The sequence below is a fragment of the Ailuropoda melanoleuca genome, chromosome 3 (assembly GCF_002007445.2).
Source record: "Ailuropoda melanoleuca isolate Jingjing chromosome 3, ASM200744v2, whole genome shotgun sequence".
NCBI lineage: Eukaryota > Metazoa > Chordata > Mammalia > Carnivora > Ursidae > Ailuropoda > Ailuropoda melanoleuca.
Genome location: NC_048220.1, coordinates 55,182,644 through 55,326,822, shown reverse-complemented (window position 1 = coordinate 55,326,822; position 144,179 = coordinate 55,182,644). Strand labels below are relative to the sequence as shown.

The 144,179-nt window shown below is 39.0% G+C and overlaps 5 protein-coding genes across 23 annotated transcripts in view; 2 read left to right on the top strand and 3 right to left on the bottom strand.

Moving 5' to 3' along the window:
* MSH3 (mutS homolog 3) overlaps positions 1-5,881 on the bottom strand; it is a 180,774-nt gene extending 174,893 nt beyond the window's left edge. For 5 of the 6 annotated variants that reach the window (XR_004624118.1, XM_034656443.1, XM_034656445.1 and 2 more), the window contains exons 1-2: positions 5,633-5,881; positions 3,944-4,064 (exon numbers count right to left, since the gene is read on the bottom strand). Coding sequence is in view for 5 of the 6 variants with exons in the window: in XM_034656443.1 (XP_034512334.1) it covers positions 3,944-4,064; positions 5,633-5,845 (334 nt within the window). In the remaining variant the exon portion in view is untranslated. The remainder of the gene's footprint in view (positions 1-3,943; positions 4,065-5,632) is intronic. The other variant, XM_034656444.1, reaches the window with a different exon arrangement.
* Positions 5,853-25,943, top strand: DHFR (dihydrofolate reductase). 2 transcript variants are annotated; one of them, XM_002916218.4, is made up of 6 exons: positions 5,853-6,169; positions 6,535-6,584; positions 8,857-8,962; positions 14,076-14,202; positions 17,044-17,159; positions 23,801-25,943. In XM_002916218.4, exons 1-6 carry the CDS (start codon positions 6,084-6,086, stop codon positions 23,877-23,879), a joined length of 564 nt encoding a protein of 187 aa, XP_002916264.1. In that variant the 5' UTR covers positions 5,853-6,083; the 3' UTR covers positions 23,880-25,943. The 2 variants fall into 2 exon arrangements, with proteins under 2 accessions (XP_002916264.1, XP_019651952.1); XM_019796393.2 differs by lacking the exon at positions 6,535-6,584 and having other exon boundaries at positions 5,929-6,169.
* A 31,174-nt stretch (positions 25,944-57,117) lies between these two features.
* Positions 57,118-71,398, top strand: ANKRD34B (ankyrin repeat domain 34B). Of its 5 annotated transcripts, none has more exons than XM_002916219.4 (5): positions 57,118-57,595; positions 57,876-58,194; positions 59,140-59,274; positions 61,341-61,419; positions 69,778-71,398. In XM_002916219.4, the coding sequence occupies exon 5, from the start codon at positions 69,800-69,802 to the stop codon at positions 71,342-71,344; it is 1,545 nt and encodes a 514-aa protein (XP_002916265.1). In that variant the 5' UTR covers positions 57,118-57,595; positions 57,876-58,194; positions 59,140-59,274; positions 61,341-61,419; positions 69,778-69,799; the 3' UTR covers positions 71,345-71,398. The 5 variants fall into 5 exon arrangements, with proteins under 5 accessions (XP_002916265.1, XP_034512331.1, XP_034512332.1 ...); XM_034656440.1 differs by having other exon boundaries at positions 57,843-58,194; XM_034656441.1 differs by having other exon boundaries at positions 57,118-58,165.
* Positions 71,399-78,042: 6,644 nt separating this feature from the next.
* FAM151B (family with sequence similarity 151 member B) lies at positions 78,043-120,172 on the bottom strand. Of its 3 annotated transcripts, XR_004624117.1 has the most exons (7): positions 119,947-120,172; positions 113,240-113,365; positions 109,787-109,952; positions 104,708-104,925; positions 100,831-100,966; positions 80,734-80,829; positions 78,043-80,354 (listed from the first exon to the last, which is right to left on the bottom strand). XR_004624117.1 is itself a non-coding variant. In XM_019796391.2 (6 exons), the coding sequence occupies exons 1-6, from the start codon at positions 119,969-119,971 to the stop codon at positions 80,802-80,804; spliced, it is 699 nt and encodes a 232-aa protein (XP_019651950.1). In that variant the 5' UTR covers positions 119,972-120,172; the 3' UTR covers positions 78,043-80,801. The 3 variants fall into 3 exon arrangements, 2 of the variants coding, with proteins under 2 accessions (XP_019651950.1, XP_002916263.1); XM_019796391.2 differs by having other exon boundaries at positions 78,043-80,829; XM_002916217.4 differs by lacking the exons at positions 78,043-80,354; positions 80,734-80,829 and adding an exon at positions 81,485-83,932.
* A 12,745-nt stretch (positions 120,173-132,917) lies between these two features.
* Positions 132,918-144,179, bottom strand: part of ZFYVE16 (zinc finger FYVE-type containing 16) — a 49,242-nt gene continuing 37,980 nt past the window's right edge. For 6 of the 7 annotated variants that reach the window (XM_011220979.3, XM_034656436.1, XM_019796389.2 and 3 more), the window contains 4 exons: positions 141,338-141,500; positions 140,397-140,502; positions 137,417-137,584; positions 134,473-134,634 (listed from right to left, as the gene is read on the bottom strand). In XM_011220979.3, coding sequence (XP_011219281.2) covers positions 134,473-134,634; positions 137,417-137,584; positions 140,397-140,502; positions 141,338-141,500 — 599 coding nt within the window. Of the gene's footprint in view, positions 134,635-137,416; positions 137,585-140,396; positions 140,503-141,337; positions 141,501-144,179 lie in introns of all 7 variants that reach the window. The other variant, XM_034656437.1, reaches the window with a different exon arrangement.

Sequence of the window (144,179 nt, the reverse complement as noted above, 5' to 3'; positions counted from 1 at the left end):
GGCTGAGAAATCAGGACAGCGGCAGAATCGATAATAAAGGGAGGTTCTGAAATAAAGACGACTGGTTCAAAACAAGTTGATCCCTAGACCCCTAAACCACTCCAAGCTCAAGGGCCAGCTGTGCTTCCTCCACCTCAGCAGAGAACTGGAGGTTTCTCTGGAAAAAAGTAAGACAGGCATAGCTCAGATGGAGTACTGTGCCTGAGCCAGAGGAATAATGGGAATAGGGGCTCACTGTAGACTGAGAAACCCAGCGTCTTCCTCATGAGCTCTCAGAGCACAGGCAGCCAGAGCTCCCCACTCCAGCCAGAGCAGGGAAGACTCCAGACCAGGGAAACTGATCAGCTTAATGGAAAAGACCTAGAGATACTGACCCCAGGGCTTCACCAAGGAGGGCAGATAACCACTCTGCCCCAACATACCCGCTTTCCTGCCTCCACAGCTTTACTCACGCTATTCTTTTTCCCTGAAATGCCCTTTACCCCAATTTCCATGTCAAAAATCAAACTCATTCTTCAAGATCCCTTTCAAAACTACTTTTCCATGAAACTCTTGCTAACTCCCCTGGCTTATAATCATCTTTTGTCTGTGTTCCTATAACAAGATCACATTTCTCCACCGCAGTTATCAGTCTGCCCACTGGCAATTATTCATATGCAAGCAATCCATAAAAGAAAGAAAACTATCATTTACTGTCTACTATCTACTATATGCTGGAATACATTATTTTTCCCTTTAGGGTAATACTATTATGTACTATTAAATATAATGAAAAAGGACTGCATTTATCACCTTTTACCTTTCCTATTAAAGCAAAGAAAACAAAACAAAACAAAACAAAACTCTGAGGGCAAGAGTTGTGTTTTGTCCATTCCTAAGAGTTCAAAACTTTTCATAGTTATATTTAATTACATATTTTTATATTTACATTTAAACCTCTTTTCACATGTAAATTGTACCTTATCTCCTGCTAATCTTGTAGCTGGAATAATGTATATCTGAAACTCTTTCAAATTACTCTCCCCTCTTCAAAAGTATTCTGTAGGTGTGTATGCTATACAAGGACTTCCCTCCTATGGATATTAAAACACTTTCCCGGGATGGGGGTAGTTTACAAATCTTGGGATTGTACTCATAAAAGTCTGAATTTATTTATACAACATTACAATAATGCTTGCTTAAGTAGCACTATACCATAAGCATTAAGATAATGAATATTTGTATTTATCAAAATACTTCTGAGATAGTTCTACATTATGTTTATCTGTAACACAAGAATATTAATAACATAGAAAGTCGACTCTGAATTTTGACTCATGTAGGAGATTTCTATCAAAGAAGGCCAAATATACATATATCCCATCCCATTTGCTCTTCCTACAATGTGATATCAACACTCCTACACTGAGGTGGGATCGATGTTCCCTCCCTTTGAACAAAGGCAGACCTTGTAACTAACTCAACCAACAGCGCAAGTTACGTTACCTTCTGAAGCTAGATCTTAAGAGTCAATATAGCTTCTGTCTTACTCTCAGGGTGCTCATCCTTGGAGACTCAAGCTATGAGGAAATCAAACTAGCTCACAGAGAAAGACCAGTGGTGTGCTGTATGAAGCCAGTGCCCAGGTTTTCCCAGCTCCCTTTTCAATATGTCTGCAATTGAGCTTCCTTAAAACTCCCACCTGCATGGTCAGCTACAGCCCAGACCCGGCTGCCCATCTTACCCCTGGATTAGAGCACTGTTTTCGCCCAATTTCCATCATCCCCATCCAACTGTTACTACATTTCACTATTACCTATGTCTTTTTATTTTATTACCTATGTTCTAAAGGTTATTGATGTCCATTTTTTCCATGTGGCAGAAATACTATATAATAATATGCTACTGCTACTGTGCATTCCTTCCCAACTCTAGAAAAATCAAACCCTAGGAACAGAACTAACCTTCTCTTCCAAAATTTAAAAACAATCCTTAAAAAGATCAAACTGAACCACAAAGAATTTAACTGCATGCCAGAACAAAGTCCAACATTCTTTAAGGAAACACAAAACCCAACATGTAATAACACAGAATTCAAAGTATCTATGATCCAAACAATTACTTACTAGACATGAAAAAAGCAGGAAGGAACAGTCAAGAGATACAGACCCAGAAATGACAGAGATGAGAGAATTACCAGATATGGACATGAAAACATATTATATGTTCCATATAATCAAAAATGTAAAGAAAAACACGAATGTAAAGAGAAGCAAAATGGAAGATGTGGATTTTGGGGTTTTGTTTGTTTTTGGTAACAGCTTTACTGAGATATAACTCACATAGAGAAAAAGGTGATTTCTTTTAAAAGAACAAAGTAGAACTTCTAAAGATGAAATGTACAATATCTGAGATGAACATTTTACTGAATGAGATTTATGGCCAATATAAGGACCACAGAAGAAAAGATTGCTGAATGTGAAAATGTAGCAGGAGAACTGATTCAAAATGAAGCACAAGGAGAAATAAGACTGGAAAACAAATGAAGGGGCTGGACTGACAGCTGCTCCTTTCCCTTTCTCCTGAGCACCATTATTAAGAAGTCACAAAAAGTCTTAACTTCAAAACATTCTAAGTCAATTGCCTTCTTGAAAAAAGAAAAGGGTATTATCAGATTTATTATTCTCTTTAAGTATACATCTCCATTTCTAGAGTTATTTCATACTAAGGCTTTCATGTTGACCCTAAATCTAAAGTTTACCTTTTAGGGAAGGATAGATATCTTACATGCCTGATCCACTGAATTGAGACTTTTTTTTTGCTTTCCTTTTATCTCATTCGCTCCCTAATTTTCTGGGAATAATGAAGAAAGAAGCATTTCCTGTTATCCCTTCTAACAAATTCTCTGAGGCCAAGAACTAAAGAACTACTGCTCAACCATCTATAAATCCAACACCACCTCTAGAAATCCACGAGCTCAGGAATGGTGGTTTTATCCAAAGACTTCTAGCATACAGAAAAAGCACTTCCATGCTAAAAAAGGACAGGGCAGATTTACATGCCTGACATTGAAAACTGTTCAAAACATTCTGTTAAGTAGAAAGTGATAATTGCGAATTAGTACATATAGTATAATACAACTTACAAAATACAGTTGACCCTTAAACAACACGGTTTAAACTATGTGGGTCCACTTACTTGGGGATTTTTTTTTCAATAAATACAGTGAGCTACTGCAAATGTATTTTCTCTTCCTTATGATTTTAACATTTTCTTTCCTCTAGCTTACTTCATTGTAAAAATACGGTATATAATATATATAACATACAAAATACATGTTAATCAACTATTTATGTTATCAGCATGGTTTCCTATCAACAGTAGGCTATTAGTAGTTAAGTTTTGGGGCATCAGAAAGTTCTACATGGATTTTCAACTGTGCAGGGCATCAGTGCCCCTCACCCCCATGTTATTCAAGGGCCAGCTCTATTATTACAAAGTAATTTGTGGGTCTTTGTGTGTACATACAGATGTGTATAAACAGAGAAACCTGGAAAAATATTCAGTAGCTAAATTTAGCTAAACCTAAAATTACCAAAAGGCCTCACGAAAAGGGAAGGATTATGGGGTCTTTCATTGTCTACCGTCTACATTTCTGTACTGTTTGAAATTTTTATAACAAGAATGTTTTACTTTATAATCAGGATGAAAATTAGCTATGAGGCATAAAAGAAAAAATGGGGAGAACTACAGCCAAATTGCAGAACTCCAGCTCTACCTCCTCAACCCCAAACCCCTACTCACACCACCACTTATGGAGGGGCCACTCTACTCAAGCCCAGTGGGGACCTTTCTCCATAAAGGGAAAAAATGGCACAACTCTCCGATAACCTCTTCCACTCTCTAGAGAACAGTATCAGTGCCACGACTAGCGAGAATGAACAATCATTGCCCTAAGACTCACCAGAGTTCCCAGACATTATTGAATCACTTCTTCCTTCCTTTTCTTGGACTTTCTTTGCTTTCTTTTGAACAGGCCCATCACTCTCCAGTGGTCTCTTTTTATTGCTGCCAATTTCTGCAACCTATATTAGAAAATGATGTGTTATCTCTTATCTCAAAACTTGATGTATGCGAAATAATTTAAACCTTACTTCTGAATTACAAGGTGCCTGCCATCCACTCTTTTTGGAATCATCTACCTTCAGCCCTGGAAAGACCTATACGTAAATTCTCCTTACTGTCATGAAAGACAATGTGCAGACTGGAGGTCATGAGCCTCAGCACTTCAAGCCCTGCTGGCACTAATCAGAACCAAGGCTAACACCTTTCTTTACTCAATCAAACTTGGCTTATGTTCACCACAGAAGATACCACAAGATTATAAACTATGTACAGGCAGGAATCCTGTCAAAAATTAAGTCCTTCACAGAATACCCTCTAAATGGGAAGTGTAAGGGTGCCCGTGTGGTTCAGTCAGTTAAGGGTCTGCCTTCAGCCCAAGGCATGATCCCAGCATCCTGGGATCGAGCTCCATATCAGGCTCCCTGCTCCTCCAGGAGTCTGCTTCTCCCTCTACCCTACCCCACCCCCCCCCGCTTGTGTTCTCTCTCAAATAAATAAAATCTTTTTTAAAAATAAAAAACAGGAGAGGAGAAATCACTCTATGGAAGAAATATAAATGAAGGGAACAAGACTTTGACGTAGCTAAACTGTCATCCATATTAAAACTTGGAGGGTGGCTAAGTCTGCAATCCCTTTCCACATCCTCAGTTGTGTGGGTTTTTTAAAGATTTTATTTATTTGTCAGAGAGGGCAAAAGCAGTGGGAGCAGCAGGCAGAGGGAGAAGCAGGCTTAAGAAGACACTTAATCGACCGAGCCACCCAGGCGACCCAACACATCCTCAGTTTAAAAAATATTGTACCAGGGAGCCCCAGTGAGGGCTCAACCTTAGACTTTCCCAGATAGCAGTGTCCCTGGTAAAAACAAAACAAACTAATTTTACTCAGTTGAACGGTGGCAAGCAACAGAAAGGATTCAATGACTAACCATTCACATCTGCACCACTTTAAACTTAATCCAGACCAACTGTGTATCAAATTTTACAATCTGAACTACAAGGGTAGTCACTGAGGAACTGCACAGTATGACTTCTTTTACCCTAGTCGCTTGAAATATTAATCACGGCTTGTTGCATGCTTAAAAACTAGAGACTTAGAGGCAATTTTCTTCCAGTCACCTAACCAAGCATATACAAATCAGGTAAATACTTTCAATCCAGATTTAAAAAAAAAAAAAAAAAAAGGGCGGGGACGTAGAATGCCCACAAGCCCCCACCCTCATCAGAATGGAGGTCAGGAGACCTGAGTTCCTGTTTCAGGTCAGCCATTAAGAACCTGCGTGATTTTGGCCTCAAGTATATTAATACAAGTGGAAACTGCAACGTTTTAACCGCGCCCAGGACGGAGGCCGGCCTGGCTTTTCCCGCCTTCTCCTTTCTGAGCCCCGCCCCTATCTTTTCTGGCCCGCTCATCTCGCCGATTCTCGCGGACTGCCCCTGCCTCCTTCCGCTCTACCCACAAGCACCGTTCCCGCCCATCTTGCCCCGCCCCATCGCCCCGCTGGCCCCGCCCCGTCTTGGACCAAACCCACCACGTGCGGCGGCAACTGAGGAGGGAAAGTGGACGCTAGGGGCGCTGCGGAGTCAGAGTCAGGGTCAGGGTCGGCCTTCTCGACTGCACCCGTCGGGGACGAGGTAGAGTTCAGGCTTCCCGTTGACTGGAAGAATCGGCTCAAAACCGCTTGCCCTGCAGGGGCTGGGCCGGTGGCAGCGGCACGACCAGAGACAAGCTTCCGGCTCGACATCGCAGGGCACAGAGTAACACCCCCAGCGCAGGGCCCAGCCGGGAGCGCGAGCCCGCGGCCGCAAGTCCCCGGCGTCCGCGGGCGCGAGCACGTCACGACCCTGCCGTGCGCCGGGGTGGGGGGCGGAGTCTCGGCTGCACAAATAGGATCGAGGAGACGGGGTGGCTGCGCTTTCGCGCCAAGCTCGCTGGGGGAAATCCGTGTTTGGTGAGCTTGGGAGGAGTTCGCAGCTGCTGTCATGGTTCGTACGCTAAACTGCATCGCCGCTGTGTCCCAGAACATGGGCATCGGCAAGAACGGGGACCTGCCCTGGCCCCCGCTCAGGTACCTGCCGGGCAGGGTATAGATGGGTTTGGGGGAGCTGGCGCGGGCTGCCTTTGATCGCGGCACTAGGGCGGGGTCGCGCAGACACTTGGCGGCGGGAGGCGGGGGGTCGGTCTTGGGACCCGAACTGACGGGAGCTGGGCCTGGGCTTACATCCGCCATCAGGAGCCAGGAGGCCAAGTTATTGATTTCCGTCTTGCTCCTGCTGCCCGGCGAGGACTTTTCCCTCGCGGGGCCCCGCCTCAGAACAACGACCCGGTCCCGGAGACCCCCACTCCACCTCCCCAGCGCAGTGTCTGTGGGTCGCGTTAGAGCCAGAGCCCGCAGGATAATGTTCTGAGTAACGCTGTTTATCTAACTTGTAGGAATGAATTCAAGTTTTTCCAAAGAATGACCACAACCTCCTCAGTAGAAGGTAATGTGGGATTTTTAGGAGATTGAGGTTTGGGAAACTTGCTGAGTAAGCTTACCAGTGCAGATTTTACTTAAATGAAAGGTCGTCTGTGTTAATCTGGGACCTTTTATCTTACTACTCATTTGTATGCAGTTCTCACGGTTTGTCACACCTTTAAAAAAAAAAAGTTCTTGGAAATTTTATGTGTACAGGCGTACAGTTGAGGTATGGGCAGAATTAGCAGCTAGCTAGCTGCAGGTTTAGGTAAAGATTAGAGCGCGAAAAGGCTATAAGAGGAGGCCTTTGCCATAGCCCCCGCAGGAAATCTCAGGACCTTAAGGAGGGCAGTGGAGAGGAGAAAAGTCCAGAAAACAGTTCCATGATACTGGGTGTGGAGATAAGGCAGGTGAAGGGGATGCAGGAAGGGATCCAGATGAACTCCCAGATACTCGGTTGAATGACAGTTGAATAATCCTGGGTGAGGTGGAGAATAGTGTGCAGTTGTAATAGTGATAATTTTGAGGTTTGGAGGTTTTGTGGGATATCCAGGATAATTTCAGGTACAGGGAAGTAAGAGTTGAGCCACTGGAGAGAAGAGGACAACCAAGGAAAAGAATGTAGTGGTGGAATACCTGTTTAAAACCTAAGAGACATGGGGCACCTGAGTGGCTCAGTCCTTAAGCATCTGCCTTTGGCTTAGGTCATGATCCAGGCGTTCTGGGATCTAGCCCCGCATTGGGCTCCCTGCTCCGTGGGAAGCCTGTTTCTCCCTCTCCCACTCCCCCTGCTTATGTTCCCTCTCTCGCTGTCTCTCTCTCTGTCAAATAAATAAATAAAATCTTTAAAAATAAATAAATAAATAAAACCTAAGAGACAGTGTATGTGTTTGGTCATAGGAGAAGGACTAGCAGAGTAAAAGGGAAATAGTAAGTCAGAAGCAGATGCAGCATAACTTTAACAGGACAGATACAGGTCCTTGGACCTGGCGCTTGGGTTACTGGTAGAGACAAGATAGCAATAGCTTGAAGCTTAAGGAATTGACATGAACCACTCCCTGAAATCCGAAGTATGGTCTAGTAATAGGAAAAGCATTCAATGCTTGGCCTGTTTTCTGGTTTTCAGTAAATACGGTATTTCTTGGATGAGTGGATGGAAGGTTACCAAAGGTGTTTTGACTTTTTTTCCTTTTTCTTTTTCTTTCTCTCTCCCCCACCCCCGCAATGTCTCCCTGTGCTCTTCACTTCTCACGTTCACCTTAGTTGTTAGGCCAGGTCTGTACCGTTTCTCTCATCAGAATTTCTCACCTAATGGCTCTGTTGTTTTTGATAATTGATATCTCCTTACTAACACCTAAAGCTCTGTCTGAAGATATAGTGCATAGGGGGCACCATGAATAATTGGGGTTTTAATTATTTGAGGAAAAAACTTTTCTTAACATTTGGAGGTAATATATGATTATGAATAATGAAGCAAAATACAGAAAAACGCTTAGCCTTACTACTTGTATTTTGTAAATGTTAGTATTTTTATTAAAAAAAAATCAAACTAATGATGATTCTTTAAAACAGACACATGGACGTCTTTTGATAGCCTCTCAGAACATATCAAGAATTATAGAAATGTGTATATTCCTTTGATACAGATATCTGACTCCCAAGATTTTTTCCTAAGTAATTAAACCAAAAATGGAAACTATATGTATAATAAAGTTTCTATAGAAGCATTATACTTGAAAGATAGAAGCACAATTGAAAGTGTTTAGCTCTTTGAGTGGAATATTAAGCACTTATCTTTAAAAGTATGACTATTAATATAAATCTACAAAGTATAGAAATATGAATAATACTATCAGATCAAACAGTTAAATAAGACTTATTAGATCTTATAAGTCCTCAATCCCCACAGTAACCCTAGAAGTAGGAACTACTGTTATCTCCCTTTTATTATTAAGGAAAGTAAGACACAGAAGATTAACATGACTTGTCTAGTAGATGACTGAATACACTGAACTTGAGCATTTTACCCCAGAATCTTGGCTCTTCACTATTATACATGATTGCAGTTGATTAAAACTAAATATTGTATATGTATTGGATAACACCATAGGGGAAAATAGTTACTATATTTAGGAAAAGGGTGATAAATGTAAATTTTAGTAAGCCTGTTTAAATTTTAATTTTTAATGCAGATCCACTAGATGTCACTATGACAATCATATCTCTATATATATGTGTGAATATATGAAAATATAAATATATACTCCCAAAATATTCTTTTTATGTGATTTTTCTAGGGAAACAGAATTTGGTGATTATGGGTAGGAAGACATGGTTCTCTATTCCTGAGAAGAATCGACCTTTAAAGGACAGAATTAATTTAGTTCTCAGCAGAGACCTCAAGTAAGTACTATAACAAATTCACCACAAGAAAATCATGTTCCATCTGTTATGGTGGAGGTCAGCGTATGACAAAATAATTTAAATACAGCATTATTGATCAAGCTTCCTAATATCATAAAGATGATTTACAGAAAATGAGTAAGCAGTTATTTATCCCACATGACAGTAACTCACTCTGCTACTTAGGGATTGATTTCATCACTGTGAAAAGTTAGATTAAATCTCACTGTGGTAACATATTTGCCAGTTTCCTTAAACTGTTACTCAGTAAGCTCAAGTATAATTCATACAATATAGTTAATAACTTTTTTTTAGTTTCACATATGTTTTGGGATTTGCCAAGATTAAATGGTTTATCCCCTTTCTGGACCCTGCCCTCAATGTAATAAGATAGAAATTTTAGAATGGGCTAAAAATCAGTCATAATCTTGTGCCGTATTCCTAGTTTACCACAACACCCAAACAATATTTTATACCTGTATTCTTTACCCAGTGTCTACAGGTAAAAAAATTTGAAAGTATTGAAGTGAAGTCAACCTAGGGATCCTAGAGAGAAAGGAGTGTCTCCACTTGACCTCTGCTAGGAATTTTCCTGTCCTCCAGTCTAACATTGGAGTAGATAGTTGCTGATGCTTGGAAATGCTCTGGGGACTACATTGCAAGGAATTAGCTTACACATTTGTGGTTGCTTGCTAGACAAGTCCAAAACTGTGTGGGGCAGGCCATCGGGAAGGGCATGCTGGAACTTTCCATCAGGGGCTGAAGTTGCTGACTGCAGGTAAAATTTCTTCTTCAGGGAAGCCCAGATCTGCTCTTAAGGACTTAAAACTGATTGAATCCAGCCCACCAGATTGAAGTCATCTAATTATCAACTTTAATCACTTCTATAATATACCTTCACACCAACACCTAGATTGGTGTCTGAATAAACAAGGACTATAGCCCAAACAAGTGAACACCTCAGAGACCATCACATCATGGGAAGGAAAAAACCATAGGCTAAGGGGGTTCAGGCTTATATAGATTTTCTCCCAAATCCCCCTAGAATGGCATAGGTAAAAACGTGAAAGAAAGTCTACCAGAATATTTGCATTGAGCGCCTTTGGGTTATGAAGAATATGTTGATGTGCAGCTTGCCATCCGCCTCAGTCTTCATACTGTTATCCTTTGGTTGCTAGGATATTCTGATTATCTCTTTACTTGGTAGAATCCACATTCACAGACTGTATTGCCATTCTCAGAGACTCTTTAGTAACATGTTCTTGAATACTACTCAAGTTTATTTATGGCTAGCTTGAGCTAAAACAAACATAAAGAAATCTCAGTGGGGGACATACTCAGTTGAGCCAGCAAATCTCCTTAAATGATGAGTCTGATTTCTTCTTTATAACCCCCCTGTGGTGTATGTAATTGTGTTTGGTTGTTTTCTTATGTGTTTATATATAACATTTGTTGCTGTATTTTGCTTGTTTTTTTTTTAAGGCAGAAAATTTCAGAAGTCTTTATTATCAAGGAAATAAGGATATCAGTTACGAAAACGTCTTAGAATTTATTTTTTGCCCTTCCTTCTGGTTCCCTACTTGAGGGTCAGTTACACACATAACCTGAGCATCTGCTGTGTGCCAGACAGTGCCAGATTTACTCATGTAATCACTATAACTCGTTTATAGCAATCTTTCAGAAATACTCAATTTTTCACCACCGCCCTCCTAAGTAAGACAAAACTGAATCCTTAAGGTAATCCCAAAATTTGCTGCCAGATACTAATTATTTTAGTTAACTAGTTCCTTAAAGTGTAGGGAGAAAATGCTTTTCCAAAGCTATCTAGACAATCAAGTTTTGGCTTGAAATATTACACAGCCACATTTGAAAAACAGATTGACATTTTCTCAAACTGTTAAACATAGAGTTATCATATGACCCAGCAGTTCTACCTCTTGGTTTACGAAATGAAGGAAAAATAAAAACATATGACCACACAACAACAAATGTTCATAGCAGCCATACATAATAGCCAAAAAGTAGAAACATCCCAGATGTCCATCAACTGATGAATGGATAAACAAAGTAACCTATATCCATACAGTGGAATATTATTCCACAATAAAAAGAACAGATATATGCTACAACATGCATAAAGTTTGAAAACAGTATGCTGAGAGAAAAAAGCCAGAAACAAAAGGCTCTGTAACCACTGACTACTTAACTTCTCAGCCTCAATATCATCTATTAAGAAGAATAAAAGTACTTACACAGGACTGCTGGTCACATTAAGTAGTGTGATGCATGTAAAGCCCTCCCTGATCCCACTAATTGGGACAGCAAGTGGGCAATGAATAAACGTTAGATGTTTTCTTTCTACTATGACTATCCATCAGGTAAAAAGCAGCCTCTTTTGAACAGGGCTTTTAAAGAGAAGGCTAGAGGGGCCCCTGAGTGGCTTAGCTGGTTAAGCGTCTGCCTTCCGCTCAGGTCATGATCCCAGAGTCCTGTGATCGAGCCCTGCATTGCTTCTCCCTCTCTCTCCATCCCTCCCCCTGCTCGTTCTCTCTCTCTCTCTCTCTCAAGTAAATAGAATCTTTAAAAAAAAAAAAAAAAAAAGAAGGATGGAAGTATCACTGGAGTGCCTATGATGTGCATTATCTTTCTCTTAATCCTCATGCCAACCCTCAGAGAATTCAAGACTCGTTCATAAGTTTGGAACAAGATATCAAGCATGTCCACATTTCTTGACTGTATATGACCACATACCAACTCTCTTTTGTCAGGGAATGCAATCTCTGTTAGCTTGAGATACATATAGGGGGAAATTTAGCAACGAAATAAGTCACAATATTGAGTGCTTGCTATATTCTGTTTACTGTGTTAGTTTCTAGGATTTGTGCTTTCACACAATGAACACTGTGGGCTAATGAACTCAAACATTGGCTCAACTCTTTGCTTATTTTTTCTACCCATCTTGAATCAAGGGTTTCCTGTGAAACTTATTCCTAAACTGGTAAATAGAAACATTTTGCAGAAGCATTTCCTCCATGTCTGTGATAACTAAAATGTGAAACAAATCCTTTGTTTTCCTTTTCCAGACTCACTACAAAAGGGCAAAGAAGTAGTCTTCCCCTTAAGCGCTTGCGCCATTTCAAGCCATTGTTCCACAACCTATACAAAGTGTTTACCCTGTTAATTTGAAGTCCATACCAACCATTTATACACCTTCTAATTTATTTTGCCATAACCCAACAACTCCTAGGACGCCTCTTCCAATTCTCCTCATATCTCAGTTCCTAAGTCACCATTTTCCATTTTACCCTAACTCCTGTCATCGTTCCTGATTTTAGCATCCTCCATTACTAAAACTACCTTGACTCAATTTCAGGCATTCTAGACTTTATTAACTAGAATATCTTCTCCCCAAGTTTAAATCTGTTTCTTACTCAATTCTGCGCCTACACAGCCTCGTCCAGCCTAGTCGCTGAGCAGCCCCGACGTCTTAAGAGAATCCCTTGGCTCACTTAACCTCACCCTGGCCTCCATATCTTTTCCAGCTTTTAGTCAAAATATGTTCTTTGTGCTCTTAACTTCTTTAGAGATGACAAAGAATGAAATAAGTAAAATATCTGTCAGAGGTGAGGGAGGAGGCAGCCGAGAAAATGAGTAGTCTCCATTAGCTCTTGATTAATCATTGTTATAACTACCAGCTCAAAAGCAGTTATATAATTTTTTAAAGCATCAGTCTAAGAACGTGACATTGAATTATAATTTCTGTTCTCTAATTACAGTGAAAGCCGAATTCTAGTGTTTCTTCATTTATAAAGGGAATTACAGCCCTCCCCCCACCAACAACCACCCCAAAAAAACAGGTGTGGAGATAGGAAGAGATTAAGCTGAAGATCTAACCCTGAAATTAACTTTTCCTCCTTTGGATTTTTTTAAATTTATTGGGGCAGTGGGGGGCAGAGGAGGAGAGAGAATCCCAAGTAGGCTTCATGCCCAGTACAGAGTCCAATGCAGGGCTTGATCCCACAACCCTGAGATCATGACCTGAGTTGAAATCAAGAGTCAGACACTCGGATGCTTAACCAACTGAGCCACCCAGGCGCCCCTCCTTTGGATTTTTAATTACAAAAAATAACGTGCTCATTTATTAATACTTCATCCATCTGTACATGTTTGGAACATGAAAAATCTTTTTACTCATTCCCCATTCATCACATATTAAGAGTTTGAAAATCATTCCAAGGTCTCCTGGGTGGCTCAGTTGGCTGAGCGTCTGACCCTTGATTTTGGCTCAGGGTCATGAGATCGAGCCCCACGGCAGGCTCTGATCTGAGCTTCAAGCCTAAGATTCTCTCTCTCCCTCTTCCTCTGCCCCAACCCTCACCCCCACACTTGTGAGTGCACTCTCTCTAAAAAAAAGAAAAAGAAAAAAAAATCATTCCATACTACAGTCATTCAAACAGACTACTCTTTCTAACGTTTTATAATGAACCTTTCAAACATACAGAAAAGAACCTTACAGTAAACACCGTATACTCACCACATACATTCTACCATGACCATTTTGCTATGCTTGTTTTACCATCCATCCATACATCAATTGGTCTTGTTTTTTCATGCATTTCAGAGTAACTTGTACACGTTAGTGTGTTTTCCCTTAAATACTTTAGCATATATATGATTAACTAAGGTCCAATATTTCATTAGCTTTATTCTTTTAGTGAAATGTACAAGTCTAAAATGTACTTTTGCTAAGTTTTGACAAATGTATGCACCTATATAATCTCATATGAAACATAAAGAACATAACCATAACCCTTCAAAAGCTCCCTTAAAGATTCTTCCCAGTGAATCTTTAACCCCATCCCTCCAGAGACAACTACTCTTGTGATTTTCTTCCACCATTAATATCACAAGATAGCAGAAGTGTTTCTGTTTTTTGGTTTATTGTGGACCGTACGTACACAAATGTGGTTTCTATTATCGGTCATAGGCCATATTGATGTAAAAGTGTTTTTTGTAGAAAGGATTCATATTTATGATGATTTTGGTTTTATAATTAATTGACTAATGAATAGGTTTTATAGAAATTATTTATAATTCTTTTTTTTAACCTCAGGGAACCTCCACAAGGAGCTCATTTTCTTGCCAAAAGTCTGGATGATGCCTTAAAACTTATTGAGCAACCAGAATTAGCAAATAAAGTGGACATAGTTTGGATAGTGGGAGGCAGTTCTGTTTATAAGGTAAGTAAAATTATAAGGAAATGTTCCACCCCACTTTCCTTCAGCTTCCCTGCCATCTGAACTTTAAAAAAATTAAGCCGTGAGCAAAGGAAGCATATTATCCCCACTGTTAGCTAGACATATTGTCAATTTGAATTATTCATTTTAGATACTATCGTGAAAACTAAATAAAAATATAAAAGTGAGTTTTTAAGCCTGTTCCAGTTTATTTTCAATTCAAAATAGTTGATGTTTCTAATTTAAAAACATTCTAAATCCTTCTCTTAGAATCATACTTGCATTGCACTGTTTTCTAGTCCCTGGATGTGCCTTGATTTACTGAATTATTCCCTTTTATTAAGGATATGTATGTCCTCACTGATAAAGGGATGGGGCGCCCAGTTGCTGTATACTGACTAGATATATATGAATTTGTTAAAAGCGGAAAACTTTCCCTTAATTTTTATATAATATGAGGGCATGGGAAAAGTATCTGATTTCATAATATAAGGAAAAACAGGTAAAAGAGAAAATAGTCCTTACTCTTTTTTTTTTTTTTTTTTTTTTTTTTTTTTACATTTATCATGCCATGAATTCATAGGGAGTGGGTTCCAGCAGCTCAGGCTCCATTCCGCTGGTTCCCACAAAGTGTGTGTCCCTGGGTGCGGCAGGCTGGTGCTTCAGTTGCACCCACATACCTTTCTCGTTGGCTTCCTTCTTTACCTGATCGTTTTCTTTCACACACTTCAGGAAGTTATCTCAGTTCTTGAGTGCTTAATATGCTGAATATGTACATTAGGTCTCTTGGCAAGAATCGGGCCCTTCAATTGTTTGTTTACAACAGTGCCAACAACATGCGGTACCCTTGTAGACTCTCCCAGTTTTGCAATGGTAGCATTTGTGGGGCATTCCTTTTGGAACAGTGCCCTTCCCTTGATGTCCCCAGTATCACTTTTCTTGTAGATACACATATATGTGGCCAAAGGAACAATTCTATGTTTTCTAAAAGGCCTAGAGAATATATAGTAGGTACCTTTCCTCTTTCCCTTGGTGCTGGGCATTTTGGTGAATTCCTGGAAGATGGAGGCTCCGGCCCAAAGCTTTTTTTTTTTTTTTTTTTTTTGGTAAGATTTTATTTTTAGTAATCTCTGCACCCAACGTGGGGTTCAAACCCACAACCCCAAGATCAAGAGTCACACACTCCACAGACTGAGTGTCCCCAAAATACTCATTTTTGATAACCAAATGACTTTCAGCTTTCAAAATTCTTGAGGATAATAAGTAGAATTTTTTGACTCTTAAAAGACTAATTAGAGATTAACATTTATGGGAAGGAAAAAAAAACAGCCCCTACACTTTGGTGGCTTATGGTGACAAATACACCCAGAAATTGTTTTATAAAGAGGAGGTATACCAGGATCCCAGACCTGTTTCTACAACCTTTGTTTGCTTTATTTGTATTATGAGGAAATGGACGTTTTCCTTTGATCTTGCAGCCACGGATGAATTTCTAAGAAAAGTCATTTTTTAATTATGTTCAATATGCATTTTGAATAATTTAATACCATTTCACTTGAAAATACTTTCTTTATAAATATTCAAAATTAAATATAATTATATAACTTGATCTATCTATATGTATATAAGTTATAAGGAAGTAGAACCTCGAGCTGATAATTTTGCATTATCCACCTGCCTCACATCACAGTGGTTTATAGAACATTTAGGCTTATCTTCCCTGGGGCCAGCCTGTTTTTGTAAGCAAAGTTTCATTGTAACGTAACCATGCCCATTGGTTTAGTATTATCTGTGGCTGCTGTTGCCCACAAAGGTAAGAAAGAAACCATATGGTCCACAAAGCCTAAAATACAGAAAAGGTTTGCCATATAGCATTTACTTGAATATAGACCTTCAAATGCTTCTGTGGTTAGTCCCATTCAGTTTCTCTAATTTTGGTATAGTAAGAATTGGTAGAATATTATTTTGTTTGGGGCAAGAGAATAAATGACTTAATATACACTGTAGCAAAAAGCCAAAAGTAAAAAGTAAAATTTGGAATTTCAAGGATAACACACACTTGAGATCATACATATTTTTTTTTTGTTTCTTAAGCTATTTGAAAATCAAGAGTTATTGCTTTCTTGGAGATGCAGTTAGGACTCATGACTTTTTATTAGAGTTTTAAGATACTCACTTGAGGGCAGTTTTTTCTGTAGAAACTATCAACAGTACCATAGGCAGTAGTTGGAAAAGTCATTAACAATAGAAGGCCAAATACAATCATTAGAACAAGAGGCTAAGAGAGTAAATTACCTGCTAGCATTGTTACTATCTCCTAAGAAATGGAAGCATTATTAAATTCTGTATAAATGTACTAAGTATGCCCTTGGGGTTTTCAGTAATCAAAGTCTCATGAAATTATACTACCTTATCTATATCTATCTATCTATCTCTATATATATATGCATATTTATATATATACACGAATTTTTCTGTGGAGAACAACTAAATAATTTATAGTTCTTAATTCTTAAACAACTACCAAAGAAAAAAGATAATGCTGAATGCTTAAATGAAAAAAAGAGCTCATGTAAGCAAACTAGAGGCCAGACTACATTTAAACTCACTCTCATAATTACTGATAATGATTAGTCCCATTCTCAAAATAACTAAGACATACTTTGCTGGACCTCAAAGTAAAGAATAGGATATTTAAGTAGTAGGCTTTGGAGTTAACAAGTTATGTAGCGTGTCTCTAATATCTAGTACAAACTCGACTGTATAATTAAACAGAAATCTTAGAGTTTGTATTTCTTTTGACAGATAAATTAGGAAATTGATGCCTATTGTGTTTTTTCAAAGGAAGCCATGAACAAACCAGGCCATCTTAGACTATTTGTGACAAGGATTATGCAGGAATTTGAAAGTGACACATTTTTTCCAGAAATTGATTTGGACAAATACAAACTTCTGCCAGAGTAAGTAAAATGTTACTAATTTGTCTGAAGCACTTTTGCTGCTTAAGAATTTCCTGCTTAAGAATTATAAAAAGAGTAATATCTTCAGATTGAGTTTGGAGTAGTTACGTTTTTTGTAGACAAATACTTTAGGAATTTTGGGAAATCTGCTTTAACAAACTTGGTAATGTTTATGTTTTAATCGTCTTGCTGAAATCTAGAGAGTAGTTCATTCTGCGAAATCTGTGCTTAGCATCAGACAATGTCTTAGGCACTGGGGAAACAGTGCTTACCAAGACAGATGTGCTATCACTGCTCTCCAAGATTAGATTCTTTGTAATAGAGGAGGAGGGTAGCAGATGATAAACATCAAGAGAGTTGCTGTAAGGAGAATTGAAATTTTGTGACGTGTTAAATACTGTATTGTCTGAGAAGTCCTCTCTGAAGAATGGTATCTATGCTGAGATCTAAATGGCAAGAAGCCAGCCATGCAAAGAGCAACAAGAGCATTCCAGAAACCAGAAATAGTGTAGGCACCAGAGGGCAGGAACAAGCATGGTGTGTTCCGTGACCCTGAAAGCCACTGTGAGCACTGTAAGCAAGGAGGAGGCCAGAAGGGGTCAGACTAGATGCAGGTTTAGAGGGTTTGAATAGAGAAAGAGTGGTATTGCTCCAGCTCTTTGTGGAGAAGGGACGGGAGGGGACAAGAGTGACGCTGGGAGACCAGCTGGCTGCGAGTGTTGAGGTGAAAGAGTAAGGGATTTGGATAGCAGTGGTGAAGATCGAAAGAAGAAGTTACACTTGTTTTACTGGAGTTGTGATTTTAGCATGAAACTCCCTGATTTTGAAAACGAGCATTTTAGTTTAAAAGCACTTTTCATACTTCAATTTAAAAAAAATTTAAAAAGCACTTTTCAGCTCTTGGCTATGGAAAGTTAAAGATTAATTGTATCCACACTTTCAGACTAGGTTTTAACACATTCTTTCAAATATTCTTAGTTAAATCCAGTCATAATGTGTGAGATTGTTTTGGGAAATACCTCCTAAAAGAACATTCAGAGTCAAGTCTGAATAAGTGGATGGCCAAGCTTTAAAGTAATAGTCTATAGAGTAATGGTAATAATCAAGAATCTAAGAAGTGTGTGACTGATTTCCTTGGGCTTTTAACTAGCTCTAAAGAAAACTGAAAAGTTTAAGAACTCTAAAAGTTTTCTAAACAGCTAAAGTACAGGCTTTTGCTTAGTCTCCCAAGGTGACCCCACAGAAAAATCACACCTACTGATTTTGTATGTATTTATGAAAAAAGTTGTATTTCTTTGTCACATCTTCTATATTTTTTCTTATACTGCTTAGGTTGCTGATTCTCACATTATGTGAATATTGATCTTGGCTGTCCCTTGTTCCTATCTTTGCTGCTAACAAAAAGAAAAAATTACTTTGTGAATTTACCTTTCCAAATCCTATTGCTGTCCATCAGACCTCTTTCCAAAACTGACCCTCTGGGATCCTTGATAACTTAAAATATTTTACTTCCATTCTGGCTCTTGGCTCTTAGAAATGAAAAATTTAACATCTTTACTGAGTGATGATTCACACATCACACCATTCACCCATTGAAAGTATATAGTTCAGTGGTTTTAGTATATTCACGGAGTTATGGAACCATTACTACAGAGATCCCTTTGAAGAATTTTGCTATCTAAGCAGTACTTATTTTTCTAAACTATGAACGTGTAATGTCTTTCTACTTATTTAGGTCTTCTTTAATTTCTTTCAGCAGTGCTTTGTAACTTTCACTATACAAGTATTGCACTTCATTGTTAAATTTATTCTTATGTATTTTATTCTTTTTGATGCTATTATAAATGGAGCTGCTTTCATTTTATTTTCAAACTGTTCGTTGGTAATACATAGATATACAATGAATACAGAGATATACAATAGATTATTGTTTACTGATCTTGTATCCTACAACCTTGCTGAACTCATTTATTCTAATGTTAGTGAATGCCTTAGGATTTTCTATATGCAGGATATATCATTTACAAATAGAGGTAGTTTTACTTATTCCTAATCTGCATTTTAAAAATTTCTTTTACCTACCTAATTGCTCTGGCTAGAACCTCCAGTTCAGTTATGAATAGAAGTGGCAAGGGTAAGACATCCTTGTCGTGCTCCTGCTCTTAAAGGGAAAGCATTCAGTCTTTTACCATTAAGTGTATTAGCTGTGGGCTTTTCATACATGCCATTTATCACATTGAGGAAGATCTCTTCTTTTTCTACCTCATTGAGTATTTTTATCACGAGGAAGTGTTGGATTTTGTCAAATGCTTTTTCTGAGTCTATTGAGATAATCATATGGTCTTTGTCTTTAAAAGGTTATTAATATGGTATGTTACATTGATTTTCATGTTAAACTATTCTTGCATTTCTGGGATAAATCCACTTGGTAGTAATGTACAGTCCTTTCTATATGTTCCTGGATTCAGTTTGCTAATATTTTGTTGAGGATCTTTACATTTATATTGGTCTGTAGTTTTTCTTTTTCTGTAATGTCTTCACCTGGTTTTGGTGTCAGAAGAATGCCGGCCTCACAGAATGAGTTGGGAAATGGTCTCTTTCCTCTTCTATTTTTTTGGAAGAGTTTTTGAAGGATTGGTATTGGTTCTTCTTTAAATGTCTTAGAAAACTTTTTTAACATTTGTGGGGGACGGAGGGAGGAAGATAATCCCAAGCAGACTTCATGCTCAACACGGAGCCCGACACGGGGCTCTGTCTCACGACTCTGAGATCATGACCTGAGCCAAAAACCAAGAGTTGAATGCTTAACTGACTGTGCCACCCAGGCGCCCCTAGAAAATTTTAATTGTGGGTATATTCAGATAGGAAATTGCTATCCAAAGCCAAAATCCAAAGAAATTGCTCCAAAATGGACATTCTAAGCAAGGCTATGAAAGAAAATGAAGTCTTTTTTCATTACATCATGTGATGGTTATCTTACTTTCAAGCCTGTACCAACATAATAACAGCCTCTTTAACGTGAGGTGGAAGGAATCCCCTAAGGGTAAATCTGGAGTAGGTCAATCTTTCATGTAGTAGAGAAAAAGGAAACCTTGAAAGACAAAGGAAATATATACCTTGTCCCTGAATGTCTGTAATGTTGCTCAGTTCTTGAGCTGCTTTCTCTCCAAATCTCTGTATACTGAGGAACTTAGAATTGCTCCCTGCTGTCCAGAAATTATTTTCTAGCCCCCCTTCTTCTTTCCCCACAGCTACACTTCGGTTAGAACCCATTATCCCTATTAGCGGGCCTCTTGTGGTTACATAAGTTTCAGTTCAAACACGGTTACCTTTTATTAACACCATACTTCCTGGTAATAAAAGCAATAGTAAAAGAAAATAAAGATGAGGGGACTGTTGTGAAGTGAGAAGAGAATAAAATTAGAAGTTAGGTGAAACCGCAAGGGGTAGAAACGTAAAAGCAGAAATTAGTCTTAACAAAGTAAGCTTTGACTTTGTGTCTGCCTTTTTCCCCCGTGGGTCTTATCTGTGTAACTCTTTTTTGTCTTTTTTTTTTTTTAATGACAGCACCATGCCAGCCTGTCCTCTAAGGCTCTGCCCTCATTCATCTTGCCTGGAAGAAATCTTTCTGCCTCAGACTATTTCACACTAGGCTTCTACCAAACCAGCAGGCCCAAATATTTTCTACCAGCAGTTTTCTGCTTAATGAGCCCCAAACAGGTTTTTCCTTCTAGTTAACAACCTTCCGTGTAACCATACAGTCAAAGAGGATAAAGACCAGAAGAGGCTTTGAAATAGTAGTTGGCTCCAGAGCTGGGACAGATGTCCATTATCAGTGGACAACTCGAGGAAGGTTTTTGGCTGACGTTTCCTCTTCTGTTCCCATTACTTCCTGACTGTTCAGCAGGATCCTTATTCATGTTTGTGTGTCTCCTGAGCCTGTGCTTGCTATAGAGCCTTCATTTTATTCTAGTTGTGAGTTGTTTCTTATAGATAACTGTTTTAAGAACTCTATTTACCTCTTTCTTAGACTTTACATTAAATCATCTCTGTAATATTCTCATGATGCTTTGTCATTTCACATCTTATGTCTTTTCATATTCATTGGACTCCTTACTGCTTGAAGATTCTAGAGGGGGATCGCTTTCTGGGTGATTCATAACAAATAGGGGATATTTCCAAATCCTGTTAGGCTTAAACTCAGAGTTCATATGTGGCTCTTCGGCAGTTGGGGAGTATGGTGGTGGGGTGGTTATGATCATTATTAAAATGGACTGAATATGTGACTTGTGAAAAGTAAAATTAATGTTAAGCAGAAATGAATTTCAGATTCACAGAGCAGATTAACATTAATACGGTGGCTAGTGACCATATCCAGCCAATAGCATAGTATTTCTAAGTTATTATTATTCATGGTTTTAGAAATAATTTTGGTACTTTGCTTTTATCTTATTAACTGAGAGTCTTGATACTCGAGAATTTTACACACACACAAAAATGTAAATGTTGCTTCTGGTGACTCATTCCAAAGAAACTAAAGTTACGGTTAAACGTTGGCCTCATAAGATCATTTCTTTAAAAAAGGAAAAATGCTATATTGCTATTAAAACAGTGGAACAGAAACCGCTCAGAAAATGGTTAGTAAATAGAAACATAGCTTCTTCCTCTGAAATGTAAGTTTTTCAAGAAAAAACAGCTTTTTCATTTCCTTATACGTTATTATGCTGTTACTTTGTCTCTAATTATATTTTATATCACATGGCATCACCTCTCATTAGTCAACAAAGGCTCAATACCTGTTATTACTCAGCATTGTATTGGATATCAAAAGAGATTTAATTTTTTCCTGTATTCTTGCTACAGTGAGTTTACAAAATGTATGGATGAAACAAACTAATGATATTAAAGGGTAACATTTGTAGAGCACTTAATGTAATGAACTCAGTGCTAAATTATTCATAAGGACAAAGCCTATGTTGATAACTGTCACACAGCAGAACCAGAGTCAAACCCTAGTCTGAGTAAAGCAGGTGTTCCTGGGCCACATGGGTGGCTCAGTTGGTTAGGCATCTGCCTTCAGCTCGGGTCATGGTCCCAGGTCCTGGGATCGAGCCCCATTATCAGGATCCTTGCTAAGCAGGAAGCCTGCTTCTCCCCGTCCTTCTCTCTTGTGCCCTCTCTCACTATCTCTGTCACTCTCTCTTCCTCAAATAAATACGTAAAATCTTAAAAAAAAAAAAAAAACAGGTGTTCCTCCCCCTACCCGGAGCATATTGGGGATGTAGCCCACGCAGTACTGAGGAAGTACAAGATTTGGGTTGGAGATAGGAGTGGTCAATACTGCCTTCAAACGGAGGACCTTGGTTTTGTGTTTTTTGCTGATGGTGGGAGTTTTTTTCAGGGGGGAAAATTTATTGTGGTGAGAATACAACATGAAATCTACTCTCAACAAAATTTTAATTATACAATACAGTGTTGTTAACTATAGGCACACTGTTGCACAGTACATTTCTAGAACTTAATCATCTTGCACAACAGGCTTTCTTTCCTTTGAACAACAGCTCTGTTTCCCCGTCCCCCCAACCCCTGTCAACCACCCTTCTACTCTCTGTTCTTGTTGGTGTGACCATTTTAGATACTGCAGTATTTGTCCCTCTGTGACTGGCTTATTTCATGTAGCCTAATGTCCTCCAAGTTCAACATGTCGCTTCATGCAGCAGGATTTCCTTCTTTTTTGAGGCTGAATAATATTCTATTGTATGTATAGACCACATTTTCTTTATCCATTCATCTGTTGATGGGCATTTAGGTTGCTTAGCTGTTGTGAATTAGGCTTCAGTGAACATGGCAGAGCATATATCTCTTTGAGATCCTGATTTATTATGAAAAAAAAACCCCAAGAGATAACAAGTGCTGGTGAGGAGGTAGAGAAATTGAAACTCTTATACGTGTTGGTGGGAATGTAAAATGGTGGAGCTACTATGGAAAACAGTATGGAGATTCCTCCAAAAATTAAAAAAAAATTACCATATGATCCAGCAATTCCACTTCTTGGTATATACCCAAAGGAGGGCCTGGGTTTTGAATTGGAAGGTGGAGGGAACACAGAGCTAAGTGAGAGTTAGAAAATCCCAGATGAACAGTGATGCCACTAAAAGAATTGCAATAAGCCACACACAGGGAAATGGAGAGTCTAGCACCACGCAGGACGTATAACTTCAGTTCTGTTCTAGGCAGCTGAACGTTGTATTTTGTTTTTCTTCTGCTCACATGAGAAATTTGATACCAAGTGTAAGATTTGCAAAATGTTGTTAAGCAATTTCATACTAGCTGATTGGTAGTAGAAAGATAAAAGAGAAACTGCTGACAGTGGTTAGTTTTGGACAGAAAAATTAAGAGTCAGAAGGAAAGGAGAAATTGCACTTTTCATTTTCTAACTTTCTAAACAGTTTGAAAGTGTGTCTTTCTGTTCCCGTATGTAGTGTACTTGTATAATACCCAATTTCACAGTGGCTTACCATTGTGTAGAACAAAAGGAAGGGAAAACTTTTATTTACCTTATGAATTATTGATGCCTTTTGCCTGAGAGTCAGGGAAGCTATCTTTTTAATTGACACATTATGCATATTTTTCTTTTACAGATACCCAGGTGTTCCTTCTGATGTCCAGGAGGAGAAAGGCATTAAGTACAAATTTGAAGTATATGAGAAGAACGATTAATGTGAAGATGTTTTCTGATTTATTTCAAATTAGTTGTTCCCCCTTCCCTCCAAACAATTATATATTTTAATATTAGAAAAAAAGACTTTTGTTGACTTTAGATCAATGGATAATTATTTCTAAGCAAGAGATTTTATTAATCTTAATTAGGCTATAGTTAAGATTAATCTTAACTAGACCATGTCAGATACCATTTATGAAACATTTCTTACTATAACTGTATGTTGCCCAACAAGGACCAGCACCTGCCTAGGGTAGCATATCTACCAAGAGCCTACGTGAGATGGCCCCCCGATAGCATAAGTTGAAATCAGGACTTACAAAGATAGGACTAGACAGATGTGTCCAAAGTTCAGAAATGGATTATAAATAGAAGAGCTAGAACTCAGATATTTAAAGAAAATTAGATCAAAATAGGACCTTTGAGTTCTCTATGCATATCACACTTTTGAAGAAAAGTTCTGTTCACTCAGACAGGAAATCTGGTAAGTTGAGAACTCTGATATGTTCCATAGGGATAGTGAAGAGGCAGGTAGGACACTACCTTTTCGAAGGTTAAAAGAGAAGGTCTCAGACCTCTAAAAACTCTGTTTCCGATCTTCAGTGAGAGTCCATGGGATGTTAAAATGATAGAAGAAGAATAGCCTGTTCTATACAAAATAGAGTAATCTAATAACAAGCATATGGCTAAAACTAGAAATTAAAAAGGGAATGAATTGAAAATGAATAAAGCTAGAAACCAAAATTACAAAGATAGAAACTAAATTAAACTTTACTGAATTGAAAAATGAAAATTAAAACACACTTTACCCGTCATGTTAGCAAAGATGTGGATTGCTAAGTATCCAAAGAAATAGCATTTTATGCCTTGTAAATTAATACAACCTTTTTAGAGTTTAAGTTAGCAGTATCAATTAAAATTCAAAATATTCTGGGTTTGGGCCCAGAGCTTCCACTTCCAGAAATTAATCCTGAATAAAGAGATGGACCCAAGAGTATTTGTTGCACCACTTTTTTAAAACTTGGAAACAGCCCAAATGATAATCAATAAAGAAAATAACTAACCAATATGTCTATAAAATTTAATATGGTCTGTAGCAGTTAAAAAGAATAAGATACTGATAGGAAAATGCCAAAGACTACTTAATAAAAGAAGCACATTGTGTACAATACCTAAAATTTTTAATAAGCGTGTGTAGTATGTGTAGGAAAATGTGTGCTGTAAACAGCCAAGAGTATCAGAGTTGGGTGTGTTATTTTACGCATTAAATATGCCTATTGAGATTAGATTTTTTTTTGAAGCACTGTATGTTTGTTTTTATGAACAATTAAGATAATAATTGAGCCCTTTATGTTCAGGGGTCACACAACATTCCAAAGGCTGATCGCTAGGGAACCATCAGGCTTTCTCTCGTGGTCCCTTGTTTGTTCATCTTTCAAGACAGAAAATCAAGTCTTTTTCCAGGTTGATTTATGAAATAGCACTGCAAAGTGATGATAATTTGAGGCCAAAATGTAAGTAATATAACATGCACATGTGTTCTAAATATTCAGGTTAGCCCATTTTGTTTCTGTGAGGTTTAAATTATGTAACATAACTCACGTCCTAACAGTTTTTCAAAATGTCATCCCCATTATACCTGCATGAGGTCCCAGAATCTGCAGTACAGGGGCACTTGGGAGGCTCGGTCTGTTGAGCATCCAATTCCTGATTTCGGCACAGGTCATGATCTCAGGGTCGTGAGATCAAGCCCCAAGTCTGGCTCTGCCGAGCATGGAGCCTGCTTAAAATTCTCTCTTCCTCTCCCTCTGCCCCTCCCCCTCCACTTGCTCTCCCACTCTCTAAAAAAAGAAGAATCTGCAGTGCAAACCAGCACCCCAGATGATTCTGCAACCTACCCAAGGATGTACGTCACTGACTAGGAGTGCTTCTGTCCTCTAAGGAAGAAAAAACCTGAGCTTTTATTTCCTATCACTAGCACATCTAAATAAAGCAAAGTAGAAATATGAGTGAATTGTAAATCAACATGTATGGGATTGGAGAAAGTAAAACTGTAAAGATTAGACGTGTGTGTTGATCTATTTTAAGAAGTAAAGATTTTCATTTATTAAATATGTAATAAAAATACATATGAAAATAATGTCAGTAGCTCAAAGAGGTACATAGCACATGCAAGAACAGGTGTCCTTTAACAAGATTTTTTTTTTATACTTAGTAAACTAAAAACTGTACAGGAAATGACCAAATTAGGCAACACGACTTTGTGAGGGAAAAGTTGGCCAGCCAGCTGCTGCAAAGGTTAAGAAAAATAATGATTTCTGAAAGATTGAAACTTGTGATCAAGGATGTTCTAGTTGGGGCAAAAAAGAAATACAAAATTAAATGAGTATGAGGAAATAGAATTAGAGATTCTAATGAAAGGTACTGCCCACAAAAGGGATAGAGCCTCTGACGAAACAGGAAAGAAGTCCTACCATCTGCGTAGATTGTGCTGTTCCTGTGGCCTGTGTGCAGAGGTGAAACTTCACTGGTGACCATGTCTAATTATTTGCTCCTGCCATTCCTGTTCCCCAGGAGACCTCATGTGGACCAGGAAGTTTACATTGACATTTCTGTTAAATCTCTTTATTCTCGGAACAAAAAAAGAGAACAAATCACATTGTTGTGTGGTATTTCAAATAACTTCGCAGTCAGTAACCAAACTAAATGTGAAATTTATTATTGGATGACAAATTTTAGGTGGCCTGTAGTTCTTTGCCCCCAGGGCAATAGGACACACAAACTCTGAGGGAACAGAGGGTTAGTTTGCAAGGAGAAGATTTAATGATGTTGGAACTCAGGAAAAAGCGCAGAGTAGAGAATTTCTACTGCACCTAGCCAGGCAAAATCATTTGGGAAGGCATCCTGAGCGAGACTGCCCCTTTTTCCAGCCTCTGGTCATAGCCCCCTACAAAGGGCCAACGTTTTGCCTACAGGGTGGTTTTTGACTGCCAGTCCTCTTTGATAGGTGAATTATCAAATCTTAACCTCGGGGGTTTCCCCCTAGCATTTTATTTTGAATTCTTTCAAGCACACAGAGAAGTTGAGAGAATCGAATGTTAGGCACCCGTTTACCCATCACCTAGACTCTCACTGTTAACACTTTCCTATCTCCGCATTACCACATACTTAGCCAGCCATCCACCCATCAGCTTGCACATCAGCAATGACAGTTCAGTATTTGTTTACATGTGGGGAGGGTAAAATTTACATGTGGAAAGGCAGATCTTAAGTGTAGCATTGTACAGGTTTTAATAAACCCATGTGCCTGCCTATGTGACCTAAACCTCTGTCCATTACCCCAGAAAACTCCTTCATACCCCTAGTCAATCCCCGCCTCCAAAAGCAAGTGCTACTGTGGGGTTTTTTTCCTGTCGTAGATTATTTTTGCCTGTTTCTGAACTTCATATGAATGGAATCGTATAGGATGCATGCTTTGGTCTGGCTTATTTCACTCAGCATCATTTATTTGAGAGTCACCCATGTGGATACATGCATCACCGGTTTGTTCCTTTTCATAACTGAGCAGCATTCCATTGTATAGCTGCACCACTATTTGTTTATCCGTTCTTCTATTGATGGACATGTGGACTCAGTGTGGGGTTTGAGCTTGGTATTGAAGGATCTGGAGAGGTGGTGAGGACTGAGGGTCAGGAGGAAGGCAGATATATGCTCCAGGCAGAGGAAATCCATGAAGAAACTTCATCTCCAGATTCCAAAACCCAGGACAGGGAAGGTGTCATCAGGCCCTGGCTCCATCAAGTGCCAGGCACCTGCTTCATCTTTGAGGCACTTCTCAATTTGTTCTTTTTCTTTGTGTGTGTGAGTTTAAAGAATTAGTTATTTTAGAGAGAGAAAGCAGGAGCAGGAGAAGAGAGAATCCCAAGCGGACTCCGAGCTGAGCACAGAGCCCGACTGGAGGCTCTATCTCATGACCCTGTGATCATGACCTGAGCTGAAACTCAGAGTCGGACTCTTTAACTGACTGAGCCACCCAGACGCCCCTGCTCTCTCTTTTTCATAACCATATCCAATTTAGGTCTTTATTTTCTCTCACTTGGACTGTTGCGGTAATCTAAGTTGGTGGTTTTTCATCTCTGACCTCCCTCCCAAGTAAACGATCATAAACATGGCCACCAAAGCAATCTCTCTGAACCGCATCTCTGATTATGCCACCATCTCACCTCCCTCATGCTGACCCAACTAAGACCAAACTCCACCTTGGCCTTTAGGGTCCTCTACAGATAGCATTGATCAACCTTTTCAGACTTGTTACCTAAAATTTCTACTCTCTACGTATTATACACAAGTCACAGGAATAAAAGATTGTGCTACTATGATAGCACTGTATGGGGACAGATGGTAGCTATACTTGTGGTGAGCATAGCATAATGTATAGACTTGTTGAATCACTATGTTGTACACATAGTACATTGAGTGTCAACTATACTTCAAAAAACATACTATATATGCTAATGATTACATTATATATTTTATTTATAATATATATTTAAATTATATTATTAAATATATTCTATAGTAATATAATTAAATATATATTTTATAGCATATAAAAATATACTAATGTAACATTGGGTGTCAACTCTACTTCAATAAAAAGAATTAACTAGATCTTTCGCAAGGAAAAAAAAGAAGAAACGGGAAAAAAAATTGGGGGAAGCAAAAGTCAAGTTTTGAGTCCGGTATCTGTCTCTTTTGCCTTAAGTATGTGGCAGAGCCTGGCCAGCTGTTTACCAAACCTGTTTCCTCTTCCTTCTGATCCACAACTAGACTACATTTCCCAGGCTCCTAGCATTAGTGTGTAGTTATATGACAAAGTTTTGGTCAGTGGAATGTGGAAAAAAGTGGTGTGTGCCCCTTCCCAGCTTGCCCTCCCTTCTAGACCTCCTCCCACTTGTGATCCTCCATGTCCTTTCTTTTTGGGCAACAACCTTGGAAATCCCTAGTTGAAGACAGAAGCCCCAAGGTGGAAGGAGCCTGGATCTGGCTCATCCACATTGAACGGTTCTGAATTTCTAGCTTAAAAACTTTCAGCTATTACTCGAGTGCATACATGTCATTGTATCGGTCAGGATTTTCCATAGAAAGAAAAACAATAAAGAGATTAATTTTAAGGAATTGACTTATGCAGTCATGAGGGCTGGCAAGTCTGAAATCTGTAGGTCAGGCCAGCAGGCTGGAAATTCAGCCAGGAGTTGATATTGGAGTCTTGAGACAATTTCCTTTCTGGAAAACCTATTCTTGCTCTCGATTAGATTGGGCCAGTTGTCAAGGGTACTATCCTTTACTTAAGGTCAACTGATTGGAGGTGTTAACTATATTGACAAAATACCTTCACAGCGACACCTACCTATATATCTTGTGATTAAATCACCAAGTAGTACAGCCTAGTCAAGTAAACACAGAAAACGAACCATCCCAGTAATGAAAGTAATCGAAAAAATAATTGTGCTATATGCCTCCTTGGAGTTATTTTCTTTTCACATCAGAAAATTTTTTGAAGAAAGGCAACAGTCTCTTAAGCACTAAATGTCACATTTGCGGGTCTATCAGAATGCTTTTTCTTAGAGTGTGTAGTTCAGTCTGAGCCGAATGTCAATCCCAGTGGAAGTTCTTTATTTATAATTGGATCTTAATTGTCTCCTTCATAGTTCAGTGATTTTTCAAGCTTAGATTAAAAATGAAAGTTGAAGTCTAACTTTGAAGATTGTCTCCCCTATGCTCCTGAAAATCCAGCTCCAATAGGACATCTCACTCTTGTTTTTTATCAGTGCCTCCAGGTAGCTGCAGCTTCAAAAAGCATTTCTTTGGCAAATCTAATCTGAAAATATTCAAAGTGCTGGCCTTCACTTCTGCAAACTTTTGACCATAATGTACATTAAGCGAAATTTCTCAAAATCTGTTTCTTTTCATAGCCTGTGGCTTGTGAGTGATTTCTGGGAAATGCTGCTTATAAGACAAACTCTTCCAGTCAGTTTCAAAAGGTGACCCCAGCTATGTAATTGTCAAGGAGAGGCATCTCTGCAGAGAAATGAGGGGGTGAGCAAGCCCCTCTGGGCCCACCATTCTCATTGCCCGGGGTCGTGAACCTGCCCATTCAGCGCTTGAAAAGCATTGCCTGCCAGGAGCACTGGAGAGCCTGCCGCCCTCACAAGCAGGCGCGTGGGTGCAACAAGGGGAGCTTCAACATTTTATATGTTAACTTTTCAATACAATTTCTAAAGCTGGGGAAGAGGGCAGGAAAACACCCGGGCTTCATCCCAGTCAGCCCTCAGATCTGTCCTTGAGTCATTCTGCTAAGTGGTACTGGGTAATTGTCTCACTGGAGACCTGCAAAACAGCTCGTGGGAAAGAACGATTTGCACCTGGAACACATTCATTAGCTTGTGTGTCAAAAGGCCACACATGGATAGAAACCAAGATCTTGGCATTCTTTGCACACAGCCTTGAGACTTGAAGGGCAGAAGCCCACGTGCTCAAGTGGCTGCCTGTTTTCCTCTCAGGGACCCACCTGCCCCCACAAGGCTGGTGGCAGGTGGAGGTGGGGGGTGAGCGGCCGGAACTCCTGGGGATTTGTGTTAAAAAAGAGCCGAAGAAGGCAGACGCCTTGTACAAATAAGTACCCCATTAAAGGCCTATTTTCAGTTTCTTGGGACTCTCCTACTGGTCTAGCTTAAATTGAGAGGGGATTTGGTTTGCCTCACTGGCTGTTTCCGCCCACTCATATTCACAATCACAGCTTTTCTCACTGTCACTAAAATACATTTAATATGCACCAATATGCATGGCCCTCTGCTAAAATATGCACAAAGACAATGTCCCTAAGTTCTGGAATAGTAGAAAGAGCACTGAGCTCAGAAAGAAGGCCTGGGTTTCAATCCTGGGTCCACCTAGGAACATTCACTAAAAACCTTAGCGGCAAGGAATAAACCCTCACTGGAATTACCTTGAGTAATTCAGAGTGGTGCCTGTAAAGACACATACAGATTGAAACGGGAATGTGAAGGCCATTGGGAAGGGGGCGGGGGGGGGCTCTGCTGGTTGTCAGTTGTGGTTTCTTTCCTGCTGTGTCCGATTTGCATTGTGTACCCCTTGTAACTCCAGCCTGCCATCTCCAAAGGCTTCTGGTGGGGATCCCACTACTAACTCACCTTCTCTGCTTCTTTTCTTATTTTTTAAAATATTTTCTTTTTAAGTAATCTCTACACCTAACATGGGGCTTGAACTCACAGCCCTAAGATCAAGAGTTGCGTGCTCCTCCAACTGAGGCAGCCGGGTGCCCCTCTTCTTTGTTTTCTTAAATAAAATTCTCAAGCTGTAATATGATTGTCGCACCTCATCTTTTAAAATCAGGCCTTCTAATAGACCAATAAGGATTGGCTGCTTATGGGACAAAGGCCCTTCCCTGGTCAACCAAGTGCATTGAGCAGTCACTCTGAGGCTCGACTTGTCCAACGCTTGCGCAGGTTACTTAACCTCCCCAAGACCCCGGTTCTTCCACGATATTATGATGGTTGTATCTGTCCCAGCCCACAGAGTTACCATTCATGCACTCAGAAATTATTTATTGAACTTCTCTATACTTTCCAGGTACTGTGCTCAGCAGTGGGGATACAGGTGTGAACAAAACGGATACACATCAGCCTGTGTGAACTTTATGGTCCAGGATCAAGCAAGATCGTATCTGTGAAATCACAGCCCCTATCCTCCCACCTGCAGCCCCACTGCAGACCCGGTTTTGATTCCTTCCTTCATTCTTTCATTCATGAAAAAATTCTTAAGCATCTCCGTAAGTCACATCAGCACTTGGAATCCAAAGATAAATAAGACATGGTTTCAGATCTCAAGGAGCTCATGGTTCATTTGAGAAACAAACATGCAAGCAAACGGTGATGGTGCAAAAGCACAAATTAGCAGGTAGAGAAGATGTGGGAAAAGAAACATCAGGAGGCTTCTCAGAGGAGGTGACACCTGACCTGAGATTTCAAGGATGGAAAGGAATTTTTGTCAGGTGTTCAACCAGTGGAGAGGGTATAGGTTGGGGAAGGACTATGGATATTCCAAGCAAAGAAAATAACATGCAAAGTAATGAAGTTGTGGAGATTATGGAGAGTTCCAAAAAATAGATACACTCTAGAATTGCTAGAACATCAAGTTTAAGAAGTATGGCAAGAGGCCAAATTATCACATAGAATCCTGGATGCCTTGCTATGTAGTTTAATTTTACCTCATGCCCCATGGGGAGTCATGAAAGAATTTAGAGTAGTGGACTCATTTCAGTAATTAATCTGAATCACCTAAGATTTACTTTTTACAATGAGCATGAGAGAGGACAGAGGAAGTCTGAACTGGAAAGGGACAACCGGAGGCAGCAAGGCAGTAGACACAGATACAACAGTCTCAAGGAGGGATTACAAGGACCTGAACTGATGAGGCAGTAGTGGGTAGGAGAGTAGGTGAGCATCTCCAGAGGATTTTAGAAGGTAGAATGGACAGAACTTGGTGATTGTTTTGTCAAGCAATCCATCAATACTCTTGGAAGTAGGAAGAGAAAGGATGAAGATCACTCCCAAGTTTCAAGCCTGAGACCCTAGAGGGAGAGGGATGCCAAGCCCCAGAGAGGGGGCTCAGAAAGGAAGCAAGCAGGGAGACACGAATTTGGGAAGGTGGAGTTGGAAGTGCCTCTGGACTGTGCAGGATAGTGCGTGGCTCTGCAGCTGGGTTTGCAAGCCTGTCACTCAACACTGGAGGCCGCATGGAGGTCTAGACAGGGAGACGTCACAGTGTGGAAGCCTCTGAGATGACGGGGCCTAGAAGGTGCAGTGTGAGAGTGAAAGGACCCATGATGGGGACCTTGGGTGGACACTTGTCTGCAGAATGAGGACAGTGAAGGGAGACTCACTGTAATCCGAAGAAACCCCACCCTCCCTAAGACAAGCTACTCACTCCCACGTAGGAGTGTAAAGGCAGAAACAGAATAAATCATTATTCCCTGACAAGGTTGACAAGGTTTAGTGGTAGTTTGCCTTAACTGAGAGTCTGATCTGGCCCTGGATTAGGATAAGCTGTAGTTTCAAAGTTTGGAAGTTAGGGAGGGCGCACTAGGGGTGGGTGTTCTCTGAAAGGCTCAGTAATGGGCTCCGTGAGGCTCTGGCCCGATCCCCAGCTCCTACGGCTCTGCCTAGTAATACACTTGACTATCCCCATTGTGGACACAAGAGGCTACACTGGGAAACACTCGTTCTGGAAGAGGATTAAGAGGGAGGAAAACATGAATTTATGGGCTAGCTGAAAGGAAAGATGTCAACGAAGCAGAGACTGAAGACAGAAGTGAGAAAGGTAAATGATGGAGATGGAGAACACCTGCGAAGGCTCCAGAGCAGAGAGGAAGGCTCTGCTCTTGGAGAGGAGGTGCAAGGAAGAAGGAATCAGGAGGGTGGCTCACCCCACAGAGGAGGTGAAGGGAAAGGAAATCAGGGGCGGAAACAAAGATATTCACAGCTGAAGCTTAAATCCCTGTGAATATAGAGAAGAGGAGCAAGGCCTTCTGAGGACAGGGAGCACATGCTTACGCAGCGTGGGTCCAGCACAGGCCGCAATGTGGCGTGGAGCTGTCCAGGGACCACAGATACATGAAGAACAAACCAGCTCTATTTACCGTATTCACAGTGACGTGTATACAGTATCTGTCAAGGTTCTATTTGGGGATGAAAGTGGACATCTCATGTATTCCAGCTTTTCAGTAGAAAAAGACCCAGGGAGAGTCATTTCTCTTTTGATGAATTCAGATTAATTCATAGAGGGTACTCAGAAAAAACACAGAGATTGAGGTTTGGGCAAGCAAGTACATTTTTTAAAAAGTTTCAGTCTCCCTAATATATAAAAAGTACTGAGGGATAGAAAAGAAAATAGCTGAGAGGTGCCTGGGTGGCGCAGTCATTAAGCGTCTGCCTTCGGCTCAGGGCATAATCCCGGCGTTCTGGGATCGAGCCCCACATCAGGCTCCTCCGCTAGGAGCCTGCTTCTTCCTCTCCCACTCCCCCTGCTTGTGTTCCCTCTCTCGCTGGCTGTCTCTCTCTGTCAAATAAATAAATAAAATCTTAAAAAAAAAAAAAGAAAAGAAAATAGCTGATAAAAAATGGGCAAAAAACGAGGTCACGGAAAAAGACACAAATGGCCCTTAAACATATGAAAAGCTGCTTGCATCATGAAAAATAAGAGCTATGTCAAAACTGCACTGTAAAACTGAATCAGAATTAGCACAGGCCTCCAGAACCAAATTTCAATTTACTAGAAATACAGAGGATACAGGAACAAGTCGAATGGTACCATCCTAAAAGCAGAATGTTGGACAATTTTTAGGGAAACTAGACTGAACCCTAAAAAATGTCAATGCCATAAACTAGAAATGACCCAAATGCCCATCCACAGTGGCGTGGATACATTTCGGTACAATCATATAATGGAATGCTCTACAGTAAGAATAAGTGAACTTCAAATATGCATAACAGAGGAGACAAACTTCACAAATAGAATGTTGAGTAAAAGAAACAGAAACAGCAGAATTAATACTCTAAAGTACATTTTACATAAAGTTCATAAACAGGCAAAACTAATCTATGGTGTTGGAAGTCAGGATCATGGTTACACTTAGGGGGACAGTGAGGGGAAAAGAGCAGGGATTGCTCAATTTGGGAATATTTGGAGTTATAAACTTTGGGTTTGTTTATATTTCTTTTAAAACATTTGTATTTTGGGGTAACACACAGTGACATGAGTAAAGTGCAGTAATCGTAATGTATACCATTAGATGGATTTTTAGACTTACATGCACCCTGTAACCACCACCCACATCAAGATATAAAACATTTTCGGCATCTCAGAAAGTTCCATGATAACCCTTCCCAGTCTACATCACACACACACACACACACACACTATTCTAATTCCTATTTCATTTGATTAATTTTTCTGGTGAACTTCATTTGACTTCTGTGTCTGACTTTTTTGGTGTCCAACCTTTTTTGCTCAGCATAATGGCTGTGACATTCATCTTTATTGCTGCATGTATCAATAGTGGTTTTTGAATTGTATAGTAGTCCATTGTATGAATATAGCACATTATATTTTCTATTCTGTCAGTGGATATTTGGGGTTTTTTCTAGTTTGGCACTATGAATGATTCCTGTACATACCTTTGGTGGACAGATGCTCTAGAGGGACTTGCTGAATGATTGGGCAGGCATACACTTAGCTTTAGTAGAGGATGTCAAACACTTTTCCAAAGTGGTTGTACCAACTTTACTTTCACCAGCAATATATGCAGAATTCAATAGTTCCATAATCTCCTCAACTCTTGGATTTGTCATAAACTCTTGGATTTTAATTTTAGCCATTTTGATGAGCTCATAATGGTATTTCATTGTGGTTTTAATTTCTATTTCTCATATAACCAATGATGTTGAACTCCTTTCCATATGTTTATCAGTCATCTGGGAATAATTTTTTATAGAATGATTGTTAATGCTTTTCCCCATTTTTTTAATTTCTTTTTTAAATTTACATATAATGTATTTTTGTTTCAGGGGTACAGGTCAGTGACTCATCAGTCTTACATAACACCCAGCGCTCACCACAACACATACCATCCCCAATGTCCATCACCCAGTCACCCCATTCCCCCATCCCCCTCCCCTCCAGTAACCCTCAGTTTGTTTCCTATGATTAAGAGCCTCTTACAGTTTGTCTCCCTCTCTGGTTTAGTCTTGTTTCATTTTTTCCTCTCTTCCCCTATGATCCTCTGCCTTGTTTCTTAAATTCCGAATACCAGTGAGATCATATGATAATTGTCTTTCTCAGATTGACTTATTTCGCTTAGCGTTATACCCTAGTTCCATCCACATTGCAAGTGGCAAGATTCCGTTCTTTTTGATGGCTGAGTAATATTCCAGTGGTGCGTGTGCGTGCGTGTGTGTGTGTGTGTGTGTATGTGTGTGTGTATGCCACATCTTCTTTATCCATTCATCTGTTGATGCACATTTGGGCTCTTTCCATGGTTTGGCTATTGTGGACATAGATGCTATAAACATTAGGGTGCAGGTGCCCCTTTGGATCACTACATTTGTATCCTCTGGGTAAATACCCAGTAGTGCAATTGCTGGGTCATATGGTAGCTCTATTTTCAACTTTTTGAGGAACCTCCATACTGTTTTCCAGAGTGGCTGCACCAGCTTGCATTCCCACCAACAGTGTACGAGGGCTCCCCTTTCTCTACATCCTCACCAACATCTGTCATTTCCTGACTTGTTAATTTTAGCCATTCTGACAAGCGTGAGGTGGTATCTCAGTGTGGTTTTGATTTGTATTTCCCTGATGCCGAGTGATGTGGAGCACTTTCTCATGTGTCTGTTGGCTTTTGCCCATTTTTTTAAGCTTCAGTTGTTTTTATTTTTATTCTTTATTTTTGGTGATTTGTAGTTCCATATGTTCTGGATATCTGAGAACTTTGTCAAATACAAGTGCTGAAGCTAACTTCTCAATCTGTGGCTTTCTTTTACTTTCCTAATTGTGCCTTCTTGTGAACAGATGTCCTTTATTTTAATGAAGTTCAATTACCAGGGTTTTTTCTTTTTTTATGGTTAATGCTTTTTGTTTACTGTTTCAGAAACATTTGCCTCTCTATGTTCATGGGGACTCCTTCCTCTGTTCTCTTTTAGAGACTGTATCGTTGCACTTCACGCGTCCAGGTCGACGATCCACCTGAAATTAATTGTTGTATATGATGTGAGATGGGATCAAGTTTCCTTTTTTTTCCTACATGAATACCCCACTGCTCCAAGGCCATCTATGGAAAGATTATACTTCCCCCATTGGATTGCAGTGGTGCTTTTATCATATATCAAGTGACAATATATGCTTGCTTATATTTCTAGACTCTGTTTTATTGCATTGAACTATTTGTCTTTCCTTAAGATAATACCATACCATCTTGATTATTCCAGCTTTATTGTCAGTCTTGAAATCTTACAGTATAAATCCTCCAAATTTGTTCTTATTCAACATCGCCTTGCCTGATGGTTGACAGTTCCACATAAATTTTAGAATCACCTTGTCAATTTCCACAGAAACACCTGCTGCGACTTTGATTGAAAGTATCATGAATCTAAATATTAATTTTTGAAAGTTAATATCTTTCCATTTATTTAGGTCTTTTCTAATTTCTCTCATCAGTATTTTATAATTTTCAGTGTAGAGGAGAGGTCTTACACATCTTTTGTTGGGTTTGCTTCTGGAAATTTGCTGCTTTGTCAGGGTTTTATAACTGATATTTTTCACATTTCATTTTCATTTTTTATTGCTAGTATATAGAAATGATTTCTGCAAAATGACCTTATATCAAGAGATCTTGCTGAATTTTTTATTCTAACAATTTACAGATTCGTTGGGGTTTTCTTTGTAGATACACCATCATGTCATCTGTAAAGACAGTTTCCTTTCTTCCTTTACAATCTTTAGACTCGTTATTTCTTTTTCTTCCTTATAATGCTGGCTACCATTTCCAATGATTTTTGTACTTTTCTGTATGTACAATATAATTCAAAAAAAATTTTTTTTTAATTTGGTGGCATTACTGAGTTAGACGAAGAGATGAAAATGACATAACCAAATGTAATGCGTGAAACCTGCCTGAATCTTGGTTTTCAAAGATTTATAAAAGGTGTATTTGGGGAAATCTGAACCTGATCTGAATACTAAATGATTGAATGGAATTATTGTTAATTTTCTGAAAGTAATTGTTAATTTTCTTGAAAATAGTATTATAGTTATACAGAAATCTGCTATTCTTTGGAGATAAATGAGTATATAGAGGGTAATGTTAACATGACAAGTATTTTTAAATAGTTCAACAAAAATGTGTGTGTGTGTGAGAGTCTGTGAGCGTAGAAAGAGAGAAGGCAGATTTGGCAAAATGTTAACAATTCTTAAGTCTAAATAGAGAATTGTGGTGCACAGGCTTAAAGTGACTCCCATGATCCCCGCCTCGTGGTGTTCATGCTCTTTTGTGACTTATCCTTGAGTGTGAGCAGACCTATGACTTGCTTCTAGACAATAAAATATGGCAGAGGTGACAGGATGTGAATGTTTACGCACATGATTATGTAATTAAATTACATAAGACTGTGGCTTCTGTCTGAGCGGAGTCCCCCTATCCCTTGCTACCTTTGAGGAGGTAACTGGCCATGTTGGAGAATCCCAATGACAAGGAACTGTAGTGGCCTCTGGGAGCCGAGGATGGCTTCCAGCTGATAGTTAGCAAGAAATCAAAGCCCTCTAGGCGCCTGGGTAGCTCAGTTGGTTAAGAATCTGCCTTCGGCTCAGGTCATGATCCCAGGGTCCTGGGATGGAGTCCCACATTGGGCTCCCTGCTCAGCAGAGAGCCTGCTTCTCCCTCTCCCTCTACGCTCCCCTCACTCGTGTACTCACCCACTCTGCTTTCTCTCTCTCTCTCTCAAATAAATAAATAAAATCTTTAAAAAAAAAAAAAAGAAGTCAAAGCCCTCAAAGAACTGAAGTCTGCCAACAACCTAAGTGAACTTAGAAGCAGATCCTTTCCCAGTCAAGTCTCAGATGAGACCAAAGCCCTGCTGGACAGACACCCTATGCAGCCTTGTGAGACACTAAGAACATGACCCAGCTAAGCCATGCCCAGGACCCTGACTCACAGAAATCGTCAGATAACAAATATGTGTGGTTTTAAGCTGCTAAGTGTGTGATAATACTTTTGTGCAGCAATAGAAAACCAATACAATTAATAATTGTATGTGTCAACTTAACTGGGCCAGGAGGTGTCCTGGGCCAGACCTCGTGTCTGGTCAAACATTACTCTGGATGTTTCTGTGAGGGTGTTTTTGGATGAGATTAGCATTTAAACAGCTAGACAGTTTACCCCCCTCCCAAGTGTGTGGTTCTCATCCAATCAGTTGAAGGCCTGGTAGAATGAAAGGTTGATCTTGCCCCAGGTAAGAGAAACTTCTTCCAGCCTGACTGGCTTCAAAAGTGTAATATCAGCTTTTGTTGCCGCCTTCAGATTTGAACTGAAATATTGGTTCTTCCTGGATCTCAAGCATTCTGACCTTTGAAAAAGGGCTCCACCATCAGCTCTCCCAGTTTTCAGGCATTGGGGAAACATAAGGATATACAGATGTCACGGCAATATTCTTCTCAACTTTTCTACATGTTTGAAAATATTCAAAATAAAAATTGGCAAAAATGTTCTAAAGTCAGGAAATGTCAGGAGACAGTTTAAAGATGGCTGCCACTAGACTTTCTCTCTTATTCTCAAACTCCCTCCTTTCCCTTTTTCCTCAGTGAATCCACTTTATTTAATATGAGATTTTATAACACACAATAGACACTGTAGTTAAACATAAATAATAAATCTACCTCCTTTTTGTGCAGATTTATGCTTTATAAACATAAAGTTTGGCCTTAACCTTTGTTCTGCAAATGTTTCAGAATTTTTTCTATTGCCACATTACAAGATAAATGTCAGTCTAAATGAAGGCTTTTCTATAAAACTCAGCAGCCTCACAGATGGCTTCTAATTCATAGTCCTAAAAGACAACATTTTTTGGTTGCAAATAATTTCAAAAGCTCTTCAAAGTAATTTCAAAAGCCAGAGCATAACATTACTCTTGATGCTGCATGAGGTCAATTAAATAAACTCAGACACTATCCTCCAGAAAATTACATAAAAGTAAGGCTTTAACTAGTATTAATATAATCACTTTTTTCAGAAACTTCAATAAATACACATGGCCAAATTGCTATCTTGCCCTAGGTTTCCTGGATGTGATTTGATGAATAGTCTACACAGAAAGTGAATAAGGTTAGCCAGAAGCAAATGATGCAAATATGCTTCAAATTCATTTTCTGAAAAACATACATTAAAGAAACCGGTAAGCACCGAGATGGTATTTTTAAGGAGGTATGTTACATAGTAGAGCAGTGGGCTTCTCCACTCAAGCTGCACTTTAGAATTACCTGGGGAGCTTCAAAAATGCCTGACCATCCCCTCATCCCAGAGAGCCCAATTTTGGTCTAGTGTGTGGCCTGGGTATCAGGACTTTTAACTTCCTTCCTTATTAAACTCATCCAATGTTTATTGAATAGTGAACCGTTGCCAGCACTGCTGAAAACTGCAACTCGCTCACCCAGACACCTCTCTCGTCCACCCCTGAGAAGGAAGCCCCAAACCCTGCCACCCCAAATGCCAGAGAGCAGCCACAGGGCTGGGGGATAAGGGGATATACGGAAAAGTGGGGATAGGAAGGAGCAAGGCAGGCAGGGTGCAGAGTTACGCTCCCGGGGACACACACACACACACACACACACACACACACACACACACACGGGCAGGGACCAGGGGCATCAGTCTCTGCTCCCACAAAACGGCCGCAAGGACATCAGGGAAAGCCCAGGCCTCCATGAGACATTTCAGTCCCTTCCATCCTGAAGCGTCTGCCACAAGGGGCCGGGCCAAGATCACTGGACTCAGCCTTCAGGGCACATTAGCCCTGAGCCAAGGCGGCCTTGATGGCAGCCCCCAGCTTCAGAAGCTTGCTCTCCACGTGCACAGAGCCATCACCTCTGTTCTTGGAGTGAACCAACGTCCCTGCTACCATCACTTCAAAGAAGCCAGTGGCATGGAGAGTCTCCTCGCCGCAGATGTCCCGGGAACTCAACTTCTAACTTCTTCTTGAGCTCAAGGTACCAACGCTTGCAGCGACCAATGCCACAATTAACGACTGCAGCGGCGAGGGCCCTGGCTGGGGACAGCGGCGAGGGCCGGTGAGCTCTGCTGCTCGGGACTGCCGCACACAAGCAGGATCTGTGGGTTTCGTTAGTGGTTCTAGTGGACTAGTGTTCCAGGTTTAAGAATTATTATAGTAGTAGCTCAATACACAGTGAGTGAATAAGTGAGTTACTGACATATTCTTAGATTGCATTAGGAAACCGATTTGAATCAACGGTACTACAGGACGGTGCTCTACACTAGGCTGCTCAGACCGCACAAGGACGCACAGCCTCGAGGGAAAAAGAGAGATCTAAGATAGAGAAAGGATTCAAAATGCTGTCAGGTTAGGAACAGTGATAGCAACAGGAGATGCTGAGTCTGAAAAGACAGACCTGGGAACGTGAGCGCTGCCTTCACAGACCTCAAAGGCCCATCCAAGGACAGAGATCACAGAAAAGGCTGAAGGAAGCTAGACTTCAGCATAATGTTAAGACCTTGTTAAAAAGCAGTGTTGTCTGGATATGAGTTGGGTTCCCTGAAATTGTGAGTAAGTGGTCACTGCAGGAATTTAGACACTGGCTTTTTGAGCTCTGGGCCAGCTCGTTGCAGAGGAAACCCCTGTGCCAGGCACTTTAGTGAGCATATTTACTATTTTTTGGCCATCCAATATCCCTTGGCTCTTTTCCTAGTAACAGCCTCCTCGTTTTCTTTGAAGACAGACTCTTCTCTCACTTTCAATTCTGATAGAGCTCTCTGTCTTGCGCTAGGGGAAGAACCAAGCAGCTGTGAAAGCTGCACCTCCCCACACAGTAACTGGTTCAAAAATGAGCAAATAACCCAAGTTGAGCCAACTGAAGGCCATGAACTCAAACTCTGGGAATTTTGCTTACATTTTTAAAGACTCTCTTCCCCTAGATTTAAAATTCTGAGGTTTAAATATAAAAGGTTTAAATATAATATTAGTAATGAAAAAAATCTCTTAGGAAGTTGAAAAATAAATCTGAGAAAATCCTGCCAAAAGCAGAAAAGACAAACGATGCATAATAGGAGAGAAATTATATACGTGATTAATCCAAGAGGATTAACATGCTAACAATATAAGATCAAAAAAAAAAAAACAGAATTGGGGGCGCCTGGGTGGCACAGCGGTTAAGCGTCTGCCTTCAGCTCAGGGCGTGATCCCGGCGTTGTGGGATCGAGCCCCACATCAGGCTCCTCCGCTATGAGCCTGCTTCTTCCTCTCCCACTCCCCCTGCGTGTGTTCCCTCTCTCGCTGGCTGTCTCTATCTCTGTCGAATAAATAAATAAAATCTTTAAAAAAAAAACAGAATTGAAAAAATGGAAACAAATAAATTATTGAAGAAATAATAAAAGGAAAAATCCCAAGGATTGAAGGACAGGAGTAGTAATAGTACAAATTTGCTGAAAGCACAGCAAAAATAAATGCCAAAGACCCACCATAATCTCTGAAGGTAAATTCTTATTATCATAAGACTTGGAAGAAAATCAAAATAAAAACATAAGAGTGAAGAAGGGTCTTGCCCAGACTCTGAAATGCAAATCCAAGCAATGTCTTGCCTTCATGGTGAGTATTTCTTTTCAACAAAGCTTTAAAAAAAATCATTAAACATTTTAAAAGCTTGGTATTTTAAGAAATTGTATAGTGACCTCCTTCATAAACATGACAACTAAGATTCCCTGATCTAAAAGAGGCTAGAAGACATAGGTGACTCAAGAAAGGGAACCAGGAAAACAACTTTCCCTTTGAACCCCGTCTAGTAGATAGTGAAAGCCTATAATCCAGGAATACTATATGTGATGAACAAATTTCTCAAGATGACTTCTTGAAGCTCCAAAATTGGCTCAATAAAGGATTTAAATAAAAAATGTTTGACTGCTATACTGGGGCGCCTGGGTGGCACAGCAGTTAAGCGTCTGCCTTCGGCTCAGGGCGTAATCCCAGCCTTATGGGATCGAGCCCCACATCAGGCTCCTCCTCTATGAGCCTGCTTCTTCCTCTCCCACTCCCCCTGCTTGTGTTCCCTCTCTCACTGGCTGTCTCTATCTCTGTCAAATAAATAAATAAACATTTAAAAAAAAAATGTTTGCTATAATTGTGTAAAAAATATATCTATAATATGGCCAATCATAAAAATGTACAAAATTACAAGTTTTGATAGTATGTTTCTATGGATGATGTATTTATTTATTCATCCTCCAATTTTTGAAATATTGTTATATGAGTTTTGTGATGAAAAAATCAATTTCCCTTTCTTTTTCCTTTAAAATGATTGGCCCCAAGTACAAAATGGTAACTTCAATTCATTTTGTTTATTCTCATGACATGTTCCAAGATAATTTTGTGAACACCTAAGTGTTCCATTTAGTATTAGGAGAAGTAAAATGTTAAGGGATGTTTAAGCTCTGCAAAGTTGAATAGAATAGCATTTGAATGACAGGATATAATTACAGATCGCTAAGGATGTGGTACAAAATGTACCCAATCCCACCTCTTCATACTTAGCTAAGAACAGAACACTTTAGTAAGATATGAGATTAAAGAAATATCAAAAGAAATAATAATTCTGGAAGAACCAAATCTTTCTAGTTAGAGCTACCAGAGCTGGGAGAACTATTACTAAAATTTAATAAAATCTGTATCAATCATAATGTACTAGAATCTATACTACTTGTGTGTCATTTAATTGAAATCTGCCTTTTATTTTCATGTTATCCTTTCCAAGAATATGTGTCCAAATACTCCATCTAAACTTATAAGAGCCCTTTGGGCAAATACCATATCCTATATATCTGTCTTAGCTCAAAATCCCCCTAACTCAGAGCCTAGACAAGGTCCGGAAACAGGTAGTTTGTTTGGGATGTGATCCTAGGAAGCAGAAATGAGAGAATAAAGCAGGAAAGGATGAAAATTCTTTAAAGGGTGCACTCTCGGGGCACCTGGGTGGCTCAGTTGGTTAAGCATCTGTCTTTGGCTCAGGTCATGATCGCAGCGGCCTGAAATCGAGCCCCAAGTGGGGCTCCTTGCTCAGCATGGAGCCTGTTTCTCCCTCTTCCTCTGCTGCTCCCCCTGCTTGTGCTCTCTCTCTTGTCAAATAAATAAATAAAATCTTTTTTAAAAAAAAGTAGAGGGTGCATTCTCAATGTCACTATTAGGTCATTGGGGCCTGACTAAAATTAGGGGTGGCCCAAGGGGATATGACATGAGCCCCAAAAACATCAGCTATACTCACATACCTAGAATCTTGCCCCACACTCAAGACTCAATAAAAGCTTTCTGAGTCATTTAATCAATTCCAGTGGCTCCCAAGGCTTCCTGTTCAAATCAGTGATCACCTGAGAAGTTATACAGTGCCTTTTACAACCACATTCTAGAACCTTATGTCATTTTGTCAGGTCCACGTGTCTTCGTAAGGCAAGTAACAGACGCCTTCTCATGTTAGCCTAAGCTAACAGGGTATTTACTATGAGACTATAGGAATATCTTGGGAATCCCAACATAAGCCTCAAGCTGAGTTTGGATTTGGAAATCTGAAGGCAGCCCTCTTCTCTGCATGCTGTTTTTTTTTTTTCTTTTCTTCTACGGAATTTAAAATGAACCACCATGCTGAGTGGGGCTGTTGATCAGGCATCCACTGCTCATGGCCTGTACTGACGACGCACTGTTGACAACAGAGAAATGGAAGATACGACCCTGGATGTTAGAGATTAGCATTTTGCTGAGAAGGCACATGAAGAGAAGTCCACATACAAAGCAAGGATCAAATGACTGCTACCTACAAGTATTATAGGAGCTCACAAAAGGGACCTGGCACAGTGGTTGCGATGGTCAGCAAAGGCTCCATGAAGGAGGTGAGCTGGGTTTGCAAGGAGCTGCAAGATTTAGAAAAGTGGAGTGGGGAAGAGGAGGCAGGAAAGGACAAAATGTGCAACAAGGGCTCAGAGGAAGGAATGTGTACAGTCTGTTTCCAGGAAATCACCAGCCCAGTGGCAACTCCGTCCATTAACTCATTACCAAATGCTGGTCAAGATGGCAAACCAGAATCTATTAGAATGCTGGAAACGTCTTCCTGGTCTTTTCGAATTAGAATTCAATCGCTGTCTTGAAAACTGCACAGAATACCCGGGTGAACTCTCTTACCTAGTCACAAACATAATCAATCTTTTTTCTTTAATTATTTATTTAGAGAGGGGCTGGAGAGAGAGAGCAGGTGGGAAGGGCAGAGGGAAAGGTGTTTTTTTTTTTAAGATTTATTTATTTATTTGAGATAGAGAGTGCATAAGCAGAAGGGGCAGGGAGAGGGGAGAGAGTCTTGAGCAGACTCCATGCTGAGCGCAGGGCCCAACGTGGGGCTCGATCTCATGACCCTGAGATCATGACCTGAGCTGAAACCAAGAGCTGAACCCAGCTCAACCAACTGCACCATCCAGGTGCCCCACAAACATAATCAATCTTTACTGGGATCAAGGAACACTAAAAATTCAACCACTAGAAAGGGGTTCTAACCCAAAAAAAAAGGTAGTTTTCTTTTCCAGGGAGCCCTGACACATAGATATCTTTCCACAGAATTTGAAGATTTGGATTCTATGATATTTGTTATGAAGTCCTCATAATTCATTTTTTTTAAAGATTTTATTTATTTCTTTGACAGAGAGAGACAGCCAGAGAGAGAGGGAACACAAGCAGGGGGAGTGTGAGAGGAAGAAGCAGGCTCCCAGCCGAGCAGGGAGCCCAATGCGGAGCTCGATCCCAGGATCCTGTAATCAGGCCCTGAGCTGAAGGCAGACACTTAACGACTGAGCCACCCAGGTGCCCCACCTCATAATTCATTTTAACACTGCATGCTTTGAAATGATTTCCTTTGAGGGGTGCCTGGGTGGGGCACTTGGTTGAGCCACTGACTCTTGGTTTTGGCTCAGATCATGATCTCAGGATTGGGAGATCTGAGATAGAGCCCCACATCAGGCTCCACGCTCAGCATGGAGTCTGCTTGAGATTCTCTCTCCCTCTCCATCTACCCCTTTCATTCATGCTCACTCTCTCTCTAAAATAAATAAGTAAATGTTTAAAAAACAAAATTATTTCCTTTGAGTTGAAAGCAAAAATGAAAGTGATAGTAATTCTTAGTTAATTTTCTAGTTCTTAACCTCCACATTCTTTAAGAAATGGAACACCCTTGACTTAAATCCATAAACCATCAAATAATCCTATTGGGCCATGATTAGTTATCATCACCTAAACATCACTTTAATGCAGAATATAACAATTAGGTATTTTCATCACACTACTATTTTACATTGTAAAAATGCTCACCAAATATTTTCAAAGTTTAAAAAAAAATAGTTTAAGTATTGTATATTAGCCAGGTGATCACTCCTTAGTTTTCTTTCTTCCTTCTACATATTTGTTAAGTAGGAACTATGACCTCAGCCTTGCAGGAACAGCTCTTGTCTCAGCTCTCCCTCCTGGCATAACATGCGCTGGACTTCTCCCACTAAGGCTTGTCCCAGTCTTGCCCAGATTCTCTAGTCTTCTCTGTTCTGGGAGACCCCCAATCCCAGCAGAGTCACCAGCTTGTTTTAGAGACAGTTTTTTGTTTTTCATTGCAGATCCTTTGCTCATCCAGCAATGTAACTTTAAAAAAGAGTAAGAAGATCTATATTGGACATGTATCAAATGGTAAACAAAAAGCAATTCTAAATGGCAATAGCATACAGAAGAGATGAGTTATCCTGAAGTACACCAGTGCTTTGGAAACATCTAATCTGTCAATAATGTGACATGAAATCATGCTGTTTATTTTATTATTTTTTTAATAAAACCTACTTAAAAAAAAAAAAACCTCTATTCACCTATTTATTTGACAGAGAGAGCACGAGCAGGGGGAGGGTTAGAGGGAAAGTGAGAAGCAGGCTTCCCGCTGAGCAGGGAGCCCAATGCAGGGCTCAATCACAGGACCCTGGGATCATGACCTGAGCCAAAGGCAGACTCTTAACCGACAGAGCTACCCAGGTGCCCCAGAGCAGGTTTATTTTACATGTTGATTTTCAAGCGTAAAGGAGTCAAATTCCATCCTTCTAAATGACTTATTAATTCTTTTTTGGGGGGGAGGTGGTGTCCATATAACTAATATCTGCCCAACAAACTAAAGCAAACATCTCAAACTGAAGGGATAATTCTACCTAACAGCTAGATAGTGTCACCGACTTGTGAGAAGTCCCATTTGCAAATGAGACTCTACTAGGCATGTCAATATCCAGACCAAAAAAGAAGGAATCGAAGTTCTAAGAGTTACAGATGGATTCATGAGAGTTCTAGAAAATGACAAGTTCCTACAGGGTTGTTTTGTTTTGTTTTGTTTTTAAGTGTTTAAACACTTAGGCTCCTTGTCCATACATCTCAGGGATGAGAGAAATTCAGGTTTGGCTCTACTGTTGAGACTATCCTGTTCTTAGCCAACCCTGCATTCCAGCAACATCTCAACCTCCGACCAGCCTTTCTGTATGGCAACACTCTGACCCCCTGCTCAGATTCTGTGACTGCCCTGGCCCTGGAACCAAACAGACACTTTTTGATCCCAGTTCTGCAAACTAGATACCTGTCTTTGCCACTCCCTTCTTCATCCTGCCTGTCTTTCCTGCCAAATAAGACAATTCTCCAGGAGTGGGTGTCTGATTACAATCCCTTCTCTTCCATAATTGGCTATGCAATTTGGGATAAATCGTTTAGCCAGCGTGAACCTTAATTTTCTTATTTGTAAAATAAGGGGTTTGGATGAGATGGTTTCAAAGGTCCCTTTGAATTCTAAAACACCACTGCCTTTCTGTCAGGCTCTCTAAGACTGTGGCCTGTCTCTGATTGGTCCTTTGTCCTTTCAAAGAATGAGTAGCAATTAAGTGCACTGAACAAACATGTTACAACTCAACACTCTGTGTAAAATATATGCTTTCCTGTCAGTTGGACCCTTAAAGTAACTGTAGTTTTAAAATTAATTCTTCCTGGTCTAGAACTGGACCAGGTACAAAATAATATCATATATCTTACTCTCACATAGAGTGTGAAACAGCCAGGGCTTTTGTGAATAATAAAACCAATGTTGGCTAACTCATGCAAAAAAGAAATTTGTTGGAAAGATACTGAGTGTGTCAAAGAATTTCAGGGAAACTGGAGAATTAGTCTTGGAAACAGGAACTCAGGGGTGCATGGCATAGTCAAGATCCCACCAGAGGTCCAGTCAGTGTAGGGTGCTGGCTCTGGCATCATCAGCCCTGGACACTTGTCACCATCCACTAAAGTATTAATTCCATCCAGCCACTCTGAATGCTCTTTGACTGTCTCTAGCCTCATCACTCCCTGAAGGGCCAAAATCTTAGGAAAGGGCCTCTGACTGGCCGAGTCTTGGTCAAATGTCCATACACGGGTCCAAGGAGTCCAAAGCTAGATTACCTTCTCCTCTCCAGCTTCCAGAGTAGGAAGGCTGATCCTGACCTCCACTCATCTTGCACTTGCAAAAATAGAAAGAGTGTTTGGATGCTGGACAACCAAAAATGACAAATGTTCACTACACAATTTTCTCACTTGTGATGACAAATTCAACATATCCTGGAGGCATCTGTAAGAGGTTAATTATGTTCTGGAGAGGTTTACAGCTGATCAATTATTCCAGCATTACTTCATCTCTTCATTGATTTATATGAATCAGTGATTGATCCAGTTAATGAAAACATATTCATCAGGATACTGACTTATTGGGCTGGCTTTTCATATTTACACGGCTCCTCTGGATGACAAAGTGAGTATCCGAAATGAATAATGAATCACTGGAAGAAAAAAGCACATCTTCATTCAGAGCACAGGCTGTCATTGATTTTTAAAGTAAAAAATAATCTCTGGTATTTAGTCCTGGTCTAAAGTTCTCCACAGAGATGATGTTAATTTCCCTGACTTTGCATTGCCCTGGTTTTAGAGATCAGCTGGGATGTCTGAATTACCTGGAATTTAGGTGACAGATGTCAGAAGAGACACCAGAGCTAAGTCCTCTAGCCTCATGCAAAGCAAATCTGTTAAGCCTCGGAAACAAATTTCCACCCTGAAAACAAAAGTGGCAAGCAGACTCCCAACCAGATTGCTGCCATTAGGTAGGACCCCTTCCATGGCCAACGTGGAAGAGAAATTTAGAAGAGAGAAGAAAAGAGAGTTTTGTCAAGGAGATCAAGGATTAAGACAGTCTTCTAGAATAAACATTAAGTTCAGAAAGGAATTTGTTTCACAAACTACAGTGGCATCAGCACATAAGAGGTCTTTTGTTTTTGTTTTTATGATATTCAGGGGCTGACCAAAGAACACCTCCCTAAAGAGAAATAAGCAGCCAGCAAACCAGAGTCCTCTGTCCTGCAACACAAAGTTCCTCCTTGCCCTGGGCCACATGGTGGTTCTGACTCCCAGTCCCACAGAAGTGGGTCCTTCCAGTTGCTTAAGGAAGTGTCTACTGTGGTACAAAGAGTGGGGGCACCTGGCTGGCTCCGTCAGTGCAGCATGCAACTGCTGATCTCAGGGTTGTGAGTTTGAGCCCCATGTTGGATATAGAGATAACATAAAAATAAAATCTTTAAAAAAAGGAATGTATTCATTATGATACGGGTCTGGATGCATATAACAGAGACTCAAATAACGGTAGCTTAAATAAGATGGAAGCTTGTCTCTCTCCAGGTAAATGACTCTTCACTAATATGACACCTACTTGTCCTTCAGGTCTCACTGGACATGTCACCTCCTCTGAGAAGCCTTCCCTGATGCTACCTAGACAAGCTAAGATATTCTTGCCTTCTGTTCTCTGAGTACCTTCTAACTTCTCTATCAAAACAATGACCACACTTTGCGTTATGGATTGTTTAATTTTCCCCACATTAGAATGAGCAACCCAAGGGTAGGGACTGTGTTGATCTTGCTCACCAGCATATCTCCAGAGAGCCGCTCCCCAATCTACGTAGCCCAGGTACTTATTTGATGTACTGAATGTACGTCTGTTGAATACTCTTGAGGGTGGCAGGAAGTGAAAACTTCGGGCTTATCATACATAGGGCTGTTGCTCAGAAAATTCCAAAATAGTAAATAGTATTTGGTTTTATTATTTTATTTTATCTTATCTTATTTTGTTTATTTGAGGGAGAGAGCGCACACACGTGGGGGGCAGGAGGGAAGGGACAAGCGGACTCCACGCTGAACATGGAGCCCAACACAGGGCTTGACGCAGGGATCCATCCCACAACCCTGAGATCATGACCTGAGCCGAAACCAAGAATCGGATGCTTAACCGACTGAGCCATCCAGGCTCCCCAGTAAATAGTATTTTAAAAATGGGGAAATAACTGCCATTTATGCTCCTAGCACAGCTGTAGACTTGGGAGAGAGCAAAAACTAATATATCCATTTGAAGCCCTTAGCCTACAGAGCAGGGGCTGGCAAACTTTCTGTAAAGTGACAGTGAATATTTCAAGTTTGGCGGCCATATGATCACCATTGCAATGACTCAACTCTGCCATGAAACTGGAAAGGCAGCAACAGCCAAGATGTAAGCTAATGGTGTGGCTGGGTTCCAATAAAACTTGATTTACGAATACTGAAATGTAAATTTCACATCATTTTCAAATGTCATGAAATATTGTTTCGATTGTTTCCAACCATTTAAAAATGGGAAAGCATTCTTATTTCATGAGCCTTGCAAAAAAAGGCAGGAGCTAGACTTGGCCCATGGGCTATGGTGTGCCAGCCCCATCAGAGAGCACATTTTTGACAGAGAAGAATCTGGCCTTGGTTCATTTCTTTAGCCCCTCAGCGCAATTCACATTTATAAGCCCCCACTATGTGCCAGCGCTAGGCCACAGACTGCAGAGCAGCAAAGATGGTTAAGACTAGCTCTATGCCATTACGTCCACGGGACATGGACCTGAACTCACAAACTGTGGTTGCAGCGTCTGGTGGACAGGGGGAGGTTACTTCATGACAAGGGGGCACCTGAGGGGTAAGTCATGGGCCATGTGCCCCCAGGAACCAGCAGCACTCAGTCTGGCTGTGGCTCTGGATGAATCCCACAGCGAATGCTGGGCAGTAAGGCTAGAAGGGCCTGTGTCGCTGTATGAGGGACCCTCAGGGACCAGCATAAAGTTTGGTCTGGTGGGCAACTGAAAATCAAAGGGGATGATTAAACTGAGGCAATTAAACCGGTACCAACAATATAGCAGTTTTTTAATGTTCTAACTTTCAAACTATTAAAAAGTGGTTTCTGAAGCTATTTGATTCCTTTTTCTGTTACTAATTTACCGAATATTTCAACTGACAAACTCTCCGGGGAAAAATACACGGAGTTCAAGGGCACTTGGGAGGGGAAAATGCCATCCGTGTTTTCCCAGGGGCCAGAGCTTATAAAAAGAGCCATTGTCTGGTAAAAGAAAACATAAAGCAAGAATAAAGTAATAATTTCAAATACTCATTAGATTTTGAGAAAACTGAACTATCAACCACACAATGTCCTCCCTAGCTCCACATTACATAAGAAACTCCTAGTTGTCCCAAAGGAGAAAATCACTCAATAATACACTGCCCTTTTCCTTTTGTCTCTGAAATGGGAGCTTTGTTGGAAATCATCAATAGGAAAATCATAAATCATTTTCATAGCGAAACTATAGGCAGCAGGAAAAATCAACTCAAGTTCCAAGGATGAAAACTGAATTCTCCTTCAATCGGTGTAAAATGTCACCTTGCTCATCCAACCAATAATTCAGGACAAGTCTCTTGGAGCGCCTCCTATTAAAAGATACCATCTTGGCACGTAGGATGCTCAGGAAATGGATGTGACATCAATCTGCATGCGGGACCATCTCCTCCATGCTGATGCACAGTCTAATTGGGGGATGAGGAGTCCGACTGCTGGCATGCAGATGAGCAGGCTTGGGCAGAGACAGGCAGAGCACGGCTGCTCTGCCTTCCACTCAGGAATTCACCTGGCTGCTCCTTTCTGCCAGCTTTATCCATCTCCTTTTTCCTCTCCCTGGTCATTAGATTCGTAGAGAAGGGAGTCACGTGCTGGTTGAGTGCCAATTAGGGACAAACTTCTGTGGTGCAAGATCAACGTTTCTACTTAGCTAAATACTTTCTATTTTAAGGTTTTTTAATGGACGTGAAGTTGAAATTTTTTATTTTAAGTTTTCGAGTAAGTATTACATTTCTATGGTTCAAATTTCAACGATTCTAGATGTGGAGTAAACACAAAACAAAACTCCCTCCCACCACTCTCCCCCAAACTCAGTTCCCCTCCCTACAGGTAGCCTATGTTATTATCATTTCCCAAATATCTTAAATATTTCAAAGGATGATAGTAATTGTATTAGTTGAGGTAAAAGGCTGGAATGAATAAGCCCCAAATGTGGTGGCTCAAACAAAAATAGAAATTTCTTTCTCATATAACCGTCCAGGGTAGGTGTTCCAGGCCAATGGGTGGCTGTCACGCAGGGATCCAGGCTTCCTGGCAGCTCTGCTGTCTTCACAAAGGAGTTCCAGCGTTGCTGCTGGATGGGAGAAGGAGCAGAAGGCAAAGGCCAGGGCTTTTCCCTTCCGCCCACTGCCCTCCCACTCACTCCCCATTGGCAGAAGCGTGGTCACATGGCCACACCGGCTGCAAGAGAAGCTGGGAAAGGCAGCTCTATCCCAGCTGCAGCTCTGCTACTAGTCTTGTGGTTGTGCCTTGTTACTTTAAGGAGGTTAGCCCCGGGCCCACGCTCTACAGAGCACCTTAGAGGGCTTTCCCTGGCTGCTGCCCAGAGCCTCTGCCAAGTGAGGGCAGCAGCCCTTCCCTTAATTCCTGAAGCACAGCTAATATCAGGTTGTAATTCTCAACAGACTGCTATTGCAGAAGAGAATGACCATGTGGAAGAGCCATGCTGAGTGGTAGGCCCTACTAACGGCCCACCCAGTGAACACTCTCCCCTTTGTCAGTGTATTTCATGAACACTTTGGTAGTGTTTGGTTTTATGCGATTTATGAAAATTAACTCATTTAACCTTCACAATAACTCTCTAATATAAGCACTGTCATGGTCCAATTTCCAGTTTACAGATAAGAAGACCAAGAAAAAGAGAGCTTAAGTCATTGTTCAGGGTCACGGGTAGAAACTTATGTTAACCTACCTTTTTAACCAACAGAACCTTGATTTTATTGTAATTTCAGTGAACACTGTAAAAAAAAAAAATCTTGCTTCCCTGCCACCCTTCCCTTTGCCAGTTTGGGGTTAGGTACCAACAAAAACCATTGTTTTACTGATATTAAAAAAACAAAAAACAAAAACTCAGGAGAGATACATTGGTGTACATCTTTTGCCCTTTAACCCTTATTACCCCTCTTCAGCTTTGGCTATATTGTTATCTTTATACCACTGAGATTGATAAAAGGTTAGTCTCTTCTGCAATTACAATTACATCTTCTGTGCTTTGTCTTCTAAGTTAAAAAATCAAGTGCTTATACCATTCTGACTATCTATATGTTGTTCACTGCACTCTTTCATAACTGCTTTCCAAGAACATTTCCCAGAACTGAAATACATGAGTTTCCAGATGTGAAGGGCTTACTAAGAGCCTAAAAGATTACATAAAAACAAACCCAGCCTAGGGCGCCTGGGCAGCTCAGTCAGTTAAGCCTCTGATTCGGTTTTGGATCAGGTCGTGATCTCAGGCTTGAGCCCAGAGTCCGGTACTGTCTCAGTGGGGAGTCTGCTTGAGATTCTCGCCCTCTCCCTCTGCCCAGCCCCCTATGCGCACACGCTCTCTCTCAAACAAATTAGTAAATAAATCTTTAAAATAAATAAATAAGTAAATAAACCCAGGCCAAAGTGAATACTAGTGAAATATTAAAGCACTGTAGAAAAAGAGTAAATCCTACATGTTTCCAAATGGAGTGGGAGTGGGGGTAGGAGTGTCCCAAATAAAAGATCAGGAGTCGAAATGGTTTAAGATTTTTTCTCAATAACTCTGGGAACTAGAGGATAAAGGAGAAAAGCCTTCAGATTTCTGAAGGATGATTATTTTCATATTAGAATTTTATACTCAAAAAAATCAAACAGTGTTAGGGTAGAATAAAGATGTTGTCAGATAGGCAAGGACTCCAAATTTACCTTCCACATACCCTTTTTAGGAAGTTATTGGAGAGATATTGTCCACAAATAGAGGAAGTGAGGAAGAAAGAGGAAGACGCAGGACCTATAAAATGGGGTCCATCTGGGAGAAACACAGAACAAGGTCCAGGGTGACAGTACAGCAGTGTTCCCAGGAAGCAGTAAACCCAAATGTGAAAAGGGTGAGGTAAAAGGAGATTCCGAAGATTTGACACTGTCCTTGGGAACTTGGAACAACTTAAGTAAGTGGTCAAGGCAGAGAAACCTAAGGGGGGATGGGGTAGAAGGGAAGATGAAAAGGCCGGGGTAGGGGGAACCTGTTCAAGACCAGGGAGCAGGTATTAATGATGATGATGGCTATGAGGATGGTAACCAAGGGATTTTTAATTCAAAATGACAGATTACTCACACATCTCCTCTCTGTCTTGAGAACTGAATTAAATATATAGTAAATGACTTGTAGTATAAACAATTTTGAAGAAAAATGGAGGGGTTCCATCAATAGACCAAAGTGTTCAGCTTATTTCCGGAAGGCAGAAAGTTGATGGAGGGATTTCTGATCAAGATGCTTATCAAACATAAGTATCTACCGCTACTTGTTCATAAAACCCCACCAAACGTATTTTTGATGGCAGAAACCCAGGTAATCCCACTGTATCACCCACTAAGTAGGATGTGTCCAATTTGGTGTGTGCATGTAGGGTCAGCTCTGCCTCTCAGCTCCCATGACTTCAGGTGTCAGTGGATCTCACACGCCAGGGAGATGGGACAGTGCCAAGGGGAGCAAGAAGAGGTACAAGCATTGCTTTGTTCCAGTCCCATTCCTGAGGCTCCTCGAGTAAATCAGAAAGCTACTTGGAGCCCTGGTGATCTCATTGATAAAATGGGGATAATAACATCTGTCCTAGCTCCTTCAAGGGTGTGGGTGCTGGACCAAAATGAGGCCAGAAGTAAGTAGAAACTATATGTCCTCAGGGCACCTGGGTGGCTCAGTTGGTTAAGCATCTGCCTTTGGCTCAGGTCATGATCTCCGGGTCCTGGAATTGAACTCCAAGATGTGTCAGGCTTTCTACTCGGCAAGGAGTCTGCTCCTCTCTCTCTCTCTCTCTGCCCCTCCCACTGCTCATTCTCTCTCTCTCTCTCAAATAAATAAATAAAATCTTTTTTTTAAAAGATTTATTTATTTGACAGATAGACAGCCAGCGAGAGAGGGAACACAAGCAGGGGGAGTGGGAGAGGAAGAAGCAGGCTTCCAGCGGAGGAGCCTGATGTGGGGCTCGATCCCATAACGCCGGGATCACGCCCTAAGCCGAAGGCAGACGCTTAACTGCTGTGCCACCCAGGTGCCCCAATAAATAAAATCTTAAAAAAAAAGAAAAAGAAAAAGAAACTATATGTCCTCATCCCTAAGTCTAGAGTGTTAAAGCCATCCATCTTCCCTTAACATTCAAGTTACAATGAAGGCATGGGCATGCCTGCCTAGGTTGGCAGGCTCTGCCATCCCATCACATCCTCACCTTATTCCACAATTCTACCATCAACCCTGAAAAAGATCAGTCCCCAGAGCCTGGAGGATGGACAGCAACATGGATGGGGTGGGGCACTGTCTGGACCGCATCTGGAGTGTAAGGACCACAGGACCTTACCCATAGTGCATAATGTGATCTGTTCACCATTGTTTCCTTGCTGTTACCAATCCTCGCAAAGGAGGCTCTGCCTTCCCTAACATTTCACTTGGTAGGGTGCCCAGGCCCAAATCGACCTAGACTCTCATTCTCTTTATAAAAGCCCTTGGCCCCAGACACGTTGGTGGTGTCAGGATAGTGGTGGCCAGAGGTAATTTTCCAGAATGAGGTTCCCTCTCCTGCCTACCAATCCTGGCACAGCCCCGAGGGCAACAGAGCCAATCCTCCAGGTGAATTGAATCTCAGGGCTTCCTCATCCTTTTCTCTTTTTTTTCTCTCTTTCCTTTTTTTGTTTAGTCCAGTCTCTTTCTATCCACCCAACATAGCAGGTTTCAATACCCTGCTGATAGGTGTAGTAGAGTGTATAATGGCCCCCCCAAAGAGGTTCACATCCTTGCCTCTGGAATCTATGAATATGTTACCTTATATCACAAAAGGAACTCTGCATATAAGATTAAACTAAGGATCTTCAGATGGGAGATTATTCTGGATTATCTGAGTGGGCCCAATATAATCACAAATGTCCTTATAAGAGTGAGGCAAGAGGATCAAACGGAGAGAAGGAAATAGAGGGAGAAAAAGACACGTGACAAGAGCAGCAGAGTTGAGAGAAAGAGCTTGAGATTGGAAGTCAGAGTAAAGGGCCACAAGCCAAAAAATGCAGTCAGCCTCTAGAAACTGAAAAGGCAAACAATTGGGACATCTGACCTCCAAAACTCTAAAAGAATAAATCTGTGTTGTTTTAAGTCACTAAGTTTATGGTAATTTGTTACGAGTAGCAAAAGAAAATGAATAAAGTGAAAATTAGATCGTCTACTTTGAAAAACTATTTTGCAATATCTGCAGAAGTTGAACATATATGTATGTATGTTTCCTAGGTATGTACCCAACAAAAATGTGTATATACATTCACCAAAGACATTTACTATAATGTTCCTAGCAGCCTTATTTATAATGTCTCAAACCTGAGAATTGCCCAAATGTCTATCAGTAGTAGAGTGAATAAGTTTAGGTAAATTCACACAGTGGAATTCTATACAGAAAAAAAGAAAAGAAAAGAAAAAAGAATGAACTATGACCATAGACAGTTTGTATCTCTTAAACATGTCAAGTGAAAGAAGTCAGACAACAGAGTAAATTCCGTATGATTTGATTGTTATAAAGTGCAAATATAAGCAAAAAATCTATGCTGGGTGAAGCCACTACCCTGCCCCCTTCCAAAGGGAGGATATGAGGGAGTCTTCTGGGGAGCTGCTACTGGTCTGTCCCTTGATCTTAAAGATGCTTCATTTTGCACAATCATTGAACCTGTGAAATGTGCACCTTTTAAACTTTTTTTTTTTAATGGAGGAAAGGAGACCTATGCCTTCATCCAAATTTGCCCCCTTGGGACCCTCAAAAATGGGTGGGAGTACAGGGTAACCCAGATCCAGGATTCCAACTCCCTAGAGCCCAACTCTGGGTTGAAATAGCCTGTGAATTTGCTTTTTTTTTTTTCTTTTTTTTTCTTTTTTTTTTTTTTCTAAAGGGCCCATTTCAGTGGGTTATTTTCCTAATAAAAGAAGCCTGCCCAGAGGTAAGTTTACTTTCCCCCTCTGAGGACTCAAAACTACAAACTAGTTTTGACTGACATTAATTGAACAACAACAAAAAATAGTCATAGTCTTTTCTCCACCAGACGATCCCTGATAAATGAAGTTAAAACCACTACAGCACAGTTTACCACATAAAATACACATTTTGTCAAATTTTGTTGAAGTGTTATATTAATGTTTTAGTAATAGTGTAGTAAAGTTTAAAAAATAGTGTAATCAAGTTATGAACTCATAAAAACAAAAACAAGAACGGTTGCTCCCACCAACACCCCAACCTGATGTGAGACTCGGGCTCTACCTAAGGCGGGTAGAAGGACGGGAAGGGGGAAGAAGGAGCCGTGGGAGACAGACACATGGACCAGCCTGGTCGATTCTGAACTGGAGAGAGAGATGCAGGTATGGACAGGGGAAACCAGAGGCCGGGAGGTAGGGATGGCGGTGTCCCGGCAGTGAAGACCCTTCCGCCCCTGTTCTGTGCAAAGTCGGCCCCGCCAAAGCGCCGCGGCTGCCGTGAGGTGTGTGTGTGTGCATGTGTGCGTGTGTGTGTGTGCGTGTGTGTGTGTGTGTGTGTGTCTGGTGGGGCTACTTGTGGGGACGTAGGGCGGAGCTTCGGGGACAGACTTTGGCCCCGGGGTCCGAACAGACTTTGGCCCCGCCACCCCCACCTGCCATGCAGCTGGGAACCAGCGCGTCACTCCCAGCGGAAACGCCGCACCGCCCGGGCGTCTGGCGAGGTGCGCGCCTCCCGTCCCCCGCTCCGACGCTTCGCGGCTCGGGGCCCGCCGCCCGCCTCTCACGGCCGAGCAGGGGCGGGGACAGGGCAGCACCTACCGGAATCCGCGACTCCGACCGCCGAGGAGCCTCCGAAGACAAGCCAGCCCGGACGGCACCCTGGAGACTGGCGCCGAGGGTCCGAGCCTACCCGTGAGTGGGAGGCGCCGACGTCGGCTTGACAGCGCGTCCCAGGTTCGTGTGCGACGGCGCCTCTGCAGAAGGTACTTGGAGAAACTTTGGTTCGCTGTGTTGGCTGCCGGGAGGAGGGTGTGGAGGGCGCTGCCCGGGTCCCCGCGGCCTCCGTGCGCCCCGGCCGGTACGCTCAGGCCCTGGGAGCCCTCACCTCCCTCGCACCCTGGCATTGCAGTGCCCTGAGCGAGGACCGAGACCAGGCGTCCACCGAGGGCTGCTGGCGGTCAGGGGCCTGTCCAGACTCCACCCGAGCCTACTCTCGCGTCTCCCGCAATTTCTGCCTGTTCCCGGCTCGGGCTTTGCGGCCGCTTGGGCTTGCACCCCGCGGGGATACGGATTTCGCCTCCTTCTCGGCCTTGCAGCGCGGGAGAGTGGACAGAGGAAGCCCGGAGCTGCGGGATGTCGGGGAGCATCCGGGCAGGGGCTTGCGGGCGCGGGTTAGCTCCGCAGCGGGAACGGCGCGCGCGAGGCCGCAGGAGCGCGCGGGGCTGGGGGTCCAACTTGCGCGCGTCTCCGCAGGTGCCTCCGGCCGCTGGGAGGCGGGAGGTCCTGGCTGGGCGCGAGAGGCGGGCTGGGGGCTGCGGAGCCGTTTGCAGTCACTGGCTAGACAAATGGGAGCCACACGGGGGCGGGCAGCCCGGTCCCGGCGTCTCTGGGGAGCGCACAACCTTGGCACCAGGACCCCGAGCCCCCCTTACGGGAGGTCCGGGGTCCAGAGGTGCGCCTGCCCAGGGATGGGGGCAATGGCTGCTCCCCTCCGACGCGCCATTTCCCAAGGGAGGGCGGTGTTCTCCGGCCTGGCGGTGCGGGGACCGCTGCGGCTCTGGGCAGAACCCCTTCACGTGGATGGCAATCGCCTCAGCTCGCCGGCTGCCTGTCTTGTCTCAGGGACGAGGCGACAGAACGCACACCCCGCCCCCATCGGTGCCCCGGCGCTGTCGCCCCAGTCACCTTCCTTTGCCCTTCTCCGACAGCACCACGGGCTCGCTCGTTCTCGCTCTCGGGAAAAACTGAGGAAACAAGCTTGGTTCCCGGACCCAGCGGGGACCGTGGCTGCCAGAATCCAACAGCTTGGAAATCCTATCACCTTGGTTCCCTGAGACTTGGAGGTACAGGTTTCTGTGTCTGTGCGTGTGGTTGGGAGGGGTGTCTGCTGAGAGAGGTGGTGGTGTAGCTGCCCGGGGGACACAGCCCAGAGGCCTAGGGGACATACAAGTAACTAAAAGACATGCGCCCTTTTTGGCTTTGTGTGGGGAGACATTGCAAACCTTACCAGCTACTCACTCCTTCCCTTGGGCAGTTTCGAAATATTTCTTACAAGCCGGTGCCAGAGAAGAACACTTTTCCTGGCAAGTCATTACATTTCCTGGGACAATCTCCGGTGCGTCTTTTGTTCTGGCTTTGCCCCTTTGCTTGCACGGCAAGAAGACACATGTTTTCCTTGTGGCAGGCTGACTTGCTTCATTCTAAATGCCACTAGCCCCCGCATCCTGGCCTTGGGCTGCCCACTGTACCTCCGGATTTTTTCGGACCTGCCTGGAAAGGGTGGGACCGCAAACTTCCAGTGCCTGGCCCATTCTAACTCAAGGCTGTACTCTTCTCTAGTCCTGTAGGCTCCTTCATCCCTCTCTAGGCCATGGTAGTCATCTCTGCCCTTTGCTCCTCCGGGAGTTGAGCATCAGACACCCTAGAAGTGATGATGCAGACAGCCGGCCTGGTAAGAGCCTGAGGCAGGGGTTGACAGTGAATAGGAAGTGAGACTAGAATGAGGAAGAAAGAGTTTGTCACAGATTTTCTCCAAGTCTGCATAGGAAGCATCCCCTATTGACTACGTGGGAGTGGAGCCTGAAATCTTATTTTTAATAAGCTCTCCATGTGATTATGCCCACAGAATTTGGAAAACCCACTGGTGTAGGCACTTTGGCCTCCCCTTGTCAGGCCTCATCAGCCCAGGATTCATATTTAGTGATGCATGTTTTGAAACTGACATTTACTTAATTCCTAAATGGCAAGTATATTAGGATCTTCTAAAATTCTCACAATCATCTTTTGTAGGTATTATCCCCATTTTAGGATGAATCTCAGAGGATCAGCTTTGCAAGGGCTGGTAACATGGGAAGAGACAGAGCCCCAGTCTCTGATACATATAGCCTGCTGCCCCTTCTGAGCGTGTGCTGGTCCCCTTGTGGGCAGCACAAAGACAGGACGACCTGGGGCAAGAGTGAGGGGCTAAATTTCCAGCTTGAAACCCATTTGTAATTTCCACCCACCTTGCTGCCCTCTCCCACCATGGCTCTTTATGGGAGGGAACACCAATCCTATTTGGAGGTGGAGTAAGAATCTCAAGGAAATAACATTTCTTTCTGCGTGCAAGGAAAATGGGGTAGCTTGGAGAAAAAGAGCCACAGGAAAGGCCAAACCTGCCAACTCAAGAAGGCTTTTAAAATACCTCAGCCCAGGGGCGCCTGGGTGGCACAGCGGTTAAGCGTCTGCCTTCAGCTCAGGGCGTGATCCCGGCGTTCTGGGATCGAGTCCCACATCAGGCTTCTCTGCTATGAGCCTGCTTCTTCCTCTCCCACTCCCCCCTGCTTGTGTTCCCTCTCTCGCTGGCTGTCTCTATCTCTGTCAAATAAATAAATAAAATCTTTAAAAAAAAAAAAACAAAAAACCTCAGCCCATGTGGCAGTATCATGGTCGACACCACTCAAATCAGGTACTCAAAACAGAACCCTGCTCTGTGGGAAGCTGGTATCCAAGAAGCAAGGAAACATAAGAGAAACATAAGAGAAAGAACACAGGAAGATCTAATTAAGTTCTGGTGAGCAGGTGAATAAGAGGAGTGACTGGGAGTTCTCCCACTCTTCCTTCCTGGGCCTCCTCAGCTCCGTGCACCAGGGTGGGGGGGGGGGGGGGGTGGCCGGACCAGGTGAGTGCTGCGGCCCTTTCAACCCCAGCATCCTCGCAGGGCAAGCCTTGGCCTGTATACACAGGACTGTGGTGCATGGGATCCACTCCAGACACTTTTACTCATAATCACTGAAATATAATTAACTGAACAAACACTGTAGGGGTGTCTTAACAAGGAATTAAAAAACTAGACTCCGAATGGGAGAGATGTGTGGAACAAATTATTGGTATTTATGTAACTCTGAATAGCTTTGATTTCCTTCAGTAGGAGCTGACAGCTGGCTGACAAAAAAACTCATCCAGGGAGAGAAAAGACATAAGTATGAAATTTTGAATAACGTTTTCAGGTAACTTTCTATTTCCATTTAGAGTGGGTGTCTAGAGGGGCGAATGTAGTTATTTGAATTGCTTCATTTATCAACAGAGATTTTTTAATAGGGCTCATAATTCTAAGACCTTTTTTACTTCTTTTTTCCTGGCTTCTAGTCTCCTGCTAGCAGAGCAGAGATCTAGGAATTCCACCATTCAACCTGTAAACTCTCACTTTATCCCCTATTTTCTGGCCTTTCTGATCTATCTGTTCAGAGAATAAATCTTGTTTTCTTGCCTAGGATAGTAGTTGTCTACTTGGTGTGGGGAAAAGTACCTGGGGGTCCAGTTGATTTGCCCAGAGACTTCGAAACATCCTGTCAGCCCTATACCTCATTGTCACTTTCTGTGTCAGATGGGGCCTCTCAGCACTAGACTGCCCGGGGCCTGTGGGTCAGCTGGCTCCCTTGTCATGGAGCCACCTCCTGTCCTGGGAGCTTTCTGGTGCAGCCTCTGCTATGCTAAGGCAGTTTGCCATGCCACCATCCCCACTCTGTTTCCAAAGCTCGTCTGAAATTGCTCATCTGATGAGATACATCTCTCCTCCAAGTTTTTGTGCTTTAGAATATATATATATTTTTAAATTTTTAAGTAACTAAATTGTAATTTCAATGAGGTCTTGGGAGTAGAGAGAGGCACTAAAAGAATATAGTAAATATGCCATAATGAATCATAAGTGACGCTAAAGACATTCTAATTTTAAAATAAAAAGCAATTTGTCTAGCTGTTTAATAATTAATCTTATGCTGAAATTATTGTATTTGGAAATTATAAGGAAAATATATTTAAGGCTATCTGTTTTTTTCCCTATTCACTTAATAGATTCCATTTATGTTTACAAAACATTATTTGTAGATCTCTAAAAACATTTTAAATATTTTATCTGTTATTTAAGTAGCCTATGAATTAGAGACATGATAAAAATAAAAGAAGACTAACTTCTGAGATAAAATTTTTAAAAAGAATACAGTGAGTAGTAAGACATAATAGGAAAGTCTTTTTCTAGATGCCTGATTTCATCACCTCATCCCACCCCCTTCCCACCTTGAATGAAGGTTAGATCCTTGTCATGCGACAGAGGAGGGACCCTAGACTGAGAGGCTGAGAGATCTGACTATGGTAAACAGCTCGTAAGTAGGGGAGTCAGGATGGAAATGTGGATCTGTCTGAGTCCCGAACTTTCTCAGTAGAACTGTTGTCTATTTGGAAGGTGTCACTGAATGTGGGGATTATTTATATGCTATAGTATAACAAACGGTCTGACTGAATGTTAATACAGTATCAGCAGTGGGTGCTCAGTGAGGATGTTTCACAGAATGAGACAGGAAGCAGACACATTCCTGAACTAGGATAACTGTAGGCTAGAGAAGTGATCTTCATCAAAGGTAGGACTTAGCTCTATGAAGAGTACATAAATTGAGCTTCAATTTCAGCATTTTTGATGTGCAAATGGATGAACATGATAAAAGAATTGAAAGAGAGTAAAGGCATAAAGACAAGGGTATTATTCCAATAAGGTACTGAATAGGAAACCAACATGTAGTCATGTAGACAATAAAGTATCTGACAGCTTTTTTTCTCTGTGAACTTTAATTTTAAACAATTTTAGAATTGTTCTATTAAATGTGAACAAGGGGCTTTAGAAGTCTTTTTTTTTTTTTTAAGATTTTATTTATTTATTTGACGGAGAGAGACAGCCAGCGAGAGAGGGAACACAAGCAGGGGGAGTGGGAGAGGAAGAAGCAGGCTCCCAGCAGAGGAGCCTGATGTGGGAATTGATCCCAGAATGCCAGGATCACACCCTGAGCCGAAGGCAGAGGCTTAACGACTGAGCTACCCAGGCGCCCCTTTAGAAGTCTTTAAAATGAGCAAAGAGTAAGGCTTTTTTGTTGCTGGTTTTATTCTAGACAGTTCTAGAGGGGGTATGCCTACATCCACGAGACAGATTCATTAATTGCCAGTAGCTAGTGGTGCCATTGCCCAACTTCTTCAGAGAGCCTTGGAGCCCACAGCACCCGCCCTTTCCACAGGACCACAGTGGGGCCACTGCCCACCTCAAGCAGCCAAGCTGGCAGACATTGCCAGTTACCCTTCTTCCCCCAGAACCTTCTGACACGAACCTTGGTGAGAGAAAGTTATGACAGAAAGTGGTCAGGTTTAGCATTGTGGAGAAAGCCTTTACATGAGGGTGGGTGAAAAGATTTCAAAGTCTTTCCAAAAAATTCTTAGAAGACTTTTTTTTAAAAACAAACAAAAAAGACTGGCCTCAACACTAGAAACTACATGAGAATACAGTATTGAAATCTACAGGGCGCCTGGTTGGCTCAGTTGGTTAAGTGTCTCTGCCTTCAGCTCAGGGTTCTGGGATCAAGCCCTGTGTCCGGCGGGGAGCCTGATTCTCCCTCTCCCTTTGCTGCTCCCCCTATTTGTGCTATCTCTCTCTCCCCTATCAAATAAATAAATAAAATCTTAAAAAAAAAATCTGCTATCTGGCAACTTGTTCTCATCTGAATATGTTTCTCAAATGCCACTTTTGGTCAAAGGTGTTTTTATGTGATTGATATTGTATCTCTTCTCCAAATGTGGTTACTAAATGGTTTCTATATTTGATATTATATTCCAGCTAATTTCTCTACATCTTCTTGCTTTATTAAACACATTAGTATATGAAAAGTGCTAAAAGAAGGTTTCTTTTGCAAGCTCTTCTCAGATGCTTTGCATTCAGAATAGACCTCTTTTGGGACCCAAGCTGTCAACCAATCCTAAATTCCTAAGGTCCCAAATTACAGGTATGCCTGGCTTTGGAATAGCATTTGTAGAATGTTGCACAGGGGGACAAAAACGCAGCATTCACTGTCATTGTATTTATGTATGTATATATTGAATAGTTCTTTGCTTAACATCATGAGTGATACTAAAGTAGAATGAATAAGTATATTCCTTTGAATACTGCCTTTCGGAAGCTCACTAGTTGAAATGCCTTGAACGTCTAGGTATAAATACTATTGATAATACCACAAAGCTGAAAGATGTTGTAAAAAGTTACAACCTAATATGGCCTTTTTAAATTTTAATTATGGAACGGGGCTCCTGGGGGGCTCAGTCTGCCTTCAGCTCAGGTCATGATCCCAGGGGCCTTGGGTCAAGCCCTGAATTGGGCTTCTGTTCAGCCGGGAGTCTGCTTCTCCCTCTTCCTCTGCCCCTCCCCTTTGCTTCTGCTCTCTCTCTAACTCTCTCCGGCTCTCTCTCTCTCTCAAATAAATAAAATCTTAAAAAATATATATAGGTACTGTGTTTAAATTTTTTTTAAATTATGGAATATATCTTACATAAACAGTATGTTCTTTTCTGTATACAGTTCTATTTTACCAAAAAAATAGATGACTGTCATACAGAAAAGTATGTGAAATTTGTTCTTTTAAATAATAATAAAATGGACAGGTGTATACACACCACCCAGATTAGAAACAGAACATTACCTGACCTTAAAATAAAAGCCTGTGTTGCTAAACCATCCCCCACCAAAAAGTAACTTTCTCTTGACTATTGTGTTAATCATTCCTTTTTTTTTTTTTTAAAGTTTCCCACTTGTATATGATGCTTAAGTAAATTAATTGTTTATTTTCGGAAAACTGGGTAGCAAGCAAAGATTTAGTTGAATAAAGAGAGGTCTATATTGCCAATACTGCTAAAGCTGTCAGGAGAAGGTGAGTTTAACAGTCCCTGGATCTGAAAGTGGCCCAGCATTTTTGAGAGCCCCTTCTGAGCAAGGAAGTCCTGGAAAACATGGGGTCACAGAGCTTCTGGCAGCGCTGCCATGTGGCCCAGGTTCTGCATATCCGAGGGGAATGAGTGTTCAGTCTTTCTCCTAAGCTCCCCATGCTTTATCCCCAGGTCTGGAAGCAGGTCAAAGCAGGACTACTGAGCAGAGCTACACTAAGTGGCCCTGGCTGCCCCAGAAAGCAGAGTGTGGAGGAGGGAGCAGAGACGAGGTCAGGACAGAGCACATAGAGATAAGAGCTGAGGGCAGGCTCACCTGGGCATTTGGTTCTCACTTAACAAGATGGTAAAATGACAGTATGATCTCAGAGATGATGCTCTGTGCACATCCATTATCCTGACCCCTTACCAACTTCCTGGGGATATTTTGTACCACTCGTCTAAGATGATCTCCAGCCTCTGGTATTTTGTTTCCTCTTTCTTCTTCTACCATTTCATCTTCGTAGATTATATCCTTCAGTAGATTCTTAAGAGTATCTCAATTCTTGGGGTGCCTGGGTGGCACAGTGGGTTAAGTGCCTGACTCTTGGTTTCAGCTTAGGTCATGATCTCAGGGCCTTGGGCTCTGGGTTCAGCATGGAGTCTGTTTGAGATTCTCTTTCCCTCTTCCTCTGCCCCTCTTGCTCATGCACTCTCCCTCTCTCTATATAAAAATAAATAAATAACTCTTTAAAGAAAAAAAAAAAGAGTAGCTCAATTCTTGACTGATGGTTTGACTAGATACAGAATTCTAAGCTGGGAGTCATTTTTCCTTCAGATTTTAAAAGACATTCCTCCATTGTCTTTTACTGTTGTTGATATATCTGAATCTACTGTAATTCTCAATCCTTTAGCATGTGACTTAATCTACCCAACTCCCCACCTCCAACCCCATGCTTATAGAATCTTCTTTATTCGCAGTGTTCCTTGAATTACACCCATGTGCCATGATCAGGGTCTATTGTGCTATGTTCTAATTGGACACTTTCAATTTGGAAACAGGTGTCATTCATGAAATTTTTCTTGATCTCAGTCATCAGTTCCTTTCCTGCTTGCCCCTTCTCCCATCCCCACTATTTTGTCTTGCCATAACTTCTAGCAGTTGAATGTTGGATTTCCTAGTGTAGTCCTCTAATTTTCTATTTTTTTCCTCTATTCTTTTTTTTTTAACTGTTACAGATTTTATCAACATTATCATCTAACCCTTCTATTGAGTCTTGCAGTTTGTATGGTGTTTTTACCTTTTGAGAACACTGTTTATGATCTCTGAATATTATTTTTTCATAGAATTTTATTTTTGTTTCATGGTTACAACATCTTATATCTGAAGATAATGAGCTTTTGAAGTTTTCATCTTCCTGACTATTATCTGTCTCCTCCAAGTTGCTTTGTTTCTATGTGTTCTGGTCTCTATCTTTAATGTAAAAGGCTTTTCTATTTTGTTTTGTTTTTTATTTTGATCATCTGCTCATGATTAAAGGGCTTGGATTAAAAAGCTGAGGAGAAGCCTTGAGCACATGGATGAGGCTTGTAATCCTTAAACCACACTGTAGGATGAACTGGGTGGCATGTTAGGGAATCCCCATGGTTAGTACTCTTAGGTATTTTCTTTTCAGCAGGTTAGATTCTTGAGAGAAGAGTATAGCAATATTCTGCTGCATAAGGGTATAGCTGCCAGCTTTCTTGGAGTTGAGTTGGGGAGAAGGTTCTGAGTCCCTTCATTCAGTGACCAGTGAGCATTCAGTCACTTACTCCCCGTTTTCTTGTCCTCAAATACGTCAGTTGTCTTCCAGTCCAGAGACCCTCCATTTCACCATTTCTGGAGAATAAAGGTCTGGCCATCTCAAGCGGGAGGGCTAATATCCTATCTCCTAGTGGCTTGGAGTGGAGGAATGACCTGAGGCGGTCAGATTTTAATGCACATATCAAACACCTGAGGATCTAATTAAAATGTATGCTTGAATTCAGTTGGTCCGGGATGGAGCCTGAGATTAAGCTTCAAGTAATAGTGGTGCTGCTGCTGCTGGTCCAAAGTAGGATCACACTTTGGCTGGCAAGGACCTAGGGATCTAACTGCTTCTCCTGACAGCTTTTCACCTCATCCTCCTTATTTTAGCTATATTCTCCACCACCACCACCACCACCACCACCCGCCCAGTTCTAGAACTTCTGCTGTTACTGCCTCTTGCGAGGAGTCTGCACTGTACATGGGCTGAGTTCCCAGCTTTATCATGAATGATCTGAGGCGCAGCCTTCTCAGGTTGGCTAAGTTAGTTAACACTGGCCCATCTGCTTTCTGGCTTCCAAAACATTGCTGTTGTCTCCTTTTCCTGCTATCCTTGTGAATTTATGTCTTTTTTTTTTTTTTAAGATTTTATTTATTTGACAGAGAGAGAGACAGCCAGAAAGAGAGGGAACACAAGCAGGGGGAGTGGGAGAGGAAGAAGCAGGCTCCCAGTGGAAGAGCCTGATGTGGGGCTCAATCCCAGAACGCCAGGATCGCACCCTGAGCCGAAGGCAGCCGCTTAATGACTGAGCCACCCAGGCACCTCTGAATTTATGTCTTTAAAAAAATTCTTGGGGGCCTGGCTGGCTCAGTCAGTGAAATGTGTGACTCTTGATCTCAGGGTTGTGAATTGGAGCCTCATGTTGGATGTAGAGATTACTTAAAAATAAAATCTTGGGGGGTGCCTAGGTGGCTCAGTCGTTAAGCATCTGCCTTCAGCCTAGGACATGATCCTGGGATGGAGCCCGGCAACTGGCTCCCTGCTCCACTGGGAGCCTGCTTCTTCCTCTCCCACTCCCCCTGCTTGTGTTCCCTCTCTTGCTGGTTGTCTCTCTCTCTGTGTCAAATAAATAAATAAAAATTATTTTTTAAAAATTAATTAATTAAATTAAATTAAATCTTGGGGCGCCTGGATGGCTCAGTTGGTTAAGCATCTGCCTTCGGCTCAGGTCATGATCCCAGAGTCCTGGGATTGACCCCCTCATGAGGCTCCCTGCTCAGTGGGGTGTCTACTTCTCCCTCTCCCTCTACCCCTTGTCCCTGCTTGTGTTCTCTCTCTCTCTCTCAAATAAATAAATAAAATCTTTAAAAAAATAAAAAATAAAATCTTAAAAAAATTTAAAAATAAAAAATAAAAATAAAAACTTTTTTAGTTTCAGGGGATTGCTCAGGAAGAGGCAAAATTAAATGTGTGTGTTCTGCCATATTTACCCTAACTATAACCATCTGCTAAAATATTTTTCTAAAGTTTGGTTATGTCAGCATAAATAGAGACTGATTTATGATAAATAACTGCTATTTTAAGCCTCTAGGTTTTTGCACAAGGAACATTCTCTCCTTTCTCTTCCTACTCTGTCTGCCTACCAAACTCTTATGCAGTCTTTAAGACCCAGCTCAAATGGCTGGCCTCTTTGAAGCCCCTCAGTCCCCAAGCCACCAAAGCCTGTATATTCTCATGACTTTAACTCATAACCAGCTGCTTATATAGTACTGCTGTCAAAATTTAACCAAACAGTATGTGACCAACCCCATCCATAATCTAGTGTATGATTTAAATAATGAAATCAAGGAAAACGCATAATCACATGTTCACCATTCCCATCTCAGTGTGAGTTCCAGACATTATGTCAGGTATTTTAATGTCCTGTAGTTCGACTGATTTTTCACCCTTTAAAAGAAACAGAAATGTTCCTCAAAGGGTGTCTGGGTGGCTCAGTCGGTTGAACATTTGCCTTCAGCTCAGGTCATGATCTCAGGATCCTGGGATCTAGCCCCATGTCAGGCTCCCTGCTCAGTGGGAAATCTGCTTCTCCCTCTGCCTCTCACCTCCACTCATGCTCTCTCTCTCAAATGAATAAATAAAATCTTTAAAACAATGTTGCTCAAGTTCAAAATCTAGAGAATACTTGCATTATTTAACTCAAGAGCACATGTAAGTATTTTGACACTAAGAAGTTTTTAGATTAATTGATTCAGTTGCAATTACACAGAATTCTGGAATTTTTGCTTAAAACTACTGCTTAAATCTAGTTAGATTTGCTTAAATCTAGTGTTATTTTATTTATTTGACAGAGATAGAGACAGCCAGCGAGAGAGGGAACACAAGCAGGGGGAGTGGGAGAGGAAGAAGCAGGCTCATAGCAGAGGAGCCTGATGTGGGGCTCGATCCCATAACGCCGGGATCACGCCCTGAGCCGAAGGCAGATGCTTAACCGCTGTGCCACCCAGGCGCCCCTAGTGTTATTTTAAAAATATTTTTCACAAGTAGAAAGTAAGTGGATTGTTGTTTAATTAATATGGAATTTAGGGAAGTACTAGTTTAGTATTGTATCATAAATATTCAATGAAGATTTTGAAAGTAAATTTTAGTATGTAATTTCCTAAAGGCTGTTAACTAATCTAAAATTTCTTTAATTTAGCAATTCACTATTTTGTTCTAAATTTATTAATAACATAATCTCATTATATCCTGTTACTCTACACATATATATTTCAGAAATTATGAATAGTAACATGAATACAAATTGGGATTCTGGCTAATCTTTTGTTCTTCATATTCTTTGATAACCAGGTATTGATTCTGACTTTTGAAAATGGATGAAGGTGTAGAAATTTCAAGTGATGGGAATTCCCTCATCAAAGCAGTCCATCAGAGCCGACTTCGCCTCACAAGACTCTTGCTAGAAGGTGGTGCCTACATTAATGAGAGCAATGACCGTGGAGAAACACCTTTAATGATCGCTTGTAAGACCAAACATGTCGATCACCAGAGTGTCAGTAAAGCCAAAATGGTTAAATACCTGTTAGAAAACAATGCTGACCCCAACATACAGGATAAATCTGGGAAAACTGCTTTGATGCATGCTTGCTTAGAAAAAGCTGGTCCTGAAGTTGTTTCCTTGCTCCTAAACAGTGGGGCTGATCTCAGTTTGCAAGACCATTCTAGTTATTCGGCCCTTGTTTATGCTATAAATTCAGAGGATAGAGAAACCCTGAAAGTTCTACTTAGCGCTTGCAAGGCAAAAGGGAAAGAGGTCATTATCATAACGACAGCGAAATCACCCTCTGGTAGGCACACTACCAAACAGTACTTAAATATGCCTCCTGTAGATATAGATGGGTGTCATTCCCCAGCCTCCTGTGCCACTCCTTCAGAAATAGACATAAAAACAGCCTCGTTGCCACTTTCACAGTCTTCTGAAACTGAAATGACACTTTTTGGCTTGAAAGGTCTGGAGCCCTCAGGAAGCAGTGATGATACACAGGACCCAGGGTCCCCTATGAGGAAGCCTGCTATGGCCTCTAATGGGCCCAAGCTACCCCAGGCTCCAACCTGGATCAAGAGTCCTCCCTTATTAATGCATCAAAACAGAGTGGCCTCCTTGCAAGAGGAGCTCCAGGATATTACTCCAGAGGAAGAATTATCCTACAAAACCAATGGGCTGGCACTTTCCAAGCGATTCATCACTAGGCACCAAAGTATTGACGTAAAAGACACTGCTCATTTGCTAAGAGCCTTTGATCAGGCCAGCTCAAGAAAGATGTCATACGATGAAATAAATCATCAGTCATTTTTTTCAGAAGGAAGCCAGCAATGCATTGAAATCCCTGCTGACCCAGATCCAGACTCTAACCAGACAATCTTTGCTTCCACCTTAAGAAGTATAGTTCACAAAAGAAACTCAGGGGCAAATCACTACAGCTCTGATTCCCAGCTCTCGGCTGGTCTCAACCCTACAACTATAGAAGATGGCAAAGCACTTATAGGAAAGAAAAAGATCTTCTCGCCATCTCCTTCCTTGTTGTCAGGGCCCAAAGAATCACTGGAGAATATTTCAGCAGGTCCCTTGAGCAGGAGAAATCATGCACTTTTAGAAAGGCGTGGTTCAGGAGCTTTCCCTTTAGATCACAATATTACGCCAGCCAGATCAGGATTTCTGCCACCCTTAAATGTGAATCCTTACCCCCCCATCTCAGATATCAATGTCAATAACAAGATTCCCAGCCTCCTTTCTTGTGGTCAAAAAGTGCTTATGCCAACAGTTCCTATGTTTCCTAAAGAATTCAAAAGTAAAAAAATGTTGTTAAGGAGACAATCATTGCAAACAGAACAAATTAAGCAATTAGTAAATTTTTAAGAGACGGCTACAAGGCACATTTTGTTCATATGTCTACATCAGAGAAATATAGAACCAGAGAAGAAATCTTAAATGTTCATCCTTTTAAATCTTATAATTGGTTAGTCCATAATTGTTAGGGGTATCAAAATACACTGTGTATTGTACTAGGCACTGTGGACATCCAAATAATATGTAGTTTCTACTAAGGAAATTCAAACAAAATTATAGCTATATTTCTCAAAACTTCTAATATTTAACAACCTTCATGTGGTCAAAGTTTTTAATTTAAACAAAAATCAGCAGAAAAAGAAGGTCAAATATGTTGGAGATGACTTTAAAATTTTTTTCAGGTCTTCCAGATATTTTATTTGGAAACACTGCATTCAAGTCAATAAACATTTTTAACATTACAAGTCAATAAATAAGATTGTAATTTTCCATGATTCCAAAAACAAAAAAACACACAAAACAGTTCTGTGATCAATAAGCCTATAAGGTATAAGGAAAGGCATAAGGTGTAAGGAAAGAATGAACTAATTCTTAAAAATGTTGATTGCAAGTATGTGAAATCTAATTAAAAATTTAAAAGGCCAACCATTATAGTAGACTGGGCAGCTAATTCACGTTGTCAGTTTAATCAACGTAAAATAACCAATCAGAGTTTTACAAGCAAGTAATAATCTATCCTAAGTGTTGGTGTGCTGTTTTTTGCTTGGTTTTATTTTGTCTTTAATGTTATCTTATAGAATTCTTTCTTAATATCTTTTAATTCCTGTTATTATTTTTGAAGTCTATCCATAGGTTCCCAAAAACAAGATAAAGCAAAAGTTTAAAAGCATTCCTCTTTACTTATATCAAATTATTCTTGTCTTTCTACAGACAACCAAAAAAAAAACAAAAAACAAAAAAACAAACCTGGGGATATATCACAAATAGAGACTATATGCTTGCTTCATTTTAGAAAAGAAAAACTGATTATTACATTCTCTTAGATTAGCTGAAATTAAGAAAGCCAACAGAAACTTAATTACAAAATACACTAAATATCTGGTCAAGATTAAACAATCTCTCTTAATTTCTAACATATAATTATTAGACATTTATATAATAAGGATAATAAGGATAATTTCCTTAGTGTGACATTCCAATCATCTAGTATTTAGGACCTGTGAATAACTTCTAACAAAATAAATGAATACCATGCTACTATCAAAAAATGTTACAAAATGACTATATTATCTATATGATTTCAAAATGTGGTGTTTATATAAAAGAATCCTTATTTCAATCTAGCAGTTTTACACAAAGAATAAGTCCAATTATGCAGAACTGGAGTGTATTAATTTGATGACTGTCATATACAACTTTCTTTGCCTTCTATTAGTAGAGGAGATCCTAACAATTGGCATGATGCTTTTCTTAGTAATTTGATATAAGCAAGTTGTAATGTACATGGTAATTATTTAACTTTTTTGTGCTTTTATTTGAAAAAATAATTGGAGGTTTTCCGTTAAATGTTTTGAAGAACATTAATGTAAATTACATTAGGAATATTTTTTGATTCAGAACTTAGAATTGTACCTGATGTTTACAGGTAGCTAAACCCGCAAGTTTTAATATTGAGAAAAGTGCTTGGCTTTCAGGTGTAAGGATACAGTTTGGAAGAATATGTAAATAGATTAGTTCATAAACAAAATGCTATCAATAAAGTTTAAATGTTATTTTGATTATCATTTTTATTTATTTCAAATACTAATGATAAATATATCAACATAATCTCAGGAGATACTGTGCCACATGTTACTTTGAGTAAATAGAAAACTAAGAGAGAATAACTTTTGTTGTTATTCTCATCCCAATATGCAAAAAATATTTAATAGGATTAAAATTTTGTTGGCCATTTTGGAAGAGCTTTTAGTCTTCTATCAATCCTGAAAACATTGTAGGGGCTAAGGTTGCTTGAGTTAGGTAGTAAAACCATCCTATGGGACTTTTCACTCCTTTAAGTGGAATATATCACTGGGATCCCAATGGTAAGTCACAGACGTTTGCAACAGGAGTCAGAAATATATATCTGTGGGGCGCCTGGGTGGCGCAGTCGTTAGGCGTCTGCCTTCGGCTCAGGGCGTGATCCTGGTGTTCCGGGATCGAGCCCCACATCAGGCTCCTCCGCTGGGAGCCCGCTTCTTCCTCTCCCCCTCCCCCTGCTTGTGTTCCCTCTCTCACTGGCTGTCTCTCTCTGTCTAATAAATAAATAAATAAATCTTTAAAAAAAAAAAAAAGAAAAGAAATATATATGTGTGTTATATTTTAACTTAACATCAAAGGATGATTTAACTTTAAAGGTATGATGACACTTCATTCATTAGTTTTACAGGTACCATTCTTAGTTACTTGTGGCTAGGATTTCCAGAGTACAGCTAATACTGATTCACAGCAAGGATAATTTTGGGGAGGACATAGGGCAGTCCTAGTTCCAGAGAGACAAGTGCTGACAGTGTCCGATCCAAGAAGTGCCCAGGGAAGATGATTAACACCTGTCTGGCATATTCTTTGGTAGAGATGCACCCATCAGTTATCCAATACCTGGACCTTTTAAAATCTCAAATGGTTATGCTTATTCTGATTAAATACTATGTAGCCTTCTAATAACTTGATTTCCATATAGCTTGTTTATTTTATTTTTTTAAGATTTTATTTATTTATTTGACAGAGAGAGAGAGACAGCCAGCGAGAGAGGGAACACAAGCAAGGGGAGTGGGAGAGGAAGAAGCAGGCTCCCAGCGGAGGAGCCTGATGCAGGGCTCAATCCCAGAACGCTGGGATCACGCCCTGAGCCATCCAGGCGCCCTCCATATAGCTTGTTTAAAGGAAAGAATGAACTTGTCAGGGTGATAACAACTGTATTAATCATGGTTTTTGTTTTTTGTTTTTTTCTGATGCTTTGATATCTTGGGACCTTGCTGCTACTGGAGGGACTGCCTGTCCCATGGTTTACTAATTCCTAGGGATAGAAAACAACTTGCCCCAGAATGCATCTTTCATATGCAAACCAACAAAATGAGAGTCCATACTCCAACTATCTCCTTTATCAGGCTCTCACAGGGCTCTTTGGGCCACTATCCCCCTGCCCTAATCACCTCAGGGTCAGGTACCAAACAACCAGTGACACCTCCCACACCCCAGAAACCCCTGAAATTGTTCAAACTAGCCAATCCTAAGCCTGCTTACCCTGTCTCACCCATTACTTCCTACAGAAACCATAATAAAGGGTCTTGGCCCAGTTTTTCCCTCCCTCCGTCTCCAGGCAGACCCTGGTGCTTCCCCACATTGGCCCTGTGTGATGTGGTATGCCTGCCTCCTCTTGGCAACTGTGAGCAACGACTGTATTTTCAATGTAACTGTCTCCTGTTGGCCTCAACATGTGTGAATAATAAAAAAAACCCAAACACTACATTTTTAAATAAGAAGACACAGTCTTCTTGGAAGTCATAATTCTTAAAGTAATATTTGAGTTTATATAGCCTTGTTTAATGTCAATATTCCTTAGCTCTAAGTCCCATTTTTTTTAAAGATTTTATTTATTAATTTGACAGAGAGAGACAGCCAGCGAGAGAGAGAACACAAGCAGGGGGAGTGGGACAGGAAGAAGCAGGCTCCCAGCGGAGGAGCCTGATGTGGGGCTCGATCCCAGAACGCTGGGATCACGCCCTGAGCTGAAGGCAGACACTTAACGACTGCGCCACCCAGGCGCCCCTCTAAGTCCCATTTTTAAGTCATGTCTAAGTCACCAAGATAAGAGGGCCAGAACATGGACCATGATAAATCCACCAGATTTACTGGAGCTGGTCATTGGCCTTTCCAAAGTGACATCCTATCTCCTTGTGTACCTTCTTCAAATGCCTATAATTTTTTTTTAAAGTTTATCTATTTAAGTAATTTCTACACCCAGTGTGGGGCTCAAACACACTCCCCCTGACTAAGCAGGCCAGGCCCTCCTGAATGTCTACAAGTTTTACAGGGAAGGTCAGGAAAGGAAAATCTGGCAAGAGCAGCTAACACAACAAATAACAACAAAAACAATTTAAAAGACTTTCAATTAGCTGGAACACTGGATCGAAGAGTAATGATCATGAGTAGGCTAAATTTAGGTTTTGAAAATCAATTACTGGGAGCCTGGGTGGCTTAGTCAGTTAACAGACTGCCTTCTGCTCAGGTCATGATTTCAGGATCCTGGGATCAAGCCCTGCATTTGGTTCCCTGCTCAGCAAGGAGCCTGCTTCTCCCTCTCCCTGTGCTGTTCCCCTGCTGCTTGTGTTCTCTCACTCTCTCTCAAATAAATAAAATCTTTTTTTAAAAAAAAAAGTATCAGGAGACAGATTTTCTTTCTTTTTTTTTTTTTTTTAAAGATTTTATTTATTTATTTGAGACAGCGCACGTGTGAGCCAGCGCAAGTCGGGGACAAAGGCAGAGGGAGAGGGAGAAGCAGACTCCCTGCTGAGCAGGGAGCTGGAAGCAGGGCTCCCAGGAGCCTGAGATCATGACCTGAGTGGAAGGCAGACGCTTAATCAACTGAGCCACCCAGGTGCCCCAGGAGACAGTTTTTCATCAGTGATATCATTGTCATTGAGGCATTTTAGAATGGTGCCTGGCATTATAGTACATACTCTGAAATTTTACTGCTTCTTATCACCATCATTAATGTGTGGATAAGGGCACCTGGGTGGCTCAGTTGGCTGGGCGACTGCCTTGGTTCAGGTCATGATCTTGGAGTCCCGGGATCAAATCCCGTGTTGGGCTCCCTGCTCAGGAGGGAGTCTGTTTCTCCTTCTGATTCTCCCCTCTCTCATGCACTCTCTTACGCATGCTCTCTCATAAGTAAACAAACAAACAAACAAATAAATAAATGTGTGGATAAGGAATTTGGGGAAAACTGAAAAGATTAATTTATTTGATAAATTGGCAACACAATGGTTACAATTATATTCTTTCCCCTACAAATTTCCAAAGGGTCATTTATTTTATGCATTCCTTTTAACTCAAAAATATTTAAATATATCTTTGTACTGTTTGAATTTTTAAAAACCATCCATATGTAATTTGTTCAATTTAAAAACTAATAGAACTACTTTTTAAGAATTAAACATAAACAATGTATTTAAATGTTAAATACATTTAATATATAATAATAAATAACACATTTTATAGTTAAAGAAACAATGTGTTTATTTTATTTTATTATTTTTTAATGCCTTGGTTTTAGAATGATAATCTCAGTGTCCTAAGATTGAACCTCACATCTGGGCTCTGTGCTCAGTGTGGAGTCTGCTTGGGATTCTCTCCCTCTGCCTCCTCCCACTCATGCTCTCTTTCTCTCAAATAAATACATCTTCTAAAGAAAATTAAACTTGGAAAACTTTATAAATCCATTACATGTTAGCATAAATATTTTATGAAAAGTAACTATAGTATTCAAAATATATTTAGTGAAAAAAGTGGTACTGGTTTATGTTTCTGCAAATCTAATGTTTGGCTTAATGCGAAACAACTGGATTCTTCTGTTTCTCACTCAATCTGTTGTAATATGTTGTTTTAGTTGAAGCATATGAAGAAAATATGGCTTCACACAGATATGTAATTGGAAAAGGAAGAAATAATAGGCTTTTCAGATAACTGTGGATAGGCTTCTTTGATACTATAGTCAAACTTGGGTAAGGGGTAGTTTCTTCAAGGTTAGAATCTGTGTGTGGAATCTGAAACCATATGAATGAATTTCCATATTCTGTTACACTAAATTTCACTGGTCTGTCCTACAATTTGAATGGAGTCCTTACTCATGCACTTTTTTATAATATCATGCACCAGTTCTTTGGAAAATAAAGACTCTTTGAGTTATACAGATCTTCCAAATGTTGGCACATTTTATTAATATTACCACTGATATCAGAAAAGAAGTCCTGAAGCATTGAGAATCAATAACAATGACTGATTCAAATTTATTCAAATTCTAACTTTTCATTATAAAAGTTCAGGTTCTGTTATTGGCAACAGACACTCTCAGTTGTTTTCCTTGAAGTGACAAACTCGCTTTGTTCGTTTTTGAGAAAATACTTGCCAAATACCCAAGACTGAATAACTATTCTGTCAGTTGTTCTTTCAAGTAAATATTTTTTTCATGAAAAAAATGATGAGTCTGTTTCCAACAAGTGTTTTTCTTTAGGACAAACACTGAATTTCAGTATACAGCAGAACTGTTCTGTGTTTACCTCCCTTTCCATCACACAAAATATTTATTAGTCAAGATGTTAATCTTCTTTTAAGATTTTTTGAAAATCTTTTTTAAAGATTTTATTTATTTATGTATTTATCTGAAAGAGAGAGAGTGAGTGAGAGCACAAGTGGGGGAAGGGGCAGAGGAGAGGGAGAGGGACAAGCAGACTCCCCACTGAGCAGGGAGCCTGATGTGGGGGCTCGATCCCAGGACCACGGGATCATGAACTGAGCCAAAGGCAGCTGCTTAACCAACTGAGCCACACAGGCAACCCCTTTAAGATTTTATTTTTAAGTAATCTCTACACCCAATGTGGAGCTCACACTTACAAACTGAGCCAGCCAGGTGCCCAAGATTAATTTTTTTTAAGATTTTATTTATTTATTTGACAGAGAGAAAGACAGCCAGCGAGAGAGGGAACATAAGCAGGGGGAGTGAGAGAGGAAGAAGCAGGTTCCTAGTGGAGCAGGGAGCCCGATACAGGGCTCGATTCCAGGATGCAGGGATCACGACCTGAGCCAAAGGCAGACGCTTAACGACTGGGCCACCCAGGTGCCCCAGGTACCCTAAGATCTTAATATTAACTCAGGGATGTTATCTTGACTCAGCATCAAAAGTTAATAATTTTTGCTGAATCAGTGATGATACTTCTAAGTCTTTTTTTCCCCCTTTTTAATGTGAGTGGTGGCAGTGAAGAATACGATTACTAGCTGATGCCATAAACTTGATGTATACTAAGGCTTCAACCATTTAACCTACCATTGTTTTTCCAAAATCAGTGTAAATGTCAAATGCTGTTATTTGTGAATAATAACAATTTCACAAATGGTTCTACCTCATGAATCTCCTAAAAGCATCTCAGGGGGACTGAGGGTTTTGTGAGCCCGCACTGTGAGAACAACTGGTCTAAAAAATTACTGAAGTTTTGTGCCATCCATCCATCCATCCATCCTGCCCACCATTTGTTAAGGGCCTATTCTGACTAGACATCACATTAAAATGAATAGTTTCTTCCGCTAAAACAACACAGCTGAGAACAAAACACAAACCTTTAGAATAATTATACTCTAGCAGAGGAGGTCCCTCAAGAGAAAGCCCACAGGTCTGCCTGAGGAAGTCACAGAAGATTCCTCAAAGGAACTTTGGTTTAGGGGCTGAGCTCAACAGGCTCTGTGAAAAGGTCATGCCTTTCTACTTTAATCCAGAGTTTTTTGATTAGCTCTTGAGTTCACAAAATAGCAACAGAGTCTCACAGTCAATATTTCAGTTAAATTTTTGAACTCTTACTACATTCTTTCATCCCAAGGAAAGGATAGAGAAGAAAGAGGCAATGAGAAGTCTTAATGAACATTCTGTAGCAGCAAGTAAACCCAGAGGAGCTCAGCCACTAGATTTAGTCAAATTGGTCCCTTTCTTGGGCAGAAACATAGAAATAAGAACCTTTCTAGAGGGCGGGAGGCTGAGCGAGCCCCTTTCAAGCCCTACCTGTTTTCCCTTTTCATTGATAGTGGGACTATGGAAATAGTTTTCTTTGTTTACAATTACAGAATAATTAAAATATGTAGTAGAGTAGCAATTAATTGGGGGTGGGTCTTTAAGAAACTGGTCAAATTAAATAAAAAAAGAGCATCCTTCCTGAAGTTAGAGTAAGAGGTGAGTTAAGGGGCATGCAGATGAGGTTTTCAGTTTTCTTTCCAAGCTGGTATAAAGGAGCAAAATCAACAAATCACTGAGAAATATAGCTACACTTGGCCTCTGTCCTATCCTGCTTGGGTTAGTAGCAGCACCTGATCCTTTGTTACTCAAGCGAAAAACACATATGCTAGACTCTTGCCTCTCTCCCATACTCCCCATACAACTAGTTTAAAAACTCTTACAACTTCTTCCTTCATAACCTCTTTCCTCTGTCTCTTGAGCATTTCCATGCCCTTTTGCTATCACCTTACTTCAGGGCTTCATCTCCTTTCACTTCAAGAATTCCAAATCTCCTCATGCCATTTTAAACACATTTCTAACACTAAAACTGATAATAAAGCTCCCCTACTTAAAAGGGTGCAATGATTCCTATGACCTAAGAGAAAAGAAGCAAACTCATTGGCTCAGAAAATGAATCTGGTCCCTGTATAAATGCCCAGCCTCATAGTATATGGTGCCTCCACATACTTTTTGAACAGGTCACATGTCTCTTTCCACCTTAGAGTTCCTTTGCTCACATGCCTTTGTCTGAAAGGCCCTTCCTCCTCTAAGTCTACCTGGTGAATCTTACTCATCATTCAAGACACAACTTAACGTGTTTTCTCTCAATTTGAACAAAACGCTGTCACCACAACCTGGTATATACCGTTCCATCACAGGACTTAAGGCAGAATCCAACTTACTGTTAAGGGGTGTCTCTCCCCCACCTAGACTGTAAGATTCTTGAGGTTAGAAATCATTTCTGTATTATTTGCACAGCTTCAGCACATCAGACATCAATTAAATGCCTATCCCCTTCCCTCCCCACAGTATTCCCCGGTGAGCCCTGAAGACACAAATGACTAGAAAATTAGAGTCCCTGGATGGTGGGTACAAAGAAGAGAGAGAAGCAATCACAGTCATGAGTAAAAGAATGACACTGATATGGAACACTAGACACTAGAACAAAGACCCTGAGCTCCTGCTGTTGAGGTCCCAAGAGCTCTTAGATCCTGCCCTGCTTCTTCCAAGACCAGGTTATCAGACTTTCTTGTTTTTGCTCATCCATTATACTCCCATTTTCTAGACAAAAAAAAAAGTTCTTTAGTACTACTATGTTAATCTTTCCATCAGTCAACTATTTTCCCTGCATTGATTCATGAATTTAGGATTATAAGCAGACTGTAGGCTCCTCCTAGGCAAGCTCATATCTTAAATTTCAAGGAGAGAGATAGGGCATTTTTCTATATATTCTCTAGGTACTTAATTTTTATAATTACAAGGAAAAAACTAAGACCCTAGCTCCAACAAACAAGCAAATAAGCAACCTGTTCTGAATAGCTTTTAACAATTTCCCACTTGATAAATGAGTACATATCTGACTAGTAATTTCGTCAACTTTACAGGGCCATAAACTACTGTACTTTTTAAAGCTGATTTTTTGAACAACTGGATCTCATACCAAAGTCTCTTCTAGGACCAGGATTGCTCTGTCAGGCTTGGAAAATAGCCCTCGGATGCTATAAGTTCTCAACACCAATACATCAGACTTGAGAACCTGGAGGGGAAAAATAGGTTATACTTGTGTCTGGAAACTTCTTCCCAAATATCTTCCTGTGTATACAAATGCACATAAAGACATACAAATTTACATAAATAGTATGATACCAGACATCTGTTTTGCCACCTGCAATATAACATCTTTCCATATTAGTAACAGTAGATCCTCACTGTTTATTTACTATTGTATTGCATTCTTATACATTAAGGCCTTTATATCATTATTATTTATTAACCAAGTTATGAAGTGTGTCTTTCTTTTGCCTATTTCTGACTGGGTTGTTTAGTTTCTTTTTAAAAATCAGTTTATAGGAGTTCTCCATAGATTCATAGTATGAGCCCTTTGTCAAATATGTGTTAATGGTGTCTTTCGATGACAAGTGTTAAATTTTGATAAAGCCCATTTATCATTTTTTTCTTTTATGATTAGTGTTGTGTTATAAGAAATCATTGCCAGGGCACCTGGGTGGCTCAGTTGGTTAAGCATCAGACTTTTGATTTTGGCTCATGTCATGATCTCAGGGTTGTGAGATTGAGCCCCGGGTCGGGCTCGACAGTGGACATGGAGCCTGCTTAAGATTCTCTCTTCCCTCTCCCTCTGCCCTTCTCCCCACCCTCCAAAAAAAATAATAATAATTTTAAAAAAATAATTGCCTTGGGTGTGGGGAAATAGGGAAAAATTGGAAACATCTGACACTTTCATATGTCAATTATACCTCTACAAAGCTGAAATTTTTTAAAAAATTGTTGCCTACTCCCAAGTCATGAAAACTTTCTCCTTTATTTTCTTCTATATGTGTGTGTGTGTGTGTGTGTGTGTGTGTGTGTGTGTAATGTACATATATTTATTATTAGGGGACAGATAATCAAGTGGCAAAAATCTTCTGGACAAATGACTTTTATTTAAAACTTCATTAAAATGCAGTTCATTTACAAATTCAACTTTATAAAAGTAAAGCGTGGTCATTTTAGAAAATTTATAAGGTAAACATTAATTTTTACTATAGTTTTAAGAGTTATTCTTTGTTGCTACTGTTAAAACTTTATAATTATAAAATAGCATCTTTTGCTTTTGGCAAACCATAGAAAGTGAAGTTTTAGGTGTTGACAAATAGCACTGCATTTAGTTGGAGCTAAAATTTAAAGTGGAAATATAATTGTCTTCTTTAAATATATGTTTATAATGTTTCATGTTATGCTCCTTACTGTTATCTATCTACAGTGGATATGATCCGTGATAAGTCTAGAAGGAAACTAACTTTGTTGAGTACTTGCTATTTGCTGAGCATTGAGCTAGATGCCTCTATTACAAAAATCTCAATCTTCATAACAACTCTTCAAAAGAATCCTCATTTTCCCTCCATTTTATAGATGAGGAAACCAAGACTCAATGAGGTTAAATATATCCCAAAATCTATAGCTAGGAAGGGACAGAGGTGGGGCTGTTTGAATTCAAAACCCAAGCGCTTTTCTTTATATACTACTATTCTGTGGGAGAAAATGGTTGATAAACAAAGACAAATTATATATCTTAGGACATTCATTGGTAAGTTTCTTTACAATAATGAAAGAAGTAACATGTTTTTCTGAATACCTTCCTCAAGACTATGACAAACACTATAAAGGACAGTTAAGAATGTCCCCTGGGGCACCTGGTGGCTCAGTCCTTAAGCGGCTGCCTTCGGCTTGGGGCTCGATCCCAGGGTCTTGGGATCGAGCCCCACATCGGGATCCCTGCTCCACTGGGAAGCCTGCTTCTTCCTCTCCCACTCCCCCTGCTTATGTTCCCACTCTCTCGCTAGCTGTCTCTCTCTCTGTGTCAAATAAATAAATAAAATCTTAAAAAAAAAAAAAAAGATGTCCCCTTACCATGAAGGACTTTGTATAACCTAGTTGAGCAGATAAAACTAGCACGTATGATATAATTAGTGAACAATATCAAATAGTTAAAATTAACTGTTGAAGTAAGATCTGGACACCATTGTTGTTATGGGCATTTTTGAAATGATGACTGTGCTGAAGGTCATTGAGGTGATGTTTGGAGGGGTACATTATGAAGGATCTTGAAAGAATAAAATTTAATAAAGTGGCATTTAAGAGACCCCTGGAGTTTTCTGATTTGGCAAGAGGTGCTTACAAAAGTTTTCTTCAGCAGAAATACTCAGGGCATCTCTGAGTAGAATGTGAATAATGAAGTCATGAAGAACTTTTTTAAATTCTAGCAGTAAAACAAGGGCCTGAACTAAGAGGGTGCTGGTGAAAAACTTGAAAATCAAATGATATGTTACTAGGGTTAAAATTCTGCTCTCCAGTAGTATTGTATTTACTATATATAAAATACTATGATTGAAACAAAAAATATAAAAAACATATATAGTTGTGAGCATGCTCCCAACAATATGGAAATTCTAGATCCATCTAATTTAATCTATACTGTTTCCAGTAAGTGGATTTTATTCTTATGAGAAAGCTGCTCACTTCTGTGAAAATTAAAACATGTTTAAAGCCCTTTAACCCTCCTTAGTCTCTGAAATAACCAGTTCTCCAGGAAAAAAGAGGGTGCCATAAATTTGTGGAATCTCTGTAATGCAAGGCCAACCGAAATGTGATTTATATCTGTATCACATGTAATGTGATCACAGGTTATGACATGTAAATTCTTTCAATTATCTTCAGTGTATCAAAATTACATTTTATAAAGGGGTTTAAAGCATAATTTTCCTAAATTATTATTAGACCAGGCCCATTGAAATCTCTTCTTTCCAAATCTTTCAAGTACATACAGTATCATAAGGATATAGGCCTAATAAAGTAAGCACTAAGTGTTTTTTGATTAGATGAATTAGAGCATAAATCAATCATCACAGTTTATATGGTAATTAATTCAGACCAAAGCAGAGGATTATGGAACCAAAACATGAAATAATTTAGAACAGTCTTCTCAGAGATTAACTTTGATTCCAATGGCTTCTTTAAATTCATGATTTTGTGGTTCCAAGATGTCATAGAAAACTTGTTTTTTGTCAAAATGGTCTCTAATGCAAAATAAATCTTCAATGGAATAGTTATCGTTTTTCCCAGTCCAAATAGTCAGGCTGTACCTGCATTAAAATAAAACAGAATTTTATAGTGAAAAGTAAAAGATAAGAAACAGTGATGAGGAATTCCAATAAGCCTAAAAATAGTTATTCTCATTTATCTTTAACCCAAATTCACACAGACAAAAAAATTAATTAGCAGTGCTGGAACATATAGTTCCTGTTTCATTCCTTCATGAACATCAGAAGGACTAGAGAGAAAAAAAATCACATTGCTATCATCTAAATTAGGTAACTGCTATATCTGAATTACAGGAATGTGAAATGGCTTTGGAAACCCAGACTGGTAACACTGAAAATGGGCCAAATTTTGGACAAAAAAACTGAAAAGATCGTATTGCTGATTAAGGAATCTGTTCCCTACACAAAACCTACAGCTATAACTTGGGTTTTTTTCAGTAGGCTGTGCTGAGTCAAAGGCACGACTGCAGGGTCTGTGAAGAGACACAAATGTCACCGACATTACCAACATTCATATTCCCTTACAAGTGGCCCCACTTTCCCTTCTGGGGGTGGGGGTTGTATGAGATATAAGAATGCCAAGAGATGTCACTAAGGATGCCAAACAGAATAAATTTAGATACATTTCTGGGCGTTAAAAAAACAATAATAATATATGCAGATTTATTTGGATGTTAAAAATATACTCAGAATTTTAATGTTATTTAAATTATATATTTTCATTTCTTCCAGTAGACATTACTTCTATAACAATACTCCTATTGCATCAGAGTCTAAGAAAATGCAAAGCTGCTAAGTAGCTTCACACTTATTTTCCCCACGAACATTTCAGAATGTAGGGAAAAAGATCCCCAAAGCACTTCTTCTACTAATTATAAGAAATAGTCTAACCAAGGTATGTGTTCTTGCTATGTTGACACATCGCTTGTCCTTAAGGATTGTGACACCATTCTAGAAATGTACTTTGAATTTTATTCCACAGCAGCATTATGTAGCAAACCAAAAAGAAAATTTAAGCTACAGATGAGGACACACACACACACACACAAAAACACAGACACACACGCAAATGAGAATTACTTTAAGATCCATATTTTTACAACTTACCAAGACTGAATCGGAAAGAATTTAGAAATCTGGATAGATTAATAACTAGCAAAGAAATTGAATCAGCAATTAAAAATCTCACAATGAAGAAAAACCCAGAACCAGATGGCTTCACTGGTGAATTTTCCAAACATGTAAAGAATTAACACCAATTCTTCTCCAACTCTTCCAAATAACTGAAGAGCAAGGAACAAGCCCAAATTTATTTTACAAGACCAGCATTATCCTGATACCAAATCCAGAAAGGACACTACTAATAAAGAAAACTGTAAGTCACTATCTCTGATGAACATGATGTAAAAATTCTCAATAAAATACTACCAAACTGAAATCTGCAGCACAAAAGAATCATTCACTATGATCAAGTGGGATTTTTCCCTGTGATACAAAGATAGTTCAACACACACAAATCAAAAAATGTTATATGTCACATTTAATAGAATGAAAAGAATCATATAATCATTTTAGTAGGTGAAGAAAAAGCATCTGACAAAGTTCAATATCCACTCATGAAAAAACTCGATAAATCAGGCTCAGAAGGAACATATCTCAACATAATAAAGGCCATATATGACAAGTCTACAGCTAACACCAAACTCGATGATAGGATGAAAGCTTTTCTTTTAAGATCAGGAACAAGACTAGGGTGCTCACTCTCACCACTCTTATTCAACATAGTACTGAAAGTCCTAGCTACAGCAATGAGGCAAGAAAAAGAAATAAAAAGTATAAGAATTAGAAAGAAGTCAAATTGCCTCTATTTGCAGATGACATGATTTTGTACATAGATTTTGTACAAAGACTCAACCAAAAACCTGTTCGATCTAATCAATGAATTCAGTAAAGTTGCAGGATATAAAATTAATGTACAAAAATCAGTAGCATTTCTATACACTAACTGAAATTTCTGAAAAAGAAATAAATTTATCTCATTTATAAGAGCATCAAAAACACTAAAAGACATGGGAATAAACTTAACCAAGACATAAAAGATGTTTATGTTAAAAATTATAGACACTGATGAAACAAATCAAAGAAGTCATAAATAAAGGAAAAGTATCCTGTCTTCACGTATTGGAAGAATTAATATTAAAATGTCAATACTACCAAAAGACTCAATGCGATCCCTATTAAGATTCCAATGGCTTTCTTTACAGATGTAGAAAAAAACCTCTCCTAAAATTTATATGGAGCCACAAAAGACCCCGAATAGCCAAAGAAATCTTAATAAAGAACAAAGCAGGAGGCATCATACTTCCTGATTTCAAGTTACACTACACAGCAACAGTCATCAAAACAGTGTGTTAGTGGCATAAAAACAATAGACCAATAGAACAGGATCAAGAGCCAAGAAATAAACCCAAGCATATAATGGTCAACTAATATTTGACAAGGGAGCCAAGATTACTCAATGGAGAAAAAAGTCTCTTCAATAAGTGGTAGTAGGATAATTGGATAGTCACATGTAAAAGAATGAAACTGAACCTGTATCTTATACCAGTCACAAAAATTAACTTGAAACGGGTTAAAGAATTAAATGTAGGATCTGAAAACATTAAACTCCAAGAAGAAAACATAGGAATAAAGCTCCGTGACATGGGTTTGTGACGATTTTTTGGATATGACACCTAAAGCACAAGCAACAAAATAAAAAATAATCAAGTGGGACTAAATCAAAGTAAAAGGCACAGCAAAAGAAACCATCAACAAAGTGAAAAGACAACCTCTGGAATGGGAATGAGAAAAAATATTTGCAAACCACATATCAGATAAGGGGTTAATATCCAAAATAGATAAAGAACTCAGAGCAAAAAAATTAACACTAATAAATTATTATTTTTTAAAGATTTTATTTATTTATTTGACAGAGAGAGAGACAGCCTGCGAGAGAGGGAACACAAGCAGTGGGGGTGGGAGAGGAAGAAGCAGGCTTCCAGCAGAGGAGCCTGATGTGGGGCTCGATCCCACATCGCCGGGATCACGCCCTGAGCCGAAGGCAGACGCTTAACGACTGAGCCACCCAGGTGCCCCTACACTAATAAATTATTAACAAAAAAACAAATAACCCATTTTAAAAATGGGCAAAGGACCTAAATAGACATTTTTGCAAAGAAGATATATGAAAGGCCAACAAGTACATAAAAAGATGCTCAACATCATCAGTTATTATGGAAATGTGAATCTAAACCACCATGAGATATCACTTCACGCATGTTAGAATGGCCATCATCAACAACACAAGAGATAACAAATGCTGGTGTGGATGTTAAGAAAAGGGAATCCTTGTGCGATGTTGGTGGGATTATAAATTGGTATGGCCACTACAGAAAATAGTATGGAGGATCCTCAAAACTACCATATGATCCAGCAATTCTACTTCTGGGAATTTATCCAAAGGAAACAAAAACATTAACTTGAAAAAATATCTACACCCTCATGTTCATAGAAGCATTGTTTACAACAGCCAAGACATGGAAACAACCTAAGTGCCCATCAGTGGATGAACAGATAAAAAAGTTGTGGTATAAACATATATACAATGTAGTATTATTCAGCCATTAAAAATGAAGAAACCTTACCATTTGCAACAGCATGGATGGGCCTTGAAGGCATTAGCTAAGTAAAATAAGTCAGACAGTAAAAGACAATACTGTACAATCTCACTTATATGTAGAATCTAAAAGGAAAAAAACCCTCATAAACAAAGATATTTAGACTTGCAGTTACCAACGGTAGAGGGTGATGAGAGATAAATGGAGGAAGGTGGTCAAAGGTACAAACTTAGTTATAAGATAAGTAAGTACTAAGGGTGTAATGTACAACATGATGACTAGAGCTAACACTGCTATATGACTACATAGGAAGTTTTTTAGAGAGTAAATCTTAAGAGTTCTCATCACAAGGAGAAATTTTTTCCCCTTTTCCTTTTCTTCTTTCTTTTTATTGTATTTATATGGGAAGACGGAGGTTAGCTGAACCTACAGTGGCAATCATTTCACAACATATATAAATCTAACCATGATGCTGTATACCTTAAACTTGTACAGTGATGCGGCACCTGAGTGGCACAGTCAGGTGTCAGACGCTTGGTTTTGGCTCAGGTCATGATCTCAGGGTCATGGAATCAAGCCCCACATCGGGCTCCATGCTCAGCATGGAGTCTGCTTAGGACTCTTTCTCCCTCTCCCTCTACCCCTCCCTTCGGGTCTCTCTCTAATAATAAATAAAACATAAAAAAAGACTTATACAGTGATGTAATTTCATTTATTTCTCAATAAAACAAAAAATAATCCTAAAAAAAACCCCTGCTTTTTTTTGTTTTTTTTTTTTTTGCTAAAATGGCATCCTTATTACTTTATTTGAATGCCATGGTGACAAACCTTATAAAAAACACATATATGAATTTAGGTTAAAAAAAAGAGCTTTCCACTGTTACTCTGCCTCTTTTAATCCTCCCTCTATTATATTTAAAGTCAAATAGGAAAAAAAATTGCCTCAGGGTACCTTAAATTGTATTTATTCAAATCAATTCTCAGGTTTCATTTTTAAGCCCTTTTTATTGTGAAATATACATAGGAAAAATGCATAAAACATAAATATGCATTTTAACAAATTATTATAAAGTGAACTCCAGTGTAACCAAAACACAAATCAAGAAGTAGAGTACTGCCAGCACACTGGGCGGTACCTGTATGTCACTCTGTGATCACAACCTTTCCTCTACCCTGGAGTTCTCACAACCTTGACCTTTGTGGTAGCCATATTCTTACTCTTCTTTATTTACTACCTATATATCCATCCCTAACCAGTATAGTTTAATTTTTGCCTGTTAATTTTATAAAATGGAATCATATGGTATATAATATTTTTTTGGTCTTGCTTCTTATTTAAAAAAAGACTATTTATCTATTTGGGAGAGGGAGAGAAAGAGAGAGAGAGCACGAGTTGAGGGAGGGGCAGAGGGAGAAGTGGACTCTCTGCTGAGCAGGGAGCCTGATGCAGGGCTTGATCCCAGGACCCAAGATCATGACCTGAGACAAAGGTCAGAGCATGTAAAAAACTGAAGAGAATTTGCCCATGTCTGTAGATGACAGAGAAATCCTACCAAAGGTATTTCTAGATGAGGGGCCCATTCCACCTAAACACTCTGCAACAGTGGGAACGGCATTCCTGAGCTACAAATGGAAGCTTTCTTGAATAAGGTTTGGTCCCACGAAGCTATGAAGATAAGGAAAGAGTTAACACAGAAAAGCCATAGTTGTGGGTATCAGACTATGCCTGTGAAAACTCAAAATTTAAAATTTAAGCAATAGAGGGGCGCCTGGGTGGCACAGTGGTTAAGCGTCTGCCTTCGGCTCAGGGCGTGATCCCGGCGTTATGGGATTGAGCCCCACATCAGGCTCCTCCGCTGGAAGCCTGCTTCNGCGTTATAGGATCGAGCCCCACATCAGGCTCCTCTGCTATGAGCCTGCTTCTTCCTCTCCCACTCCCCCTGCTTGCGTTCCCTCTCTCGCTGGTTGTCTCTATCTCTGTCGAATAAATAAATAAAATCTTAAATAAATAAATAAATAAATAAATAAATAAATAAATAAATAAATAAAATTTAAGCAATAGATAAGAGATTTTACTTAGAGGGCTGCCTGGGTGGCTCAGTCAGTTAAGCATCTGCCTTTGGCTCAGGTCATGATCTCAGGTCCTGGGATTGAGCCCCACATTGGGCTCCCTGCTCAGCAGGGAGTCTGCTTCCCCTCTGCCTCTCCCTCTGTTCTCTCTCTCTCTCAAATAAAAAAAATTTTTAAAAAGATTTTACGTAGAGATACTACAGTGCCTACCTCCATTGACTGGGAGAAGTTAAAGCCTGAACAAATTCACATATAAGACCCTCCAGGTCGGGTGCCTGGGTGGCTCAGTCAGTTGAGCGTCTGCCTTTGGCTCAGTCATGATCCCAGGGTCCTGGGATCGAGTCCCCACAACAAGCAGGGTGCCTGCTTCTCCCTCTGCCTCTCTCTCTCTCTCTCTCTCTCTCTCTCTCTGTGTCTCTCATGAATCAATCAATCAATCTTAAAAATAAAAAAAGACTCTCTAGGTCATAAAGCACAGTCTTGGTCCCTCTCCAATATGCACTTTGGGCAAGTAGCCTATCCAGAAAAAAAGAAACAATGACTTTCTTTAAAGTACAGTAATCAAAATCAGCAGAAGTTTTAAATAACAGAGTACAAGAAAATATAAGGATAAACAAATGGCAGATGGAAAAATAAAAACTTCATCTTTAAAAAACTATCAGATAGTGAAAATATATGTAAAACTTAATGCCACAAGTTAGATGAAAGCCATGAGCAACATTTTTTACATGATGCAGTAGCTTATCTGAAGAAAGAGCACAAAGCAGAGGTATGAGCTCATGGAAGGGGATGCAAGACAATATAAAAGACATGACAAAACATTAATTGGCAGATTTGAGGAAAGAAATAAAAAATACTATTACAGAAATAAAGTGAAATCTGAAGATATACAAGGGAAAACAGACATTGCTGAAAATATTGTAAGGGATATAGAAGACAGATCATAAATCATGAAAAATAAAGTCCAAATAGATAGAAAGGAAAGAAAGACTAAAGAGGAAAAACAGATACCAGAAATAGGCAACAGAGATCTAAATATTCATAGCTGGAATCCCAGAAAGAGAGAAGATAGTTTACAAATAAAATAGAACAAGTATTTTAAAATATAATTCACAGCAACATTCCAGAAAAGAACATTTGAATCTATATACTGAAAACATCCCTTGCTACATTCAGTTGTTCTCCCCAAAACCCCCCAGGCTAAATCAAGACACTTATAAGGGCAAAAAGAAAATCAGGCTGGCTTCACACTTTTCCACACAGTAGAATGCAGAGGAACGATGTATTCAAAATCCTCAAGGAAAGGCACTGTGAGCTAAGAATTTTATAGCCAGCTAATTTATCACTGAATATAACAAAACTGGACAATAAAAGACAATAAGTCAACTAAAATTAGCTGAAAGGAGTGAAGAAATACACAAATTTTATTACTGCTCACAGAAAGAAGTTAACAGGTACCTGTAAAGAAGCAGATTAAGCATACTTTGTGAAATCACAGTAATAAATAATCAATAGAAAAAACAAACCTCCCAAATTATGATAATTAAAAATACAAAACAAAGAAAACAGCTGCAGTGAAATGTTTTCAAAGCTATGCAGATAACAAGTATACTGGTTCAAAAAAATGACAGAAACAAGATCAAACAAGACCAACATCTCTGTCTTATAAATAAATGTAAATAAATTAAACTCTCCTTTTAAAAGGCTGTTAGATTAAATTAATGGGAGTCAGGTAAGTCTGATAAGAAATTCACAACACAGAAAGGGAGAAGGCTAGAAAGAACCCTAAGGGGTTGGGTTGAAATTGGAAGTATCAATATGAACCTAAGGGCTTTATATATGTATATATACACAGACAGAAATGGTTATAGATGTATATATTTGCGTGTGTGTATGTATGGATAGGTGTGTGTTTGTACACATACATAGACTGTAATCACACAGACACACACACACAAGCATTTACCAGCTCTGTCCCCTAAGATGTCCTAGAAGAAATAACACTTTAGTAGCAATGATCATACTAAACTCCCAGATTTCACTTTCAAAATACCATCCACCACTATCATCAGTCAAGCATCCTTAAAGAAGTGGCCACTCTGAGAACTGGGACAGGGAAAGTACTTGAGTCTCCTAAGAACACAAGCATGAAATCTGTCATGAGGAAATAATGAACTGATCCATGTTGAGAACATCTTTCATAACAAAAGCCCTGTCATCTTTAAGACTGTCAAGTATATGAGATAGGGAAAGACTGAGGGCCTATTCCAGACTGATGGAGAATGACGAGACATGAAAACTAAATGCAGTGCATATTCTTGGAGAGTTTCTTGGACCACAAGGAAAAAAGCAGGATTTTTTGAATGGTTGTTAAAATCTGGAATAGTTCCACAGTCTCATGCTTTTTGGTGGGGTCTTTATCTGATTTTGGAATCAAGGTAATGCTGGCTTACATAGAAAGAGTTTGGAAGTTTTCCTTCCATTTTGATTTTTTGAAACAGCTTCAGCAGAATAGGTATTAATTCTTCTTTAAATGTTTGGTAGAATTCCCCTAGGAAGCCATCCAGCCCTGGACTCTTGTTTCTTGGGGAGATTTTTGATTACTGCTTCAATTCCCTTGCTGGTTATGGGTCTGTTCAGGTTTTCTATTTCTTCCTGTTTCAGCTTTGATAGTTTATACGTCTCTAGGAATGCGTCCTATTCTTCCAGATTGCCTAATTTGTTGGCATATAGATGCTCATAGTTTGTTCTTATAATTGTTTCTATTTCTTCGGTGTTGGTTGTGATCTCTCCTCTTTCATTCATGATTTTATTTATTTGGGTCCTTTATCTTTTCTTTTTGATAAGTCTGGCCAGGGGTTTATCAATCTCATTAATTCTTTCAAAGAACCAGCTCCTAGTTTTGTTGATCTGTTCTATTGTTCTTTTGGTTTCTAGTTCATTGATTTCTGCTCTAATCTTTATTATTTCTCTTCTCCTGCTGGGTTTAGGCTTTATTTGCTGTCCTTTCTCCAGCTCCTTTAGGTGTAAGGTTAGCTTGTGTATTTGAGACCTTTCTTGTTTCTTGAGAAAGGCTTGTATATACGTCCCTCTTAGGACCACCTTTGCATCCAAAAGGTTTTGAACTGTTGTGTTTTCATTTTCACTTGTTTCCATGAATTTTTTAAATTCTTGGAATTAAAATAATTAAAATTCTTTTTTAATTTCCTCGTTGACCCATTCATTCTTTAGTAGGATGCTCTTTAGCCTCCATGTATTTGAGTTCTTTCCAAATTTCCTCTTGTGATTGAGTTCCAGTTTCAAAGCGTTGTGGTCCAAAAATATGCAGGGAATGATCCTCATCTTTTGGTACTAGTTAAGAACTAGTACATCCAGGATGTGATCTATTCTGGAGGATGTTCCATGCGCATTCAAGAAAAATGTGTATTTTGTTGCTTTAGGATGGAATGTTCTGAATATACCTGTGAAGTCCATCTGGTCCAGTGTGTCATTCAAAGACTGTGTTTCCTTGTTGATCTTCTGTTTAGATGATCTGCCCATTGCAGTGAATGGGGTGTTAAAGTCCCCTACTCTAATTGTATTATTATCAACGTGTTTCTTTAATTTTATTATTAATTGGCTTATATAATTGGCTGCTCCCATGTTAGGGGCATAAATATTTACAACTGTTAGATATTCTTGTTGGATAGACCCTTTAATTATGATATACTGTCCTTCCTCATCTCTTATTAACAGTCTTTGGTTTAAAATCTAACTTATCTGATATAAGGATTGCCACCCTAGCTTTCTTTTGATGTCCATTGACATGATAAATGGTTTTCCACCCCCTTACTTTCAATCTGGAGGTGTCTTTGGAGACGGCATATCGATGGGTCTTGCTTTTTTATCCAATCTGATACCCTGTGTCTTTTGACTGGGGCATTTAGCCCATTTATATTCAGAGTAACTATTAAAAGATATGAATTTAGTGCCATTTATTACCTGTAAAGTCACTGTTTCTGTATATTGTCTCTGTTCCTTTCCAGTCTGTTACTTTTGGGCTCCCTCTCTGCTTACAGGATCCTTTTTAATATTTCTTGTAGGGCTGCTTTGGTGATGGCAAATTCTTTTAGTTTCTGTTTGCCCTGGAAGCTTTTTATCACTCCTATTTTGAATGACATCGTAGCTGGATAAAGTATTCTTGGCTGCATATTTTTCTCATTTAGCACCCTGAATATATCATGCCAGTCCTTTCTCGCCCACCAGGTCTCTGTGGATAGGTCTGCTGCGAATCTAATGTTTCTACTCTTGTAGGTTACAGACCTCTTGTCCTGAGCTGCGTTCAGGATTTTCTGTTTCTGAGATTTGTAAGGGTTCTCTGTGCCTCCTGGATTTTGATGCCTGGATCCTTCCCCAGATTAGGGAAGTTCTTCATTATAATTTCCTCTGATATACCTTCTGCCCCTCTCTCTCTTTCCTCTTCTTCTGGAATCTCAATTGTTCTAATATTGTTTCATTTTATGGGATCATTTATCTCTCGAATTCTCCCCTCATGATCCAGTAGTTGTTTCTCTCTCTTTATCTCAGCCTTTTTTCTCTACCATTTTGTCTCTTTATCACTAATTCTCTCTTCTGCCTCGTTTATCCTAGCAGTTAGAGCCTCCACTTTTGTTTACATCTCATTAATAGCCTTTTTTATTTTGACTTGATTAGATTTTAGTTCTTTTATTTTCCAGAAAGGGATTCTCTAATGTTTTCTATGCTTTTTTTCAAGCCCAGCTAGTATCTTTATAATCATTATTCTGAACTCTAGTTCCAACATCTTACTTATATCCACACTGATTAGGTCCCTGGCAGTCAGTACCACCTCTTGTTCTCTTTTTGGAAGTGAGTTTTTCTGTCTTGTCGTTCTTGCAGAAAGCGGTCACTTTTCTATTTGTAGAGTTGCATCTATTCTTCTCTTAGATCTCCGGTTGAGTTCACAGGTGTTCAGAATGATCTGATAGCTATCTAGCTGAGTTCCCGGGACCAGATGAAACTAAGGTCTCCTACTTCTCTGCCATCTTGGACTCCTCATCGACAATGTGAATTTAGGTAAAAAAAAATCATTCAATAGGACAAGAAGATCTTTTAATAATAAACTTATAATTCTTCATTAAGATAAAATTGATGTGAATATGCACCAAATAACATATCATGAACATTTCAAAAAGCAAAAACTATGCAGGTAGAAGAGGAAACAAAAACATCTTAACAGCCAGAAACTTTAATTCTCTTAGTGTCCGTAAGAGAGCAAATGGCCAAAAAATTAAAGATGACATTTTGCACACATGCAGAATGGCACACTTTAAGATTATTTATTATAGCATTGTGTGTAATATCAAATATTAGAAACATTCTTTATGTTTACCAATAGGAAGCTCATTAAATACCATATTATAGTACATACATAAGTATGATGCACCTAGAAAGGAAGCTTATCTTGGAAGAGTCCCAAGATGTACTGCTAAGTAAAAGGGGGGGAGGGGGAAGCAAAGAACAGAAGCAAGCTATATGCTACCTCTGCTTTAAAAAGGAGGGGAAAATAAGAACCTATATTTGTATTCACTCTTACCTGAATAAAGAAACTACTAACTGTGGTTACCTAAGAAACTAACAACTGTGGTTAGTGAGATTGGGCAAGACTGGGTAGATGGGAAAGAGGGTTTTCACAGTATAACTCTCTGTTCTTTGGTTTTTGAACCAGGTGAATGTATTAGTTATACAATGAATTACATTAAAAGTATTTTTTAAAGTAAGCAAAAATTAAGGCATAAAAGAGTTAAATTACATAACCAGTAATGTACATTAATGTGTTTTAAAAACTAGTAGTTTTACTCCAATATTAATTTTCCTTTCTTACACAACAAATCCCTGAATTCTAACTAGACACAAGATTGTACAGAATAACAGCAACATTTCCCAGCTTCACTAGCATCTAGGTATAGGCAAATGACTAAGTTACAGCAAATGAGTTGTAAGAGTGATGAGGGAACAGAAGGCAAGCTGAGAACAAAGCAGAAACTGACACCCCACAACCCCCCCACCATGGGATGTATGTGACATTCCTCAGGCACTCCTGGCTGCCCTAAAGGACAAAGAAATAGTTAATCTATAGATACCACAATCCTGCAAGACTTAAGTCTCCCTCAGTTTGCAAATGTCTTAGCAGTTTACAAGAACAAAGCATTTCTATCAATAACCTGGGTTCCAGAAGGGAATGTAAATACAACTAAATGTCTTACAACCCACAGACCATAGACAGAAACTTCTAGGAATCCAGGAAGTTCCCAACTATCTTCATGTTAATACCTTACTAGAGGGGTAAACAACCTTAACTTGACAATGGCCAGGCCTCTGGTATCCTGAGTCCTCTTTAAGATATGAAAGTATTTTCTCAACCTCCCTTTTTCCTCACCTTCCCCCAACGCCATAGTATATAATTAGCCACCCCTCACAACCCGGGGCAGCAACTCTTTCTGCCCACGGGTCCTGTCCCCGTTCTTTAATAAATGACCATTTTGCACCAAAGGGATCTCAAGAATTCTTTCTTGGTCGTAGGCTCCAGACTCCACCCCACTGAACCTCACCTATATTCCACAACCTCATCAAGAGGAGAGAAGGTGTGAAACTTAGTCACGCCCTTGAAGGGAAGAGACATGCCATGAACTTCTCTTTTTTCCCTCCTTACTACTGATGGAATTTTTGAATATGGGTGAGGTTTGGTGGGGTAAGGTTTGGAGCTGACAACCAAGAAAGAATTCTTGAGACATCTTTGATGCAAAATGATGGTTTTATTAAAGAACAAGGATAGGACCCATGGGCAGAAAGAGACACTGCACCAGCATTGTGAGGGGTAGCTGATTATATACTTGGAAGCTGCGGGGAGGTAAGGAAAAGATAGGTTTTCAAAAGAATTTTCAAATGCTAAAGAGGACCTAAAGGATACTGGAGGCCTTGCCATTGTCAAGTTAAGGTTGTTTTCCCTCTAATAAGACATTAACACAGTTGGGAGCTTCCTGGAGGAACATTATATTCTGCCTACCTCAAGTATTTGTGAATGGGCTGCAGATTCTAAGGACATTTAATTTTATCTGCATTTCCTTCTGGAAGTTAGATTATTGATAAAAATGCTTTTTTTCTTGTAAATCACTAAGACATTTGTAAACTGAGGGAGACTCATGTCTTGTAGGACTATAATCTCTATAAGTTAACCATTTGTTTTTCCTTCCCTTAGCTTTAGGGCAGCTAGGAGTGCCTGAGGAATGTCACACATATCCCACGGGGGGGGGGGGGGGNGGGGGGGGGGGGGGGGGGGGGGGGTGACTGGGTTTGTGGGTGTCAGCTTGTGTTTTGTCCTTAGCTAGCTTTCTGCTCCCTCATCACCACCAACTGAAACTCAGATGTGGCAGTAATCAATCTAACCATATGGATGAAGGCAACATCCTAAGGAAAGCAAGGCACAGAGATAAAAGCATTCTGGGTCCTTGACTTGTGAAGGCATGAAATCAGCCCTGAATTATTTGTGCTTTGCCAGCTATGTGAGAGAGAACTAGACTTGTTTAAGCTATTGTTAATTTAGGTTTCTATTATAACAGCCAAACTATATCCTCATAGAATACATGAACTCATACAAATATCTATATATTAAGCCCTTAATAAAATCTACAAAGTGAAATAAGATGTTATCTGATTACAGTACAATAAACCTAGAAACTATTAACAAACCCAAAATTAAAAAAAATAGATACATAAAAAATTTCCCTTAAAACAACTTTTGAGGAAAAACTCACAATTGTATAATACTTACAAACTGACAATAATGAAAACCTACACAAAAGAAACAATGGGACCCTGATAGAGCCGTGGTCAGAGAAAAAAAAGAGCAGTCTTAAATACTTGTATTAATAAACATAAATATGTTAATAAATATAAAAATGAAAGTAAATAAAGCATCCAACTCAAGAAATTATAAGAAGCTACATAAAACATAATTTTAAAAGATAAAAGATAGAAATTAGTGAATTGTTAATCAAAAACAGGAATAAATCTAAGAGTTGGTTCTTAAAAAAAAAGAGAGATAAATCCATTATCTAGTTTAATCAAGAAACAAGAGGGAAAGCTCAAATAAATAAAATAAGAAAATAAAGACACAGAAGTGTAGGGGCCAAGAACAGGCCAACCCAAGATGGACCATTTTGGCACAAACATTATTTTGAGTAAAAAAACGAACAAAACCCCAGCAGATACAGGAAAATCTCTTTACCTCCCCCTTAACAGCCAGCTTGTACCATGAAGAGAGCTATTAACAGAAATTGCTCTTAACCTAAGCAACTTACCTACATAGTAGGGCAACACTTGTTTTCCAAGTATCTCTCACCTTCCTGCTAATGGTCTTTCTCCCCTTTGTATCCTTAGACCCGACCTTCCTACTCAGCTCCTCGAAGCCTCATGTTGCCTCACAGTCTTCGGAATTTCCACCTCAGCATGGATTCCCTGAAGGTATGCTATTAAATTTGATTTTCTCCTGTTAATTCGTGTCATATTTATTTAGTCCAGCTAGAAGGACCTTGAAGGGAAGAGGAATACTTCCTCTCCAACAGAAGAAATTAAAAGAATGAAAAGCTATTTTAACCATCTGTGTATAAATAAACTTTCAAAAACCTGGGTGAGATGAACAATTTTCTAGGAAAAATAAATTAAAATTAGCTCTCCAAAAGATAGAAAATCAAAACAGACCATTTACCATATAATAAAAAGGCTGTACAATTAAGCTTTGTTCAAAGTATCAGGTTTAGATAGTTTACCAAAACTCAGGTGCAGGCCATTTCAATGTTTTTTTAATATCCCAGAACACATAAAAAGAAGGAATGGTCCCTAGCTTTTTAAATGAAATGTACATGATATTTATACCTAAAAATGAGAAAGAAAAAAAGCTACAGACCTATCTCACTTCCAAATGCAAAAATCCTAACTAAAATTTAGCAATAAAATTAGCAGTATATTAAAAGAATGACGTATTTCATGATCAAGTAGGGTTTATTCTGGAAATGTGAAATCAATATTATGAAATATTAACATAATTTATTGATAGATATTGGAAAAAATATTATTTTCACAGAAGCCGAAAAGGTATTTAGTAAAAATTCAATATCCACAGGAATGTGAATACTTCTTTAGTGTACACATATCTGCTTCTCTTACTCTTTCCTATATAGTGAATTACCAAACTGAGTTTTTTCCTGGATGATTTGGGAAAATTTTTTATTAGAATTCTTTACATCTGTCTGACATATAAATCAAGGATAGTTTTACCAGAATCTTTACTTTAAAAAAAAAAAAGATTTTATATATTTATTTGAGAGAGAGAGAGAGCATGAGCAGGGGGAGGGGCAGAATGAGAAGCAGACTCCCTGCTGAGCAGGGAGCCTGATGCAGGGCTCAATCCCAGGACTCCAGAATCATGACCTGAGCCAAAGGCAGATGCTTAACAGACTGAGCCACCCAGGCATCCCTAGAATCTTTACATTTTTATGTGTTCAAATATATCAATCTTTCCTCTTTTTTTTTTTTTTAAGAGAAAAAGTGTGTATGTGTGTGTGAGCATAAGGGGAGGGCAGAGGGGGGAGGCAGGGGGAGAGGGAGAGAGAGAAAAAATCCTAAGCAGGTTCTACACTCAGCAGCACAGAGCCTGAGGCGGGACTCAATCCCACAAGTCTGAGATCATGACTTGAGACAAAATCAGGAGTCAGCTGCTTAACAGACTCAGCCTTCCTGGTGCCCCTCAAACTTTCCTTTTACAGTGGTGAGAGAAAAATTCTCTAAAGGCCTGATATACAAGGGAAGCCATTTTAGATTTCCTTCTAAGTCAGCATGACTGTATATAAACTTTGTTCAAGCCAAAGCCTGATTTATGGCCTGCCATGCATGCATTGTCCATCTGGTTTGTGAATGAGTAGCCTAAAGGAAAACCATCTTGTCCTTGAGATATTGATCAATGCTCCTGATCCCTGAATTCCTGCCTATATGCTAATCTATAATCTTTTGAGTTTTTACAAGATGTAAAAAAGTATATAACCCTGTAAACCCGTTCATTCTCTGGAACACTTTCTTCCCTGCATTTCCCAGGTAGCTATCTTAATTTGAGCTCAAGTAAAACTAATTTTTTTTTTTTAATATTAGAGTTCTTTCTCTGGTAACTTTGCATCAACAGTAGATTCTAGATTTTGTGCCTTACTAAGAAAGGTCTTCTCCATTCTGAAACTATATAAAATATCATCATATTTTTCTTTATGTATTTAATATTTGATTTTCAAGTCTTTAATTCATCTGGCATTTATTTTGGAAGAAAGATTAGTGAAAGGTGCCAGTTTTGTTTTTTCTGCACAGTTGGCCTGTTCTCACATACCATACTGAAATTTTGCACCAATGATTTGAAATGCTAGCTTTTCCTAAACTAATTTCCATGATAGATTTGGGTTTATTTCTAGATTTTCCTTGTTCTACTGACTAGTATAATAAAAAGATAGTTATCAAAATTGTTTCAGTATCTGTACATTTATATTATCTTTTGATATTTAAAGATGGTCCAACTAATTTTTATTACATACTGAAATAATAAAATTTTTATATGGAAAAAACTTCTGAAATTAAGATAGAATTCAAAGAGAAACTATTTTATCAACTTAAAACTTTTTGAGAATGTATAACATAATAGAAAAAGGACACTTACAGGGTACCTACTGTGTTCAAAAACCTTGTGAGCAATAGAAGTGAAAGACATGATGTCATGTAAGCGAAGATTCACCAGGAGCTTCATTCAAGTAAGGGAGTCTGTTTGCTTACACAATCCGTGCTCATTCTCTCTACCTCCATTTTTCCTCACACACACTGTCTTTACTTTTTTTTTTTTTTAAGATTTTATTTATTTATTTTTGAGAGAGAGAGCGCGCGCGTGCGCACACAAGTGTTGGGGGGAGGCAGAGGGAGAAGCAGACTCCTTGCTGAGCAGGGAGCCCGACGAGGGGCTCAACCCCATGACCTGGGATCATGACCTAAGCCAAAGGCAGCTTCTTAACCAACTGAGCCACCCGGGCAACCCCACACACTGTCTTTACACAGTAAGTTTTCATCCTCTGTCTCTTTCTCACACATACTCACATGCATATGCTATTTTGTTAAACTTACACATACCTGTTTGATTTCTTTAACAGCCAAAGTAATTGAGAACAAGACTGCCTGACTAATGCTGCTCTGACAGGAAATGTTACAGGCTGATTTAGCTCCTTACATATATATTCCATTTCTTTCACCATTGTCCAACTGTAACCTGAAATGAAAGAAAGAAATTCAATTTTTCTACCTGGAATCCTAAAAGTCAGTTAAATAGAAAACTAAATTAAATTACCTATGAGTAGGTAATTTATAGGTATTTTATATAAAGTTCCATTTGGATTCAGAGTGAATTAAAATACCAATTAATAAATGAAAATAGTTTGAATGGAAAATAGAGACAAAAAATCAAGTCTAAAATCATGCCACAAGTGACCTAGAGCAAATTTAATAAAATATTAAAAAGGTTTTACTAATCTCTCAAGCACAAAAAAAGCACATTTTGACACTACATTTGTCTTAAAGATTCTAAGACTCTTTCCTTGTGCTATCTGCCTCATATATTTTTTTTTGAAGATTTTATTTCTTTGAGAGGGAGAGAGAGAGAAAGCGAGCTAGAGTGCAAGAGCAGCAGGAGAGAGAGAAGCAGACTCCCCGCTGAGCAGGAGCACAATGAGGGTTGATTCCAGGACCCTGGGATCATGATCTGAGCTGAAGGCAGAGGCCCAACCAACTGAGCCACCCAGGTGCCCCTATCTGCCTCATTAATATTCTCTGTAAACTTAGATTTTCAGGGGTATCTGGGCAGCTTAGTTGGTTAAGCATCTGCCTTAGGCTCAGGTCCTGATCTCAGGGTCCCGGGATCGAGCATTTCAGTCTCCGCACTCATTGGGGAGTCTGCTTGTCTCTCTGCTTCTCCCCTTGCTCATGCTTGCTTTGACTCTCTCAAATAAATAAATAAAATCTTTTTAAAAAGGTAAATAAGTAAACTTATATTTTCTATTGTGTTACTTAAGTATTTTTTCCAATAGGAAGATGTCTGCTAGGTAGTAGATGTTTAAGAAATAATTATCTTCATGATTAGTTTTTGGCTAGTCCAAACTATTTATACATTTTACCTAAAGTAGAAATAGTGGGAAAATGACTTTCATTATTTTTTTAATGATTTTATTTATTTATTTATTTAGAGAGCATGTGCACGAGTTGGGAGAGGGTCAGAAAGAGAGAGAGAATCCCAAGCAGACCATGCTTTTAGCATGGAGCATGACATGGGGCTCGATACCATGTCACTGAGATGATGACCTGAGCTGAAATCAAGAGCTGGTTGCTTAACTGACTGAGCCACCCAGGCGTCCCAAAAATGACTTTTATATATGGGTTTTAAGTCATGTTAAGAGACTGTGGAAAACACACTTGCCTGTTTATAAAAACTTTGGGAAAAAAATTTATATTTTGGGGGGCACCTGGGTGGCTCAGCTGGTTGAGCCACCAGCTCTTGATTTCGGCTCAGGTCATGATCTCAGGGCTGTGAGACTAAGCCCCTTGTCAGGCTCTGCACTGGATGTGGATCCTGCTTGGGAGTCTTTTGGTCCCTTTCCTTCTGCCCCTCCTCCCTTTCTCTCACTCTGTCTCTAAAAAAAATAAAGAAAAAAATTATATTTTCAAAATAACAGCCTCTATGGGGCACCTGGGTGACGCAGTGGGTTAAAGCACCCGATTCTTGGTTTCTGCTCAGGTGGTGATCTCAGGATTGTAGGACTGAGCCCCACGTTGGGCTCTGCACTCAGCGTGGAGTCTGCTTGAGACTCTTGCTCCCTCTCCCTCTGCCCCTCCCTTGCTAAATAAATAAATAAATAAATAACAGCCTCTATCAAAAACAGGCTGTAAAAAGTATTGGTCAATAAAGGAACATTTTTACAGAAAACTGATGTGGGGGTGCCTGGGTGGCTCAGTCATTAAGCATCTGCCTTCCGCTCAGGTCATGATCCCAGCGTTCTGGGATTAAGCCCCACATCGGACTCCCTGCTCAGCAGGAAGCCTGCTTCTCCCTCTCCCACTTCCCCTGCTTGTGTTCCCTCTCTCGCTGCCTCTCTCTCTGTCAAATAAATAAATAAAATCTTTAAAAAAAAAGAGAGAGAGAAGAAAACTTATGTGAATATGTTAGTTTAGCAGCTAAATTCCTCATGAAAGAAGGGCAATGTTTGCTTTCCTTGAAAATCTGAAAAACTGCATCTTTATAATTAGAAAAAGGGATTGCTAACAGAAGCTGTATTTACATGACTATAAACTTATAACTCTTTTCTAAATCTATGAAATAAGGGGTGCCTGGGTGGCTCAGTCAGTTGGGCATCTGACTCTTGATTTCTGCTCGGGTCGTGATCTCAGGGTTGTGAGATCTGACTCCATGCTCAGCATGGAGTCTATTTGGGATTCTCTTTCTCCCTCTGCTCCCACCCCGCCCCCCTTCACATGCATGTCCTCTCTCACTCTCTAAAATAAATAAATAAATCTTTAAATAAAGTCTATGAAATAAGAAGTAAGGAAGCATAAAGCACATGTTGGTAATGACAAGAGACCAATGGGAGAAAAGCAACCTGGACACATTCAACACCAAAATGACTTCAAAACCCAGATATGGTCTAATTTGGTTAAAGCCTGAGGTTAAGCCAGAATTATACTAAACAGTGACAAAAGGAATTTAGAATCAGTAAGGAAGTTACTAAACTGTTTCTAGTTTGCTTTCTTTAAATACTTTGAATTATAAGCAATATTCTTTAATGAAACTAATAAAAATTAAAATGGTTAAAAAATTAGAATTACGGTAAAGCATATTATTCTTTGTCTCAATCATATCAATTGTTGGCCCCGAGGGTTAGAACCTAAATGCCACTACTCACTAGATAGCAGTTACTCTAATCCTATGTTGGACTAAAAAGTTAACATCTAAAAACAGTAATATCAGGGGTGCCTGGGTGGCTCAGTCGGTGAAGCATCTGGCTTTGGCTCAGGTCATGATCCCAGGGTCCTGGGATCGAGTCCTCCATCAGGTTTCTTGCTCAGTGGGGAGCCTGATTCTTCCCCTGCTGCTCCCCCTGCTTATGCTCTCTCTGTCAAACAAATAAATAAAATCTTAAAAAAAAAAACAATAATTGAAAAAAAGTAAAAGATGAATTCCCTGAACCTGGGATAAAGACTAACATACCCATAGGCTCTAAATATCTTCTTAGTTTACTTTTACCATGTGGATAGGTGCTCCAGAGCATCTGATTGCTTACGAGCTGTTTACCTATAAATCACTGCCTACGGATGTATGAAGAAATAGAAAGATGAACCCAAATAGCATAATCGGTTTCAACCAGGAAAAAGAAGGAGAATGTCAAGTCCATCCTGAAGTGAAGAGGTGAAAGGAAAGAAGGGATCCAGCCTAGAGGAGAGTCTCATGGCCTCCCACTCTCCTGTCCAGCCAGACAGGAAACTAGCAGACTACTTGTGGAGCCCCTTTCAATGTCCATGGAGTAAAACTTGTACTCTTCAACAATACTCCCCCTAAGTCAGGCCTCATCACTGGAGAAGTTTTTGTTATTACTTCTTTAGCTTTCATCTGGTACATAGGAAGTTTGTTCCAAGGTAAAAAGGAAAAAAAAATAAAAGAGTATGGAATGTTTTTGCAAGTTCAAAGAGACCAACTCAGGATTTCTTTAAGGTCTGTAGACGCAGTTTTGGTTAATCTAGACCATGCAAATTTCCCATCCAAGCGTGGTGACACGATGTCATCAACAAATGCTGCGTCTATCTGAAATAAAAGAGAAAGTCATACAGATGCCTTCAGGGCCAGACCTTTATCTCCATTAGGCTCTTAGATTGTGGAATAAGTTTTTGGTTTTGTATTTAAACATGTTATTTTTATATTTCAAGATTTTAATTTGACCAATAAGAAATACATTTTAAAAATTATTACCTTCATTGACTTTCTCAGGATGCCATCCTGTTGTCCAACCCAGGGAAAATGTCACATCTGGAAAGAAGGATGTCACTGTGTCTATAAAAGGTTTTGCATCCACTACCCTGCTATTTCCATTTGGACCAGGAAGAATATCAGCATTAATCCACACAGGACGTTTCAGATGCCTCTTCACATTTTCCAAGAGCATCATGGATGGTTCCACAGCTGCCAGACTAAAAACATAGTTGTTGTCAATGAGACATGTTCAAAAGTAAAAGTGAAAAGATCTTTTAGACTAGTGGTTTCAGTGTTCTCAACTTCCTACTAAAAGTGTAATACGATAATGCCTGAATTAAATAAAATGAAAGATCACAGCACCAGAAGGGAAAGCTAACATATGCCATATTTCAAAATGTTGATTTATACTTATTATTCAGGAGGACACCTTAAAAGTTCTATAAATACATGAAAAATGCCACTATTTGTAGACAGACTGAGGTTTCAAAACTCTGTATTAGGAACACTCACTATAAAATAATTTAAGAAAAGACATAATTATTCACTCATCAGAGAATGTATAAATAAGACTTAAAAATTAGATATACTCATAACCTGAAAAGTCACATTTATGAAAATACCTAAAGTATACCCAAGCACTGTGTCTCTAATACTGGCTCATGACCTCAGAGAAAAGAGCCTCTTTTCCTTCACATATTCTTTTAAGTTTGGATGCATAAACACATTTCAAAAACTGATTGCAAAATGTAAAATTGTAACAGTCCCATAAAGCTTTTATAAATTTCATTTTCATCTCATAAACATCTTTTCTGGAAACAGAAGACAACTATACTTTAGTTACTATTTATTTATTTTTTAAAAGATTTTATTTAATAACTTGACAGAGAGAGAGCACAAGCAAGGGGAGCGGCAGGCAGAGGGAGAGGGAAAAGCAGGTTTCCCGCTGAGCAGAGAGTCCAACGTGAGGGTCGATCTCAGGACCCTGGGATCACAACCTGAGCCAAAGGCAGCCATTCAATCAAATGAGCCACCCAGTGCCCCTTTAGTTACTATTTAAAGAAAAAAAGCAGTTTTACTCTTTTCTCTATATCTATTCTGACATCTATAGATTTTGAAACAATAAGGTTTTAATCAGCCTACGTACATTTTATTTTTTAAGATTTATTTATTTATTTATTTATTTTAGAGAGAGAGTAAGCAGGGAGAGGGGCAGAAGGAGAGGAAGAGAGAGAATCCTCAAGCAGACTTCCTACTGAGAGCAGAGCCCAATGCAGGGCTTGATCCCAGGCCCCTGAGATCATGACCTGAGCTGAAATCAAGAGTTGGACACGTAACCAACTGAGCCCCCCAGGCACCCCCATAAATTTTACTTTTTAAAAATAAATATACAAACTTTACTGGATTACTACACTATTTAAAATTCTGAATCTCTTCTGAACCTTTAAGGCCTAAGGTTGCTTCTGAGAAAATTAGCTTTTAGAGACTATTACAGTGAGAGGCTAAGACTCAGGGAGATGGCTGTCGGAGGGGAGAACATTCAGTACCTTCCTCACATTTCCATCTTTCTTAATATATTCTAGTCCTCCTGCCTATGCTTCCACCATTCTTCAACTCACTCCTTTCAGGCCTCCTACTATAAGAAGAGAAATTGATAACCGTGTATTTATTAGGTTATATTTATTAGTGAGCAAGGATACTGTTCATTAAAACCAGAGGAAGCCAGCCTCGCCTCTATGTCATTCTGCTCCCATGTAGTGAGTTTCTTTTTGTTCATTCTTCTCCCTCTGAATGGAGGCCCTAGATGTCAGTAGATTACTAAACTCTAATGCTGGACCTTGCAGACTTTAATTCAGACGCTGCCATTTCTCTATCTCAAACGCTTTCAGCCTTGATCAATATCAGTACCATGGTAAAACCACAATTCTCAGATCTGGCACCCCCATTTTTGGTAGCAAGCAACTTGTACTTGTGACTCCAAAGCTTGCTTGCAATTCTTACAGCAGCAGCCAAGTTCCTGTGGGGTTCTGTTCTTCATGGGTGGAACAGAAGGAAAACCTGAACTAATCCACACACGTCTGCCATCAATGTCTCTTTTTCCAGAAAGAATTCCCATTTCTTAAGAAATCTGGTGTCTGTGGAGGTTGGGTTAAACACCCAGTTTACATTCGGGGGTGGGGGGGAGATTCTTAGGCCTTGTCAATTTAGTAAGGTGAAATAGGGCTGTTCAATAATGGTTTACTACTGAATAACATCAGCAGACAGCATATTCTCCCCAAAATTGAAATTCCACCAGCATACAGGAAGTGTCTACAATGTGCAAAGCACTGTGCAGTTAAACCTAAGGAGTTATGACACAGAACATAATGAAAAAGAATTTAATAGACGTATTCTATTTTATATGTGAATATTTTAATTACTGCTAATACAGACTATGTTGATGCTACTCACCCTCATCGGTAACTTAAATAAGAAAAACAAAACCTATATTAAGAAAGACCTAAAACCTTACTAAAGAAAATAAAACTTTTCGTGTTGAGTTTTTACTTTTCTGGAACAGAGAGTTGACAAAACAATGATAAAATTCTTCTTGAAGAGTAAATGTCGAGGAAAAGCCACATCATTTTTGGGGAAAAAAAAGACTGAGGATGTACTTTGCCCGACAGCAACATATAATGTGAACATCAAAGAATAACATACCACACTCCAGATAAAATTTTAGTACTTAGTTATTATTTATATACCAAACAAAATAACGTGGAGGCATAAAATAAAAACTAGTAAAATTTGACTAATAGGTCCATCAGCTACTGTTACAGAGGTAGTACAGAATTCTGTGAACTCTCCAGTGTGAACGCTCCAGCCAGGCTGGCAGATTTCCTACAAACTATGTGACAACAAGCAGTCTACTGACTCCTCTCTGCCTCAGTTTCCTCATCTGGAAGTGAGGGTGATAGCAATAAACTATCTCCTAGGATTGTTATGAGGATTCAATGAATTAACGCATTCAGTGCTCTTAGAAAAGTGTCTGACACAGTATACATGGCCATTTAACTGTTAGTTAAATTCATTCCCCTTCAAATATGTTATGACCAAAATATTTGCAAAATCCTTTTTTTAGTGGCTTACCTCGTGTGTGGTAGCTGCTAGGAATGAATGAGTTGATCTGACTGCTGAGGACCCAAAGAATGTATTAGAACAATTCAATGGGCAATAGTAAACATACACATGAAAAGGCAAGGAGAGCTAAAACTCTGAGTCACCAAACATTAAAGATCAAATGCTTTATTTCATGGTACAGAGAAAACTGAACTAGCTCCAGGAAACCTGGGATCTTGTCCTAGCTCAGCTGTCACGTAAGCTATTGCCCTTGGGTCAATTATTTAACTTCTCTGGGACTATGTCTCTTTGTCAATAAAATAGAGTTGGGCCATTTGCCACTCTAAAAGCTTTAAGATCTTAAAATAGCTTTCTCCTGGTGCCTCGGTGGCTCAGTTGGTTAAGCGCCTGCCTTCCGCTCCGGTCATGATCCCAGGGTCCTGAGATCAAGCCCCGAATCAGGCTCCTTGCTCAGCTGGGAACTTGTTTCTCCCTCTGCCTCTCCCCTTGGCTTGTGCTTTCTTTCTCTCTCACTCTCTCTCTCTCAAATAAATAANAAAAAAAAAAAATTAAAAAAAAAAAAAAAAAAAAAAAAAAAAGCTCTCTCATTTACCAAGAGTAAAATGAGGTTTACTGGTATATTTAGGCCTACAACAAACAGAGTCACCTTAATGGTTCTGTAAGTAAGATTTCCAAATCTTTATTAATTTCTTGAGAAAATTCAATTTAAAAATATTGTTCATAGATAAGGTAGGTTTGCCACAAATCCTAGATATTCATAGCAGTTGCCTTCATGGGGCTTATGGTGAGCTTTTTTGATATCACAATATATTCCTGGCTTTACCTATAACTTTTACACTGCCAAAATACCAGAAAAGTAAAATTTCCTATGACAACCATAGGAAAGGATATACACTTAATCTTACTCATACCTGTCAGTGCTTCCAAGATATTATTTATAAGGAACTCTTGGGTTATTGAAAGACTTCTAGATAATTCCCCATATACAAATATAACATAAATCAAGTAGAATATGCATTAACACCCAACTACTACCAACTCTCTCTCTTAGACTACTTTTTTTATTTTTTTTAAGATGGGGAGTGAAGGGTAGGCAGAGGGAGAGGGAGAGAGAGAATCTTAAGCAGGCTCCATGCCCAGCACTTAGCCCAATATGGGACTTGATCTCACAACCCTGAGATCATGACCTGAGCCAAAATCAAGAGTCTGAACTGACTGAGCCACCCAGGTTCCCCTCAGACTACTTTTAATGAAAGTAGCATTTTATTTTTTTATTTTTTTTTTGAAGATTTTATTTATTTATTTGACAGAGACAGAGACAGCCAGAGAGAGAGGGAACATAAGCAGGGGGAGTGGGAGAGGAAGTAGCAGGCTCCCAGTGGAGGAGTCCAATGTGGGGCTCAATCCCATAACGCCAGGATCACGCCCTGAGCCGAAGGCAGACACTGAATGACTGAGCCACCCAGGCGCCCTGAAAGTAGCATTTTAAATTTACCATTCTATTATCACAATGGTCACTTGTGACAAATTCCTTTGTAAAAATGAACTTAATTTTAGCTTCAAAGGGTTTCTAAGAAACAATTCAATAGGTCTTAGGTCCCTTCTTGAAACATATTAGTTTGCAATTCCATTTTCTTTTTTTTTTTTTTTAAGATTTTATTTATTTATTTGACAGAGAGAGACAGCCAGCGAGAGAGGGAACACAAGCAGGGGGAGTGGGAGAGGAAGAAGCAGGCTCCTAGCAGAGAAGCCTGATGTGGGGCTTGAACCCAGAGCACCAGGATCACGCCCTAAGCCAAAGGCAGACGCTTAAGGACTGCACCACCCAGGCGCCCCAATGCAATTCCATTTTCATTTAAAGTATAAAGTTAGTCAAGCACAGATATATGAAGTTATTAATCTTCTATTTTCATTGTTATTCTATAACAACTAAAAGACTGAAAATGTTTATACAAATACCTCTTGAAATCCAGCTTGATGCCTTTATTGCTTTTTATAACTGCAGTCAGCCATTCCTGTAAAGTATTATCACTATTTGTTTCAGGAGGATGGGCCATGATTGGTTGGCTATACTCTGATCCATCACCTGGAAGGAGGACATCAGCCTCTATCATGTGAGCCTTACCTGTCCAAATAAAAGATCTTAAGTTAATGCTAATAAAACAGAGACTGAAGAAGATTTCACATCCAGCAGCCTTTTGAGGAAGATAAAAACTAACATTTACTGAGTAACTACTAAGTACCAGGTACTGTACTAGGCCTTTACATGTTTATTTCACAGATGAGCAAACAGGTGAAGAGTTAAATGCCTTTCCGTAGGTCATATAGCTCTTAAGCTGTTGTTATAATATTTAATTTCTTCCCAGTACATAACAAACTGAGTATACACAGGAAGGATTAATAAGTGTTTGCTGAAGTTTCTGAGAATAAAGTAGTACTTTTATCTTCTCCTCAAATCAGAAGCTATAGATATTTATTGCTTATAGTCACACTTTTCCTGAAGATGCTACAAAAGCTTTTTTAAATACACTTTTTATTCTCAAAGACTTAATGTTTTCTATTTTTCTTACCAGCATCTTTTTTAATATGAATGTGTTTAAAATCTAAATGCTAAATAAATAAATAAACAAAATCTAAATGCTGAAAGCCTGTAACATAAAATTATATTATCTGTAATAAATTCTGTAACAACTTTGACTATTCTGAGATCTGGGTGTGTTGACAGTGCAATACCAAGTAGTATTTTTACATTGTTCTCCCTGTACTCTGGATTTTTTTTTTTAATTATAGACATTGTTGAAAATCCATTTTTACATGTTAAGCAAACTGAAACAGCTCTATTAATAATAGTTATGCTAAGTTTAAATATTCTCGGAGAAATGAGAGAAACCACTGAACTATAGCCTTCATGTCTCTAGGATCCTCTCTTTTCCTTTAGACTAAAAAGAAATCGCAAAACTAACCATGGCTGAAAAAGGATTTGTGAAGAGCATTCTCAAACTATAAAATCTGGGGCTCTGGTTTTGCCTAACAGAATGTAAAAAGGACATTATCTGAAGACTAAGTAACCTATGAAAACTTCCCAGATCAACATCAGACTGTCAGCAATTGGAAATGACTTTCCATTAGCAATTTTAAAAATAGGTTAGTGGATGGAACTACAGGGTATTAGGCTAAGCGAAATAAGTCAATCAGAGAAAGACAATTATCATATGATCTCACTGATATGTGAAACTTGAGAAACAAGGCAGAGAATCATAGGAGAAGAGAGGAAAAAATGAAAGAAAATGAAACCAGAGAGGGAGACAAACCATAACAGGCTCTTAATCTTAGGAAACAAATTGAGGGTTGCTGAAGGGGAAGGGGGTGGAGGGATGGGGCAACTGGGTGATGAACATTGGGGAGGGTATGTGTTGTAATGAACATTGGGTATTATGTAAGACTAATGAATCACAGACCTGTACCCTTGAAACAAATAATACATTCTATGTTAATTAATTGAATTTAAATTAAAAAAATAAAAACTTTTAAAAAGAAAAAAAAAAGGTTTAAAGTGAAGTATCCATATTTAATTAGATTATTTCTAGTATAAGATTTCAGCATATACTATTGTGAATTGTAAATTTTTCAAGATTTTTTCCAAATTTTTAGTTGTTGTTACATAGAAATAAAATTTTTCTGTTTTGAGTTTGTATCCTGAGATTTTCTAAATTTACCCATGAATTGCAATCATTTGTCTATAGCAACTTATTGATTTTCTATATACACAACCATACTGTCTGTAAGTAGTACTTTTATTTCTTCCTTTTTTCCATTTTTAAAAATTAATATAGGGGTGCCTGGGTGGCTCAGTTGGTTGGGTGTCTGCCTTCAGCAGGGTCATGATCCTGGAGTCCTGGGATCGGCCCACATGTGGGGGGGAGGTCCCTGCTCAGCAGGGAGTCTCCTCCCCTGCTCATGTTCTCTCTCTTACTCACTTTTCTCTCTCAAATAAATAAAGTCTTTTTAAAACATTAACATATAATTCATAGACCATAAAATTCACACTTTTAAAGTATACTGTTGTGTTTTTTTTAAATTTTTAGTTTTTTTTAGATTTTTAAAGTTTATGTATTTGACAGAGAGAGAACACAAACAGGGGGAGCAGCAGAGGGAGAGGGAAAAGCAGGCTCCACACTGAGCAGGGAGCCCAATGTGGGGCTCAATCCAAGACCCTGGGATCATGACCTGAGTTGAACGCAGGTGCTTAACCGACTGAACCACCCAGGCACTCCAATTCAGTGGTTTTTTAGAATATTCAGAAAGCTGTACAACCACCACCAGTACCTAATTCCAGAAAAATTTCACTATCCCAAAAAGAAACCCTTACCCATTAGCATTTACTCTCTATTCTCTATTCCAGCCAGTTCCTGTCATCCACTAATCAACTTCTTCCTGAGTGTTGCTTTTGCCAAAATTCATTTATTATACAATCACTGTGTGGTGATTATGTTCCAGGCACTGTTTTAGTTATCAAGGATTCAATATGAAACCAAAGTTCCTCGTTTTGAGAAGAAAGAATAACAATTTAAAAAAATCTTTACAATAAGAGAAATATATATTCAGATACATTATCCAGATACATAATTGAGTAGGATGCAAAAGATGCATGGATTTTTACAATAAAACTTGGGACTAAGGAGTTTTTCTTGTTATACTGGGTCACTTTGAGCTATGCCCCAGACCTCTCTGGTGATACGCTCCTAGTCCCCTGTGCTGCTACAGCCAACATAGGTACTCATAGGAAGAGGCTAAAAAAAAAACTGCTATAGTGTTCATCTATAGTGAAGGGGTGGAAATATATATATAATATATATATATATATATTATATATTTTGGAGATATATATATGTAGATATATATATATGCGCATGTGTATTATATGCATGTGTGTATTATATATATATAAAATTATAGATTAAGTTAGTCAACCGAAGTCTTGATTTCTAGCCTAAGCATAAATATTGCCCAAGGCAATTAATTATAAATTAGTATACAATGACTTCATCTGTCCATTCAACAAATATTTATTGAACTTCTCCTTAGTACACTATGAAAGACCAAAAATATGTTAAGATCTACAACACTTATCTTAAAAATTTACCCAAATCACTACAATATCTAAGCAAGTGTAATAATACATGGAGAGTTTCAAATAGGTAAATTACTTCCGGAAAATAAGAAAATTCTTCCATTATGGAAATTTGTTCATTGTGTAAACAAAATTAGATCTTTTAGAAAAATGTTTATGCAGCCTAGAATCTACACTTTGACCATCTAAGTCTTTGATAACTACAAATACGCCCAGATATCAAAAAAAGAGCTAAATTAATCTATTATCCAGTGTAAATACAAAAAACTGTACTGACTTACTTTTCAGTGCCTCATTGAGTTGTGCCTTGTGGTTGGCTGCATGATACCAGACGATCTCAGCGCCATCTTCTGTTGTGGTCAGGTTATTTCTCAGAAAATATTCTAGTATATTTTCACTCCAAGATCCTAAAACAACATTTATATCAAAACGAATGGATTGTTTTTTATGCAGCAAACATTTTTTTAATAATAACTGGAAGAGCATATTTTGGGGGAGAATAACAGATTAAACTGGGAATAACACAAGATTTTAAAAATTGAGAACAAGCATCATGATGTGGCAGGTATACATTATATATATAAACATGCTGTACATGATATAAGCAATAATTACTAAGCATATAGGATGGCCTATCTGAAACTCAGAAGCATAAGGAAGTATGGAGGAAGAAAAAGAAATGATAAGAAGCGGGTATTTTTAAGCAAGAATTTTCACATGAAAGTCTCTCCAATCCTGGACTATAAATAAGTAAAATATATGTGAAGTCATATTAAAAGCTATGTTAGGGGCGCCTGGGTGGCACAGCAGTTAAGCGTCTGCCTTCGGCTCAGGGCGTGATCCTGGCATTATGGGATCGAGCCCCACATCAGGCTCCTCTGCTATGAGCCTGCTTCTTCCTCTCCCACTCCCCCCTGCTTGTGTTCCCTCTCTCACTGGCTATCTCTATCTCTGTCAAATAAATAAATAAAATCTTTAAATAAATAAATAAATAAATAAAAGCTATGTTAAAACTTTAACTTTTGTGCAACTTAACTGCTTTCTCCACCTGAGGCCCCTTCTATATTTATATTAACAATTTAGAATCTTAAATGACACACGTAAGCATATTCATCTTTGGATTATGAATCTCAACATTTATATGAGTAACTAAACTCCTGAATTAGTAATTATAGATTTATCTAGAATGTACACATACACATAATTCCCATATCTATCAACTATTTTTTGGCTCACCATATTTTCTCTTAAAGTCTTTCTCTTAAGTCTTAAAATATGTGAGTTAAAACTAACATACTTGAATCCAAGTCTACGCCATAATATGTCATATTCCAATATAACAATGAGAAAAATAGTTACCTACCTAATTCTTGTTTATTCACTTAAACATTTTAGTGCCTACCAATTGGCTGCAAATTTCTTATGCGTGAGATTATGTTTTCTGTTAATTATTAATTAACTCTGCCTAATAACTGTTGAAAACCCACAAATGGCCAGCCGAAACTGCCGATAAGACATTGAGAAAAAGTAAATTTTGATGAGAGAATGGAGGAACATATAAAGAGAACTTCTAACTAATATGCATGGAACTTAATGACCACTCTGTATATTGGGCTACGGAATAAAGGTGAGTTAGCTGTAGCATCCACTACAGCCCAAAACATATGGCTCTATTTAGCATAGGCAATAGTCACAGACTATTCAGACTCAGATGAAAATACATAGCAATTTTTAAAATATTTGAATTAGGCATCTTTAGAAGACACATTAATTATAGGCTAAAACAGAAATGTCCTACAATGGGAAAATAATTAAAACATAGTATATCTTCACGATAAAAAAAAATGACTGACATGGCTGTTAAAAAGTTTTTGAGATATACCAAAAGTCTCACAGAAATGGTAATCATGCGTATTATTACAAAAAAAAAAAAACCTAAATTGTGTCTGTGGCACCTTTCAACTAGACACAATGCAACCAAAATTTTTATAAGGGCAACTTACAAATTAACAGTTAAATACCATAATTCCAGCAATTAAAAACATTTGAAGTAAAAAGTTCTCCTTGCCCTATTAATGGGTGAAACTGTTGCCTTAACCACAAACTGTTTATGTCTTTAGAATTTAAGAAGGCTCCAATTACCTATGAGCTAGTGTATTATTACTATTTTAACTAGGCTATAAATGAAAACAGGACAAAGAGAAAGGCAAATTAGTTGTAATTTTTTTTTTAATTAGGGCTTTTTTGGGATGCAGTTTTAGGTTCATGGAAGATGTGCCCTCCCCTATTTTTTAAATCTTTTTGAGGTGATGAAAATGTTTTAATATTGGTTGTGGCGATGGTTACACAACTCTGATATACTAAAAACCACTATATTATATGCTTTAAATAAGTGAATTGTATGATATGGAAATTATATCTCAATAAAGATTTTTTAAAAAGAAAAAGCTAAAAAAATACATTTACCCTTTTGACCCAGAAATTCCACTTTCATAAATTTATCCCATAGACAGATATGCTTATATGTGGGAATGACACATTTAATACAAGGATATTTGCTATAACATTGTTTGTGATAGCAAGTGTGAAAATAACCTAAATATCCATCAACGGTGGATTCATTAAATAAATTATGGTCTATCCATGCAATGGAACATCATGCAGCCATTAAAAAGAATGAGGCAAATACATTTGTACTGATATAATTTCAAAAGTATGTTAAGTGGAAGAAAAGCACAATGGAGAACAATACGTATGGGTACTGTGGTGGCAGGAAGAATAATGACCCCCCCAAAGATGTCCATGTCTTAATTCCTGTAAACTGTGAATATGTTATATTACCATAGCAAGGGGAATTAAGGTGACAAACAGAATTAAGGTTGCTACTCAGCTGACTCTGAGGTGGGGAGATGAGCTTGGATTATTATTATTACCCCCAGGTAGGCCCGCCCAATCACAAGATCCTTATAAGTGAAAGAAGGAGGCAGGAGAGTCAGTGTCAGAATGATGCAATGTGAGAAAGACTGAACCAGCCATTGCTGGCTCTGAAATGGAGGAAGAGACCATGACCCAAGGAACTCAAGCAGTCTCTAGAGGATGGTAAAGGCAAAAACACCAATTCTCTCCTAGAACCTCCAGAAGGAATGTACTCATGCTGCCACTTCGATTTTAGGTCAATGAGACCATTTCAGACTTCTGACCTACAGAACTGTAAGATAATAAATCTGTGTTGATTTAGCAACCAAAAACTAATGCTCTAAAAAAGTAGTTTGTATATTTTAAAAAAGTAGGAGGAAACCAAAAAAGAGATACATAGTATATGGTGGCCTGTATACTATGTTCTCAAAAGTCAGGACTGTTAGTGTCAACCAAAAGAAGAGGGAAAACTGAAATAAAAGCATTTAGTTGGGGTCTGAGAATTGCAATTTAGGGAGTTTTTTTTAAATTGAAAGTCAGGGGTTTTTAAAGGCAAAGAATGCTTCTATATGTTGTTTACAAAAAATTTTAATTAGTGTTGATGGCAGAAAATGAATCTTAGCTACACATAATTGGTTGCTAAGGCTATCACTAAGAAAATGTCTGTTATTGGAGTACAATGCAGGTATTTGTGCAGAGTCCTTGGAATATTTACAGTTCAGCACAGTTCAGAAGTTCAAGGTTCTACCTGATGAGAATGTGCATAAGGCCCTCCTCCTTAATGGCCTTTTGGCTCCATTTTAAAACCCCTTGACATAAGTTATTCCATTTTATTTTACCAGTCACATTAGAAAATATATCAAAAAGTTACTACTGGCATTGTGTGGACTTTTTTTCCTACTTCAATATATTTTACAAATGTTCTATAATGAGCATGTATTATGTTTACAATCAGGAATAAACTTAAGCTGAAAAAAGAATATGTCACCGAAGCCGTCTAATGTGACTACTTAGGTTTATGTAAAAGATACTGTAACCTTCTGAGGGCCCCTGGGTGGCTCAGTCAGTTAAACGTCTGACTCTTGATTTCAGCTCAGGTCATAATCTCAGGGTCCTGGAATCAAGTACTGTGTCCAGCTCCTTGCTCAGCAGGGAGTCTGTTTAAGATTCTCTCCCTCTCCTCAATCTCTCTCAAATAAATAAATAAATCTTAAAAAAATAAAAAAGATACTGTAACCTTCTGGAGTAGAACTGCCTGGTTTAAAACACCTCTAACTCTGGGGTCAAGCGACAGGGACAAGCTAATTACCAGCTTCCGAAAGTTGTATAACAAAAAGCTGGAATAATGCTTGGCCACATCCCTTTGTCTTCATTTCTCACTCTTGGCCAATTCAAGAGAAACTGGACTCACCAAAACTACTCCCCATTTGATCTACTGAAATTAAAGATCGAGTAAATGTCACTTTCAACCAGGACCTCAAGATGCAACATTCCTATCCTCTCACCACTCTTTTTCAACATCATACTAGAAGTACTAGCTATGCACTAAGACAATAAAAGTAAATAAAAAGTATACGGCTTGGGTAAGAAGATATAAAACATCTTGTTCACAGATGACAGACATGGCTGCGTATGCAAAGAATCTGAAAGAATCAACACAAAACTACCAAAATTAATAAGTGATTGTTGCAAGCTTGAAGGATACAAGGTTAATATATAAAAGTCCATTGTTTTTCTTCTTACCAGCAAAAAACAAGTGGAATTTGAAATGAAAAACACAATACCATTTACATTAGCACCCAAAAACCAAAAATACTTAGGTATAAATCTAATACAATATGTACAAGACCTATAAAAGGAAAACCACAAAACTTTGATAAATGAAATTAAAAAACTAAATGGAGATATTTCATGTTCATGGATAGACTCAATATTGTCAAGACGTCAGTTCTTCCAATTTGATCTACAGAGTCGAGCAACCACAATCGAAATCCCACTAAGTTATTTTATAGATATTGACAAACTGATTCTAAAGTTTATATGGAGGGTCTAAAACCCAGACTAGCCAACACAATCCTGAGGGAGAATAACAAAGAGGTGACACTACCCAGCATCAAGACTTACAATAAAGCTATAGTAATCAAGGCAGGGCCGTACTGGCGAAAAAATAGACACAGAGATCAATGGAATAGAACAGACAGCCCTGAAGAAAACACCCTGTAAATATAGAGTCAAGTGATCTTTGACAAAGGAACAAAGGCAATAAAACGGAGTAAAGATAATCTTCATAACAATGATGCTGGAACAACTGGACATCCACATGGAATACAATGAATCTAGAAACAGACCTTACATCCTTCACAAAAATTAAATGCAAAACTATAAAATCCCTATAATACAGAAGAAAACCTAGATGACCTTGGGTATGGCGATGACTTTTTAAATACAACACCAAAGGCACCATCCATGAAAGAAATAATGGGTAAGCTCGACTTCATTAAAAAGAAAAAACTTTTGCTCTACAGAAGATAATACCAAGAAAATGAGAAGAGAAGCCACAGACTGGCAGAAAATATTTGCAAAAGACATATCTGATATTGGACTGTTATCCAAAATATACAAAGAACACTTAAATCTCAACAATAAGAAAATTAACAACTTGATTTTAAAAAATGGGCCCAAAACTAACACCAAATATAAAGAAATGGCAAGCATTTGAAAAAGTGCTCCACATAACATGTCACCAGAGAAACACAAAACAACAATGAGGTAAAACAACCCACCTATTAGAATGGCCAAAATCTGAAACACTGACAACACCAAATGCTGGTGAGAGTGGAACAACAGGAACTTTCATTCACTGGTGGTGGGAATGCAAATGGTACAGCCACTTTAAAAGCTAGGCAGTTTCTTACAAAACTAAGCATACTCTTACCATACAATCCAGCAATTGCACCTCTTGATATTTACCCAAAGAGTTGAAAACTTAAGTCCATAAAAAAACCTGCACATAGATGTCTATATTGGCTTATTCATAACTGCCAAAAATTAGAAGCAACCAAGATGTCTTTCAATGGGTGAACAGATAAAGGTTGGTATATCCAGACAACTGACCAGGAGTATTACTGAGTGCTAAAAAGAAATGAGCTCTCAAGTCATGAAAGAACCTTAAATGCATACTACTAAGTGAAAGAAGTCAATCTGAAAAGGCTACATATCGTATGATTCCAACTATATGACATTCTGGAAAAGACAAAACAATGATTAGTGGTTGCAGGAGGTGGGTGTGAATAAGTGGAGCACAGAGGGTTTTGGGATCAGTGGAACTATTTTGTATGATACCATAACGAAGGATACAAAGCATTATACACATGTCTAAACCAAAAGAATGTACACCACCAACAGTGAACCCAAAGGTAAACTATGGACTTTATGATGTGTCAATACAGACTCAAAAGAATGGGAAATGTTGATAATGAAAGGCTCTGCATGTGTTCGGGTAAGGGGTATATAGAAAATCTTTGTGTCTTTCAGCTCAATTATCCTATGAACCCAAAACTACCCTAAAAAAGAATTCCTTTTTAAAAAGGGCCCAGGGGCGCCTGGGTGGCACAGCGGTTGAGCGTCTGCCTTCGGCTCAGGGCGTGACCGTTGTTGTGGGGATCGAGCCCCACATCAGGCTCCTCCGCTATGAGCCTGCTTCTTCCTCTCCCACTCCCTCTGCTTGTGTTTCCTCTCTCGCTGGCTGTCTCTATCTCTGTCAAGTAAATAAATAATAAAATCTTTAAAAAAAATAAAATAAAATAAAATAAATAAAAAGGGCCCAATATTCTTGCTATTCTTGGCCGCCTCATAGGCTTTTCTCTTAACACCCACGCAAGGAAACAAGATTCTAGGCCAGTCCATTGTGCGCGCACTGAGAACGCGACCCCCCATTAGCAACAGGGAATGGCGCTGCCAGAAGAGTCTCTCAAAGCCCTTCAACTATAGGCCGGAGGCCAGAGAAAGTGCAGGACTGCGAGCCAATCCTGTGCAGCCCTTCAGGGACCCACAGAGGCGGATCCGCGCTTACCAGGGCCCCCAGCGGTCGCTGTCATGGCGACGGCCAACCGCAGTCCGTGGAGGCACGGAGCCGTGGACCACCGCCGCTGACCTTCACAGGTGGCGTGGAAACCCTGGAAACCCAACTCAATAAACGACACACTGTACACAGAAAAGCCGCCTCCTACAGCCCACCGACCTCCGAGGGAAGGTTTCCAAGCGGAGGCGGAAAGAGGAGCGGTGCGCACGCGCAGAGGCTGAAGCTCGCGTTTCACCAGCGCGCAGTCTCCGGGCTCGTGTCCGTCGTCCAAGTGTCGCGCGAATTGCTCTTTTGAAAGCTAGTCAGAAAACGGATAGTTCTGAGGAACTCTACGTCAGGGAAGGCGGAGGATGAAGTCTCGAGATTGAAGGAAGTCACTGATGTGTGCTACGATTTTCCAAAGTTTGATATATTTTCTCTTTTTGATATTAGTAACATCCTAAAACGACATGGAATCATTTATCCATGAAAATGTTTCTTCACAAAGGTACAAAAGTGATAACGTGAAAGTTTTCTGTCTCCCTCTTCCTCTCCACCAGTGTTCATTCAGGAAACACTTGTAGCAACTGAATTCTCTCACCCATTGCTTTTTTTGCCCACAACTCCTTACTTTACGCAGCCAAGCTGAAAAAAGACCCCAGAGGGAGTCGGAGCACTGACATTTCTGGTCCCGTGACCCTAATGCAGGTCAGTCAGTGGTAAAATTCAGATGACACATCACCTGACACATAACGCAAATGGCAACCCTTCAGATTTTAATATATTTTAGTCTTTCCACACTTGGATTGTAATTATTTCAGTTTGTCTTCAGGCAGGCTTCCAGTATTCTCTAGATGTTCTCTAGCTGAATCAAAAAGATTTCTAGAGTTTCAGAAGATACTAAATTCTAATGATTTCAGTGGTGTTTAAAAAAAAAACCTTTGAGATAGACGGTTGACTCCTATTTGATTTGCAGTTTCCTAATGATAAGAAAAAAAGTTATACATTTAAAGTGTCCAAGTCAGTGTATTCATAGGATTTTGCAACCACACCACAATCAACTTAAGAACATTTTCATCACCCCAGAACAGTTACTTTCCATTTCTTCCCCAACCCTCTGCAACCACAAATCTACTTTTTGTCTCTGTGGATTTGTCTATGCTGGACACTTCACATAAATGGAATCATAAAATGTTACAGTCTTTTGTGACTGGCTTCTTTCACTTAGCATATGTTGGGAAGGTCCCTCAGTATTGTAGCATGCATCAGTACTTTATTCTTTATGGCCAAGTAAAATTCCATTGTTTGTATATACCAGACTTTGTCCATTCATCAGTTACTGGACACTTGCATTGTTTCTGCTTTCTGGCTACTGATAACTAATACTGCTTATAAGCATTCATATATAGATTCTGTATGGAAGTATGTGGAAGGCATTTCTCTTGGAGTAGAATTGCTGGTTCATATGGTAATTTTATGTTTAACTTTTTGAGGAACTGCCAAACAGTTTTTATTTTATTTTATGCCATGTCGTGTCATGTTATTTATTTGAGAGACAGCATGAGCAGGAGGGGCAGAGGGAGAGGGAGAGAGAGAATCTCAAGCTGACTCCATGCTGAGTGTGGGGTCCAACATAGGGCTAGATCTCATGACCCTGAGATCATTCATGACCTGAGCTGAAACCGGGAGTAGGATGCTTAACTGACTGAGCCACCCAGGCACCCCTGCCAAACAGTTTTTAAAAGCAGCTACTCCCATTTTACATTCTCTCCAGCAAGTATGAGAGTTCCAATTTCTCTATATCCTCAAAAATAATTGTTATTATCGGTTGACTTTTAAAAAAATTGTAGCCATCCAAGTGGATAATGAAGTAGTATTTCATTCTAGTCTTGATTTGCATTTCCCTAGTGATTAATAATGTTGAGCATATTTTCAAGTGCTTATTGACTATATATTTTCTTTGGAGAAGTGCGTATTCAAATCATTTGCTCATTTAAAAAAGAAGATTTCATTTACTTATTTGTGTGAGAGAGAGGGACGGCGGGGGGGGGGGCCTGCAAGCTGGGGGAAGAGCAGAGGGAAAGGGAGAGAGAGACAATCCCAAGCATAGTCCATGTGGAGCACAAAGCCCGATGTAGGGCTCGATCTCATGACCCTGAGGTCTGACCTGAGCTGAAAACAAGAGTTGGACACTTAACCGACTGAGCCACCCAGGCGCCCCTTTTTGCTCATTTTTAATTGGGTCATTTGTGGGGTTTTGTTGAATTTTAAAAATTCTTTATGAAGTCTGACTACCACTCCCTTAACATATATGATTTGCAAATATTTTCTCCCATATTGTAGGTTGTCTTTTCACTTTCTTGATGCTATCAGCTGTACCTCAGAAGTTTTTAGGGCCTATTGGTCATGGTATTAGGTCAATTTTCATAGATTTTACAGTTATGAATTGATTCAATTAAAATTACTCTGCACTATTTGTTAGAGCTGTGTACTGAAGTATGTGGCATGAAATGATGATGTCTGAGATTTGGTTGAAGGTAGTCCAGCAAAGAAATAAAGGGATAGATGAAGCAAAAGTAGAAAATCTTGAAAATTATTGAATCTGTGGTTTGTTGTAGGATGGGTATGTGGAGCTACATCATACTATTTTCTCTGCTTTTCAGTGGGAGAAAAAAATATTTTTATACCAAATGCCTATCTAATTACTTTTTTTGGCACAAAGGAAAGGTTTCATATGTTAAGGGACTATGGTGCATTGAGGAGAGAATAGCAGATATACAGAGCCTTATGAGATTAGAATGTGAAAATTGGGCATTGATCTGAGAGTTTGGAGATACTTTTGATGATATATATAAATAGGAATAAAGAGTGTATTGTTAGTTCTGAGTAACCTGATCTGGGTAGAAGTGGTGACTTCATACATATTAGAGGAGTGGAATAAGGTGAAGCCATTTGTGGAAGCATCACCTTTGATTCAGTATACATAACTCACTCTTGAGTAAGAGTGTAGCTGGCCTTAAAATTTAGTCATTGTCCATTCAACACTTATGTGTGTCTGTTTCTTTGTGTGTGTGTGTGTGTATGTGTGTAAAAAACTTTTTTTACATGGATGGTTGACCCTAAACAATGTGGAGACATGGAAGGTTAGGGGCACTGACCCCCTGCACAGTTGAAAATCTGTGTATAACTTTTGACTCCCCCAAACCTTAGCTACTGATTGCCTACTGTTGACCCAAAACCTCACCAATAATATAAACAGTAGATTAACACACATTTTGTATGTCATATGTATTGTATACTGTACCCTTAACAATAAAGTAAGCTAGAGAAAATATTAAGAAAGTCAATAAAAAATCATAAGAAAATAACAGTTACAGTATTGTACTGAATCCAAAAAATCTGTGTATAAGTAGACCTGCATAGTTTAAACCTGAGTTGTTCAAAGGTCAACTGGATGTGTGTGATGTATGTATATATATGTAATATTTATAAATATTAATATTATGTTTACTAGAGTAAAAATATATTTTTATAGTTTTCCAGTCTCTATTTTGTTATTTACAAGTTTTCTGCCAGCCCAATTGCTTATTCTTCTAAGTATAAAGTGGTCTATTTTCACTCTCTGGTTGCCTCTAATTTCTTTTTAGATAGGCCTACATTGATAGCTTCCACTTACTTTGATATCCTTTTCTCAGGCTTATTCTGCAGTTCAGGAGACTTTTTTTTAAACCAAAAGGTGCTTAAATGTCATCTGCCAAATTTGGAGTCTTTGCAATATATTCCCTCTTCTACATAACTTAATGCTAAAATCTTAGGATCCCACTAATTATAAATTCTCTAAATTGTGATTAAAAAGAAACTAATGAAATTCAGTGTAATTCAGGGTTTTTGAGAATTGAGAATTTAAATATTATATACCTTGGTTCCCTTTAGCTGCTTAAAAAAATTTTTTTTTATTTAACAGATTTGTTAGGCATTTTTTTTTGCCATTTCACCCAATTAGCTGTGTTTACTTACAGTGTTAAACAGTTCATGAAAACACATATTCGTGGGATTAAAAATAAACCTTAGACATCATGTATAATATGAGCATTGGTTATAGTGAGAAGGGCAATTGTCAGAAGGAGACTTGCATTCTAGTTTCAGCTATGTGACCTTTAGCTATATAAGTAGTCTTTGTGCCCTTGAACTAGGATTTCATTTTGTTAGTAAAAGTAGGGACATTTCATTAGATGACCCTAATGCTTTTTTTTTTTTCTGGTTCTGAAATTATAAGCAGAGCCATCAAAAATCTGCATAAATTTAATATAGTTTACTTCAGTTTGGAGAGTCCTACCTGCTAGAAAGTTTCTCCTTAAATTCCAATAGGTGGTTCCTAGATGTGTGACTTCAGGCAAGTTATTCTCTTATTACCATGTCTATGAAATGCAATAATAAACCACAAGGTAAATTTCCTTTAACTGAAGTCTGCTCTGGCTGGTAATTATCAAAGCCACTCCAGGTTTTTAAAATAAATTTTTTAGTGTTTGCATGGTATACTTTTTTCCCTTCTTTTTACTTTTTAGCCCATATATTCCGTTATGTTTCAGATAGTTTCTTATAAATAGTATATAATCGAGTCTTGTTTTTTAAGCTAATCTATATGTTTTAATTACCACATTAGACTAAGTTTAATTTTTTATATTATTGGATTTAGGTCTACCATTTATCATTAATTGTCTGTCTCTCTGGTTTTCACTCCTGTTTTCCCTTCTAGCCTCCTTTTGAATTTTTTTATTATTTTACAGAATTTAATTTTAATTTTATATTGGCTTTTTAAAAATATCTCTCCATGCATATATTTTTTAATGATTACTCTAGAGATTTTTAAAAAAGATTTTATTTATTTATATTTGAGAGAGAGAGTGAGATAGTGAAAGAGAGCACAAGTGGGGGCGGGCAGGAAGAGGGAGAAGCAGGCTGTCTGCTGAGCGCGGATTCCAAGGTGGGGCTTGATCCCAGTACCCCAGGATCAAGACCTGACTGAGCCACCCAGGCATCCCAGTAGAGATTATTGCATACCAAACTTTTTACAATCTACTTAGAATTTTTTATCACTTCAAGTAAAATACAGAAATCTTACTACCATATAGGTCCCTTTACTCTCCTCCCATTAAGATGTTGTTCTCATATGTATAGATCTGTATATATTGAACATCCCATCAGTGTCATAAATTTATTTCAGTAGTTATACATATTTTAACAAACTTAAAAGGTGAAAAAATAGTCTATTTTGTTTATTCAAATATTACCACTTCTGTTGCTCTTCCTTCTTTCTTGGCATTCCAGTGTTCCCTTTGCTATCATTTTACTTCTCTATGAACTTTCTTTAGCATTTCTTTTACAGCAGTTCTATTGGCAGTAAATTATCTTAGTTTTCCTTTTTCTGAAAATGTCTTTATTTCATTTTGATTCCTATAGGATGTATTTGCTGTTAAAGGATTCTGGGTTGATGATTATTAGTATTTTTTTAAAGCACTTTAGAAGTGATGTTTCACTGTCTCTGGTTTCTGGTGAGAAATACAACATAATTCAAATCTTTCTTCTCCAGAAAGTAAACAGTGTCATTTTCCTCCGGCTGTTTTCAAGATCTTTTCTTTAGTTTCATATATTTGATTATGATGTGCCTGAGGATGGTTTTCATTTTTAACTTTTTAGCAATTTGCTGTGCCAGTATAACTGCCATAAATACAACTTTATGTAAACATATATAAATTTATTTCTTTCACCAAATTTTGGAAGTTTTCAGCTATTATTTCTTGAAATGCCTTTTCTTCCAATCTTTCTCCTCTTTTGCAACTCCTATAACATGAATATTAGACCTTTTGATATTTTCCCATAAGTCCTCAAAGCTTTTCTTTTTCTTTTTTTTCTACCTTTTTCTCTATGTTATTCAGGCTGGATAATTTCTACTGATACATCTTTAAATTTGCTGGCTCTTCCCTTGGTTGTCTCCATCCTACTAAGACCCTCTAGTAAATTTTTTAATTTGTATTTTTCACTTACAAAATTTCAATTTTTTTTTTTAAGATTTTATTTATTTACTTGAGAGAGAGCAAACAAGAGAGAAAGCGTGAGCAGGGAAGAGGGGCAGAGGGAGAAGCAGACTCCTCACTGAGCAGCAAGCCCAAAATGGGGCTTAATCCCAGGACCCCAGGAACATGACCTGAGCTGAAGGCAGATGCTTGACCAACTGAGCCATCCAGGTGCCCTTCAATTTGATTCTTTTTATAGCTTCTATTACTTTGGTGAAGACTTCTTCCTTTCCATTCATTTAAACAGTGTTTACCTTTGCATTTATGGAGCATTATTAAAATAACGTGTTAAGTCTTTTACAGATAATTCCTAAATTTGAGTAACCCCAGAATTAGCGTTCATTGTCTTTTCCCTTGAGAGTTGTTTAGATTTCCCTTTGGTTTTACATGTTAATTTTGGATTCTTTCCTAGATATTTTGAATATTATGAAACTGTCAGTCCTGTTTAAGTCTTTAGAAGAATGCTTTTGTTTTGTTTTGGTTTTAGCTTGCAGTCTATCCAAGTTAGTTCAGACCACATATCCTGGACAGCTTTAGGTGGGTTGTGGTTCCAATGATAATTTAGTTTTCAACACCATTACAGTGCAGTTCTAATCTGCCCTGACTGTGCACCACCCAGTGGCCAGTCTGAAACCTGCATACAGGCATACCTTTTTTTATTCCACTTCACAGATAGTTTTTTACAAATTGAAGGTTTATGGCAACCCTGGCTCAAGCAAGTCTATCAGTGCCATTTTTCTAATAGCATTTGCTCACTTGTTTTGCTCACTATGTTTTACTGAATATTTTAAGCTCACTGTTGAGACCTACTGCTCAGAAAAAAAGATTCCTTTCAAAATATGACTGCTTACTGACAATGCACCTAGTCACCCAAGAGCTCTGATGGAGATATACAATGAAATTAATGTTTTCATGCCTGCTAACACTGTATCCATTCAGCAGCCCATAGATCAAGGAGTCATTTCAATTTCCAATCTTATTTAAGAAATACATTTTGTAAGGCTATAGCTGCCTAGATAGTGATTCTTGTGATGGATCTGGGCAAGTCAACTGAAAAGCTTCTGGAAAGGATTCTTTAGCGTAGATGCCATTGTGAACATTTGTGACTCATGCGAAGAGGTCACAATATTAACATGTTTGGAAGAAGTTAATTCCAGCCCTCATGGATGATCTTGAGGTGTTCAAGACTACAATGGAGTAACTACAGATGTGGTGGAAATAGCAAGAGAATTAGAAGTAGTAGTGGAGCCTGAAGATGTGACTGAATAGCTGCCATCTCTTTATAAAACTTGAATGGATGAGGAGTTGTTTCTTAAGGATGAGCAAAGAAAGTGGTTTCTTGAAATGGAATCTACTCCTGGTGGAGATGCTGTGAAGATTACTGAAATGACACCAAAGATTTAGAATATGTAAAATTAGTAGATAAAGCAGTGGATTTGAGGGTATTGACTCCCATTTTGAAAGCTTTGTGGGTAAAATGCTATCAAACAGCATCCCATGCTATAGGGAAATTGATTGTGAAAGGAAGAGTCAATCAATGCAGCAAACTTCTTTGTTGTCTTATTTTAAGAAATTGCCATAGCCACCCCAACCTTTAGCAACTACCATCCTGATCAGTCAGTAGCCATCAACATTCAGGCAAGACCCTCTACCAGCAAAAAGATTAGGATGTACTGAAAGCTCAGGCTATGGTTAGCATTTTTCACCAATACAGTATTTTAAAATTAAGGTATGTACGTTGTTTTTTAGACATAATCATACACTTAATGGACTACAGTATCGTATTAACATAACTTTTATATGCACTAGGAAGCCAAAAAATTCAAAGTTGACTTGCTTTATTATGATACTCACTTTATTGCGATACTCACTTTATTGCAGTGGTCTACAATGGAATACACAGTATCTCTGAGTTATGCCTGTAGTGACCTACAGGGTAGTTCAGTGTTTAAAAACACTTGTTCAGCTGCTTCTGGTCAGTTTCACACATGCGGAGGTTGGGGGAGATCCCAGGGTTTTATACACAAATTTAGAGGTTCACTTTCTTAGTTCCTTCCTATGATCTTTCCCCACACTCTGGTTCCAAGATCATCCTTCTTGGTCTTCTGGGAGAAAGTCAGGGCTTTAGGCCTCCCTTCACATATCCCAGTATCTGATTATCTGCCCCCACTGCATCAGTAGATAAAGAGGAGTGATGCTGTTTTGCTATCTTTAGCTTGGTGTAGGCAAGGTTCCACCTCACAGAGTTTGCACATGGTGAGGAGAGGGTGCTGCTTTCCCGCAGCTTCCCTGAAGTAAGTCCAGTAAATTCAAAAGTCTGTCTCACAGCCCCCAACCCCTTTCCTGTTTCTTTGACTAGAGAGAGCAAACTCCTCCTTGGACTCTGTACTAGCTGGCAGTTCCTGTTAGGGGTCTATAATAATTCCTTTTTTTTTTTTTTAAGATTTTATTTATCTATTTGACAGAGACGCCAGCGAGAGAGGGAACACAAGCAGGGGGAGTGGGAGAGGAAGAAGCAGGCTCACAGCAGAGGAGCCTGATGTGGGGCTCGATCCCATAACGCCGGGATCATGCCCTGAGCTGAAGGCAGACGCTCAACCGCTGTGCCACCCAGGCGCCCCAATAATTCCTTTTTATTTATCCTGTTTGGGATTTGTCTAGCTTAACTCTGTGGAGTAATGTCTTTCACTGACTTTGAAAAGTTTATATTTAAAAATATGTGTTGTATCCTATTCTCTCTCCTTCTGCAGCTAATTAAGCGTATGTTAGGACTTCTATCTGCTCTATATGTCTGGGGTTTTTTTCCATCTTTCCATCTTTTTGTCTTTCCTGGCCATACTCTGGATAATTTCTCCTGATTTATATCCCTGTTTATAATAAATTCTTCCCAGTTGGCTGTATTCTATTCTTCCATTAAACCCATTTAATTAGAGCTTAACAGTCAATTTTTTATATATTCTTGCAACGTGTGTTCACTTCTTTCCCAAATTAGCTCCATCACTTTGTATGGTTTCCCATTCCCTACAGGTACCTCATACTTGACTATTTCTTAAAACACAGAAAGCAAAAATCTAATACCTGTTTAAAGGAGTTTTCCATTATTTCTACTAATTCTTGGCTCTGGAGTAATTTCCTTATGTGACTATTTATATTTTAACTGTGTTGCTAAATGTTATACTTGAAAAGCAATTTTTGGCCTGCAATGAAGTTACTTTATAGAGAGTATCTATGTTTTTATTCCTCCTAGCACCTAGAGGGATCACCAGTGTGGAACTACCCTGAAGCAAGTTAAATGCTTAAGATTCTTTGGGTGATGTAGGCAATTCTACATTTGGCTATAGTTTTATACTTTATACTTCTGGTTCATCCTCATCCAAAGGCTTAAAAACCCTTTGGCAGGGTGGGGGGTGGTCGTGGGGAAGTTCCCATTAGGTTCATGATTCTGATTAGATTTACAGTGTTGTGTGGACGTTGAACTTTGGTCTGTCCCCTTACCCCATAAGGTTGTCTCAATGGGACCCCATGCCCATTTCCCTTCTCTTTTTCTCTTTCCTTTTGGACTGAACATTCCTTACTATCTTAATATCTTGATGCTTTAAGATGACTTTTATATTTTAATCACCTTTGGTTTTCAGCAGGAATGTGGATCTAAGTATCCTACCATACAGTTCCCAGAAACAAGAAGTTTTCCACAACCTCGTCTTTGTTTCTACATGGGCAAACCTTACTCTTTCAGTTGGTATTCTCGCACTTAGGAAATGCTACTTGTGGCATATAATCCATAAATGCTGATAGGAAATATGCTTGATTCTGTCAGCAATTACTTTTGGCAATTTTTATGTATAGCTGCTCAAAAAACATAAGTATCATATTAGTTATCTATACTTGCTGCGTACAACAAATCACCAGAAAATTTAGTAGCTTAAAACAACATTTATTATCTTACACAGTTTCTGAGATTCAGGAATCTGAGAATGGCTTAGTTTGGTAGGTCTCCTGAGTTTGCAAACTTTTGACGGTGCCTGCAATTTGAAGGCTTTGACTGGGGTTGGAGGATCCACTTCCACTCATGTGGCTGTTGGCTTCAGTTCCTTGTCAAATGGACCTCCCCAACAGCCTGGCAGCTTGCTTCCCCAAGAGTGAGTGATCTAATAGGGAGTGAGGGACAGAGGGAAGAGGAAAGGATAGGAAGAAAGGGACAAAAGATAGAAAGTGGGGAGAAATGCACCAAAGATGGATGTGATAGTTTTTTTTTTTTTTTTTTAGATTTTATTTATTCGACAGAGAGAGAGACAGCCAGTGAGAGAGGGAACACAAGCAGGGGGAGTGGGAGAGGAAGAAGCAGGCTCATAGCGGAGGAGCCTGATGTGGGGCTCGATCCCATAACACCGGGATCACGCCCTGAGCCAAAGGCAGACGCTTAACCGCTGTGCCACCCAGGTGCCCCGACGTGATAGCTTTTTACAACATAATCTCAGAAATGACATCCCAGCCCTTCTGCCATATTTTTTTGGTCACAAAGACCAATAATGTATGTGGGAAGGGACTACACAAGGGTATGAATACCAGGAGGTAGGGATCACTAGGGGGATATCTTGGAGGCTGGGAAGCACTGTATTTTACCAAAAGAAAAAAAAAAAGAAAACCTTTATTCTATTCAGAGGTTCATAAAAAAGCACTTGAGTTAAAGCCACTTCTTCATTTGTATAAAGTATGAAAATATGGTTGTAATTTTATCAATGCAGATGCACAAAATATTTCCCAAAAGGTGTGATATATTAAATTGTTCCAAGCTAAATCCAAAATAAAGAATATAAAGATTTAAAACTACTAAAAATCTGGTATGAAAAAAAAAAATCCCAGGGGCGCCTGGGTGGCTCAGTTGTTAAGCGTCTGCCTTCCGGCTCAGGGCGTGATCCTGGCGTTATGGGATTGAGCCCCACATCAGACTCCTCCACTAGGAGCCTGCTTCTTCCTCTCCCACTCCCCCTGCTTGTGTTCCCTCTCTCGCTGGCTGTCTCTGTCAAATAAATAAATAAAATCTTAAAAAAAAAAAAATCCCAGTTAAATGGTAAAAGATAAATTTAGATGTCAAGGCTTAGTGTCTGGTAGGAAAAAAAAGATTTTAAATATAGCTAAATAAAAAATAAACTTGCAAGTGTTTTAGTTATAAAAAAAATTATGAGAAAAATAGTCCGCCTACTGAAACGTATGGTCATTAACTCCAGTAACATGCTTTTATCAATCAAAAGTGGTTTAAGAAGGGATGAAACCTTTAACATTCTAAATATGAACCACATAACTCAAAGTAATTGAGGAAGTCAGTGTGTTCTTCAGTGTAAACACCATGCTACATTTTGTATAAAAAATGAGAATATCTATTTGTATTTGCTGCTATTACACCTAAACCATGGGAAGATACATAAGAAACTAACAAAAATGATTACTTGGTTGAGATTGGAGAGTAGGAAGAACAAGGTAGATACATACAAGGAGGAAGGTAAAACATATATTGGTAAGTTTTTTATATTTTTCTGATATCTGAATCATATATATATATGACTGAAACTATATAAATTTTATATAGGTTTATAAACATAAACCTATAAAAATTGAACCTATATAAATTTTTTTTAATCACAAAGAAAAAAATTAAGACCTAAGATGGGTTTATAGGTTTCTGGTTTATTTCAGGATATTTTCTGTTAAAATGTGAATGAAGTTATCAAAGTAATGCTTGTGACTAAAAAAAGGAAAGTCTGTTCTTATAAAACAGTATCTGAATCTAGGCTGTTATAAAATTAGGCAGCTGAGACACCACAGTCAAGCTATCACTTTTATGATTAAATCATAGGGTAAGATATTCATACAACACAGAAGACTCTTTAAAGTAAATTGCCTAAAAAGGGTAAGTTCAATCTTTTTATATATTCCCTATGTTTGAGATTTTTATCTCTTACCTGGCCAAGTTTAATGCCCACTATCTAACAAGTTCTCAGGTAGCCGTCTCCTTACCAGTATGGCTATCCTTCTGGGTTGTTTTCCCTTTTTTTTTTTTTTTTTTTTGGTGGGCAGCAAAGCCAAGTTTATTGAATGATAGTATAAAGCTCCCGAAGTGGGAGGGCAACTGAGAGGGTTGCCTCCTGGGTTGTTTTCCAACCACGTAGTCAAGATTCCTGTCTCTATTATAGGAGTTACTTTACTTTGTTAATTATCTGCTTCATACATTCAGCTCCAATCAGGGAAGAAATATTTTATTCATCTTTCAACCAGTGAAGCCTAACAAAATGCTTTGCACATAGCAAGTATATAGACACACAAAATTTGCTGGGTGGCTACACAGAACGAGTGGGCTAGAAATTACTTTATATTTCAGAATTCAGAGAAAGAGACCAGCATTAAAAGGCCTAAGACCAAAAACATATCATTGCAGACTGAATTCAAAGAACCATTCTATTTCTTCACCTTTAAAAAAATTAAAATTTCAAAATAAGAACCAATGTGAAGAACATGACCAAATAAGTAACAACTGCATTCAGAAACCTACATCTACAAAGAATACTTTAAAATGTGCCTCCAAAGGCACATTATTCCAATTTCCATTAAATACAGAGACTTTATGAAAACAAATCTAAAGCTATCCTATCATGGGGAGAGCTCTCCACCATTTGGTTATTTTAAAGTAATTCCAGGGGCGCCTGGCTGGCTCAGTCAGAAGAGCATGTAACTCTTGATCTCAAGGTCGTGAGTTCAAGCCCCATGTTGGGTGCAGAGATTACTTAAAAAAATAAAAAATAAATAAAATAATTTCAGTATTCATAGACTTCACAACTACTTATACTGTAAAATAAACACACTATATAAAGAAAACATAGACTGATAAAAATAATCTTACACCATTTCAATAAATTTCACAGGTTACTTTGTGTTGCCATTTTATTTAACAGCTGCAACATTTTACATTGCTTATGAAGTAGCTACTTCCAGAAGACTGATAATCTCCTTCACAGGGTATTTTTGGTTAGTACTACAGATGTGATTCAGTACGAACCATGTGACCAGTGGAGTAAAATTCTCAGTCTCTCCTAGCCTGAGACCTCAGATCCTGAGTTATAACCTTGACTTGGTCTTCAAGTTGAGATGCTTCATAAGTATTTTTCTTACATCAGGGTTATTTAGTGTAGTTTCTTTTTCTTGAGATATACAATGAGTGTTTTTGATACAAAAACATATACCATATAGAAATAAAAAAAGCATCAAAATAATGATTGTATTTTATATAATGTAAATGACAGGACTAACTAAAATATCCCCTTTACTTTTTTTTAACACAACGTACTTCTTAAAATGTTGCTGTTTGAAGAGGAAAGTTCTGTAACAGTTTCAAATACATAGAATTTAACTTATGCTAATATCCTGTTATAAAAAATAACTACCATATAAAGAATTTAAAATATGCAAAAGTAATTAGTTCATTAAAATGTATATTTAATACATTGGTGTCAATGAAAATATGCTGACTTGCCAAGAAAGTTCTAAGGTTTAAAGGGGAAGTTAAAAAAATCTGTTTCAGGCTTCATTTATTGCTACATAATGACTACTTCAAGGGTCATATGGCCTGTTGTCAATCACTCTTAGAAGTGGTAAATAAAGTGGGGTATATTTTGAAGGAAAGGAGGAAAAATAATGCACTGCAATACAAAAATATTACCTATTTATAAATTATTAGACTTATAAAACACATACCGAATCACGTATTCTTGCTATAAAAACAATGTACTTAAATATAGAAGCACAAAATTCTGAAGCACCCACAATTATTTTAAGAATACCCATTTAATCAAGAAAAAAAACCATATATATATATATATATAATAATTTGAGAAGGAAAAAGGCAAAATTCTGATTTTAATCCAAATAATCAGAGTTTATCTAATCATGGAGGTAGGTCTCCACTCCAATTATACAAATAAGTTATCTGTCTTACTCAAAGAATTATCATGTAAGACTAAGATCTGAAAACTGTGTCACTGAAATTCATTTTTAACAGACTTTAGAAACCAGCAATGTAACTGGCATATGTAACAGCTATTTCCCTCATAAGGTTACACCTGAAAAGAGCCTTCATTAAAGTCATTCTTGGCATAGCGAGGTATACATAAGTGCAGATACTTTGGCTTTGCATTTAAATAACACAGTAAATGCTACAAATTTATTAAAGACAGAAGAAATCCTTGTCTTTTTAGTACTTGTATTAAGTCAAAGGTTCAAAAACTGTGGGTCTCTTAATTTTAGAGATTTAAATATTGTGCTAATGATTTAAAAAGATCATTTCCTGCCTAAAAAGCAAACTTACGTGTTTCAAACAGCAAACATTTACTTTTAGTGTTTGTAGCATTTCAGCTTTAGTGAATTTAGTTTTAACAAATTAGTTTGCAATATATAATATGACTCGTATCTTTCACTAAAAAAGATTTTCTATAATGAAAAATACTAATTCTATTTCTAATGGTAAACTAGTAGAGTTGGAGGTCCCACCATGGATCACAGGGATTAGAGCACTATCAAGATCATTTAAATAATGCTGAGGAAGAAGCTGGCCTTCAGATCCTGCCTGAAATTCAACCTGGGGGGAAAAAAAATCTTGATAAGTCAACTCTAGAAAGTAAGCAATCTTGTTTAGCTCAGCAGATGAATATGAACTATTTTAAAATATCATTCATTTTAAGCATGTTAAGAAAATACTTGATATTTTACTCATAAAATGTTTCACATTCTCCTATATTTCTTTTATCTTCTATATAAATTATCATTGTCTCTCCCACAGATATCATAAAAATTGTTTAAATGCCACTACTTCATACTTTAGGTTTCTTCTCAACACACACATAAATATACTAGAGAACCAAGGTTTTAAATAATTACCAACATGATTTAAATAGAAACCAAAAAATCTATTTAAAAATATTTTGAATTTGTTGTTGCAAAAATATTTAACATTTGAATTTAATGTTGCTGGTGAAAATTACATTTTAATATATTTGACTAAAAATTTAACAGGGCTGCCGAAATAACAAATTATACTTCCTTGAAAAAGGAACTTTCAACAGTGAGATCAAAATATAAGTTCTTTACCAAAGAACTATGAGTTTAACACATCCTGACTGAAGAAAAGCAAATCCTCAGTATATGACCTCATTCATGTTTAGATTAACCATTCTAACGAAAAATTTGCTTTGAAATTGATTATATTGGATGTTGGAAATAGAAACGCACATTAAAGTAATACTAGAGTACCATTTTTCACCTATAAAATTCATAAATTTCAAAAGTTTGATTACATATTGCTTTGATAAAGATGTAGGGACAAGAACTTTCTCATACAAACTGTGGTATAAATACCTATTTGAGACAATCTGGTAATATCTATTGAGTACATACTTAGACCTGGCAATTCTACTTCTTAGAATGTTTGTTATACTCACACTTATGCAGAAGCAAAATATTGTGGATAGCCTAAATGTCAATCAGAGCATACTAAATTTACATAAAAACTAGTTAAATAAATTATGGTACATTTATATAATCAACAACTATGCAACTGTTAAAAAGAATATGTAGTAATATGAAATATCTCTAAAATATAAGATCTTAAAGAAGCATGGTCAAAAAAAGTAAGAGTAAAGGGGGAAATGAAAAGGACTTACATATTTACTTGCCTGTACATGCAAAAAATCACAGAAACTACAAAGAAATGGGTAACATTTGATTGCCTGACCAGGAAGGGTGGATGAGGAGTATGGGGACAGACTACAGGGTTGGGAGTCAAGAGTGGGAAGGAGATCTTTCCAGGGCTATTACCTTATACAGCTCTACTGGGAACCACTTACACTGTGGCCTGGAGTTAGTATCTCTAGAGGCTACCCATTACATAGATGACAACATGAATGTTGCTCTCTGGAAATGTTGGATAAGATGGTCCTATGATACACATACTTGTGAGATAACAGAAAATATATATTGTTCTCTACTTCTGGTTCCTGGTACATAGCTCTTGAGACCCATGTCATTTCTTAAGTGATAAGACCACTCCAAATATCTCGTTCTAATATTTGTATTTCACACCGTCCGTGACACAAGGCTCCTAGAACTCTTGTACATTCCTAAGTGATAAGAGCACTAGGATTATTTTTTGTTCTAATGAGGTGACTCTGGGTGGGCTCCTGGCTGGGGACTGGTCACCAGGAAGACCACGCTATAATTAGAAACTTTAGATTTTTCAGCCCTACCCCTCATCTTCCAGAGAGGGGAGAGAGGTTAAAAAATGGAGTTAAATTATGCCTAGATGAGGAAGTCTCCATAAAATCCCTATAGAGGGGGGTTTGGAGAGCTTCAGGCCAGCTAATACATCCATACCAGGAGGGTAACACACGCAGACTTCACTGGGACAGAGGTGCCTATGCTTGAGAACCTCCCAAACTTCACCCTATGTATATGTCTTCATCTGTATATCCTTTAATAAACTGGTTAACGTAAGTGTTTCCTCGAGTTCTGTGAACTGCTCTAGCAAATTAATTAAACCCAAGGAGGGGGTTGTTAGAAATTCTGACCTATAGCTGGTTGGTCAGAAGCATAGCCAATAACCTGGGCTTATGATCAGCGCCTGAAGGTATGTGGGGGCACGATCTTATGGACCGAAACCTTAACCTGTGGGATCTGATGATAGCTGGGTAGATAGTGTCAAAATTGAGAGAATTCCTGGATATCCTGCTGGTGTCCAAGAACTGCCTGGTGGAAGGGGGAAAACCTCTACATATTTGGGGACCAGAAGTGTCAGAAATGAAGTACTTTGTGTGAGTTGTAAAGGAGACTCACAGGAAAGAAAGACACAGTACGGAAGAACTGGTTTTTCCTTACATGGGAAGGAAAAAACTAAGTTTTTTCTTTTTTAACACTTTTGGACTTTTGTAATTTTAAATCATGTGACTATAAAGTCAGAATGAAAAAACTAAAAACCTCCTTATGTAGTGCAGAGATCAGCAAACTACAGCCTGTGAGCCAATCTGGCCCACCAATTATTTTTGTAAACAAAGTTTCATTGGAACATAGTGAGCTCCTTAGTGTCTATGGCCACTTGTGCACTATAATGGCAGGACTGAATAGTTTTGAAAGACATCATACAGCCCATAATGCCTAAATAATTTACTGTCTGGTCGTTTACAAAAAAGTTTGCTGACCCCTGTTGTGGAGAGTAAAGGTGAAAATGTAGAGGAAGTATATAGCACACACTGACGTTCAACAAATTTTAGTTCTCTTCATTCATCCCAAATAAAAGGTTAAAGAAGAAACTTGATTATTTTATATAGGATACGTTCATTTCAAAAATACATCACAAAAACATGTCTCACCATATCAGTGTCAATGGAAACTCTGAGGCCAATTTTATTCATCCCATTACTCTTTAGAGTTTTTAGGTGAGGGCACAGCGCAGCACTACAAGCCATGGCTATTTCTTTTGCAAACTGATAACGAGTTGCTGAAACAGACAAATCCTGGTCCTTTAGAAAGTAGAACACCTGAAATGTATTTAATTAGGAAATAAATCATGATTAAGATTAAAAGCAGCTTTAAAAATATAATTGCTACTTTCAATTCAACTTTATTAATAAAATTCCAATGTTACTGCCATGAAATCATTAGTTAAAAGCATTGTGTGTGGGACACCTGGGTGGCTCAGTTAGTTAAGGGTCTGCCTTTGGCTGGGGTCATGATCCTAGGGTCCTGGGATCGAGCCCCATGTTGGGCTCCCTGCTCAGCGGCGGGAGAGGGGGGCAGGGAGGTTCCAGCACACCCGCTTCTCCCTTTCCCTCTGCCTCTCCCCCTGCTGGTGCTCACCCTCCCTCTCTCTCTCTCTCAAATAAAAAAAAAATCTTTAAAATTAAAAAAAAAAAAACAATGTGTGTGTAAATATATATATCTTGATCTATAAGTAGTAAAAGCCTAAAACCAAAGATTATGGACTATGGCATGACTTAGCTGTTTTTAACTAAAATTAACCTGTAGCAACAAAAGCCCTATTAATTCAGTTTAGAGAAGTACACTAATGAGTCCACCCTATAACATCACCTTCCTGTGAGGACATCTTAATGAAGTTAAGATAAAACAAAGAAATAATGTTCTATAATTTCTTTTTTTTTATTAAAGATTTTATTTATTTATTTGACAGAGAAAGCACAAACGGGGAGCGGCAGGTAGAGGGAGAAGCAGGCTCCCCACTGAGCAGAGCCCGAATCATGAACTGAGCCAAAGGCAGATGCTCAGCCAACTGAGCCACCCAGGCAACCTGATGTTCTATAATTTTTTTTTTTTTAAGATTTTTTTTTTTTTAAGATTTTATTTGTTTATTCGACAGAGATAGAGACAGCCAGCGAAAGAGGGAACACAAGCAGGGGGAGTGGGAGAGGAAGAAGCACTCATAGCAGAGGAGCCTGATGTGGGGCTCGATCCCATAACGCCGGGATCACGCCCTGAGCTGAAGGCAGACGCTTAACCGCTGTGCCACCCAGGAGCCCCTTTTTTAAGATTTTATTTATTTACATGACAGAGATAGAGACAGCCAGCAAGAGAGGGAACACAAGCAGGGGGAGTGGGAGAGGAAGAAACAGGCTTCCAGCGGAGGAGCCTGACGTGGGGCTCGATCCCAGAACGCCGGGATCACGCCCTGAGCCAAAGGCAGATGCTTAACGACTGAGCCACCCAGGCGCCCCATGTTCTATAATTTCTATATCCTCTATAGTTTCTATCTTATACATGCATAAAATCACAGATAATACAGAAGAAATTAGTAAGATTGCCTGACCCAGGAGGCAGAGTGAGAAGGAATATGAAAGTAGACTAAGGGGTAGGGAGTCTATGATTTCACATCCTCTTAGTTTAAAAAAAGTTGGGGGGCGCCTGGGTGGCACAGTCGTTAAGCATCTGCCTTTGGCTCAGGGCATGATTCCAGCGTTATGGGATCGAGCCCCACATCAGGCTCCTCTGCTATGAGCCTGCTTCTTCCTCTCCCACTCCCCCTGCTTGTGTTCCCTCTTTCGCTGGCTGTCTCTATCTCTGTCGAATAAACAAATAAAANCCAGCGTTATGGGATCGAGCCCCACATCAGGCTCCTCTGCTATGAGCCTGCTTCTTCCTCTCCCACTCCCCCTGCTTGTGTTCCCTCTCTCTCTGGCTGTCTTTCTCTGTCAAATAAATAAATAAAATCTTTAAAATAAAATAAAATAAAAAAATAAAAAAGTTGGAACATGGAAAAATGATTTTCTTATGTGAATGCTAATTATAAACTAATATCTATAAAATGTCTTATTTTTTTAAAGGTTTTATTTAATTGAGGGGTGCCTAGGTGGCTTAGTTGCTAAGCATCTGCCTTTGACTCAGGGTGTGATCCCAGAGTCCTGGGATTGAGCCCCACATCGGGCTCCTCCTCTGGGAGCCTGCTTCTTCCTCTCCCACTCCCCCTGCTTGTGTTCCCTCTCTTGCTGGCTGTCTCTCTCCCTCTGTCAAATAAATAAATAAAATCTTTAAAAAAAAAAAGATTTTATTTATTTGAGAGAGAGAGTATGAGAGAGGAGAGGATCAGAGGGAGAAGCAGACTCCCTCCTAAGCTGGGAGCCCAATGTGGGACTAGACCCCAGGACTCCGGGATCATTACCTGAGCTAAAGGCAGTCACTTAACCAACTGGGCCACCCAGGTACCCCTATAAAATATTTTATTTGGGGGGTTGCCTGGGTGGTTCAGTCAGCTAAGCATCTGACTCTGGATCTCAACTCAGGTTTTGATCTTGGGGTCGTGAGTTTAAGCACTGCATTAAGCAGGCCTAGCGTGGAGCCTACTTTAAATAGAGAGAGAGAGAGAGAGAGAGAGAGAGAGAGAGAGAGAGGGAGGGAGAGAGAGAGAGAGAGAAAGAAAGAGAAAAGAAAAGGAAAGAAAGAAAGAAAGAAAGAGAAAGAAAGAAAGAAAGAAAGAAAGAAAGAAAGAAAGAAGAAAGAAAGAAAGAAAGAAGTTTGTTTTAATTTACATATATATTTTTGGTAAACTAAGAGAAAAATGAAAACAATATGGTCAAGTAACATATACTATACAAAGATGGCAATGTTGCCAAAACTTAACTGTAAGCTGGCTGGGAGTACCACCATACAATAAACTGAAATAATCTTATGGAAATCAAAATGTGGTATAAAAAAGCCAGTCTGGGGTGAAAATAAATGTGTGTTTCAAGATGTAATGTAAAAAGTATTAATAAGCTGCAATGAGAAATCTCCCAAGTTCAAAAAAAATAAGTCATATCCAAACACAATATGTAAAGGGAAGGAATCTTCTTTCTCAGTTACCTCAGTACACTTTACAGTCTTCTCATCGGTTTCAAAATCTGCTTCCAGTTTTATTTTTTCACTTGGAAATCCTTGTAATGATATTCCATCCACTGAACTAATAACACTATAGAATAAAACATAATACAGTAGTATCGATAGTACCAAAATGTTTTCTATGAAATGAATTATTAGTTTTGAACAAATAAGGAGAAAATATATGAAAACTATGTATTTATAGCACTAAAATAACTCAGTTATATACAAAATAATTAAAACTATAGTCCATTCATTTACCAAGATTTCTTGAGTGTGTAGTAAATTATATCTACTCTTTCATATGCCCAATTCAGACCTGAAGTTTAAAATGCCTTAGCTTCCTAGCAGAAAAGCTATCTCCTGAATTTTAAAAACTTTATCTTGGAATCCCTCAGCATTAGCCCTCTCTGTCCTTCTTTACTCCAGATCCTTTAACCAATCTCCAAAAAAGAAAGAAAATAGTAATTGAAAAGGAGTGTCAGTAATACTCTATAAGGCCTCTAATGTATATATTATTAAATTCAGTTGCTGTATTTACAGTGAATCAATAAAATACAGACTAAACATCCAAAGGGAATCCTTTACTTACGTCATAAAAATAGGTATGAAACAACAGAAAAAGTACATTGCCTTTCACAACCTTGACATCAAGGTCACACTGCTACACAATGCACATTTTATCACTGTCCCCTCCCAAAATGACCACACTTTAATAGTTTATATAGCATCCTGGCCAAGAAAATACACATAAGGCTGGTTAGGTACATGTTTGAAAAAAACAGACTACATTCATTAGTGTATAAACACTTTAATTAATGGTATAATTCTATATTTACTCATAAAATGTTAAATTTGTTAGCAGGATAGTTTTATCATTCCCCCTCCATCAAATCAATTACATTTTAGTAACAAAAAATTCTTACCCTTTGTTTCCTTTTTCTTCAGAATCTACCCAGCAGATATCCACATATTCTCTTAGGTCTACAGCATCAACTTTCCCACATGTAATTTTAAAGTCTTTTTGTTCTCGTAGAGCAAGCCGCAAGCCATCCATAGTCTCTGGCGTTATTTGTACCATTAAGCCATCTAATAATGAGGTATGTTTCACATTCCTTTTATTAAATATCAATTTATATGTCTAATCCATAAAATTTGCTATCAAAATATGTTCTGCCTAAGATATAAGTTTTACATCATCCGTTAAATAATCTTTTTTTTTTTTTTTAAAGATTTTATTTATTTATTTGACAGACAGAGAGACAGCCAGCGAGAGAGGGAACACAAGCAGGGGGAGTGGGAGAGGAAGAAGCAGGCTCATAGCGGAGGAGCCTGATGTGGGGCTCGATCCCGTAACACCGGGATCACGCCCTGAGCCGAAGGCAGACGCTTAACCGCTGTGCCACCCAGGCGCCCCCCGTTAAATAATCTTAATGATTGTTTTCTACTAGGAAATATGAAAAATATTTCAAAGTTAAGGATTCTCTTTTTTAAAGAAAACAGTTAAATAATGGTGAGATTTTTCATTACCAACTGTAATGAAATTACTGATGCCACACTGCTGTTTTATAACAACCAGCTGTAAAACTAGACAAAATGTATGGGGCAATTGTTTTCAGGTACTGAAGAAGAGGAAGTGCAATACTGTGATTCCTAGAGGAAAACTCAACAGGTAAGCCTACAACTGCCCAAGCTCTTTGCTTCAAGACAATTTCTGCATGGTGACCCATTAAACTACCATGGCCACACTGGGCTGAGAAATCAGAGATAAGTTTGGGGAAGCCTGGAATCTGGGGTCAAGACACTGAAGAGGAAGGCACCGTAAGACTGTATATAAGGGTCCCTTTGAATCCTTGGACTAGAATTGGGGACACGTTAATAGAGTAAAACTAGATGAGGCCTAAGAGAGAATGGCTATTAGGATTAGGAACAGAACAGAGATACCAGAAATCAAGCAATGCTGGGGGATATTGACAGTCTGGACCAACCACGGTAGAGAGACCTTACGAGCACCTCACTAATTTATACTGTGGCAAAGCAAAAACAAAGCCCTTATAAAATCTGTAGGCAAAATGGATTTAGAAAATGAGTCCTATCAGACTGTAAACACCTTAGGAGTTCCACAGATCCATCTGTTAGCAAAGTGAAAAATACAGACTACACAAGCTCAACATGATATGCCATGAAAATGCCTGTGTAAACATAAATAAGCCTTCTTCAGAAAAGCTAATAGAATCTAAGTCTCTAAAACATATTAACAATGACAAATACATAATCAAAAATTACCACAGAGAACTAAAGAAAATGTGAGCCTCTATAAAACTGAAACCAACCATGAGACGGATAGCCAAGACAGTGGATTAAATATACACATACTTTGAAACATCTATTCTAAAATGTATTCAAAGACCTAAAGCAAAACATTCAAAAAATGAAAAGCAAATACTGGCTAAATAAATAAACAGATTTTAAAACTCTTAACAGAGAAATAGAAACTGAAAAAACCCAAAGGGAAATTCTAGAACTGAAATGTATAACCTGAAATTGAAACCTCAATGGATAGGCTTAATAGCAGATTGAAGACAAGAAAAAGACTCAGAGAACATGAAGAAAAGTCAATAAAAATTTTCCAATCTCAAGAACCTAGAAAGGGACGCCTGGGTGGCTCAGTCAGTTAAGTGTCTGCCTTCAGCTCAGGTCATGATCCCAGGGTCCTGGGATCAAGTCCCACATAAGGTTCCTTGCTCAGCAGGGAGCCTGCTTCTCCCTCTCCCTGCCCCTCTGGCTCTTATGCACACTTTCTGAGACTAATAAATAAATAAAATCTTTAAATAAATAAAGAACCTAGAGAAAAATGAAGAAAAATAGAACATCAAGGACCCAAGGAATGGTATAAAACAGATATATCTATAAATACAAATATAGATATACATATGCATATATACATATATAAATATATAGATATCTCCCAGAAGAAAAAGACTGGGATATAAAAAAATTAATAATGGTAAGAAATTTCCCAAATCTGATGAAAATATTGACACACATATCCAAGAAGCTCCATAAATACCAAGCAGGAGAAATACAAAGAAAACCACATTAAGGCATATCACAGTAAAACTGGTGAAAACCAAAGATAAAGAGGGTATCTTGAAAACAGACTGGAGAAAAGTGCACATTAAATACAGGGAAAGAAATGTAAAAAATTATACTGAATTCATTAGAAACAAGGGAGGCCAAAAGATGAGATGACATCTTTAAGGAAAATAAAAACTTTCAAAGAATTCTACATCTAGATGTACATCCTTCAAAACTAAGAATGAAATAAGGACAGCTTCAGATAAAAGAAAGCCAGCCAACTTATATTACAAAAAATTCTTCTGACTTCTTGTATTTGCGCCAACATATAAAGAGCCTGGAAGTTGTCACTTCCGTCCTCACAAGACAAATGTTGAACAAATTGAAAATGAACAACTCTTAGATCAGAGAACTGAGGTCCTAGGGCAAACTCATTCTCTCTCCCCAAAATAATAAAATCTTTAAAAAAAAAAAAAAACCCGACAAAAATGTCACTACAATGACACATTTACAAAAAAAAAAAAAAGTTTTTATTTATTTATTTGAGAGAGAGCAAGCACACGAACAAGGGTTAGGGGCAGAAGGAGAGAGAGGGAGGAGCAGACTCCCTGCTGACTAGGGGAGCCTGACACAGGGCTTGATCCCAGGACCCTGAGATCTGAGCTGAAGGCAGACGCTTAACCGACTAAG

Excerpts from the sequence above, each read along its gene's own strand:
- DHFR (XM_002916218.4), top strand. The coding sequence starts at position 6,084 with ATGGTTCGTACGCTAAACTGCATCGCCGCTGTGTCCCAGAACATGGGC. Across the intron at positions 6,585-8,856 it reads CACAACCTCCTCAGTAGAAG|GGAAACAGAATTTGGTGATT; the intron begins GTAATGTGGGAT and ends TGATTTTTCTAG. Across the intron at positions 8,963-14,075 it reads GTTCTCAGCAGAGACCTCAA|GGAACCTCCACAAGGAGCTC; the intron begins GTAAGTACTATA and ends TTTTAACCTCAG.
- ANKRD34B (XM_002916219.4), top strand. The coding sequence starts at position 69,800 with ATGGATGAAGGTGTAGAAATTTCAAGTGATGGGAATTCCCTCATCAAA.
- FAM151B (XM_002916217.4), bottom strand. The coding sequence starts at position 119,971 with ATGACAGCGACCGCTGGGGGCCCTG. Across the intron at positions 100,967-104,707 it reads TCCTGAGAAAGTCAATGAAG|GTTACAGTTGGACAATGGTG; the intron begins GTAATAATTTTT and ends CTTTCATTTCAG. Across the intron at positions 83,933-100,830 it reads CTGTTAAAGAAATCAAACAG|GTACAGCCTGACTATTTGGA; the intron begins GTATGTGTAAGT and ends ATTTTAATGCAG.